We start from the raw sequence: 144,179 nt of genomic DNA, 5'->3' as shown, positions 1-144,179 counted from the left end.
AGCAATGGATGTGTCGAGGGTGCGTAGTAATTCTTCTGGCAAGGCAGAGGTGGGGAAGTAGCTTGGCCGAGCGATTAGATTGAAGGGAACTCTCCTCCCCAGACACAAGAGAGTTAACCTGATCTAAGACTCCCTTGGCAAGTGAGGACTAAGGCAAGCATACAGAAGCTCAGAGTTCCTTCTTAACACCCCAGAAGACTTCAAGGCCAGAAGGGCGGTCAGTGGACGTAGCCATGGCCCTTCCCCGAGATTGTTGTATCAATGAATCAACACGACAATATCTGAAAAATTCCTCTGTATCTCCAGAGAATATGCTTTCGGGGCAGAGGACCCTCGAGTCCTTCCAATCTGCATTCCTCCTCAATACTCTCCCTGCAGGTGGGAGTACCTCACCAGAACCTCCAGTTCCCCACTAAACCACTTGGGCATGTGAACAGGTAGGTCCGAGAACCTTACCTGCTTCGTAAGTCCTCATGGTAGGGCTGTGACCAGATACAGAGTCCCAATCACGGACCCTTCTGTCTGCCTCGAGATTCCCGGTAAACCCCAATGAAGTTGAAGGAACAGAAGAGGGGAGCGAGTACCTTACTTGTCCTGCTGGAACTGATGGTCCCGACAGGAGAGCCAGGCTGAGAGCAATCACCAACATGTGGTGATGGCTTCACAGATCTAGGAGAGCCCCATCTGTTCCGCTAATGCAGTGGGGGGAGGGGGAGGCTGTCCCAAGAAGAGAGCAGAGGCTCATGCTGAACACGCGTGAAGGTTCTCAGAAGGCGAGCAAACCATTTGCAAGAATGCGATCGGGAGCCGGCCCTGGGAGAGCAGTTGCACACTCTTGGGTGTCAGCTTGCCCCGTTCTCATGACATACTCCAATCGTCTTTGAGACCAAAGCCTCCTGGCAACAAGACGACTGTAAGCAGGACCTCCTCAAGTGACTCTCAGTGAGTGGACCCTTGAGTCAGCAACGCCTTCACGGGAGCCTGGCTGCATACTCGGGCAAGTAGCAGCAGGGGGAGGGGAAGCACCTGCATGCTTGGACCTCATCCACTCTCACGTGCCTCAACCAGAACGTGGAGTTGACTCTACTTTACTGGTTAAAGGAACTCAAGGTTTCATGGAAACCTGAGCACCCTAAGATACACTCACCTCTCTGGAGGTTCGCATACTCAAAGCTTATTCAGTACATGAAGGTTCCATGGAAGACCCCTCTGCTCGAATGTCCATGGAGACTCGAGCAGAGGCAGGCACAGCACTATGCTTGGAGGCAAAGCTCCAAGCAGAAGTGCCAAGTGCTTGGATCTCCTCAGAGGGCCATCCTCAGCTCCCCAGTTGACAGGCCTCAAAGAGACTTGCGATGCAGCCCCTTATCCCAAAGACTGGGGAGAGCCAGCAAGAGGGGAGAGAGACACCCCTTTGGAAGACCCAGCTTGGGCCTTCTTCCGCGTGGGAGAAGCAACCCCCCTCTTCCTCCACTCGTGGGCTTTGGAAGAGGAAGCAGAGGCGGAGACAACAGACAGGCGACGAAACCTTCCTGGACCTCCTCTTGGACTTTGACTTCTTCTTCGCCTTCTTCAGAAGGACGTGGAGGATTTGCTCCCCAAGGTTGGAGGAAGACTGGCACAGACTCCTTGGGAGCAGGGACAGGCACCATGGTGGACAAAGCAGGGGCGTGAGACTTGTGAAACACTGTTGGGATCATTATAGTTGGGTGCGCAGATGTACCTAGGGGCATCAGATAATTCATGGTCACAGTGACAGTCAAAGTGGTGGCTGTCGTGGCAGAGTGAGTCACTGGAGGGAGTGGAGGGGCATGAGCAGCTCGCAGGTGACTCAGAATGCCCCTCATAGAGGGAACTCTTTAGAGGCCAAGGGACTGCCAGGTCTCCTGGAGTTCTTCCTCCACATCTGGAAACAAAACCGGGCTGGGGTAGTCTCCATTCGCACTGAGGGGGTTCCTCCCCACAAGCGAATGGAGGCCACCAAAGGAGGTTGATCCTTTCTTCCAGTCCCCCAATGACGATCTTCACCTGACAAAGTGAGCGAAGATGACGAAGAAGGAGAAGTAGCAAAGTGGGGAAGTTCTGCTGGCAGGAGGAGAAAGTATCTGAAGGATTAGCCACCAAGGGAGTCATCGGGGGCATGTTACCCTCAGAGGATGACTTGGGGAGCTTCTTCTGATACTTCCTCCTCAGCGAATACTTCGACCATTGCTCTGGAGTCCGGTCACGGCACTCCTCACACACAGAATCAGGATTAGAATCATACCCCCTGCACAATGTGCAAAGGGTATGAGGGTTAACATCAAGGGCTGAGCAGTAATGGCTGCAAGCCTTCTCAGTGGTACCAGGGCATTTCCTCATTGGCACGGTCTTCTGCTCGGACCACTCAGATGATTTATGGGTTTGCTTATCCATAGCAAACACAAAAACACACAGATACAAGGAAAAACACAAAAAGGAACAATCCCACCTGGAAAGGAAGTGATGTTCACAGTAGTATTCACAGCGAAAACAACGGCAGCAGGGATGAGGGCAGCAGAGCAGCACAAACTCTCCATAGCACAGCCGAAGGTACAGTGATGCTCTACCGACTGGGCGGGTGGGACTCCCACCTGGTCGTTCGGTGGTTAACTACCAAACCACCTTGTTAAAAGTTTAACAGCCAGTTCCAGCTGCGCTACAGGTAATTCCTATATAAAGACCAAGGGTCTGTACATTGTGTAGGAACAAATAAGGACTCTCTGGAGGTATAAAATGATGCCTAAGGAAAAAGTTTCTGCAAGATTTCAGAAGCAGAAGACTAGGTTTCAGCAGACGCTGGCTCCACTTAACTCTATCAGTTACTAAGTCTTGGCAGGCCCCATCTACCCAAGAGCTAAATCTGTGAAAGGCAATATTATCCTTCACACACTGTCTGAGATAATACTAATCAAAATATGACACTCATTCCAGTGTCATTTTAAATCAGATTACTGTATTTGTACTTTGTGGTATGTTAACATTTAAAACAAAGGCTCAAGTAGCAAGCTGAAATCTGCCAAAAATGTCAGTCAGGGCATCATGAATAACTCACAGACTGGGTTTTGACCAATGCATTTGTCTCATTAAGTGACTGAAGATTCAATATAGCTTATATCAAATACTAGGTACATATAATTTATATTAACTTTATCACATACACAATTGTTCTGTGCATTATTAGAATTACTAAAATGACCTCATTCAAAATGGATGGTATCTAATGGAGTATTCATTCAGAAAAAGTTACAAGCTTTCTTGATAATGTGGACTGTTTGTCCAAGAAAGCTTGTAACTTTTTCTGAACAAATACTCCATTAGATACCATCCAGTTTGAATGAGGTCCTATTAGTAATAATTTATATATGTACTTCACTTTTATATCACTTACCTAGAGTAAATTATTGAGGAAAATCAGCATGACACTGAAGAAAACACGTTCCTTCGCAGATCACCAGAGATCATCCGTAGCAACAGAGGTTATCTGTGGCAAAGAGATGTGATCTCCATTAGCACATAAAACTTTTCTATACACAATACAGTACCAATGAGATTGTACACTAAGCACTTGCAGATTCAATGCAAATGTGAGACTATGCAGTGCAAAACGTGTGTGAAAAAATTTCATTTTTCCCATTCCTGTCTTCTGTGTCCCTGTATGAACCTGCAAACACAAGTTCTGTACAGGTTCAATTTTAGTCCTGTTAATGTTCTGGGTACTTCCACATTAATATGAGCTAAAAATAGAGCCTTTAGAAGGCTGTGGCCTATAGCCTAAAATTACCATAAGACTTTCAATCATTTATATAATATAACAATTTTTAAAAGTAAATTGTATTTTTCCTAACTATACAAACCTGAGGTCCTTTATATTAGGGATTATTTTCAGGCGTAGGCTGAAACAGCCGTTGAACTTCAAACAAGGTGGTTAGGCAGTTAACTGACTCTCGGGAGGCGGGAGTACCGCCTGCCCGGATGTAAACAGTCTCAATTTGCCTTTATGGCCCAGGTACAGATTGAGGGGTGGCATGAGGTGGGCATAAAGTGTAAAGGACCTCGGGTTTGTATATTATAGGAAAAATACAATTTACTTTTAAAAATTTTTATTTGTTCCGACACAATATACAAACCCTCGGTCCTTTACATTAGGAGACTCACTGATTGGAGGGAGGAATAATAAAGTCTCTCTGAACTGACTGGACTTCACCACCTTGTCTTCCCTTTCTAGTCGTGAGCGTCCAGGAAGGGAAAAACTGCCTCTGACAAAAGATCGGGTTGTAAGAAACGCAGGATCAGTTGTCAGACTTCTGGTCCCTTGCATGAAAAGAAACGTCAGTTCATGCAAAGTAGGCTAAGAAGAATTTGACATCGGATGACAATAAGGCAAATACAAGCATTGGGTTGTCTCATCGTCATGGTCTCCCCCCCTTGCAAGAGGAAGGAGTGGGGTTCAATTCTATTAACCTGAACGGAAATAGAATGCAAGGAGCTCCCGTTATGTGCTTACCTGCCTCGATCGCCCGGTCCAGCTTGACGGCAGGTCCGCTCCCTGCCCGTGGGAAGAGAGCCAGGATGGGGAGAGAAGAGAGGCCAGTCACTCAACATTCATTCTCCCAATCACAACCGTACAATCCTAGGCGAGATGCAACCTGTCCCGTTAGGGGAGCTGGATAAGCTCCACAACTTGTTGAGCACCCACCACAGGACCAAAGGAAAAAGTGTCCAGGACTTGTGCAACACCCGGAGGTAGAAGGAGGTGAAGGTAGTCTGTTGGGACCACACACCCACCTTCAGCACCTGTGGTACCGACATATTCTTCCGGAATGCAAGGGATGGACCAAGCCATCGACTTTGTGAGCTCGGGTGAAAGGTAACTGTATCGTCGTCGTCAGCTGCCAAGTACCTCTTTGATAGCCATCTTCACTGAAGTCAGGAGGAAGATGTGTCCTTAGACACTTCTTCCTTGGGAGTCAAGACAGTATTAGCAGAAACGTTGACCACATCCAGGTCGGAATGTCAAACCTATCGAAAGTACCACAGCTCCCAATAGGACAAAGTAACGAATGATCTGGATCATCGATACAAAGTCCAGGAGGAGGAACAAGAAGGACTCGAACCCGACAGTCGATGCCAATGGATTCGGAGTCCACCTACTGGACATCCGGGAAGGAGTCGAGGTATGATCCCCATCCTGTTCTTCCATCTTCTACGCCAAGGCCAGGGTAAGATGAGAGATGGACCTAAGAGGGCATATCTCTATCCGACGACTCGTAGGGCGCAGTGAAGAGCACTGACAGGAACCCTAAACAGTCGCATGCCCCAGGAAACAATTCCCTGGGAGAGCATGACTGAAGAAGCTTCTCGTCCGTAGCTAACTCTCGACTGAGACGAAGGCTACTTCAGATAGAAGACTAGGTCGCAAGGGCCTACGTTCTTCACAAATGAAAGGGAGAGAAGCAGCCCTCGGCGGAGAAGACGAGGAAGTCCAGACTTGACGAGCGACTCTGACCCGAGAAGAAGTTCTGACAATGGCACCACCAGCGAAGACAGATCCAGTCCCTGGGACAGTGTTGCAGAGGACTTCAAGGGATATCCAGCTATATCCATTGCCGCTCGGCGAGAAAGCCTGTGCTTGCAAGGAAAGCTGGAACGACTCCCAGTCCTGAACACACAGGGATGTACTGCCTCAAGAACAGCTTCTTGTGTAGCTCCACAGGAGGATGGGTCAAGTGGAATTCTTCTCGATGCCTCGGCAATCAGGTTGGATGAAGGCGAAGTCTTCAAGTATTTGTCTGTAACTCGGGGTGAGCAATGTTTGTAGAACCCAGAGAAACTGGACAAATATGGAGGAAAAAACGTTGATATCAAGTTTTTCACCAAAAAGACAGCATGCCTCAACAGAGCGGCCCCTCGTCTGGTATGAGGAGAGCGAGAAAACACTACCGACTTGTGTGCAGGAGGCAACAGAAGGACGGTAGGGATTTCTCAGTCCAGCAGTCTCTGCATGAATCTTCGTGAAGAAAGAGTGAGCAGCATGTTCCGTCCTGATCACTCAAACCCGAAGGCCAGGCTTGCCTACCAATACATCCCCACCAGGAATGCAGCTGGTTAATTGAGCTGTCGAGTGTGCTTCAGAACAACACTCGAGTACCTTCAAATGTCGAGATGAAACGGGGAAAACGATTGCCTCCTGTTTGTCGACAAATGCCACTACTGTGGTTTTGTTGTTCAACGAAACCAGTGAGTGCCCAAAACCCATCCTGAATTCTCGGACGGCCAAAAGGCTGCCTGAGCCAAGGACGGTGATGAGAAGGTACTAATCGTCTCAGTCACACAAATTCAAGACAAGGTCTTACCAGTGTGCGCCTATTCTCAATCTGTGAATCCGTAAAGTAGATACAAGATGTGAGGGAATATGCAAGCATATTCGAAGGTTCCTACAATCAAGCATTAGCTAACTCTTTCCTCATACATCGAAGAGGAAAGAACGGGGAAAAAGGAAGCAGACTTCCATTTTCCACCATGGGAAGCTTCTGCAAGATGACAGGGTGCCGAGGCAATTAGCTCTAGTTTGGCTGGCATTTCCCGAATCGGGAGCACGGGAGAGGTGGTGGGATGAAAGTTCAATGGAAAGAATTGCCGAGACCTATGGGAAATAGATACTTCTCCTAAAGGAATCCATTCCCAGATCTTGGCAATGTCGCTGCCAGTTCCAGAGACTCGATAAGCATCATTTCGTCCAGGCATCAGCAGTTGCAATCTTCTTCTGAAGCCCAGGACTTCTTAGCTAAGGAGTTGAGGGGGCTGGCTTGAACTCAAGGTCGAGTTGAGATGACTAAGACCCAAAGTTCTTGGCCATTGTCCAAAGGACAAGTCAGTGCCCTGGTGGGAACCTTTGATTACCAGGGTATCTGGCAAATCTCTGAAAGAGAAAGGCAGAACCAAGTAAAGGTTCGTTGGTTGGATTGGTCGAGCCAACTCGGGACTTCATTCTGAAACCGGAGATCCGAATTGGGACAAAGTCCTTCTTAGCACCAGAATTGCCCAAAAAACTGCAGTCGGCAAGACCCTCCGAGGCAAGAAGAATTCATATTCTGTCAAGCCAGGGTGGAAGTTTGGTGTCTCAACCTGAATTAACTCCATCGAAGAAAAAAAAATTCATCAGGTCGAGAACGCTCTCGGAAGCCAGGATGGCGGTCCCTGACACTCGGCCCCTCGGAAACTGCAAGGGTTGCAAGTGATGAAGGTTATTCATTGGGGAGTCGCGGTCCTGTCCCGGGGATCCTCGGCGCCGACGAATCGATCGCGAAGTTCCCGAGAAAACGGGGCGATCATAGCGAAGAGGAAGACCCTCGCTGTTTCCGATGCGTGAAACTCCTGTACCTCCTTGGAGGGACCTTGACAGATCCCCATGAAACCCTCCTCAGCTACCTGGTTATAATGCAGAGAATCGGGGACCGATACCCAAAGCACGCCAGGCAGCCAAACTCAGAAAGAAAATTTCGTTGGAGCTCTCTCTGTCCGTCTCGTGCCTCTCGGAACAACCGAGAGGAGAAGAGAACAGGTGAGGAGAAAAGAGTATCCCTACCTGTCCTGCCAGAATGATAAGCAGGAGAGGCGGACCGTGAGCGATAATCAACCGAAGATTACTGCCACACAGGGAAAGAAGAGCACTTGTGCCGTGGCAAAGCACTTTCCTGGGAAGAGGAAAAAAAGTTCACTCGAACATAGCCGAGAACCCGAGTCGGAAAAAACCGAGTAGGGCCGAGAGGAGCGGATCACGCGAACGCAATCCAGCTGATCGGTATGCGGCAGGCTGGGAGGCAGGCGGAGCGAGCCGAGCCAGTCCGAGCCAGTCTGGCAAGCCGAGTTGAGCGAGCCAGTCTCGTAAATGCGACTGGGGCCGAGCGAGCGAGCCATTGCGCAAACACAATCATAACTGGGCAGGCTGGACTCGTCTGCTGTGAACAATTACTAGTTTCCCGAACTCTAAACTCCTTTGAGGCCGAGGCCGAGGCCCCTCAAGAAGAAGGTTCAAAGGGAATTCTGTGTCTGCTACTTTGCATGCTCGAACCTAAAGTTTCGAGACACAAGAACGAAGCACGCCGAGCAACCAAAGCAGCTGGCAGGCAGTATCGAGACACCTGGCGTCGCGGCACAACCGACAACTGGGTGTCCCGGCAACCAGACGCCTGGGTGTCTCAGCACTGCTCTCGTCCTGTGCCTCTCGTAAAGAGAGTGCTCGTGATTCATAGAATTCCAGCTACCCACGAGACTTCCGAAAATTGGAGCGGCTGCTTTGTTTCCTAATAGATCGAAAGAGCCAAGCACAGAACCAGTCTTAGACGCAGACTTCCAAGACTGGCAAAGAGGAGTGGCTTCGAGAGGCAGTGCTCTCTTGTGCCCCCAAATGCAAGATCCCCACGAGAATGCCATGTTCCTTGAGAAACTTGTCTCGGAAGAGAGTCAGTCCCTTAGAAGTCCCGCAGGACTCCCAAAGAGAATCTCTTCCCTGCTTCTTCTGGTGTTCGAACCGAGAGGATCGAGACACCAGGCTGGGGTGACCGAGCACTGGCAAACACTCGGGGGAGCGCTTGCGGTGCTGGCAGGAAGAGGAACCAAGATACCTGGGTGCCTCGGCCCTTTCTCTCGCACTGCTCCCATGAACTGGGCTCAGGAAAATTTCTCCAGACCAGATCGGGATACACGATTTTCCATAGAATCTCGAGCACTCAAAGAAGCTGCTCATGAGCCCCAAGCAGCCCCACCTTAGAGGCGGAACCTCTAAGACTCAGGAACGGGATTGCAAACTGAGGTCTGCACGCCTGCGGTTTCTGAAACACAAAACCCAGGGTTATGCGAATCGGTTTCCTAACCTGAAGGTCGGGAAGAGCCAACAAGAGACCCACTGCCTCCTCGGAAGGGAGGCAGTCCCTAGACGTCCAAGGGCATCAAGGGCAAGAAGCAGCATTCCTCTCCTTCGCCCGACGGAGGTCTGTCCGATTCTCAGGACCTTGGACCTCAGGAGAGGAAGGGGGAAGACGCAGCAGAAGACGAAATCGAAGATAAGATCAAGAAGACGGCGGCTACTTCCACAGGGCGGCTTCCTTCACCTCCTCTCCGACATCTTCTACAGGATGGTGGACACGAAACATCATAACCTCCAGGGTAGTCCGACAGGAACACAACGGACGCAGCCAGGACACCACCACCAGGAGAAGCATGATCAGGACAGCCGATGCAGGAGCTACGGCAGCAATTCCGGAAGGCAGGAGCTGCACCGCAGCGGAAGGCATCATCACCTCAACAGGACGACTTCCTACATCTTCACGCCGACATCTTCTACAGGATGGCGGACATCGTAACCTCTGGGGCAGCTGGCAGGAACGCACGGAAGCGGCCCCGGGCACGATCAGGACATCCGATGCAGGAGCTACATTAGTGGTTCAGAAGGCAGGAGCTACTGCAATGGACAGAATGTCATTTGAAAGTCACCAGCAGCGACAGGAGCGATCAGGGCGGCTGCGGCAGGAGACCAGGAAGAGCAGCCCAGAGACTGTCGTCGAGTTGACAAGGGCATAACACAGGGAACAGCAGGAGCAGATGGACCACAGATACGCAGGAAGCATTGCAACAGCATACATGAAAATCAGCAATGACAGCGATCGATCTACATCGGCGGGAACAGAGTCAGAGCGATCCCGGCGTGGAAATATGTCATCTAATCAGGTATTGTGGTCGATCACGAAGCAACACTGAATGAATGTCGGGACTGCTTCATGCAAGATATTCTTGATATATCCAGCCAACTACTGCTGTGTCTGCGATGCTCACTGTCAACTGGAAAGAAAAGCAAAGATGATTAGTAGAGGGAGGCTCCTCCCGCTACAAGGGGAACAGCCCTACGCAGCGGGAGGAGGACTCTAGACGAGGTCGCCCGGTTGCTCCCTCCGGCCCCCCACCCGGTCTTCGCCCGATGAGCAAGCGAAGAGGGCGAAGGAGAGAAGGAAGAACCTGCGGGAAGAGAAAAAAGGACGGAGGGGAGGCCACCAAGGGCGCTGTGGAAGCGGAACTTATCGACGACGCCCGTAACCTCCCACCCGGCCCGCACTTCTCTAAACGCAGGTGGCGAGTAACACTCAGTGTAAGTAGGAAGAAATCAGTGATGCCCCTTATACATGGGGAAGCCAAAGAAGGGAACAACTCTTACGTCCCGATGGATGTAGGGGAGTGAAGATATTGCGTCCCAAACTATATCTCCGAAAGTACAGGGGTGCCTTCAGTATTTACATAAAGGGCTGCTGTACAGAAGCATTACCACTTGGTTACGCTACTCCAGTTATGCCCTTGGCCGTCAAACCCAAGACACAGGCAGGGAACGACGGCTTACGCAAGGTTATCACAAATCGTGGGTTTGTATTAATAAATATCAAACACACGTATATATAAACAAAATACAGAAAGATCCACCAGGATAATAAGAGCTTAACGACAGTCAGGCAGGAGAACGAGAACACGTCAGCAACGCACGATGGCCGAAAGCAAACTGGAATGTTTACATCCGGGCAAGCGGGTGTTACCTGGAAGTAAAATTACTGCCTAACCACCTTGCTCAAGAGTTTAACGGCCATTTCAGCCTACGCCTGAAAGTAATCCCTAATGTAAAGGACTGAGGGTTTGTATATTGTGTCGGAACAAATATTCATTCAGACAGGTTTACAATATAGTCTACAGGCTACAGTCTAGCCTATATAAAGAAGACAAATTAGAAGGCTGTATCCTATAGCCTAGAATGACCATAAGCCTCTAAATCATTAAAATAACAATTTTTAAAGTAAATTGTATTTTTCCTAACTATACAAACCCTCGGTCCTTTACATTAGGAATTACTGTACTTTCAGGCGTAGGCTGGAAGCGGCTGTTAAACTCTTGAGCAAGGTGGTTAGGCAGTAACTACCGCCAGGTAGGCGGGAATACCTGCCTGCCCGGATGTAAACATTCAGTTTGCCTTTTTGGTCCAGCTTCAGATTGAGGGTGGCATGAGGTGGGCATAAAGTGTAAAGGACCTCGGGCAGCAACACAACAGAAGCGGCCCTAGACACAACCACTAGAGAAGTTGGGGACACGATCAGCACACCTGGATGCAGGAGCTACGTTGGCGGTTGGAAGGAAGGAGCTACTGCAACGGACAGAAATGTCATTTGAAAGTCACCAGCAGTGACAGGAGCGATCAGGGCGGCTGCGGCAGGAGACCAGGAAGAGCAGCCAGATACTGTCGTCAAAAGTCAACAAGAGCATAACACAGGGAACAGCAGGAGCAGATGGACCACAGATACGCAGGAGGCATTGCAACAGCATACATGAAAATCAGCAAGACAGCGAGCGATCCACATTGGCGGGAACAGAGTCAGAGCGATCCCGGCGTGGAAATATGTCATCTAATCAGGTATTGTGGTCGATCACGAAGCAACACTGAATGAATGTCGGGACTGCTTCATGCAAGATATTCTTGATATATCCATCCAACTACTGCTGTGTCTGCAATGCTCACTGTCAACCTGAAAGAAAAGCAAAGATGATTAGTAGAGGGGCTCCTTCGATACAAAGGGGAACTGCCCTACGCAGCGGGAGGAGGTACTCTGAGGCGAGGTCGCCCGATTGCTACCCGCCCTTGGTCTTCGCCCGACGAGGAGCAAAGAGGCGAAGGAGAGAGATCTACTAAAGGGGAGAAGGAAGAACCTACGGGAAGAGAAAAAAGGACGGAGGGAGGCCTGGGCGCCGTGGAGTCGGAACTTATCGACGACGCCCGCAACCTCCCACTCGGCCTGCAATTCTCTAACTGCGAGCAACACTCAGCGTGTAAGTAGGAAGAAATCCAGTGATGCCCCTTATACACGGAGGCGGAAGCCCAAGAAGGAAAGAACTCTTACGTCCCGATGAATGTATGGGGAGTGAAGATATTATGTCCCAAACTATACCTCCGAAAGTACAGGGGAGCCTTCAGTATTACGAAAGGGCTGCTAGAAGAGAAGCATTACCACTTGGTTACGCTACTCCAGTTACGCCCTTGGCCGTCAAACCCAGGACACAGGCAGGGGAACGATATACAAAGTTATACAAGGTTATCATAAAATCATGGGTGTGTATTAATAAATATCAAACACATATATATATATATATATATATATATATAAACAAAAAATACAGAAAGATCCCTGGGATAATAACAGCTTTACGACAGTCAGGCAGAGAGAATGAAAACACGTCAGCAAAGCATGGTGAAAACAAACTGGAATGTTTACATCCGGGCAGGCAGGTAGGCGCCTACCTGGCGGTAGTTACTGCCTAACCACCTTGCTCAAGAGTTTAACGGCCACTTCCAGCCTACGCCTGAAAGTAATTCCTAATGTAAAGGACTGAGGGTTTGTATATTGTGTCGGAACAAATATCCATTTAAACAGGTTCAGGCTACAGCTGAGCAGTCTGCAGTCAGTCTATACAGTCCAACTGACCACCAGACCCCTTACAAGCTTAGGCTGCAGTAGGGTAGCCCTGCCTATACAGTCTCTAAATAGGCCTGCCAACTACCTGATCTAGAAATGTGGGAGATGGCACACAAACACACACACCACAAAATTCCTTTTTATTGCTGCATCCCAACTTCCTTGGTGCTGCTGCTGCCGTCTCTCCTCTTTGTTTGTTTCTAGTCAGAGAACTTTGACTTCAATCACGTGATCACCCATTCATTGATTCAGGTGGGACTTGTATGTTGACTGCTGTCTTTTCTATCTGTCATGGAATCATGTCTCGTGTTATGTTATTTACATTACACACACAAAATAATTACAATCTAAATAGTGTGTTAGTGCTACACTGTTCCCATACTCCATTTCAGGCCCAGGAAATATTCTTGTATGGCCAGAAAATGTTATTTGCAATTTGCAAACAGTGTTTAACGTTTGAGATCCCTGTGACACTGATGTAGAGGAGAGAAAAGAAAAGCTGAATATATACTGCAAATGTCCCCCCAAAAAATAAATAAAATAAAATAAAGACATCACAGATGCAAGACTCTACCAAAGCTTACAAAAATTGCAATTTTTAAAAGTAAAATGCAGTTTTTCCTAACATACAAACCTGAGGTCCTTTACTTAAAATGGCGTTACTTTGGCTGAAAGCTGAACTAGCCTCTAAAGACTTAACAACGCGGTGCAGTAGCCTAACTACCGGCCGGGTAGTTGGAGTGGTTGCAGTGGGGACCCACGCTAACCCCCGCCCAGCGTCAAGCATTCACTTTGCTTTCTGGTCTAGGGCAGATTGTGGGGAGGCTGAGGTGGGTAACCTGAGTACAGGACCTCGGGTTTGTGTTAGAAAAAGCATTTTACTTTTAAAAATGCAATTTGTTGCCTACACAAATACAAACCCTTGGTCCTTTACTTATATGGGGACTCATGATTTGGTGGGAGGAATCTGAGTGGGGGTCTCTGAACGACTGGAAGTTCAACCACCTTTTGGGAGGAAACAGAGAAGGACAGTATAGGGATTTCTCGTCAGCAGTCTCTGCATGAGATCTTCGTGAAGAAGAGTGAGCAGCATGTTCCGTCCCGATCACTCAACCCCAGGACAGGCTTGCCTACCAATACATCCCCACCAGGAATGCATCTGGTTGAGCTGTCGAGTGCTAATAGAACAACACTTTCAGTGCGTGCAACAAATATCGAGATGAAACAGGAGGAAAAAGCGATTGCCTCTTGTTTGTGGAAACCAAATGCCACACTGTGGTTTTGTGTGCAGAACCAGTGAGTGCCGCAAAACCCATCCTGAATTCTCAGACCTTCAAAGAACACTGAGCCCAGAACGGTGATTACTGTTCGTCTTGGTCACACAACTTCAAGAAAGGTCTTGCAATTGTGCTTCTTCCTCAATCATGTGAATCATGAAGTAGACACCAAGATGTGAGGGGAATAATACCAACCTTATTCAGATTCCTTCAGTCAAGAAACATTAGCTAACTCTTTCCTCATGCTTTGAAGAGGAAGAGGACAGAAAGGAAATGAAACAGACTGCATTCACCACCATGGGGAAGCTTCTGCAAGACTGACAGGATACCGAGCCAGTGGCGCTCTAGCCGGGCTGGCATTCCAATTGGGAGCAGAGAGAGGAGGAGGCGGGATGGAAGTTCGATGGAAAGAATTGCCGAGACCTAAGAAATGATACTTCTCTGAAGGAGTCCATTCCCTAGAGTTTCAGCAATGCTGGCTGCCAGTTCAGAGACTTGATGGGTATCATTTCGTCGAGATGGCGTTTGCAATCTTCTTCTGAAGCCTAGGACTTCTTAGCTAAGGAGTTGAGGGGGCTGGCAGACTCAAGGTCGAGTTGAGATGACTAAGACCCAAAGTTCTTTTGCCATTGTCAAAGGACAAGTCGATTGCCCTAGTATAAACTTTGATTACAGAGGTCCAGCGATCTCTGAAAGAAAGCCAGGCCAGTAAAGGTTCGTTCTAAGAGGTCGAGCCAACTTGGAACAAAGTCCTTCTTAACACCAGAGTTGCCCAAAAAACTGCAGTCGACAGACCCTCCGAGGCAAGAAGAATTCATATTCTGTAGGGCAGGGGTGGAAAGCAGTGTCTGACTGGATTAACTCCTTGAAGAAAAGATTCATCAGGTAGAGAGCGCTCTCGGAAACCAGGACCCGCAGCGGTCCTGACCTCTCAGCCCTCAGGAACTGAGGTTGCAGTGATGAGTTGACATTCGGTGTTGGGAGCTGCGATTCTGTCCTGGGATCTCGCGCTGCCGAATCAGCGCAAGTTCTCCCGAAACTCACGGGGCGATCCACAGCAGAAGAGGAAGACCCTCGCTGTTTCCGATCGTGAAGCTCCTGTACCTCTCCCCTTGAAGGGACACCTTGAGCAGATCCATGAAACCCTCCTCGGCTATCTGGTGCCACTCTGAGAGAATCGGAGACCCTTTTAAAGCCATGAACCAGCCGAACTCGAGATAATTTCGTCAGAGCTCTCTCTACCGTCTTGTGCCTATTAAGACAACCAAGAGGAGAAGAAGACAATTGAGGAGAAAGAGTATCCCTACCTGTCCTGCCAGTAAGATGAGCAGGAGGCGGACCGTGGCGATAATCCAACAGAAGAGGATTACTGCCCCATGGGAAAGAAGAGCACTTGTACGTGGCAAGGCGCTCTCGCAGGAAGAACAATTTCATGAACACCAGCAGGAAGCCGGATCGGAAAAAACCGAGTAGGGCCGAATAACCAAACACACAAACGCGATCCAGCTGGTTGGTATGCGGCGGTCTGGGAGGCAGGTAGGCGAGAGCGGAGCCAGTCTCGTAAGCGTGACGGGGCCGAGCCCGGCCGTGGTGAGCACGTGTAACTGGGCAGGCCAGACTCGCCTGCTGTGAAGACAGTGCAAGTTTCGAACTGTAAACTCCTTCCGGGCAGGCCCCTCGAGAAGTTTCAAGGGAAATTCTGCAATGTCGCTATCTTGCATGCTCAAACCCTAAGTTTGAGACACAAGAATGAAGCCAGCCGAACAGCGAAGCAGCTGGCGGGCAGCATCGAACACCTGGCGTCTCGGCACCCAGACACCTGGGTGTCTCGGCACTCTCTCATCTGTACCTCGTGAGAGAGCACTTGTGATTCATAAGAATTCGAACTACCCACGAGACTTTAAAAAATAGGATCAAGCTGCTTTGTTTCCTAATAGATCAGAAAGAGCTAAGCACAGAACTAGTCTTAGAAGGCTTCCAAGACTGAGGGCGTGGCCTCGGCGGCCAGCTCTTGTGGCCCCGAAGCGCAACATCCCACAGGAGAATGCGAATCGGTTCCCGCCCCCAGGGCGGAAAGAGCCAACGAGGCGTATGCTCCCCAGAAGAGAGTCAGTCCTTGAAGTCCATATGAAGCTCCTGAAGGAATCTCTTCCCTGCTGCTTCTGATGTTCGAACTGACAGGATCGGGACACCAGGCTCGGAACCTGACGAGCACTGGCAAACACTCGAGAGCGCTTGCAGTGCTGACAGGAAGAGGCTGAGCACCTGCATTTTCAGCCTCTCTACTTTCTGCTCCGAACTGGGCAGAAATTCTCCAGACCAGTCGGGATACTCAATATTCCATAGAATCTCAAGCACTCAAGCGGCTCACGAGCAGCTTGAAAGCAGCCCGTCTTAGGAGGCGGAACCTCTAGGACTTCGAGGCAGGATTGCAAACTGAGGTCTGCGCCCGCTGACTTCCGAGCACACAAAACCACGGCTATGCTGTCGGTTTCCTAACCGAAGGTCGAGAGCATTATGAGACCCCTTCCTCCTCAGAAGGAGGCAGTCCCTGAACATGCAAAGAACATCGAAGGCAAGCGGCCTCCTTACATTGGCCGGAGTCTATCCGATTCACCGGGACCCCCTTGGACCTCGGGAGAGGAAAGGAAGGCGCGCAGAAGAAGAAATCAGAAGATAAGATGAAGAAGAGCGGCGGCTGCGCTATAGAGGCGGCTTCCTTCACCTCCTCCATCTTCTGGGATGGTGGACCGCGAAACATCGTAACCTCAGGGCAGTCGGCGGGAACACGGATGCGGCCCAGTACACAGGAGAAGCGGGCATGATCGGACAGCCAGTACAGAGCTACGACAGCCAGCGGCGGTTGGAGGCGGGTACTGCAACGGCGGGAACGTCACCTCAACAGGGCGACTTCCTTCATCTTCAAAATTCTTCTGTTCAAGTAGTGTTAATTCTAAGTATTAGCTCCGCACTTATTTTTACCTTGGAAACTGGTTTTTTCTACACTTTTAAGGGTTCTGATACTGGCGGTGCATTTGTTTGTTGTCATCCAAATGGAATGTCCCTTCGCCATGTTTAGTACTGGCCCGGGGGTGCAGTACCCATACATTAACAAGTTTAAATCCATAATTAGCAACCAAAAAACTATAGAAAAAGTCAAGTTAGAAGGAAATCGCCGCCGCGGAGCTACTATATAGATCTACCCAAGTAGCCTATCTAGATGTCTAACTGACCATTTTCACAAGTGTCTACAGTTACTAATGGCTGCCTTGTGTGAACAAACTGTTGATGGAGATCATATGTGATGTATTTCATATTACTGTATAGGCAAACGTGCAGTGACCCTTTATCCACCTGGAAATTCTTTTCACTGATAAAAGCCTCTCTGGGACTGGGACAAGGGGAAATGTGCGCCTCCTAAATACTTACCTTCCTTCATGGTGAGGAAGATATCGTGCACAATACTATGGATGAATCAGGGAGGTGCCCTCTTGCAAGTTGGGCTAGAACTATATAGTAGCTCCGCGGCGGCGACTGCCTCCTAACTTAACTTTTTCTACAGTTTTTTGGTTGCTAATTATGAATTTACCTTTAATTTTTGGCACTCAAGTGTAATTAACTTGTAATTAACCCCTGAAGTCCATCCAACAAGGGGTTTCCATACGTGATCTTCACAAGACAGAGAACGGCTACGTCTGTTTCAAACGGTTCATATCCCGTCCAGCAAGTGCAATAACTTGTTAATGTGTGGGTACCCAACAACCCCCCAGGCCAGTACCAACCACGGCGAAGGGACATTCCATTTGGCCGACAACAAACAGATGCACGGCCAGTATCAGAACCCCTAAAAGTGTAGAAAAAAGCAGTTGAAAAGGTAAAAACAGGCGCGGAGCTAATATATAGAATTACCCAAGTTGGGGCCCAGTGGGTAAGGTTAGGTTCGCAGGAATTTCTGTATCATGACTTGGATAAGATCTAGCCTCTGGTGCTTTAGTTCACTTTAGGCTTCAGCCCACTGCCAGGTAAGGACCAATGCCGTGGGCGAGGTTAGCTTCGCGAAGGTAAGATCAGGCTGCATCCCTGTTATTGGCCTCAGAAGACATTTGCTTTTCATTCTGAGGCCTCTACTGACTGAAGATATGAGCCTTGCAGTTTCTCCACTACTTGGGGCTAATGTAGACCATTGACTAACTCTGGGTTCCTAGTCCCCTAGAGTAAAATCACCCTGTTCACCCCTAGGGCCCTCCCCCAAAATGCTAACCTATGAAATGGGGGCTGCTCAAAAATTTTAGCAATTTGCATAAAAGTAGCCTATGGCCAGAAATGCATAAGACACAAGATAGCCTGTGGACCAAATGAAACCAAATCAGGGGTGATATAAATGTTCCCCATGATGGAATCTAATTAGTCCTGAGATGTCTGAGGGCTTATTCATTAATTATGACCTAAAATTTACGAATTTAGATGGACACCATCTTCCTTTACACTGAATTGGGAGGTGAGCACTCGCCGCATATCTCTGCCGTTTCAAGGCACTTGTCGGCCATATATCGCCACCATATTTGATAAATACTATGGCGCAATTGCAAATAACGTTTTAATATAATAATATAATGGTTATTACTCACGCTGGATGCGTATTTCAGCACTAAGAACACTTATGACGCGAATGTAAACAAACAGTTGGGAGGAGCTCGACTTCCCCGGAGGCGTTCGGTGATGCAAAACCTCACTTTGCCTTCTCTCCTTTTCTTATTAATCTCATTTATTCATTATTTTACAATTCTAAATTCAATAATATATGATTATTAAACTTTTAAAATTACAATTTTATGGATCTCATACTTTTAAAGGCGTTTTTCATTTTTTGTCGCTAATTACGATCATACTGACAGGTTCCCTCATAAGCAGCCATTGTTGGAGATGTTCAGTAATGCAAAAAGTCATTTTGACTTTTGTATTTTTATATAAATGATGTTCAATCATTATTTATCTTCATAAAATTAAATAATAAAAATATTAAAACTTTTAAAAAATACTATTTTATTGATTTAATACTTTTAAATGCCTTTTTCATTTACTGTCGCTAATTATGATCACACTGACAGGTCCCCACCTAAGTTGGATTTGTTCAGTGAGGGGAAAAATTAATGTTACCTTCAATGTTGTCATTCGTTATCGATCGTGTTTATTCATTATTTCACTTTAAAAAATCCAATGGTCATTAATAATTAAGGCATTAAAGATATTATCTTATAGACTTCATGCATAATTAAAGCATCTTCCATTTAATGTCGTGAATTACGACCACACTGCCACCCACCCTCCAAAAACTTTTTACAACATTTTTAAATAGATATGACGTTATCGGCGTTATTACCGGTCATTATTGTAGTTAAATGACTTATTATTGAATTTGAGATCATGATTTATAATTTATAATTTATAATTTATAATTTATAATTTATAATTTATAATTTATAATTTATAAGGGAAACAGGAAATGGAAGGGAAGCAGGTGGGGTGGGTCCTTCCTTGAAGGCTTTTGGTTTTCTTTTCATTGACGATTCTTGCGTCTCCCTCTCCCTCCTACCCCTCCCCCGCCAATTGCCCCATCTCCCATCCCCCTCCCCCTCCTCAACCCCAACCTCCCCCTCCCACTCCTACCATCCTCCCCCCTAAGCCTCCTCCTCATCCACCCTCTCATGGACAACCTCCTCCTCCTCCTCTCCTCATTCTCCTCCTCTTCATCCTCTGCCTCCTCCCCCTCCTCCTACCCCTCTTCCTCCCCCTCCTTCTCCTCATCTCCCTCCTGCCCCTCCTCCTCCGACCGCCCCATCTCCATCCCCCTCCCCCCCACCCCAACCTCCTCCTCCTCCTCTCCTCATTCTCCTCCTCTTCATCCTCCCCCTCCTCCTTCGCCTCTTCCTCCCCCCTCCCTCTCCTCATCTCCCACCTGCCCCTCCTCCTCCTCCCACTCCTACCATTCCCCATCCCTAGGACACCCCAAGGGAACCCACAGTAGCCCCTAGGAAGAGAGCTAGTAGCAGTAGTAATAAGAGTGTTAATAGCAGTAATAATAGCATTAGTAGTAGTAGTAGTAGTAGTAGTAGTAGTAGTAGTAGAGACAGCTAGTAGCAGTAGTAATAAGAATGTTAAAGCAGTAATAATAACATTAGCAGCAGTAGTAATAAGAGAGCTAGTAGCAGTCTTAATAAGAGTGTTAATAGCAGTGATAATAAAATTAGTAGCAGTAGTAATAAGAGAGCTAGCAGCAGTAGTAATAAGAGTGTTAATAGCAGTAATAATAACATTAGTAGCAGTAGTAATAAGAGAGCTAGTAGCAGTAGTAATAAGAGTGTTAATAGCAGTAATAATAACATTAGTAGCAGTAGTAATAAGAGAGCTAGTAGCAGTAGTAATAAGAGTGTTAAAAGCAGTAATGATAACATTAGTAGCAGTAGTAATAAGAGTGTTAATAGCAGTAATGATAACATTAGTAGCAGTAGTAATAAGAGTGTTAATAGCAGTAATAATAACATTAGTAGCAGTAGTAATAAGAGTGTTAATAAGTAATAAGAGTGTTAATAGCAGTAATAATAACATTAGTAGCAGTAGTAATAAGCAGTAGCAGTAGTAATAAGAGTGTTAATAGCAGTAATGATAACATTAGTAGCAGTAGTAATAAGAGTGTTAATAGCAATAGCAATAATGATAACATTAGTAGCATTAGTAATAAGAGAGCTAGTAGCAGTAGTAATAAGAGTATTAATAGCAGTAATAGCATAACATTAGCAGTAGTAATAAGAGCGTTAATAGCAGTAGTAATAAGAGTGATAATAGCAGTAATAACATTAGTAGCAGTAGTAATAAGAGTGTTAATAGCAGTAATAATAACATTAATAGCAGTATTAATAAAAGTGCTAGTAGCAGTAGTAATAACATAGGTAGCCATAGAAATAAGAGAGCTAGTAGCAGTAGTAATATGAGTGTTAATAGCAGTAGCAATAACATTAGTAGCAGCAGCAATGAGAGTGTTAATAGCAGTAATAATGACATCAGTAGCTGCAGTAATAAGAGTGCTAGTAGCAGTAGTAATAACGGTGTTAATGGCAGTAGTAATAACATTAGCAGCAGTATTAATAAGAGAGCTAGTAGCAGTAGCAATAAGAGTGCTAAAGCAGTAATAATAACATTAATACCAGTAGTAGTAAGAGAGCTAGTAGCAGTAGTAATAAGAGTGTTAATAGCAGTAACAATAACATTAGTAGCTGCAGTAATAAGAGTGTTAATAGCAGTAGTAATAACATTAGTAACCTCAGTAATAAGAGTGCTAGTAGCAGTAGTAATAAGAGTGTTAATAGCAGTAATAACATTAGTAGCAGTATTAATAGGAGAGCTAGTAGCAGTAGTAATAAGAGTGTTAATAGCAGTAATAATAACATTAGTAGCAGTATTAATAAGAGAGCTAGTAGCAGTAGTAATACCAGTGTTAATAGCAGTAGTAATAACATTAGTAGCCACAGTAAAAGTGTTAATAGCAGTGGTAATAACATTAGTAGCCTCAGTAATAAGAGTGCTAGTAGCAGTAGTAATAAGAGTGTCAATAGCAGTAATAATAACATTAGTAGCAGTATTAATGATAGAGCTAGTAGCATTAGTAATAAGAGTGTTAATAGCAGTAGTAATAACATTAGTAGCAGTATTAATAAAAGCTAGTAGCCACAGTAATAAGAGTGTTAATAGCAGTGGTAATAACATTAGTAGCAGTATTAATAAGAGAGCTAGTAGCAGTAGTAACAAGAGTGTTAACAGTAGTAATAATAACATTAGTATCAGTATTAATAAGATATCTAGTAGCAGTAGTAAAAACATTGGTAGCTGCAGTAATAAGAGTGTTAATAGCAGTAGTAATAACATTAGTAGCCTCAGTAATAAGAGTGCTAGTAGCAGTAGTAATAAGAGTGTCAATAGCAGTAATAATAACATTAGTAGCAGTATTAATGAGAGAGCTAGTAGCAGTAGTAATAAGAGTGTTAATAGCAGTAGTAATAACATTAGTAGCAGTATTAATAAGAGCTAGTAGCCACAGTAATAAGAGTGTTAATAGCAGTAGTAATAACATTGGTAGCAGTATTAATAAGAGAGCTATTAGCAGTAGTAATAAGAGTGTTAATAGTAGCAATAATAACATTAGTAGCAGTATTAATAAGAGATCTAGTAGCAGGAGTAATGAGTGTTAATAGCAGTAGTAATAACATTAGTAGCTTCAGTAATAAGAGTGTTAATAGCAGTAGTAATAGCATTAGTAGCAGTATTAGTAGGAGAGTCTGACAACCATTGCAACGACTGCAAGTTGTTAACGTTCAAAGTGGTACGTGTTTAGCAAATATGGTGACTGACGTATTGAACTGTTAATTCATAGTAGCATTAGTTGGATGGGATGATGGATTTATATTTCTGATTAATTTTATAATCATTTTGTGATTAATATTTGTGATAACATGAAACTGACAAGACCTGGAAATAGAGATAAGGACAGTTTTTGACTGTCCCTTTTTTCTTCAAAAATAAAGGACAGGCGGGTTTCAAAGAGGACAGACTGTCCATAAAAGGACAGACCTGGCAACCCTGCAGGCCCTGGAGTCAGCCTCAGAGACCCTGAAGAAGAAGAAGAAGAAGAAGAAGAAGAAGAAGAAGAAGAAGGAATTCCCGTTGCCTCTCTTCCAGGATCTGGAACTGGAACAGAGAGACACAACAGAAAACGAAGCCTTTGTGAGATCTGCTCTCTAGCCTCCACCCGCCCTTACAGGTGACGCCTTCTTCTAAGGCTCTGTCTTTCGTTAATTCAAATCAACCCCTCGCTCACTGAGGCCTGTTCGAGGCTAGAAGTCCCCCCCCCCCACAGGGTGCGAGGCTACAATGAGCTCAGAAAAAAAGGGAGACGAAGACAGCGTTCGTATGCAAGACCTCGATCCTGACTTCAGCTCCACAAAGCAGTTACTTATCACTGCCTGGCGTCGTCGAGTGCAGGCAGCAGAAGCAGCAACCGAGAACAAAGGGACTTATCAGAAGTCCTCATGAATTAAGGCATCAAAGTGAAGGCCATCTTCTGTCGCAGTCTGCCAACAGCACCAGAGGACTTTAAGTCAGAAAGCCAGCCAACCGAGGGGCGTCAGGAACCGTAGGGGGCGGGTGGGGGGGATGGAACGAAGGCCGGAAAGATGATGGCGTCACTAGATCATCTCTAATCAGTGTATGATACAAAGGATAAAACCACTGTATCTTTTCCCGGCAGAATCGAAGTCACCAGTCGTGAGGCTTGATGATGAACACAGTGCGACTTCACCCACTGAGGGGGAGGAGGTTTAAGGGAGGGAGGGAGGGAGGGTTTACATCTATTTATAGAAACAGCGACAGCGGCTGACTCCTGCTGGTTTGGGAGAGGCGGTGAAGAAGAAGAAGACTTGGACCTATATTATATGTTACTCTCTCTGATGTTACTAAATTATATGTTATATACCTATGTAGTGGGCAGGACAGACCACTCAACAAGTTGATGAGTTGATTGATTGATTAGTTAATTGATTGTTGGTTGATTGACTGGTTTATTATTTGATTGATGACTGATGTGTATTGAAATGGTGTAGAGACTGGCTTCATTCTGTCAGACTGGCTCCCCTGGGGATTTTCATGTGTGTGTGTGTGTGTGTGAGAGAGAGAGAGAGAGAGAGAGAGAGAGAGAGAGAGAGAGAGAGGGGGCAGAGGTGGGGGGGCGGGTTGGCATATCATTCGTAGGGAGGTTTAAATGCTAATGATATTTTGAGCCCAAATCCGGAATATAGACATAATCACATTGGGTTTTCTATTGTAGGAATTTTTGTTCAGATTATGATGCAGACATTGTTTTGTTGTCTGTTGCTAAAGTTGTAAGTATAACTTGGTTCTGTCATTCTTTTACGTATGATCTGTTCTCTCTCTCTCTCTCTCTCTCTCTCTCTCTCTCTCTCTCTCTCTCTCTCTCTCTTGATGGCTATTTCTCAACACAAGAAGCACCAGCATAGGCCTACGTCGACTTCGAACGAATGCAAGTTTGGAAACACTTTGATCTTCTATTTTGAGAACCATTTAAAAGAAAACTTCTTTTCAATTAACACTGTCCAAATCCTATTATCATATTGAGAGAGAGAGAGAGAGAGAGAGAGAGAGAGAGAGACCCACGGTTTGTGAATCGGGCCTAAACAGTTTTCAGCAGCAGTTTTGCCTTATTTTGTTTTTCAGTTTCAATAAATTATAGGGGGAAATTCTCATGCTGACGTCACACCTTTCGCGTTTCTTTCTCCTCCTCATCCTCCTCCCCCCTCCCCCAATGCCTCCTCCTCCTCCTCCTGGCCATCTTGAAGCATCGGTTCAAATGCTGTTGTGTTATTTACCAGGCGTCGATAATAACTGATACATGTTATCTATACACCAGATAATATTCATGAAAGTTAAAGTCAAATATCGCGTCAACCCATAGGAAATCCAGCGGCAGTCATGTTCCATACAATGGGGTTTTCGTCATGTGGCGATGTGAGAAATGTGCATCGTTTCTGTAGCTCCTGATTCCGACGCCCCTCCACCCTGTGGGTAGCCCCAGGGGCTGAATAAAGCTCATTTAAATAGCAGAAGTATAATAATAGCGATTTCAAGATGAACACTGAACAGTAATAAGCATATTATGGGTCTAGGTTTGGCAGCTCTCCTGGCTTACAGTATGCCTTGTGGGTAACAGTTTAGTTGATAGTAACACAGTAACCCCTGACTGTGATAAAGTATTGGAAGGCACATGAGGCATGGTGTGGACTACTGGACTCAGATCACCCATTTGAGGCATTTGAGGCCCTTGGCCATATAGAGAGAGTCCAGCTAGACTCGGGTTGCAGGTTGTATGACTTTAGTGGTTATATGACGTCATCGGGAAGGCTTTGGTGAAGATTTGTACATTTCACATAATATATAATATAAATAATTATGACATTAGATGTTTGCTTATTCATTAAACTGTTTACGCTTTTACTTATCGAAAACAAACGCTGATTGAATGACGGTTTTAATTACTTTATTCTCGACGTAAAGAAAGAAAGAGCGATTTGTTGAGACCTATAGGGGTGGTTGCCAAGAGACGCTTTGCTAAGTGGAGGTGACGATCGTCTGAGGAGGGGGAGGGGAGGAGGAGGAGGAAAAGCGAGCGTCTTGACATTGCCATTTATTCCCCTTGAATAAAATTTCCTAGTTTTCTTGAATACTTATTTTGATGTATTTCCCAGTTTCTATGAAAAATACGTTGATGTGATTGTTTTGCTCCACAGAAGAAGTTTTTTATTATATTAACTATAGCAATGAGTTTGTATAAATTAGTACATTAATATTTAAAGTAGTAAAACACCTTTTTCGCAAATTTTATCCATCTCTATAAAATTAAATGACGTCTGATTGCAGTGTTGTCAAACTTCTTCCTGTGGAGAATGTATATGTTATTTTCTTGTTGTAAGGGCACATGCCAGTAGTTTAAGCTTGCCTTCTGGACGAAACCCCTTTTTTTTTTTTTGTATGTTGGGTTACGATTAAACAACTTAATGTTTGTGTTTTAGTTGATGGTTTGTTACGTAACCCTGTAGTTTTGTAGATGTGACAACTGTGCTATCAATGTACTCCTCCCGAGTTTTCTTCCAGGGTGAGAACATGAAGCTCTGCCTGTGTTTCGCAGCAAACTCCAGAAAGGCAAGTTGTAGAAGAAATTCTCGTAAAATCCAGCCCCATCACCTCGTGAACTGTCGTCGTGATTGCAGTAATTTCTTCATAAGAATATTCTGAAATCCCCCTTTTTTTGCCATTTATGTTTTCCTCTATCGAAGTAACGTAACGTTTTGTCAATTTTTGCAGTAATATGTTAATGTTTTCTTGCTTCTTAATGTAACTTGGATGATTGTTGTGTCCTTTAAATATTAATTATATGTGTTAAACTTTTTAAATGCGTATTTGTGAACCCGTGTGGCATCACCCAAAAAGAATTGGTGCAGGAAATATAGTTGATTGTTTCTCAACTGCACTTTGTTGGAAAGAATATAATGTTTCTTGACTTCATGGTACATTTAAGTAAGTTAGTAAACTCCTCAGCACTGTAACTTGGTCTCATTCAAAGCTAGGGCAGGAGGGCTTAAGGTTGAATGAAATCGTACCGAATGTGGGCCTAAAACTTTAAAGTTTCACCACATTCTTTGCTAGTTATAGTAGTACTTTGCTTTGGTCCTTCGAACGAACCGGATGCCATAACGATTCACAAAGGATTTTTTGGATGTTAAAGATAATTTACGATAAAGTTCACGTTGGTGATGGATGGCTATAAAGTCATTTTAGTGTAGCTGGCACGTGTCCAAAGTTATTTGGTGAGCAGGGTAAGGTATTGAATTACTTGGAGTGTTTTGCCAAGTAATCTATTGTTTATGGAACATTATTGTTCGTATTTAGTGATTTATCACTCTGTGAAGAAATTCTTGTTGAATTTCGTAGCCATTTTTGAACTTAGGTTTTCGTGACCAGATTTATTTTGTGAAGTGATGATTACTTGAAGTGTTTTGCCAAGTAATCTATTGTTTATGGAACATTATTGTTCGTATTTAGTGATTACTCTGTGAAGAAATTCTTGTTGAATTTCATAGTAGAACTTTTTGAACTTAGTTTTCGTGACCAGATTCTTGTATTTTGTGAAGTTTTCGATGAAGTGATGAAGAGCACGTGGTCAAATTATCTATCATTCAGTGAATGTTATTCGACCTATGAATAAGATTAGTTATATTTTCAATCAGGTTTAGATAATTTGCCATACATTTTTGATATTTGAGCAAGTTTCTTATTGATCCATTAACAAGAAAATGGATTCCAAGATTAGGTAGTTATTGAAAGGGAAATTATTTCCTTACAAGATTTGCTTGATGAGACAGATAACTGCATTGGTGATACTGATACACCAAAATCGACCCTTGTAATGTATGAACGTTGTCTTATTGAGGGTCTACGACGTTTTGAAGATAGTTGGTCACAGAATGTGACGATTATTTCACAGGATAGTGAATATGATAGTTTATGTAGAAGTTATAGAGCAATAACTAGATGTGTAAGGAAAGCTATTGCTACTGCACAGAAAACTATGAGCGAGATTGACACGGGAGATATAAATCAACAGCCCGCTTTGCCTCCTCCTTCGGCTCCCATTAACCCTCTCCCTCCCCCTAAACTCCCAGCAATTAAGATACCTGAATTTAGCGGTGGGGAAGAACAATGGCTTGCATTTTGGGATATATTTAACAGTTTAGTTCACGATCGTATGGATATTTCCAATGTGATTAAGTTTTCTACCCTCAGAGCTAGTTTAAAGGATAACGCCTTTAAAGCCATAGAAGGTTTGCCTGTCACTAATGCCAATTATTCAGTAGCTATTCAGACCCTTAAGGAGAAGTATGATAATAAGGACAAATTGAAACGTAGACTTATGTCCAAATTAACGCATTTAGTCCCTCCCAGTCATACAATAGAGGATTTGAACACGTTCAAATTGGAATATGAGAAGATTATCTTACAAATGAACACATTGAATTTAGATGTAGAGGCCATGAACCCCATTTTCTCTAGTATAATATGCGAGAAATTATCACCTGAAACACGTAAGGCTATAGCTAATAAACATAATAGTATGTCTCTTGATTTAAAGCAAATTTCCTCAGGTTTGAAATATGTTTGTGAATTAATGGAATTTTGTTACGAAGGTGAGAATTCTAATAAGAGAAAACGTGATCAGGGTAACTATTCTAAAGTGATTCCCTCAAATGTGCAAAACGTGCAGAGAGCACAACAAAGTAACAGTAAGCCTAGTAATAGTAGTTCTTACCATAATTGTGTGTTTTGCTCATCGAACCATGCCTCTCGCGATTGTAAGACTTTCAAAACCATTGATAGTAGAAGGGACAGAGTTAAATATTTAAGATTGTGCTTTGCTTGCCTCAAAGGAGGTCATTTATTCTCTGAATGTAGAAACAAACCGAAATGTAATATATGTGATGGGCCTCATTACCCGATGATTTGTAAGAAAACAGAAAACCCTGTTAATCCTGCTCCACCAAAGTTGAGTGTAAATAGTACTAATGTTAGTAAGTCAAATGTTAATTCTGGGAAATCTCATAATGATTCTAAAGGTGCTGTAAGTAAAGGTGATTCCCAGTAGTTATGACTGCTTCTTTGGGTATTGATCATTCTCAGACTAATAAGAGTTCTGTTTCGACTGCTCTTCCTACTGCTAATGTAATTGTGTCAGGAATGGACATCGTTCCTTTGGGAGAGCACTCTTTGATTCTGGTGCACAAAGAACGTTTATTGCAAAGGAATTAGCTCATAAGCTTAGTCTACCGTCCATAGCAACAGTAGCCTTAAAGGTAAAACCATTTGGCAGTGATGCCATGGAAGTTAATTGTAATATAGTAAGAGTTGTGGTGAGACTAGGTAAGATTCGTACTGTCATTAATGCCATTGCATTCGATAGAGTTAATTCCAGAATTTATTCTCCAGGTTTAAGTAAGTCAGCTGCGTTCTTGACGAGTAAAGGCATAAAATTAGCAGATAATGATTTAAATTCAGATGAAGTGAATGGTATAGAATTAGTCATTGGAGCTGATTACTATGGAAAATTCATTCACAACAGTCAAATTTGCTCTGGAATACAGATATTGAATAGTTCTGGTGGTGCACTAATTTTTGGACCTCTTCCTAGTTGGTCTTATGACGATGTAGAATCTAATGAGATTACTACATCAAATGTATGTTGTTCAAGAATAGAAGTAGAGGAAATCCTATTAATTCTTGTTGTGAAGTTAGAAAATTATGGGATTTAGAAAGTGTTGGTATTCGTCAATCTGAAATTAGTCCTGAAGAAAGAGAATCAGTTAAGTGTTTTAAGGATAAAGTAAAAAGGGTTGACAATAAGTATGAAGTGTCCTTGCCATTTAAAGATGAAAGTAGACCGCCTGTTAACTATAGAATAGCCATTGGTCAATTAAATTCCTCGCTACATAGATTCGAATCTGACCCCTCCTTGTATGCTCATTATGATAAGATTATCCAAGATTACGTTCAGTCTGGGTTTATAGAATTAATTCCCTCAGGCTCCCCTATTATAGGGCATTATTTACCCCACCATGCTGTATTGAAGGATTCAGAAACAACTCCCATTCGAATAGTTTTTAATGCTTCTTCCAAGGCTAAAGGAGAACTTTCCTTAAATGATTGTTTATTAACTGGTCCCTCATTAACTACTAAACTTTTGATGCCCTGTTGAGTTTCCGTACAAACCCAGTAGCTGTGATTTCAGATATCAGTAAAGCCTTTTAAGGATAGGCATTTCACCTGACTGTCGTGATTATTGCAGATTTCTATGGATAACTGATCCCTCCGATTTGAAGTCTACTGTAACTTACCGGTTTTGTGTAGTTTGTTTTGGAGCTACATGCTCCCCTTTCTCTTGCAGCAAACCCTTTTGCATCATTTATCTTTACATGATAATCCCCTTGCATCATCTCTGATGAAGAATTTCTATGTAGATAATTTTAGTAAAACTTACAAGGATGTGTCAGTCTTGATGGATGAGTATCCAGTAATAAATGAGATTCTTGAAGATGCTAATATGCCTCTACAAGAATGGGTCAGTAATGATTCAGAGTTTAACAGAACCATAGATGTTATCAAAGAAAGAGTGAACGTTTTGGGTTTAGAGTGGTATCTAACACAAGATGAGATGTCACTGAAGGAAGTAAATTGTGAGTATAAAGGACCTTTAACCAAGCGAAAGGTTTTATCAGTAATAGCTCGAATGTTTGATCCTCTAGGGATTATTGTCACCAATACAGGTGAGAGGTAAATATTTTCTTAAATGTTTGTGGAGTAACTACGGTGGGATGACCCTTTGCCAGAATCATTATGTTCAAGGTTTGATGAAATTTGCAAATGTATTAGAAATGTAGAAAGTTTAAAGTTTCCTAGGTTTGTTGTACATCCTGAAGGTTCCCACTTACATGTATTTTGTGATGCCTCTAACAAGGCATATGGAGCTGCTGCCTATGTGATTGATTTCAAGAGAAGTGTAAGCAATTTACTGGTCAGTAAGTGTAAAGTTGCACCAAACCCTAAACAGACTATTCCGCGTTTGGAATTGACAGCCTTGTCCTTGGGTGCGAAACTTGCTGGAAGATTAATGCAGAATGATGCACTCTCTGGAGTGACTCCATGGTTTCTATTTGTTGGGTGAAGAACAATAATAGTAAAATTCCCTATGTACGAAACAGAGTCACTGAAATTAATGAATTCAAGTTTCCTCTACGGTATACCCCCTCTAAGGATAATCCAGCTGATATTCTATCCAGAGGTAGTACTAGTAAAGATTTAGCGCAAAATTCCTTATGGTGGAATGGCCCTAAATGGCTTTTAACTGGTGATTATCCCCAATCTTTAGCTACAGAAACTGTGCATGTTAATGAAATTCTTTCAGAACCTAAGTTTGTTAACCCTCCAACCCCATTAATTGACATCCCACGTTACAGTAATTTAAGTAAGCTTAAACGTATCATGAGGTCAATATTGCTTTTTCTTAATAAATGCAGTAAAGGTTCTAAGTTTGTTGTTAACGAAATGAAAGCACTTGTCCTCCTTGAACAGAAGCAACATTTTTCTACTACCAGAATGTACCTCTGTGATAAGAATTCACATGGAGTGTCCATGGATATTAAGAATTTCTGTAATCAGTTGAACTTATTTGTTGATGAGGAAAATCTAATTAGGTCTCAGGGTCGCATGAAAAACGCTTCCATGTCTTATGATACTCAGTGCCCAATGTTATTGCCTTCCAGAAGTTATTTAACAGTGTTGATAGTTGAACATTTGCATAGACATCATCACCATTGTGGTGTCAATTCTGTACTGGTATTGTTGAGAGAAACTTTTTGGGTACCGAAAGCACGACAAGTTATCAAATCAATTCTGTCAAAGTGTGTTTTGTGTCAGAAGTTAACCAAGAAACGGTTGTGTTTGCCTCCTCCTCCACCATTACCCACAGAAAGAGTGAGATATGATAGATCTTTCCAATCAGTAGGAGTTGATTATACTGGTGCTATTAATGTTTTTGATCATGAGACTGGCTTGGAGGAGAAGGTCTTTATATGTCTATTTACCTGTACTACGAGCAGGGCAGTTCATTTTGAATTGACTCATTCCATGACTGCTTCCGATTTCCTACTGGCTTTTCGACGCTTTGTAGCATATCATTCTCTGCCGAGTCTGATTATATCTGACAATGGTAGGAATTTTGTTGGATTTAATAATTTCCTGAAGGAAATTATGGATGAACCAGAGGTAAAGTCATACCTTGAAGGAAATTGTGTTAATTGGAAGTTCATTACACCGCGAGCCCCCTGGTCTGGAGGCTTTTATGAACGCCTTATTGGTGTTCTAAAGGGATGTTTGTCCAAAGCCTTATATCACAAACGTGTATCCTTTGAAGAGTTGAGAACTCTACTTGTTGAGTTTCAAGCTGTGATAAATTCTCGACCACTGACTTATCTCTCCTCTGATCGAGATTGTGAGGCTTTGACTCCCTCCATGTTACTTTATGGGCGAAATATTTGTATTTCCCCTCCTCTTAACAATTCAGCAACTGATGACCCAGATTTCATGAGTTCAAGTGATCTTAGAGAACAATATTTTAGATTATCATCAGTGCTAAGAAAATTTGAGAACTCTTGGAAAAGAGACTATTTAGTGTCCTTGAGAGAGAGACATTTTAATTCTAGTGATTATCTCTCTGCAAATGTGAAAGTTGGGGACATAGTGATGGTAGACTTAGAAGATCATCTGGGGAAAGGCTATAGATCCCTCCTCTCATTGGGTAAGGTTACCCAGCTGTTTCCATCGTCTGATGGTGTGATTAGGTCTGTAGAAGTGAGAGTGAATAATAAACTATACATGAGATCAATCACAAAGCTCGTACTTCTGGAATTACCTGAGAGGGAATTTGATAGTGTCGTAACTCAGGAGCCAGATAGTGTGCCTCTGAGTGGTACTAGACCTCGGCGTGCAGCAGCAATCCGCTGTGATCAAGAGAGAAAGGATTTAATTTCTATGGATGTACTCTAAAATGTATATTTGATTTAAATTTTTGATGTGTTAAGATGGTCACAGCTGCATAGCGTTATTCAATTGAATTCGCTCCTGGGTGCAGTTGTGATTACTTCTAATTATGATTCTTTCTTGGGGGAGAATGTCAAAAATTGCCATTTATTCCCCTTGAATAAAATTTCCTAGTTTTCTTGAATACTTATTTTTGATGTATTTCCCAGTTTCTATGAAAAATACGTTGATGTGATTGTTTTGCTCCACAGAAGAAGTTTTTTATTATATTAACTATAGCAATGAGTTTGTATAATTAGTACATTAATATTTAAAGTAGTAAAACACCTTTTTCGCAAATTTTATCCATCTCTATAAAATTAAATGACGTCTGATTGCAGTGTTGTCAAACTTCTTCCTGTGGAGAATGTATATGTTATTTTCTTGTTGTAAGGGCACATGCCAGTAGTTTAAGCTTGCCTTCTGGACGAAACCCTTTTTTTTTTTTTTGTATGTTGGGTTACGATTAAACAACTTAATGTTTGTGTTTTAGTTGATGGTTTGTTACGTAACCCTGTAGTTTTGTAGATGTGACAACTGTGCTATCCAATATACTCCTCCCGAGTTTTCTTCCAGGGTGAGAACATGAAGCTCTGCCTGTTTCGCAGCAAACTCCAGAAAGGCAAGTTGTAGAAGAAATTCTCGTAAAATCCAGCCCCATCACCTCGTGAACTGTCGTCGTGATTGCAGTAATTTCTTCATAAGAATATTCTGAAATCCCCTTTTTTTGCCATTTATGTTTTCCTCTATCGAAGTAACGTAACGTTTTGTCAATTTTTGCAGTAATATGTTAATGTTTTCTTGCTTCTTAATGTAACTTGGATGATTGTTGTGTCCTTTAAATATTAATTATATGTGTTAAACTTTTTAAATGCGTATTTGTGAACCCGTGTGGCATCACCCAAAAAAATTGGTGCAGGAAATATAGTTGATTGTTTCTCAACTGCACTTTGTTGGAAAGAATATAATGTTTCTTGACTTCATGGTACATTTAAGTAAGTTAGTAAACTCCTCAGCACTGTAACTTGGTCTCATTCTAAGCTAGGGCAGGAGGGCTTAAGGTTGAATGAAATCGTACCGAATGTGGGCCTAAAACTTTAAAGTTTCACCCCTTTCTAGTAGAGCCCTCAACTCATTTTCCTTTCTTCTATGTTCCACCAGCCCAGGAATTCGAGACAGATTGCATCATCCCTTGTGTTCAGTCTCCTTCCTGGCTTTAGAATATATATAATATATACATATATTATATATAAACAGGTGTATGTATGTGTGTATGTGCCACATTGACTTTGAAACAAACTGAGCAATAACCACCAAACTCGGTATACGTATGACTTACTGTCTGGAAATCGGCACTGTGGGGGTAAGACATCACGGGCGCCAAAGGGCACCAAAGGAGGGGGCAAGGGCTTCCCTGAAACGTGGCTGGTTCTGCCTGTAGACTTAGTAAATTAACGATTTATCATACCCAATTTCGGTGAACATATGACTTACTATCTGGAAGAGAATGTTGTGGGGGTAAGACATCAATGGCACCAAAGGGGGTGTGGGTTGGGAAGGGGGTGACAGAGGTGAGAGAGAGAGAGAGAGAGCAGAGGGGGTGTTAGGGATGAGAAAGAGGGAAAAGAGAGAGAAAGAGAGAGAGAGAGTTTTTGTCATTCAGCTATCCAGGGCAGCTCTGGATTGGTCAGATAGTGTGTGTGTGTGTGTGTGTGTATATGTGTGTGTGTGTATATATATATATATATATATATATATATATATATATATTGTTATATATATATATATATATATATATATATTAAAGTAATTTATTACAACAAAGTTATATATATATATATATATATTACACTTTAATATATAAACATTCAAATTCAAAATAAACAAAATCGATATGCAACATACAACATACATATTGTAATTAAACTTATATATAAAATATATATATATAAATAAAACATTTAAGCAGCATAAATAAACACAGGCAGCATATATATATATATATATATATATATATATATATATATTAAAACATGTAAAACAAAAGTGACTTCATTAATAATATCCAAAACTCGTCCAAAAAATTTAACTGTCCAAAAATTTATATATATATCGGCTCAACATATAATACAGACAAACCTATATAAGAGAACTCTAAGTGTACTTAAATACTGCTGTTCAACCTCTCTCCCTTGCCTCTTAGTAGAATAGCAAATTGATTTTCTCTTGAAGCCAGGAACACAACGCAGATTTCTTGCATGAGAAAGAGGAGAGCAGGAAGAAGCAGGAGTTATTTCCAAACTAAGCTTGCCAACCGACCTAAGGGTGGGAATTTTAAACTCACAAGCTTCATAGAGGGGATACGGTTTTGCTAGGCCAGACCTTAGATACACTGTCCTTAAAACCCACTTTTCTTTGACCTACAGTATGTACTGGTGAGTCTTTGTCATTTTCCAAACAATACCCATGACCGTTGTCCAAAGGACGCTGGGGGAAGGAGCCTCGAACGATTCAAGCGACCCAAGACAACCCGACATCGGTGACTCTCAGCTCAGCTGACGTAGCAAATGGACGTTCTCAGTGCTTTCTCTGAGCACTCTTTGTTTCTCCTCCTTGGTCTCCATCACGTGGGACGATTGTTATTCCCAGCGGACCAAGGAGGCTTATTGCAATCAATCACTGCATTATTTAACCAGCGGTAAGTCGGACTGTGACAATCACTCCCAGTTTTGTTTCTCTTCAATTGAATCTCTCATACTTCTTGCTCAAATCTTCATCTCTTAAAAAGTCCCTAACTAAGAACCCCTAGTAAAGCATATCCCCTTTTTGAAGTCATATTAAGTGCATTCATTGCTGTCTGGTGAAATCACATCACTTCCCCTTCATGGTGTTAAAAGTACTATTCTTGATATAAGATTCATCCCTTGTGATGAATTAGTTACTAGGGGAGAGTGGGGCACGTTGAACATATTTTGGAATTCTCTCTCTCTACAAAATTTTTCTGGAACACTTTGGTCTGTACTTACCATCATAAAGTTCAACCATTACACTAATTGTTCTGTAAAGCACATGGGGTTCTGATAATTTTTTGGGTGTAATTTGAGGTTAACGAAAATTTCCATATTGGTTCAATCTGCCCCATAGGTGGTACATTGAACATAGCAAAGGGGCAGCAGATCCATGTTACTTATGAAAGGAAATATAAACAAAGATGTTAGGAAATATATCAAATTTTATTCATTTGAAACATAGTTTGTTTATTTGTATATAGTAAGCCTATTAATTCGATCCTCATATGAAAATAGAAAATAAAATATCCTCTTTGGTTTTACAGAATCTTAACATAACTATCTTTGGCTTCATTAAGCTAGTTCTAATGGATAAGCCATTCTACAATAATTGAGCTCGCTAAATATGCCGTCTTTGGCATGAAATGTTATAATGGGATTTATAAATCTCAAATCTTTGGCATGAAGCTGCAATAATTGGCTCATGAATCTCATTTGAGATAAATCACTAAACAATTATGGTACAAAAGTAATTATCTATCCATCAGAGAGACACAATTTCATCTGAAATTAAAGAAAGAATCTGAAAAAGTAAAGCAAATTAAAATATAGATTTAAAAAAGAATAAAATTAAAATAAATAAAGAAAAGCCATTGTAATAACTTATTGACATTTGTACTGCTCCAAGTCCACATTAAAGTGTATCATGGACTGCATCCTTTTTGTACCACCACTGCTGACTGGATTTGGGAGACACATCAGTATATCACTTCTCAAAACTTTGGCCTTGTCCTCACAAGGTGGCTTAATGAATTTGCCAGGACATTTTTTTGATTGACGGTAAAAATCTACTTCATAGCATTTTCATCATTATCTGTAAATTTATCACCAATCTGACCAACGTAGAATAGCCATTTATTCTTTGAATTAACTGGCTTGAATTTGACCAACACAAAATCTCCTGACTCTGGTTCCTTTCTTGATTGTTCTGCCAAATCCTCATCAAAATCTTCTTCATATTCACTTGATTCTCCATGAAGAGACATATCTTCATCGCCTGTCTCGTCTGAACTTTCTTCTGTAATGGGTAGGTTTTTGCTTCAACAATTTTTCCTTTTCCTTCTCATTGCCTCCTCTTTTTCTGGAGTGCTTGTGATCAACTTTGTGAACTGATTTCCTCTTGCAAACTTTTCTTGTTGACAGATTCGTCAATTTCCGTTTAGGAATAGGTCTTAAATCGACTAACTCTTCAAAGCTAGTCTGATGCTGCTGCGACAAGTCATGGTTCATTACTGGTTCATCTGATGGATTTAACTCTCTTTCACCAATATTTATATCACAACTGTGACTAGAAGATGTGTTTTCATCATTTCTAAACACTGATGCTGCAAGGAAATCATCCTCAGAAAATATTTCACTGTTGATAGGCCAAAGGCCAGTTTTCTTGAATCCTGCTGAAATGTTTTCTGTTGAAAGAGCCCTGTAATAAGCCTTAGTAAAACACTCTGGTAAGTCATAGATAGTTATTCTTTTGCCTGGATTGCTCAGGTTCCACTCATTAACTGCCTTCTTATAATGAGTTTTCAGAGGTCCATAGACTGAAACATCAAGTGGTTTGTAGTTTCGCACCATCTGTTGGAGAATGGTACCAATTTTAATATCTGCAAGCTTATACTAGTCTTATAATTCACTTATACTTATTTATATAGAATAAAACCAGTTTTATAGCAAGTTTACTATAAAAATTGCATGGGGTACTTTGAACCATAGTGCAAGGTACATTGAACCATATGTGCAATGTGCCCCATTTTTAATGGTTCAACATATGCCCCATTTTCAATCATTAGAAAAACATGAACATCAACCACTGGTATAGGCCTAATGATACCTAACAAATATCTCACAAGAAGCATTATCCCATCCATTAGATATACCAGTCATGTGACTGAAATTGTCTGGTAAAGCGATACTATGAGGGAGGATTGTTACTCACCTCTGAATATTCACATAGGAGGTTAAAAATCCAAGAAATGTCCTGTGGCACGTGGTCACTCCAAGTAGGCTACCACCATACTGGTGATAAAGTGAGTCATCAACAGAGGGTTCTTGCATGGGTGACATCTAGTGGCCAAATAGAAAATTATGCCTGAAAAGTCCAATGGCTCAATGTGCCCCTATGTTCAAGGTGCCCCACTCTCCCCTACTGAGAGCTTCTTCAGTCCAAGATTGTTACCTGGATACTTCTTTTCCCCACGTGTGTCTATACCTTGAGCCTGGAAACTGCCTCTTGCTTGGAGAAGACTCTGCATCCATCGTCAGTGCCAAGAAGCCACAGTTCAACGTTTACTGAATTCAGCTGTTTTATAAAAGTGATTGGAGAGGCTTTTTCAATCTGTTGCGATCACTTCATCTAGCACCGAGGTATCTGTCCTGATCAGGACTAATATTTTGAGCTGCTGTAAATAATCCATTTCCTTTCATTCTACTTTTGTTGAAACTAATTTTCCAGTAAGTTTACTTAATTGATCCACGGGTTGTATAATAAACTTATATTTTGTAATACTAGTTTTCAGCTGGCTACCTTTTCCATTTGATTGTCTGTCCTTTAGAGCTTTACTTGGCCTTAACTGGCAGAGTTACCTGGGTCTGAGGTAGAGCAAGGTTATATAACTCCAATTAATAGGTTGTTAACGTAAATAACCGACGGACCCACGTAATAATATACATATGCTATATATATATACATATATACAGTAATACCTCGAACTTGAGTGACTTTAGGTTCCAGAACCCCTCACGTAAGGCAAAGACTCGTGAAAGTTTGGCACGGTCACTAAAAAATGCCAATACATACAGTAAATGCTTATTTCTAAAGTTTAAGCCCGAAATATGACAAAATCATCCTCCCAAAGCATTTTAATTTCATTTAAAAGTTTGCTTAATACCGTACTGTAATTCATTTTTCATTACAGTACAGAGAGAGAGAGAGAGAGAGAGAGAGAGAAATTTTTCAGTATCTGTCACTTTGTTGTGTTATTTTATAATTAGTCATTTTATTCTAGTTTTTGTAAAGCATATGAACTGTATTATTATCCATTTAGTTTGTTTTCCTCCTCCCCGGTGGTTTGTCTGTTTAGTAATTGTCACTAATGACCATTCTGTCTTTTCATATTTTTGTGAGCGAGTGGTGCTGTCACCATGGCTGTGTCGGAGATTCTTTCGACTGAAGGAGTCAGTTGATCTCTGAGCCTTATTACTCCTGGTGACTGCTGATTTTGCTATGTAACGCCTGCTTGGATGTACTATTACTTAAAGGATTACACTTCATCCAGCCTCACCCTCGGCTCAGTAAATGTCGAGGGGCTCTCGCTTAGCCAAGGTATAAGTGAATGATATTTTTTGGATTAGTCAGGCAATCTTTGATTGGTCTCATTTGGACGTCCCGGGTTTCCTGGAGGATCATCCTTGTGGACGTAGGATCGCTGTTGGATGGGTCCTATCGAGTACCCTAATTATATTCATTTGCCTTCACCACTTCGCCCCTCACTTTTGTCTCTGGACGCAGAGACATATAAGTATCTAAAAAGATCACGGCTATAACTCCAGTGTTACGGAGGACAGCAATATATGATTAAGGAGATCACGGCCACTGCTCCAGTGTTTCGGAGGAGGGAAATTATCATTAGATTAATTAGTTTGTAATTGATAGGTTGTTCTTATTTTCCGAATACCTTCTCCTATCTGAACCCCCTTATCTTTGTGGATGTATCTTTGCTTTTTTCTGTCTTAATTGGGTAAGTGTGCTGGTTTATAAATCTTTCAGGTTGATTGGTGTTCATTAATAATTGTATTCCGAGGTTCAGGAATAACTTCTATCTGCATAATTTTTGTATTAAATTTAAGTGTTTTTGTGGTGTTTCGTTTTCCCCATGAATTGATTTTTGCACTATTAATATTATTTGAGAGCTATTCCACTGACTGTGGACTTAGCTTGTGGTTGTGAACAGAGTTTGATAAGAAAGTTATTTAATTTTTAGTAACGGAGGAAAGGACCGTTACAGTATCCTTATGACCATCTGTGGGCAACATTTCCTTCCTTCGCGGTCAATATGTAAAGTCCCCGCTGAGCGGGTTTTCTGTGGTGACGACCCGTTTTCTTCGCTTCTCCTAGGATCGCCGCTCCTGGGTAATGGGTCAGGCAAAATTCAGACATACCCAATCAATTAAATTGTTTTATGTAAAAACTTACCTGCCACCAAATTGTATGTTACGTGTTCCTTCTTTCAGGTATCAGAATGTATTCAACTCTGCTATTACTCATTTGTGTAACTCAAAGTGTTTGTTTATTGTATTTTATTGTCAAATGTTATTCACCTCAGGTCACCCTTGTTCCCATTGTATTCCTCGGCATGACGTCAGTCCGCCGCTATATAAACCGCCTGTGTCCACAGTAGGGTAGCAGTAACCTTATCCTGCTCGTTTCTTTGACACCTCTTAAAAATATGTCAATACGTCAAGATAACTGACAGTTATTGTACAGTCCCCCTCACTCCAAAGGATCCAAGAAAAAACTGGGAATGATATGCATTTGTTTAAGGCTTAAAAAAAATTCACTATACAAATACAAAAAGTTGCAATTATAGCAAGGAAAATATTAATAAATTAATAGCAAAGTAATGTCATGTTTATCTGTAAACCTACGGTACAGAATACAAAATAAATAAACGTACTTTACATATGCATAAAAATCTCTCTCTTATCTCAGTGAGAGAGAGAGAGAGAGAGAGAGAGAGAGAGAGAGAGAGAGAGAGAACAAAAATACAACTCGTACATCAAAGCACATATTAAAGTAGAGAGGGAGAGAGAACTGAATGGGTTATATAGTTTACACAAAGGGCCAAGCACTGGAACCTATGAAGTTATTCAGTGCTGGAAAGGAGGTAGGTTTGAAAGGTGTAACAGGAGGAGAAACCTCACAGTTGCACTATGAAACTCACATGTTAAGCCCAGAGGTCTAGCAGTTGCAACATCCCATGTGTCCAACAAGCTACAGGTGTGGGATTCCTTCCTCAGCTCCTCCAGACCAGGAAGGTATTCCCGGCTGGGCAGAACCAACCAGTCAGTTCAGAGAATTACCCAGACTCCCCCCACCAATAGGTAAGTTCCTATGTAAAGAACAAAGGTTTGTATTCATGTTGGAACAAAAAGCAAATTCTTAAGTAATATTTACATTTACGGCCAACCACACCCACCCCTCATTCTGGTACCTGGGCCAAAAGCCAAACTGGAGTACAGACCAATGAGTTGGCAGGGCTTCCCCCTACCATAGGGATTTAATGACCGTGTCTGAAAGTTTAACAGCTGTTCCAGGCTGAATCCCTAAGTAAAGAACTTCAGGTTTGTATGTTGGGAAAAATACAAATTACTTTAATAAAAATTGGCTATTTTGAGTCCATCCTTTGGATGACAATTGTATTCCTGTTTTGAAAAAATGCAGTTTTATTCCTTTGTAGGAAAAGCTCTTGAAGATGATTACTTCTAGGGTTATGGTAAAATCTGTTTTCATTCAGTACAAGGTCTCTTTAATGGTAGTTACAAGTGAATAGTACACCATATACTGATACTACTTCAATATTTACTTGAAATGGTAAAAAATAGTTGCAAAATGTCCAGGGTACGGTTTATTGATAGGCAAACATTGTGGCGAGAGTGTACAAAAATAAGTGTACAAAAATACAATTGGTTTGATACAAAACACAGGAGCATGATAGCTTATCACATGCTGTGAGGTAATTCAAGTAGTATTCGATACTACACATGAGAAACATCAGCAATAGAGTCACAACGGTGATCCTTTCCTGAGGCAGCGACTCAAGTCGAATCCGCCTTCAGTCAGATCTTAATAATAATAATAATAATAATAATAATAATAATAATAATAATAATAATAATAATACTGTATTTTTTGTTTCAACTCACACAATCTAGATGCATGACATAAAATGATAAAAATAATAACACAATTTATCCATAAAAAAGATAATTGGCAATAAATCAATACTTAACATTAAAAAACCTATACAAATAAAAGTGAAGATTCTTAGCATAATAAGATCGGATCAACGAATGTCGAGACCGTCACAACCCAGGGACTCCCTGTACTGTAGATGGTAACACTGAAAACTGTCCAAGTTGACAATACATAACTTCCTATGCTGAGGAGTTACATAAGGTCTCTAGTGCTTCCATACCAGACACACACGCTTACTTTCTGCACTGATCAGCTACATAAGATACATACCATCACTAGGGCTTCCATACAAGACATGCACAACAGTCACTGGTTTCTTTAGTTAATGGACTAATGAAACAAACGTCAAAGAAAGGACCTTATGTTGTAATGGTGTATAGTCATTCTGATGGCAGTTATATTTTGCCTGTATCTAGTGAGGGCTGGCATTCAATCCCTTTTTTTTTTTTTTTTTGTCTAAGAGAGACTTCCTACTATACTGAACTATCCTGCAAGACTCATATTGCTTCTGGAAGTCGCATAGATTTTTAATTACTGTATATTTCATTCTTTGGCATTTACCAGATTCATTCTTTACTTGGAGTTGCTAACTTGTTTTCAACCAGTTTGTGATATGTATTAGATAAGTTGTAGTGTGGATGTGCCCTAAGATTAATTTTATAGGTACCAAATGCTTTCTCACAATCCTGGCGTGTAGGTAACCCCTCATTAATCCATATTGCAAGGAATGGAGCACTCCAATATATATACATATATATATATATATATATATATATATATATATATATATATATATATATATATATATATATATATATATATATATATGATAAAAATGAAAAGAAAGCCTCCTGTATAGTTGGCAACACTGTGCAGGCAGAAAAATGCCCCATTAATGCTGTCAACAGCCATATAGCACACTGAGAAAGGGGTATTGTGAAGGTGGTAGTCTGAGGTAAGCACTGGGTGGGGGGTGCTTAGTGGGGAGGGCCCTCGTCTGCATGGGAGCTTTTGCAACCATGTGCTTACTGGGTGGGAGGGCCATGAGAGCTGAGTGGGGAGGGCTGGGCAAGGCTTTGTCTCTTCGGGAGGGAGCTTTCACAACTGTCATTGGCTAAAAAGCAAAAATGTCATTACACGTCATTTCTTTCATTACTTTTGAGTGGCTGAGTGTCATGACTATGTCAAAGAAGTTTCACTTTGCAGGTTCAAAAACTCTTGTTATCAATTTAAGCAAATGTGAAGTGTAATCTTTCTTTTTAACCTTCAAAGGTAATGCCAATTGCAGTCTTGCATCTCTCTCACACTTTTGCCAGCACTCAAGGATTGGTTTCCATACCTTAGAGAACTCTGCCTGTGTCACCTTGTTTCTACAAATTGCTCACATTCGGAGTAAGAACTCGATATACAGTATGTGATAAAGTTAATATCCTTTAATGGAATGTAATTAATATCATTGCACCAATCAGTATTTTCAGTAAATATGGTGCAATACAGATTTAAAAGTCGTCTCAACCAACGATATGTGATAGCCTCAGCTCCAGAAGCTTCAGATGTTTTGGAAGGAGAACATTTTTTATGCCACACCAAATAAATAACAATAATGCTGTAATACATCTTTAATAAGATTTGAATGGAATGTTTACTAGATCTTTAACGTGGAGGTAACAAAATGCAGTACAATATAGTTGCTACTTTCAATATCAGATAAGCATGTGTTGACATACATGTATGCATATACATGTGCATATACACACATGTATGCATCCTGATGCTGTGCATTTGCACATTTCTCTTTTCTCCTCAAGGGTTATTCTTAATACAAAAAGAGGTTTTTCAAGTTTGGCTCATGTGAACAGTTTCATCAGTGTGAACAGGTTTGAGAGAGAGAGAGAGAGAGAGAGAGAGAGAGAGAGAGAGAGAGAGAGAGAGAGAGAGAGAGAGAGAGAGAGAGAGAAATTTCAATGGTAATTTTTTTATACATTTATTCAGTAAACAGTATTGTACAGTTTGGTTTTCATTATGTGTACAGTAAAGTATTGTAGAGTATTCTGTACTGCTTATAAGCATATACTGTACAGTTCTGTAGTCACAAAACAGGTAAAACAGAATAAGGTACAAAATGATAATTTTCATGATATAACTAATTATTTAGATACAGTACTTACCTACTGTTAAAGTTAGCTGATATCTTTGCACCTTTAGGTGTGATTGGCATACAAAAATTTTAAAAAATGACGCTTGGCTAATCCTCTGTGACTGTCTCTGTCATCACCTGTTTCCCTTTAGGTGGCGTTGGAATGTTTAGGTTCTTGTCAGCATTCTTCATGACCACTCACTAAGATGTGGGGAGGCTGGGTGGGTTTCCTCTTTAACAGTAGGTAAGAATCCAAATAATTGATTTAATCATGAAAATTCTCCTTATTTGGAATGAATCTTACCCACTGTTAAAGTTAACTGACTACCACACTGAATGAGGATGGTGGGTTAGTGTGGCCAGAGAAGCAATGTTTAGCCAAGCGAACTGGTTGAGGCTGGAAATGCCCATGGCTCCATGGCCTCCTTGCATAACAACTGTCCAATTTACCCTCCCAACTCTCAACTTCTCTGCGTGAAGAGTGTGGGGAGAAGGATATCAGAAATTGATAGGGGTAGAAAAGGTACAAAGTATCCTTCCCTGAGAACTATCACTACCAAAGGTTCTTCCTGACCCTTTGCCAGACACTTCTGGAACTCTGCACACGGCCTTCTGAGGAACCACACAACCTACTTCAACTGAGATTTCAAAACATCAGTAATGAGTACATGTGTAACTTTCCACTTAGGATGTGAGCCAGATTACTACTTGAAGCAGACTCAAGTGGTTAGGGAAATTCTAAGTGGAACTTATGCAAGAAAAAAAGGCTGTAGGGGCAAGACATTAGAGGGAAGACTTCAAAGGTAGTGCTAAGAAGTTTCTAATCTCCTGATTCGAGACATCTTAGGTGATGGCCTTAAACACTTAGGGGTTAAGGAGACAAAGATGGGACACTGTCAAAAACAGCTACTAATGGTTGAGCAGTGCCACTTTATATGATTTGTACACAACTGTTTCTGTTACTTTACTACAACTGAGTTTTAAGGAATAAGACATTCCTCCCAATAGCCTCGGAAGTAGGTCTATCAAGGAGAGGTTACAACTCTTGAAGAATCATCATGAAACTGCCTCTTCAGGACTAATATTTATAACTATTATCATCATCATGATCTCTTATATATATGTACATGCATACATACACATACATACATATCTACATATGCATGCATAAAAATTACTGTATATATATATATATATATATATATATATATATATATATATATATATATATATATATATATATATATATATATATATATATATATATATATATATATATATATATGTATACATATATATATATATATATATATATATATATAATATACATACTTTTATATATATATCGTATTATATATATATATATACTATAATTACATACTTTTAGTGAGTCGTGTTTACTTGTGTACGTGACCACTACATATGAATTTGTGTAGTGATCAGCGATCTCGAAGGTGGATGATATGTGCAACTGCAGTCATTTGCAAATTCAGCATCGTGTGACCAGGCAAGAGATCACCTTGACGCTCTTGGAGACAAGCTGGACAGAAGTTTGCGTCAGAGTTCTGTATCGAAGCCTGGGAAGTTTCTGTCCGGACAGAATTGGATTCTGGGTGTGCCGGAGGACATGTTCGTGCATGTGTATATTGTGAAAGTGGCTCGGTGTGAAAATCTTTAGTGAAATGCTTTGGTGGAGAGGAGCCACAGACTTGCTGAAACACTTTGGGGTCAGATTCCCTTTTGCCGAAAGGTGACTTTTCAGTGATTATTTCTTTGTCACTCTTGTAACATTTTATTTCTATGTGATGTGAACTGAGTGAGTTCTGAGTTTAATGGGAGGTGATTTGTTTCCCTACAGATGTTTTGTGGAAGCCACAGATAGTCACGGCATAGAGCCACTTAAGTGAACTGGTGACAAAGTGACATGAAAGTTCTTTGGGAGAGACATGAAAAGGTGATTTGTGGGGGAGTGGGAGTTAATCCCACATTTTACTATCATTTGATATCTGTATGATGTGTTGGGAACAGGGTTCAATAATCTGCTTCTATCGTATTACCTTTCATTTAACCTGTCTTATGTTAGATTTGCAAAATTAACTTTTTGTAAAATAGGCTGATTTACAGACACATTAGCTATAGGAAATAGTTTCTTGAGAGTGGGAGGGAGAGAGAGAAAGAGGTGGAGTGCTTGAGAGGAAAAGAGATGCAGAGAGAGAGAGAGAGGGGGGGCTTGAAGGTCACAGCCACCACACTTCAAGGTAAGTGTTGACAGATCTGTTGTTTTTTGTACAACAGATGATTGGTGGCAGCGGGAAAGACGCTATGTGACAGTGTTGCAAATTCACGTTGAATTCAGAGAGATGTATGAATGATGTCCATTGACACCTGCAGACAGCAGGTTCGACTGAGGGGCAGCTATCTGGGCGGCAAAACCGCTTCGGACTCTCATGGACCAACAGTGTGCCTCCTCCCAGGTTTAGGGGTCTGACAGGGACTGGGTTTAGGAGAGCCGATAGGGCTAGATAGCCACCATCTCCACCGCACATCCAGTAAGACGCCTTTTCAATGGCTGTCTGTTGATACCTGGGACTGGAAACAGGCTTGACTGACGGGGCAACTAACTGTGTGTAAACACCCTGACCTCCCTTGAACTTCCAGTATGTCTCCTCCCAAGTTTGGGGGAGTATGACAGGGACCTTTATCTAGGAGAATTGAGGGACGAGTAGACACCTCCTCCACTGCACAACACTTCACTATCACATAGTAAACATCTGTTAACCTAAAACAAGACTGCCAATGGCACAGGAAGGAAGTGAGGGAGCCAGGCGTAGGAGCAAGTGGATAAAAAAGGGTAAGAAAGTTAGCAGTAGGAGAGAGGTGGCGCCAGGATCTCAGTAACTGGCGCTGAGGTGCCAGAGAGTGAGCACTGGGCACTGAGCATTCTGCGACTGGTGCCAGTCAAGCCAGTAGCTCGTGCAGGCGAGTGCTACTGGGCCCTTGTAGAATGAGCTAAAAAATGTGGAACTCTTCACGATTCCTGTCATCCTTGTTTAGTAGACTATGTACTGCCAAAGCAAGTACCAGAGCACGGTTCTCGGTTGTCGAGAACGTCTTCTGTCCGAAAGCTAATCGTAACCAAAACATTGAGCACAATTCTCTCCTACTGCATTCCTCCCCTTACACTTTTCAGTTCTCTGCAAAGGAAAGTGTAATAACAAGATGTTCAATTAATTCTTTAAGGACAAATGTTATGAAGTACACAGAGTACCATTATACTGATATCTCAATTACTTTCAAATGCTGATTGACACTTACAGATATGCATTTCAATACTGAAATATTGGTCCGGTGGCGAACACAATATCTGCGTTTCTTACGTTACTCGGAAAAGGAAAGTTAACTTTTACCAACCAAAGTTAAAGTACACAGTGAACCATCATACATACATATCTCAATGCTTATCAAACATGATTTGAGACTTGCAGATATGCATTTCATTTCCAAAAATATCAGTCCGGTAGCGAATACCAGGTTACATTTATTACACTACTTGGAAAAGGAAAGTTAACCTTTACCGACAAAGATGAACTACACAGAGTACCATTATTCATCCATATCCCAATTTCTATCACAAATTATTTGAGATTTACAGTTATGCATTTCACTAACGAAAATATTGGTTGTGCAGATAACACAATATTAACATTTTTTACGCTAACTGAAAAGAAAGATGTAGGGAATGCAAAGCTTTATGTTTCTTACGCTACTTAGAAAGGAAAGTCAGTTCAGTAGCGAACACAGTATTATTATTACGCTATTTGGAAAAGGAAATTAACCTTTACCGACCAAGGTGAAGTGCAGACAGTATCATCATACATACAAGTCTCAGATTCTAATTAAGATTGAGACTTGCAGACAAGTATACAAACTCATAATTACTGGTTCGGCAACAAACACAATATTTACATTCACTGGTAAAGGTGATATGCTGTTAAACTACACTACAGGTAGTTAAACAATTGAGTGTGAATTCACTGCTGTCGTGAAATATGACAACTTAAACAAAACAATCAAAACTGTCAAATTTCTAACCATAATAAAAGAATACATCTCAATTACCTATTATTTTTTCTCAGGAACCACATACAGTAGGGAGCAAAAGAAAGTGGAGCAGAAGGACTGAGAGTGGAATTACCCTAGGCTACCAGGCAGGCTAATGGAGGAGGAAGAGGAGGAGGAGGAGAAACACAGGAAGACCAAAGGAAATGACTGAGAAGGCTTATGGTGTGCCCTAACGAATTGTCTACATAAACTATTGGCCTCTAGCAACTTCCGATACTTCACAAAACTTTCACCCTCTCACCAGATCACTCATTATCTTCACATCAAGAAAACCACACTCATGCCTCAACAGCTAGGCTAACATATAGGCTATGTGGTCATGCACCACCGAAACATTCGGTTTCCACAAACTCTTTCCTATACAGCCTAATGCTTTCATCTCTGCTTGCTGTAGATGACATAATGCATGAACAGAAAACAAGTACAATACCGTAAAGGAGGAAAAAAGCCAGAAATCATCAAAATTATTACTAACACCGATTCACATCATCTGCATAAGGTCACGGCATGAAGAATTCTGACAAGAATGTAAACATTCCAGCGCCACCTGGTGGGAAACGGGTGATTACAGAGGCAGTCCTAGTGGGTTAGCCAAGCGTTATTTTTTATTATTTTGTATGCCGATCGCACCTAATGGAGCAAATATGTAAGCTAACTTTAACAGCAGTAAGATTCACTCCAAATACAGTAATTGGCATCTTAAATCTGTGAAGTGTTTTTTTAACATCTACAAATTTCCAAACTCCACAAGAGAATTGGGTATATTACAGCAGATAATTGAGGGTTTCTTGTAAATGGCTACTTTCCAGTAAGAATTCTCAGGATGAATTATAAGATGTTTCCTGGAATAAGCTTTTCCACATTCTTGCACATGAATGGCTTCTTTCAAGTATGAATTCTCATGTCTTGTAAGAGTAATTTTTGTGGAAGAACCTTCCCATATTTCCTTGCACATAGAAGGCTTTTCCCCAGTATGGCTTATCTAGGTCTTGTAAGATGATGTTTCCTTGAAAATGCTTTCCAGTATGAATTCTCATGTGGCTTGCAAGGGTAATTTAACCAAAATATTCCTCCCAGCATTCCTTGCACATGAACAGCTACTCTTCTGTATGAATTTTCATATGATTTGTAAGACCACTTGTATAGAAAAACACTTTCCCACATTTCTTGCCCATGAATGGCTTCTCTCCTGTATAGAAGACAATATAGAATTTAGTGATTCAGAGCTTAAACAGAATTAACAGTAATAAAAAAGTTTGAAATGTGTAACAGTATGAAGACCTTGCAGCTGAGGACTATGAATCAATTGTTAGGAGAGGGTGGACAGTACGATGGAAGGAAGAGAAAATTAATGGAGGTACACTAGAAGGAAGAAAGGGTCTGCAGCTAGGGGCTGAAGGAATGCTGCAAAGACTTAAGTAATGCCTAAATTGCTCCACATGAGGTGCATTGATGGGACTACACCCCTATGGGATTTTCTCCAGTATGAATTCTCAAATGAACTGTAAGTTGATGTTTCCGGGAAAATGCTGTCTCACATTCCTCACACATGAATGGTTTCTCTCCAGTATGAGTTCTCATATGATCTGAAAGATGTGGTTTCTGGGAAAATGCTTTCCCACATTCCTTGCACATGAATGACTTCTCTCCTGTATGCATTCTCATATGACGTGTAAGATGTGATTTCCTGGAAAATGCTTTCCCACATTCCTTGCACATGAATGGCTTCTCTCCAGTATGAATTCTCATATGATGTGTAAGATGTGGTTTCCTGGACAATGCTTTCCCACATTCCTTGCACATGAATGGCTTCTCTCCAGTATGACTTCTCATATGAACTGCAAGATTTGGTTTCCTGGAAAATGCTTTCCCACATTCCTTGCACATGAATGGCTTCTCTCCAGTATGAATTCTCATATGATGTGTAAGATGTGGTTTCCTGGAAAATGCTTTCCCACATTCCTTGCACATGAATGGCTTCTCTCCAGTATGAATTCTCATATGAACTGCAAGATTTGGTTTCACGGAAAATGCTTTCCCACATTCCTTGCACATGAATGGCTTTTCTCCAGTATGACTTCTCATATGAACTTCAAGAACTGCTTTATAGGAAAATGTCTTCCCACATTCATTGCATATGAATGGCTTTTCTCCAGTATGAATTCTCATATGAACTGTAAGATTTAGTTTCCTGGAATATGCTTTCCCACATTCATTACATATGAATGCTTTCTCTCTGGTAGGATTTGTGATATGACTTGTAAGATTAATTTCCTTGTAAAATGCTTTCTCACAGTCAGTGGATCTGAAAGGCTTCTCTCCATTCTGACTATTCCTTCTTTCTTGTTTTACTTCCTTTTTGCAAGTTATTTGATCTTTTTCATTCACTACTGAATTTATTTCATATAAATATTCATCATCTTCATTAGACTCACAGAATACCTCTGGCTCTATTTTGATGTCCATCAATGGATCCCGAGACAAAGAGTCATCATTACTGGTTTCACTAAAGGCAGCCATGTTGCTGTTTTCTTGTTTTATGGAAGGTAGTGATAATGCACCTTCAGTTTCACTTTTCAAAGGAAATTCTAAAGAATGTTCTGGATTCATTTTAGCCTTTTGTCCAGTTCTGTTCTGTAAAGACAATGTGTTCAATTGACAACTCTTAACACAAAATTGTTTACAAATGATTATCCAATAAATCTGTTATAAAGTACAATATCTTGAAGGACTACAACCAGATTTCATTGCTGGTGTATGAATCTGATATTCACAACAGATTTTACTTGTTGCTGATGTAATTTGTAAAGTAGGTGTACAATAAGTTGGGAATGTTGCATGTAGTACCATCAAACACATAAGCATTCCCAAAGTCTTGATACTGCTCAAAACTGACGAAGGAAGGAAGGCTCTTCTGAGGGAGAATCTGAAATCAAAGAATGCAACAGAGTTAGGAAACAGAATGCCACAACTGCAGCAAAATAATCAAATTTAATTCAGGTTCCTATAAAGGTCTCATGCCAATTATCAAGGTGTGCATTTGCCAGTATCCAAATATTAATACAATCTAACCAAATGTTGTCCAGACACAGCATCGAAACATTCCTGAGGCAACAATACAACAACAGATTAACAGTTAATATTGACTCCCTCCCTCTCACATCTGTAAACCGTCTTGGTTTAACATTAAAGTATTACTTTTGAACATATCCTTATTAACAAATCAAAGGCCAGGAATAAAAAATGCAAGACCAGCATAAGAATTTTGTGGGGTAACAGCAGGAAGGGTATACAGTACAGTAAATGCTTAATTACATGTGATCCACATATACATAACACCATATTATCCACAGATGCAGTAGACAATAAGAAGAAAAAATAGTAGGGGTGAACTGAGTAATAATTTCAAGAGAGATGAAAGTTTCCAAATTAGTTTCACTGATTGTTACTGCAGATACAATACATGAGTAGCTAATAAGACCAGCAACACTGATGACAGTCTTGGAAGGTTAAATGTGCTGCTACATTTCCTCAAATATGACATTTTTTTCAGAGCCATACAAACCAGAGCTTTTTATGAAGGAATATCTTTCAGTGCAAGTTGCAAGTGGGGTAACTGGTGGTTAAGAAGAGTGAGTAAGGGAATTCCCCTCACTCACATGCCATCACCAAGCACCACTTCTTCTTCTGGCCTGACAAACAAAGAAAGGTGGCTGAGATGGGAGATATGATATAAGGTTTTGGTTTGTATACCTATGAAAATTTCATATTACAGTATTTCCTCATTTACTGTATCTGCATTTGCACTGTTTGCGACTTGGCAGTATCCACATTTAACTCCACCCCACCAAAATCTACGTGAATGTATACATAGATAAATAAAAATGAATACAGTAAAAAGCCTTTTAGTTTTCAATGGTGCAAGGGTGGAAAAATGCAAAGGAAATGCTGTTAAAAGTTCATATAGCCTACTACAAGGGGGCCATTTTGGAGGGGTAAATGAGGGTATAGGTACAGTGGACCCTCAATATTGCGGTTCAGCATTTGCGGCTTCAGTTAGTTGCGGGTTTTGCTGTGGAACGTACCTTCAATATTATCAAGGAAAATTCACCAATTTGCAGATTTTCATGGTTAAATACATTTTTTTTATGATAAAAAAATGATTTACCGTGTATACTCGTGTAACGCACAATCTCACATATCGTGTGATCCCCAAATTTTCACCCTTAAAAAATGATTTTATCATGTATCTTGTGTACCATGTGAGTTCCTTTGTTGAGAGACCAAATTACAATAGTCTAACCTCTTTTCCTCCATCTCTTTATTTCTCCCATCTTCTACTTAAATAAGTTGAAGAAGCAAACGTGTACTGTACAGCCATAAACAACCAATCAAGAAACGGCTGTTTTACTATGAACAACCGAATCGGATAACAACAGCTGTTTTGCTTGCATTCCAACCATCATACGACAGTAAACAATTACCGCAGTTATGTTACAAATGACGTTAAGTAGAATAGGACTGACATATTTTTACATTACTGTATACCCTTATTTGCCATGGAGAAAAGATCGCTGAGGAAATATACTGCTAAATTTAAACTGCAAGTTGAAGCTGAGGCTGAGGAAACAATGTTCAAGCTGCAAATGGCTACTGTATAAATTATCATGCATCGGCAACATGGATGAAACCCCTAAGCTTCGATTTGCCATCAAACTCAACTGTAAATAAATTTGGAGAGAAAAGAATTTTAATCAAAACTACTGGGCATGAAATAACACATCTGACTCTTGTTTTAACGAGTATGACAGATGGTTTGATTGACTGATTGATTATGAAATTTAGGTCTTGAAGACCAAGCACCGGAACCCTCAGGGACGACACTTTCCCCCATGGTTATCTTTACACGGAAATTGAACCGATGCCAAAATGACATTTTCATGATAAAATAAAGTTCCATATATACTTACCAACTAATTATATAGCTAACATTTCTACTTGCGTGGCAGTTTTTTTTTTATTCGTGGTAGCGATTCTATTATTTTCGTATAGGTGACAGGCCCCACCCACTATCGGAGCACTCAGGGAACAGCTTGGCTGGTAAGCCCAATTTTGTTTGTGCCCTTAAGCCCTTTGTTGGCCGACTCGGTTGAGCTTCAGACTGTCACTTGATGGGCCGGAGTTCAATTCCCGCGGCCGGCTGATGAAGAGTTAGAGGAATTTATTTCTGGTGATAGAAATTCATTTCTCGCTATAATGTGCTTCGGATTCCACAATAAGCTGTAGGTCCCGTTGCCAAGTAACCAATTGGTTCTTAGCCACGTAAAATAAGTCTAATCCTTCGGGCCAGCCCTACGAGAGCTGTTAATCAGCTCAGTGGTCTGGTAAAACTAAGGTATTTGTTTGTGCCCTTATGTCCATAAGAGGAGAGGTGGGTGGGCTCCGATTCTGAAATTACTTGGTAAATATATATGAAAATGACATTTTCATAATAAGATAAAGTTTTAATTATACTTACCCAGTAGTTACATTGCTATTGTTTCAAACCGAACGGCAGCTAGAATTCAAAATTTGCGCCAGCAAAACAAAAAACAATATGGCGGCTAGGAGATACCCCCTCTGCCCACTGGTGGAGGAGTGAGGAACTACTTTAACACAAAAATTCAGTTGTTTCTGCCGCCTTATGTTGTTCACACTTGTTTGCAGCAGCTGCTAGAATTCTGGAAGAAGACTGAGGAGGGGACCTTCTTGTTGCATCTCCAGGTGCTTGGAACCTCAAGTACGAAGCACTAGGTTGGGAACCTGGCCAAGTACTCGATGAAGTACTGGTGTAAAGTCACCACATCGCCGTCAGCGAAGTCTCCTTCGGATGCGTCACTAATTAAGTCTCCGCTGAGCAAGTTTTCTTTGGTGACTTCCCACTTTCTTCGCCACACAATTCACTAATTACGCCCGCTAACAAGTTTTCTTTGGTGACCAGGTCACGCATTTTTCTACCATTTAAACTTTACATGTATTTGTTCAACTGTCGTAAATTATGTATCATGTGTTTCTTTATTCGCAGGCATCAAGATTATATCCATATTGGAATTCTGTATGTTTTTGTATTGTAAATTGTACTTGTTCGCTGTATATTATTGTTAATTGTTTTTGACCTCAGGTCACACTCAATCTCATTGTCTTCCGCGGTTCGACGCCAGTCGGCCGCTATATAAACTGCCTGAATCTGTAATAAACCAGCAGTAACTTTTACCTGCTCGTTTCTTTTGCACCTCTTACACTGGCAGGAGGTGAAGAAGCACCTGCATGCTTCGACACCTTCTCTCATCCTGTGCCCAAAACAGACCAGGGAGCAGATTCTCCAGTACTGGTTTGGGGTACTCGAGGTTTCGGTGAACCCCGAGTACTTGGAGTGATTCGATCCTGTCGAGCACCCGTATCTCATCCAGGACGATCAACAGGAGCCCCTCCTACCCGAGTGACTGAAGAAACTTGGGAGGAGGCAGGCACGGCACCAGTCTTGGAAGTGGACTTCCCAGAAACGAGTGCGGGCCTTAGAGACTTGCACACTGAGGCTCCCGTATTGCGAGACCTCGGCAAGGTACACAAAACAGCCCCAAAGTCTGAAGACTGTTATTATTATTAAAACAGTTTAACCAGACCACTGAGCTGACTATCAACTCTCATAGGGCTGGCTCAAAGGATTTGCAAGAAATTCCAGGTCTAGGCCAGAGGCCACGCACTTGGACCAAATAGGTCATTCAGTATGGTGATGAATAAATGAAAATTAAATTAAAAACTGCACACTCTCACACTGGAACGCACACACACAATAAATATATTTACTCATGTTTCAATATATACACACTAAAAAGGTATATCAAAATTCAGAATAAGGTAAGTAACATTTTAAAACTTATAAAAAATTCTTTAAATGCCCTAAGGGTTTTTGTATTTTTATTATTTACTTAGTGTTTATATTTTATTAATTAAATCGCAGTTCCTCATAAACATGAAATTTTTATAATAAAATAAAGTTTTATATATACTTAGCAAATCATTACATACCTATTGTTTCTACTTTATGCGGCAGCTCAAAATTTAAAATTCGCAGTGCTGCTCTTTTGTTTTGGGTGTAGTTATACTGCCCCGCCCACTTTCGGGGAAGGATAGGTACAACACAGCAAACTGGCTCTCGGATGGGACTGGAAGCAACCTCTACTCCCTCAAAAGGGTAGCTGAGGATATGGAGAAGAAGTCTTGGTCGAAGGAGCGGCAGCAGAAGAAGGACATGTCGAGATCCTAGTTCTCTTGGTGGACTGAGCGAGTAGATCTTGGGTGGATTTCTTTTGCAACTCTCCTATCACCCATTCTAAAGTCTCTTGAGGAAACAAGCTCTTACTGTCCAAGGGAGCGAACAGAAGGAAAGAACGCTGAGGAGTGACCCCCTTAGAGGTGAACGAGCACCATAAATCTCATTTCTTAAGTAAACCAGTCATGAAAATGGTGGCTAGTTCATGGGTGTCGTCCCTCACTGCTCGATCTGTGCAGGCCAGAGCTCCCAACCATTCCCAGGCAAAACTCTCTTGAAGTGATGCGCAGTCCTCGATCTTCTTTGCTAGCGCACCCACGGCCCTATCAAGGAAACTCAGAACCTCAAAAACCTTAAAAATATCTTTCAGCAAATGGTCCAACTCCGAAGAGGTAAACAAAATCCTGGCAGACAAGAAGGCTGACCGACGAGTAGCATCAATGAGACTGGAGAAGTCCCCTTGAGAGGAGGCAGAAACTCCCAAGGATGGAGCTTCCCCAGTAGAATAGGACAGATACTTCTGCCATATCAGACGAGAAGGAGGCGAACAAAACACCACTTTACCTATGTCCCTCTTCTCTGACAACCATATGTCCATGCATGCAAATGCTTTCCTGGAGGAGGAAGACAGAACCATACATGGCAACCTAGTTGCTCCTATTGGTTGTCGCATCATAAAAACCGAACCTGGAAAGGAAGGGTTGGCTGGAGAAAAGAAGTCCAGTTAGCACACCAGGAAGAACCGCAACAGAGCCGCATAGTTCAATGTGGGAATGTCATCCTCCACAGGTTCCTCCTCAGAGGAAACTGGGGACATCAGAGGATCCGAGGGAGCCTGAGTTGCTGCAGATGGCTTCTGCAACAGGTTCAAGATGTTATCTTAGCGAAGCTGAACAGGGACTAAGGAAGGACCCTGAACTGCAAGAGGATAGGCACAAGACACACCACAAACAGAAAGTCCCACCTGTGGCACCGGACGAACGCTGGAAGGCAGACAAACATCAACACCGGCGCCCACTAACACTAGACGCTTGGCCCAAGGACATCCGCTTACTGATCTAGCGGACACATCTGATGTCTGCAATTCGGACACTATGTGCCTAAAGGGAGGACGCTCAGGAGTTTGGCGTCCGTAAGACGGACACTCGGACACTTGATGTCCAAGAATAGAATGTTCCAACAATACACAATCACTCTCAGAATGCAATGACACTGGATGTCCACTTGTTGGAAGCGTGGACAATGGACGCTCCAACGAATGTCGCTTGGACACTGATCTCTCACAATTGGGAAATAAACTCTCGGACTCTAGGCATTCGGACACTTTATGTCCATATGTTGGACTATAGCACTCTTAAGATGCTTTGTGGCACTTGGTGTCCACCGAAAGGGATGAAGAGACTCCCAAAAACTACAGGAGGGGTGAAGGGCTATGAGCCCTATCCAACGCTCGCTTACAAGATGGGGGAACGTCTTCGTCTACTGGGGTGCCAGAGTTCAATGGTCTCCAAACATTGGCAAATTGCCGACTGCACTTATATGCGCCAGAGTCCGAGTCACTGAAAGATGAAGCATGCACGTCCAATCGGATGCCTTTCCAATGGCGTCCTCAGAGTCCTGGGATCGGCGGACAACAGGCTCGGATGAGGCAACAACTACTCGTGAGCAAACCCCACCAACCTCCCTTGGGCTGCCAGTTTGCTTCCTCCCAGGTGAGCAAGGGGAGTTTAGCAGGGACCTCGGTCTAGGAGCATCAGTGGGACGAGTAGCCGCCCCCTCCACTGACACTGCACTAACACTGTTGAATCTGTCCATGAGGACACGCACAGTTCCCAATCTGGGAAACGGTGCTCACTAATAAATCAAATTTCTTATCAACATGAGCTTCTAAGCTGGCAATGGCGTTGGGATCAGAGGAATTAGAACCAGGGATTAGAGTTGCAGGGAAAGTCAGAGGACTTGAGAGGGGAAAAAGCTGTCCCAGGTGTTGCAGGAACAGGTAAATCAACCACATCAATCCCCAGAGACAAAACCTGACTAGCGGAAGCCTTTGCTTCATCCCTAGCAGTAGCTTTCCTAAGTCTGTCATGCTGTAACTTTTCTAAATATGCATTCAGTCTTCCACTTCCCCTTTTCCCAGTCTTTACATTCGTCACAGCAAAGTTCAAGAGAGCAAACTTGCTCCCTACACGAACTACAAACAGTGTGATTGTCATATTTGGCTGAAGTCAACCTATTCTTACAACCTTTACTAAAATACCTGACTAGAAAGGCTAGAATCTGACATGATCAAAATTGGGAAAGTTACAAACTGAGAGTTCTGAATTAGTTAAGCTAATTAACAATAGCGTGCTACCAAAAAGAACAAAGTACTTCACCAAATGAGGAAAATCTGCAGCCATCCAGTGACAAACCAAAAAACCAGAGCTGCTCAATATCCAAATGTTTAGTCATTGACCGGCAGAAACAAACTGAGTGGGGCACTCTACCTACACCCAAAACAAAACAGCGCTACCGCGAATTTTGAACTTTGAGCTGCCGCGTAAAGTAGAAACTACAGTAATAGTTATGTGATTATTTGGGAAGTTACTTATATAAAATGTGCAGTACCATGATAGCAGCAAAAAGCCATGACATACCAACAAGCAGCGATCCCCAATGGTGACAACAATTCTGACAAGAGCTTAAACATTCGAAACACACCTGGTGGAGAACAGGCTGATCGATGGGAGCCCCCAAAGATCGAATAGCCTATCACTTGACCCCGGCAACTGAGCTTGTCTGCCACTACATTCCTCTTGCCTGGAATGTATCAGCTCTACAAAGTGGGCTACTGCCCACTCGTGCACCTGCATTATCAACTGGTGCAGCGAAAGAGACACTAGGCCTCCTTGCTTGTTGACGTATGCCACTACTGTGGTGTTGTTGCTCATCAACACCACTGAGTGTTCCATCACTTGATCCTGAAACTCTTGGAGGGCCAGGCAGGCCGCCTTAAGCTCCAGGATGTTGATGTGAAGGTGCTTGTTGCCTCGGTCCCACACCTGAAATCAGCAACTCTCCCAGGTGTGCGCCCCTTCCCTCGGTTGAAGCATCTGAGAACAGAAGCATGTTGGGAGGGGAAGTGTGTGGGGACACTCCTACTATGAGGTTCCTGTCATTCAGCCACCAGGCTAATTCCTGTCTCACCCTCTGCAACAGGGGAATGGGAAAAGATGGAAGATCCCATGCCGGAGACCAGGACTCCTTCATTCTCCACTGGAGAGAACGAAGGTGAAGCCACCCATGAGGGACCAGCTTCTCCAAGGGCGACAGGTGACTGAGAACGGCCTCCCACAGCCGTGTTGGTTGTTCCTGCTGGGACAGGAATGTCTGAGCTGCCTTCCTGAACCTGCTGATATGAGAGTCTGAGGGGAAGACTCTTGCAGCTGCTGTATCTATCAGCATGCCCAGGCACTTTATCCTCTGCTTGGGTATGAGATCGGACTTCTTGAGATTTACCGCAACCCCCCGGTCGTGGCATAACTCGAGAAGATGATCCCTGTCTTGGAGCAACTGCAGACGACACTTCACCAAGACTAGCCAATAGTCGAGATACCTCAACAGATGTATCCCATGTGAATGGGCCCATGCTGACACAAAGGTGAACACTCGCATGAATGCCTGGGGAGCGGTCGGGAGCCCAAACAAAGTACCCTGAAGTGGAATACCGTCTCCCCAAGGACAAAGCAACACTACTTGAATGAGTGTGGTTGTGTGTGTATGTATATATATATATATATATATATATATATATATATTATATATATATATATATATATATATATATATATATATATATATATATATATATATATATATATATATATATATATATATATATATATATATATATATATATATATATATATAATATATTGTTATGGGCCAAGCCCATCAAACATACACAAGTCTCTTAAAATACAAATAAAGTCACTAATGACCAAGTCACAATAGGTGGAATGGCCGCAACAGAGTGTACACAGATGGAATCAAGGAGGATAAAGTAAAACCGAAAATAAAACCTTAATATTTAATACAAACTTTTAGAAAGAAATGATCACTGAGCCTCTTACAAAATACATTAAATAAACAAAAATCAACCACACACTGAAAACATCGAATAACAAACACACTTACACCAAATTAAGACAGACTATACAATTACACTTTAAAGAGGGGCCCTCCAAGTAATAGAATGTCGAAAAGTCAGAATAACCTAACTTATTACACACTAAATATTTATCACTAACGAAAAATAAATTGCTTCCCTTAAGTGAGCTCGAGACTGAAGAATGAATCACTTTAATATCGCAAGACAATCAATGGACACGGTCGTCCGATAATATATAATCACACCTTACCAATTGGAGAGAGGTCCCCTTGGCAAAATAACTGAACCAAGGGCGCAGACTGAAGAGTAAATCACTTTAACGTCGCAAGACGATCAATGGACACGGCCGTCCGACAGGTAATCACACCTTACCAGTTGGCAGAGAGGTCCCCTTGGCAGAATAACTGAACCAAGGGCGCGGACTGGAGAATAATCAATCTCTCAAAGGAAGTCAGCAGCAGCAACAGGAGAAAGGAAGATCTCGTAATCCGGTGATAATCCAAAATAAATCAAGCCCTCACAATGTTAATGGTCCAGAAAACGACTGACTCAGTCCTGGCGAGACAGCGCCGAATACAGCTCCGGATGAGAAGCCAACACCACACGTGAAAATAAAACAAGTTCATTGTAATTACAACTATACAACAAGTCAGAAATGTCGGGGAGGAGGAAACAGGGTCATTACGTTCCAAAGAAAAAAATATATACTGCCAAAGTGACTTATTCAAAACAAATTAATTTATGTTAAATTAAACACATACTGGCAATATATATATATATATATATATATATATATATATATATATATATATATATATATAATATATATATATATATATATATATATATATATAATATATATATATATATATATATATATATATATATATATATATATATATATATATATATACTTTTACATACATACATACATACATACATACATACATACATACATACATATATTTCAGAAAAGATGGCCAGTTCTACAATTTTAAAGGACACATATGGGCATTTCATAGCTTCAATGCTTTAAGATGTGATGAAAGAATTTATGGAGTCAGATGGAAGTAGGTCGAGAGACTCGAGGTAAAATCTTTGTGTTCAGCAAATAGTTTGATTCCTCAGCAATATTGCCAGTCAGGTGATCTCCGAAGTGTTATGTATATTCGTGAGTACGTGCGTTAATTTGATCTAGATTGTGCCAAAATCTGCCCTAAAAGTGAGTTTGATCGTTCATTAACGTGATAGAACTGCAGTTGTCTAGACGTAGCTTTGGAGAGGATCCAGGCTTTAAATCGGCAGATAAGGTAGACTTTGAAATCTCTGTTTTTATGGGAGAAAATTGAACTTGTGATTTTTTACCATGATTTTCTAATCATTATGAACTTTTGAACTGGTGTGGGAGATTTAATATGAATATTCATACCTCTTTCATATTATTGTTTTGTCATGTTACGTTTGCCATATCTTGGCTATGCATTTTACACTTTCCATTATTGTGTTTTGCATTTCATGTATTTTTGGGAGTTTTCTATCATGTTTAATTCTTCCGACAGATGTCTGTGGACAGATGTCGGTGGACAGTAATGGACTGTTTCGAATAACATGTGGTAGACTGGTTTTGACATGACTAATTATTGATTTGGGGAGTATGTGTGAGTTTGGATATTTTCAGGCTATTAGCCATAGTGAGACTTCTTTAATCAGAAGTGTTTTGCAGTTCAGAGTTTAGTTATCTAACTCGATATTTCATTTATTATGCATTTTAATCTTTGCTTTGTTTTATTCATTTCTTGTTGGGTTATTTGAATAATAAACCTATTTTTGTAGAAACTATTGCGTTTCTTTAAATGGTCCATTTAATTGATTTGGTGAGAATGAGTGAGATTCGGGTGGGTGAACTTGGAAAAAACGATGAGAGAGAGAGAGAGAGTGATACACAGAGAGAGAGAGAGAGGTGATACGAGAGAGAGAGAGAGAGAGAGAGAGAGAGAAAGAGGAGAAAAAATAGATGTAAGTGTTGTCGTGAGCGAACGTTCATACGCCTCCGTTTCATGAATAAAGATCGTTGGAGCACGTTAGCGACACCTTCAAAAAGGTGTTAATTCTGTCCTCGTTACAGAATAAAATGTTGGCAGCACGTCAGAATGAAATGGTTCAGCCGTGTCTGAATAAATGTTGGCAGTGGTGTCGAATTAAATGGTGGCAGCCGTGTCTGAATGAAATGGCGGCAGCGGGTGTCTTTTGATTTTAAATGGTGGCAGCATGATTTTAATGTCTTTAATGATGGCGAAAGAGGAGATTGCTAATAGACTAATTGGTAACGTTGATGCCCAAGGCATAGGCGACTTCACCTAAGAGCTAAGGCGACGGGTCAGTGTTGAATGACTGAGTAGGTCGTGATTACGTGTGAAATACGGGGAACCTTTCCTCTTTTTTCCGTTTCTATTCGAGTACTGGGAGTGGGGAGTTGTGAAATAGATCTGGATGATCTCTAGAGCAATTTTGGGGTTAACAAAATACCCAAATAAGTGTGAATAGTGGCGATTGTGAGTTAATTACGCAAAGTGATGATTCAACTAGAAACGCGCTGGGTGTCTTTTTTGCTAAGCCGTCGAGTAGGTGACGTCACAGGTTAGCAAGTTGAGAGATAGGTACTTCGTTTTCTGTTTCAAAATTGGTAAGTACCCCATTCTCGTAAGTTGCGCAGAACGCCGTTTTCTATTCTTCTTTTAGAGGGGGTAACTTGTGCCTTTCTCTAGTGTTCTTTTTGGTTTCTCTTTTTATGTTGTTACGCTCAGGGCGTGTGATTACTCACAAAATGCCGGACGATGCAGCAAGCACATCCCAATCAATTGTGGTGCATAAAGTGACGAACATTTGTGGGGAATTACAAATTTTAAAGGGTTAGTTGATGGAAAGCCAACCCAAAATATAGAAACTTTCATTGAGTCAGTGAACAATTATCTGAATTCCAAGAAAATTACGAATGGCGCTGAAGCTTTAACAGAGGCTAAATCATTTCTGGATTTAGATAAAGGAGATATTGGGAAACGAGCACGCAGTTTCGGGTTCAGAAGGTGTAAAACTTGGAATGAACTGCAGAAATTTCTACGAGCTACTTATGGCGGAGTTCAACGTGAATGCGCAGTTCAGAATTTGCGAGAGTTTCTCAAAATAAAGAAAGGCAATGATTCACTAGTCACATACAGTGCGAATTTATTTGATGCAGTAGTTGAGTTAAAGAAATCTATAACAGGTTCTCCATGGGTAACTGGAAATAATATCTCCTTAGATAATTTTGAAAGATTGTTACACTTTGCTTGCCTTTTAACGTCAGTCCCAGATGTAATTGTAGATAGTTTTGATAAGAGAATTGATCAGGATACAGACGAATCCTTTTTGTTTGCACAGATTAACAAAAATCTAGCAAAATGCCCGACACTGGACAGTAGTTTTGTACAGGGAGGTGCAAAGATGTCAACTGCGGTTTCCAAACCACAGAATAATGATAGTCGCTCGCATTCGGGAAATGATGCAACAGCGAAGACATGTGCACGAGTAGAATCGAAGAAAATTCCAGAGAGATCAGTCACAACGATACGTTGTTTTAATTGTGATAAAATAGGCCATAGTAAATCAAATTGCAGAGTGAGATATTGTTCAGTTTGCAAATCTTCAGATCATGGATGGAGATTTTGCCCAGCCACAAAGAGTAGAGATTATTCAGGAAGTCACGGGAGGTTTTTCTAGATATGACAGGAGAATTCCACATGATGCAAGTTCTAGATACACAAAGGAACAGCAGAATTTTCACAAGATAAGTTCGAAAACGGACACAGGATAATGACTAATCAGGTCGTAGAGTCACTAGAACCTAGGCCGATTGTACGTGGATTCTCTAATGGCAATGAAATTCATATTTTCATTGATTCTGGTAGCTCAGTTAACTTAGTAAATGCTGACCTTTTTCACTCGAGGTTTCCAGAGTGCAAATTAGTCCCTTCTAGTGAGACAGTGTGTGATGTACAAGCGAGGAAACTGAATATTTTAGGTTCGTCATTTCTTACGCTTTGTATCGGTGGAAAGACAATAGTAGAATCATTTTTGGTCATAGAAGGATTAGCCTTAGGTGAAATGGTTTTGCTAGGACACCCTTCTTGTATGCGACATAACATCAACATTCTTACGGGAGTTCAGGGGGATTACAATAGGTGAGTCAGGTTGTTTTGTTCCATATATACACAGGAAAAAAACTTGTGAGAAACTTAAGACACAGTCTGAGACATGTGTAACACATTCATTAGAGAGTGAAGATATTCCGCAAAGATCTTTCAAAGGATTTTTGTTGGAAGATGTTGAATTGCAACCGCGAGTTCCTACATTAGTTAAAGTGTCGCTGAAAGAGAAAAAGTTTCCTTCTCAAGTGTGCGTTGTTGAGGGAACCGAGAAATTCAAAGACGTTGTGAGTACGGTGTCAGTGAATGAAATTTCAGTCGCAGGCGTGACTTCAGTAGAATTAGTTAGCTATCAAGACTCAGTGAAAAAAATATCACAAGGGTACTTATGTAATTGATTTTGAAGAGTTTAATGAAGAGCATAAATTAGTGAGTTTTTGTGGAGACGGGAATATGTTTCCTAACGAGGAGCAACAGTTCCGAAGTCAGGTTCTACATGAACACTTGGCTAAAGTTGATTATCCTGAATATTCAGATAAAGTAGAGAAAGTGTTGAAAGAATATCTAGATATCATTGCTTTGAAGGGAGATAAATTAGGAGTTACAGATGTTTTAGAACATTCAATCCGCCTAGAAAAAATTACAAATCCCATATATATTCCAGCATATCGAATTCCTTTTAAGATCAGGAAGAAGTAGAAAAAGAAGTTCAGAAGTGGGAGTCGGAAGGCATTATCAGACCGTCCAATTCTCCGTTTAATTTTCCTTTGCTTGCAGTTCCTAAGAAAGACGGTAGTATCAGAGTTTGTGTAGATTTTCGTAAATTGAATGAAAAAACATGCCCAGATAGATATCCGGTAGCTTGTTTGCCTGATTTGTTTGTTGAGATCGGTGGCAAGAATATATATTCATCTATAGATCTGATGCAAGGGTTTTACAAGTTCCCCTTTGTGAGAGTAGCCGTAAATATACAGCATTTTCGGTACCAAAGGGACATTACGAGTTTAATAGGATGCCTTTTGGATTACAAGGGTCCCCAATAACATTTACTAGACTGGTTAACACAGTACTTCATGGCTTGTTAGGAAAGTCGGTGTTTGTGTACATGGATGATATTCTCATATGCACAGATACAATTGAAGAACATCTAAAGGTGTTAAAAGAAGTCCTTAAGCGATTACGGTTCGCTGGGTTAAAGGTCAAATTGGCCAAATGTGAGTTTCTGAAGAGAAAAATTGTCTATTTAGGACATGTTATCTCTAAAGAGGGAGTTAGAGTGAATGATGAGAAAGTTAAAGCCATTGTGAATTTTCCAGTTCCCAAAACCAGGAAACAGATTCGTTCGTTCCTAGGTATGTCGGGTTTCTTTCGCCGTTTTGTGCGGAATTTTTCTACAATAGCGTCTCCATTGACAGATTTGTTACGAGAAGACGTTAAGTTTGTTTGGGGTGATAGTCAACAATTAGCTTTTGAGAAGCTTAAGAACGCTTTGGTGAACCCACCAGTTTTGAAGTTTCAGATTTTAGTCAACCGTTCACCTTAGTGACTGACGCGAGTCAGGAAGGTATAGGTGCGTGTTTGATGCAGAAATTTGAGGGGAAATTACACCCAATTGCTTTTATAGCAGAAAGTTCAAAACACGTGGTAGTAACGAAAGGCTGATGTCAGTTGTGGACAAGGAGGCTTTCGCAGTCGTCTCTAGCCTTGTTCATTTTAAGATGTTGTTGTTGGGAAATAAAGTTGAGATTTTTACAGATCATCAACCGTTGTTAGAGCTTTTAATAAGCCAAATTTGTCGCCCAAGAGAGCACGTTGGTTCCTAACATTGAGAGATTTTGATGCAAACCTCAAATACATTGAAGGTAAGCATAATGTAGTTGCAGATGCATTGAGCAGATATTTTCCGGTCGAGGATGAGGAAATACACACCGAATCCTGTGTGGGAGAAGAGAGTAAATATTTGGTGTCTAATGTCTCTGATATTAGTAGTTCTGAGAGATCGCATGTAGAGGACATACACGTTCCTACAGTGCATACTTCGGGGAGAAATAGTGAGTCAACAGTCTCGGGAGAGATTGTTATTCGTGATAGTGAGAGTAACGCAGTGTGTTATATTACGGGTGAAAATGTCACTTGGGACATAGGCTTGCTGGAACAAAAGCAAGATGAAGATAAATTGTTGTCAGATGCTAAGGCATTTCTTAAGGGAGTTTCACCAAGAAAGGGTATAAGTTGCCTTTTTCTGGTCTAGAGTTGGAGAATAATTTATTGGTGAGAAAAGTTAAGTATAACTTGCAAAGTACTCGAAGCATGGGTGAGATTACACAAATCATCGTGCCAGAGAGTCTAGTACCACAAGTTCTAGACATTGTACATTGTAAATTTGGTTCTCCTCATTTGGGTGTAGACAAGACGTATGAAAACGTCAGGTCAAAGTTCTTTTGGAAAAATATGTTTTCCGCAGTAGAAGCCTTTGTGAAGAAGTGCGCTATTTGCAATGCGAATAAGCCAGCGACGACAGTGTCGTGTCGTTTGGGTTCATATCCCATACCACATAGGCCGTTTCAGAGAGTGCATATGGATATTCTGGGTAACTTCTCAGAGTCCGCTTATGGTTATAGACATTTATTAGTAGTTGTTGATGAGTTGACTCGCTTTGTCGAGATTTTCCCACTGAAATACAAATCAGCTGAGGAAGTTGCTATAGCGTTTTTAAGGGGATAATTTGTCGATATGGTGTTCCAGAATGTCTGATCACAGACAATGGTAGGGAGTTTATTAATAAGACTTTAGACGGTCTTGCTAATTTGTTGGGGATAAAGAAAGTATCTATAATCCCGTATAGACCTGAAGCGAATGGGTTGTGTGAGAGGGCGAATCGGAAAGTAATCGAAGCTTTGCGCATGACGGTGGGAGGTTCCGATACACATTGGGACAGATCTTTGGATGAAGTGCGATATAGTATCAATACTATGATGAATGACACAATTAAGATATCTCCAGCAGAAGCTTTGTATGGATACAAGTTGAAAGGACCTTTTGATTTGTTACCAGAGTGTGTTCAGGGTGATGTTACGGTCACTTCGTTGATAAATACAGCGAGAGAAAGATTTGCACGTATCAGTAAAGAACTTGAACTTAGTTCGCGTGCAATGGTAGAGAAAAGTAACGCGAAATCGAGGGGAGTAGCTTTTTCGATGGGTGATAGAGTGTTTGTTAAAGTGAATGTTCGGAATGATCTGAATTATAAGTTAAGTCCGAAGTTCCACGGACCTTTTGAGATTGTAGAGATCAAAAGAGGGAATAGATTTGTAGTTAAAGATGTAAACACTGGAGTGACGAAATTGACCCATATTTCGAAGTTAAAGAAAGTTGGGATGTAATGGAACGTTTGTATATAGTTAGAGGGATAAATGGGTTGATATTTGTATATATATGATATTTATTTTTATTTTTTTTGTCTCTTGTTCATTTTAGATGTTGAAGTTCTTAATCATTTGTTTTCGAATGATTTTAGAAATTGAGACATGGGCTAATTTCATACGAGATTTGACCCGTGTGTTAGTTAGTGTTTATTGTGTTATGATGTATTTCATCATCCGACGCAATATCTGTGTTGTTTAGGATTTTTTTTTGGGGAGGTACTTAGTATATCGGACCGAACAAGTCTGATCTTTTTTTCGGGTTGGGAGATCGTGTTTGAGTATTTGGATTTTTTTTCAGTTTCTTTTTTTTTTTAAATTAAGGGAGCTGTATTGTGAGTAATTGTAGTTGTTAAGATCATGGGAGCGATTGCCATTACGTCAATTGCTATTTTGTTGAGAGTTAGTCAGGTGTTGCGAAATATTTGCTAACCGGAGTAGAACTTTCATGTCTTTTACGAGATATGATACCTTTTAGTGTTTGGATAGAATTTTTTTATGAGTGAGTTCCGTAGAGTTATTGTGCTTAATAGTGAGTTGACTGTGATTATTCTGAGATACAAACTTGGAATTAGTTCACATTGTGAGTGTTTGACTTTTGCATTAGTAGTTTTGTTTGGTTCAGTAACATGAAACCTTTTTGTTATTAGACCTTTTTCGAGTGTTTTTGGGAGACTCAGTAGTGACATGGGATAGAGTAGAGACCATGTTCATTTTGGGAGATCAATATCAAGGTTCGGGAGTTGATTATAAGACAGGTTGTGCTTTAGTTAGAGAGAAGTGTGTGTGTGACAGTAGTATTTTCCAGTTGCGAGTTGTGTCTGTGGGTGGTTGTGAATTATCATTGGTTCATAGACAGACTCCGACAGAATGTGACTTTAGACAGTTCCTGCGAGATTACCACATTGAGTCCACCAGTACTCTTCCTGCCGTGTTTTTGCAAGGAGTATGCAGTTACAATGATGTGCCAGAGCAACAAGTCGACGACATTCGTTCATCGAGGGTCCAAGCAGTTGATTCATCCTGCAGAATCCTGTCTACGGAATTTCTTGTACTTAACCGTGCTGTATTCAACAGTTCCGAGAAGATAATTATCGTCATACGCATAACGAGCATTTGGTAGTGGAGGTACCTACAACCAAGGTGCCAATGACGGTTCCACCGTTGGAAGACATTGACGATTCCGTGATGTTCCAGTATCAGGAATATATTATGCCGACAATTTTAATTGTCTTAATAGCTATTTTACTGATAATTCTTGTTGTGGGGGTAGTAAAGCTTATTCGTGTTTGTAAGATTACATGTAAAGGCTCTAAGAACTCAACCCCAGTGACTTTGGAAGTGCGTCATGAGAGCAGTCCTTAAAGCTGCAGTGCAGTAGACATTGCTAATTGAGCATAGCTCTATTCTGTTATGTTTTATACATATGCTTTTGTTTTAGTTTGCCGTTAAGGAGAGCGAGACGCTCTTATGTGGTGGCCGAGCTCTATTTCAGAAAATATGGCTGCTACAATTTTAAAGGACACATATATGCATTTCATAGCTTCAATGCTTTAAGATGTGATGAAAGAATTTATGGAGTCAGATGGAAGTAGGTCGAGAGACTCGAGGTAAAATCTTTGTGTTCAGCAAATAGTTTGATTCCTCAGCAATATTGCCAGTCAGGTGATCTCCGAAGTGTTATGTATATTCGTGAGTACGTGCGTTAATTTGATCTAGATTATGCCAAAATCTGCCCTAAAAGTGAGTTTGATCGTTCATTAACGTGATAGAACTGCAGTTGTCTAGACGTAGCTTTGGAGAGGATCCAGGCTTTGAAATCGGCAGATAAGGTAGACTTTGAAATCTCTGTTTTTATGGGAGAAAATTGAACTTGTGATTTTTACCATGATTTTCTAATCATTATGAACTTTTGAACTGGTGTGGGAGATTTAATATGAATATTCATACCTCTTTTATATTATTGTTTTGTCATGTTACGTTTGCCATATCTTGGCTATGCATTTTACACTTTCCATTATTGTGTTTTGCATTTCATATATTTTTGGGAGTTTTCTATCATGTTTAATTCTTCCGACAGATGTCTGTGGACAGATGTCGGTGGACAGTGGGACTGTTTCGAATAACATGTGGTAGACTGGTTTTTTTGACATGACTAATTATTGATTTGGGGAGTATGTGTGAGTTTGGATATTTTCAGGCTATTAGCCATAGTGAGACTTCTTTAATCAGAAGTGTTTTGCAGTTCAGAGTTTAGTTATCTAACTCGATATTTCATTTATTATGCATTTTAATCTTTGCTTTGTTTTATTCATTTCTTGTTGGGTTATTTGAATAATAAACCTATTTTTGTAGAAACTATTGCGTTTCTTTAAATGGTCCATTTAATTGATTTGGTGAGAATGAGTGAGATTCGGGTGGGTGAACTTCGGAAAACGATGAGAGAGAGAGAGAGAGAGGCGATACACAGAGAGAGAGAGAGAGAGGTGATACGGTGAGAGAGAGAGAGAGAGAGAGAGAGAGAGAGAGAGAGAGAGAGAAAAAATAGATGTAAAATGTTGTCGTGAGCGAACGTTCATACGCCTCCGTTTCATGAATAAAGATCGTTGGAGCACGTTACGTACACCTTCAAAAAGGTGTTAATTCTGTCCTCGTTACAGAATTAAATGTTGGCAGCGGTGTCAGAATGAAATGGTGGCAGCCGTGTCTGAATGAAATGGTTGGCAGCGGTGTCGGAATTAAATGGTGGCAGCCGTGTCTGAATGAAATGGCGGCAGCGGGTGTCTTTTGATTTTAAATGGTGGCAGCATGATTTTAATGTCTTTAATGATGGCGAAAGAGGGAGATTGCTAATAGACTAATTGGTAACGTTGATGCCCAAGGCATAGGCGACTTCACCTAAGAGCTAAGGCGACGGGTCAGTGTTGAATGACTGAGTAGGTCGTGATTACGTGTGAAATACGGGAACCTTTCCTTTTTTTTTTTCCGTTTCTATTCGAGTACTGGGAGTGGGGAGTTGTGAAATAGATCTGGATGATCTCTAGAGCAATTTTGGGGTTAACAAAATACCCAAATAAGTGTGAATAGTGGCGATTGTGAGTTAATTACGCAAAGTGATGATTCAACTAGAAACGCTGGGTGTCTTTTTTTGCTAAGCCTTCGTCGTGTAGGTGACGTCACAGGTTAGCAAGTTGAGAGATAGGTACTTCGTTTTCTGTTTCAAAATTGGTAAGTACCCCATTCTCGTAAGTTGCGCAGAACGTCGTTTTCTATTCTTCTTTTAGAGGGGGTAACTTGTGCCTTTCTCTAGTGTTCTTTTTGGTTTCTCTTTTTATGTTGTTACGCTCAGGGCGTGTGATTACTCACAAAATGCCGGACGATGCAGCAAGCACATCCCAATCAATTGTGGTGCATAAAGTGACGAACATTTGTGGGGGAATTACAAATTTTAAAGGGTTAGTTGATGGAAAGCCAACCCAAAATATAGAAACTTTCATTGAGTCAGTGAACAATTATCTGAATTCCAAGAAAATTACGAATGGCGCTGAAGCTTTAACAGAGGCTAAATCATTTCTGGATTTAGATAAAGGAGATATTGGGAAACGAGCACGCAGTTTCGGGTTCAGAAGGTGTAAAACTTGGAATGAACTGCAGAAATTTCTACGAGCTACTTATGGCGGAGTTCAACGTGAATGCGCAGTTCAGAATTTGCGAGAGCTTCTCAAAATAAAGAAAGGCAATGATTCACTAGTCACATACAGTGCGAATTATTTGATGCAGTAGTTGAGTTAAAGAAATCTATAACAGGTTCTCCATGGGTAACTGGAAATAATATCTCCTTAGATAATTTTGAAAGATTGTTACACTTTGCTTGCCTTTTAACGTCAGTCCCAGATGTAATTGTAGATAGTTTTGATAAGAGAATTGATCAGGATACAGACGAATCCTTTTTGTTTGCACAGATTAACAAAAATCTAGCAAAATGCCCGACACTGGACAGTAGTTTTGTACAGGGAGGTGCAAAGATGTCAGCTGCGGTTTCCAAACCACAGAATAATGATAGTCGCTCGCATTCGGGAAATGATGCAACAGCGAAGACATGTGCACGAGTAGAATCGAAGAAAATTCCAGAGAGATCAGTCACAACGATACGTTGTTTTAATTGTGATAAAATAGGCCATAGTAAATCAAATTGCAGAGTGAGATATTGTTCAGTTTGCAAATCTTCAGATCATGGATGGAGATTTTGCCCAGCCACAAAGAGTAGAGATTATTCAGGGAAGTCACGGGGAGGTTTTTCTAGATATGACAGGAGAATTCCACATGATGCAAGTTCTAGATACACAAAGGAACAGCAGAATTTTCACAAGATAAGTTCGAAAACGGACACAGGATAATGACTAATCAGGTCGTAGAGTCACTAGAACCTAGGCCGATTGTACGTGGATTCTCTAATGGCAATGAAATTCATATTTTCATTGATTCTGGTAGCTCAGTTAACTTAGTAAATGCTGACCTTTTTCACTCGAGGTTTCCAGAGTGCAAATTAGTCCCTTCTAGTGAGACAGTGTGTGATGTACAAGCGAGGAAACTGAATATTTTAGGTTCGTCATTTCTTACGCTTTGTATCGGTGGAAAGACAATAGTAGAATCATTTTTGGTCATAGAAGGATTAGCCTTAGGTGAAATGGTTTTGCTAGGACACCCTTCTTGTATGCGACATAACATCAACATTCTTACGGGAGTTCAGGGGATTACAATAGGTGAGTCAGGTTGTTTTGTTCCATATATACACAGGAAAAAAAAAACTGTGAGAAACTTAAGACACAGTCTGAGACATGTGTAACACATTCATTAGAGAGTGAAGATATTCCGCAAAGATCTTTCAAAGGATTTTTGTTGGAAGATGTTGAATTGCAACCGCGAGTTCCTACATTAGTTAAAGTGTCGCTGAAAGAGAAAAGTTTCCTTCTCAAGTGTGCGTTGTTGAGGGAACCGAGAAATTCAAAGACGTTGTGAGTACGGTGTCAGTGAATGAAATTTCAGTCGCAGGCGTGACTTCAGTAGAATTAGTTAGCTATCAAGACTCAGTGAAAAATATCACAAGGGTACTTATGTAATTGATTTTGAAGAGTTTAATGAAGAGCATAAATTAGTGAGTTTTTGTGGAGACGGGAATATGTTTCCTAACGAGGAGCAACAGTTCCGAAGTCAGGTTCTACATGAACACTTGGCTAAAGTTGATTATCCTGAATATTCAGATAAAGTAGAGAAAGTGTTGAAAGAATATCTAGATATCATTGCTTTGAAGGGAGATAAATTAGGAGTTACAGATGTTTTAGAACATTCAATCCGCCTAGAAAAGGGTACAAATCCCATATATATTCCAGCATATCGAATTCCTTTTAAGATCAGGGAAGAAGTAGAAAAAGAAGTTCAGAAGTGGGAGTCGGAAGGCATTATCAGACCGTCCAATTCTCCGTTTAATTTTCCTTTGCTTGCAGTTCCTAAGAAAGACGGTAGTATCAGAGTTTGTGTAGATTTTCGTAAATTGAATGAAAAAACATGCCCAGATAGATATCCGGTAGCTTGTTTGCCTGATTTGTTTGTTGAGATCGGTGGCAAGAATATATATTCATCTATAGATCTGATGCAAGGGTTTTTACAAGTTCCCCTTTGTGAGAGTAGCCGTAAATATACAGCATTTTCGGTACCAAAGGGACATTACGAGTTTAATAGGATGCCTTTTGGATTACAAGGGTCCCCAATAACATTTACTAGACTGGTTAACACAGTACTTCATGGCTTGTTAGGAAAGTCGGTGTTTGTGTACATGGATGATATTCTCATATGCACAGATACAATTGAAGAACATCTAAAGGTGTTAAAGAAGTCCTTAAGCGATTACGGTTCGCTGGGTTAAAGGTCAAATTGGCCAAATGTGAGTTTCTGAAGAGAAAATTGTCTATTTAGGACATGTTATCTCTAAAGAGGAGTTAGAGTGAATGATGAGAAAGTTAAAGCCATTGTGAATTTTCCAGTTCCCAAAACCAGGAAACAGATTCGTTCGTTCCTAGGTATGTCGGGTTTCTTTCGCCGTTTTGTGCGGAATTTTTCTACAATAGCGTCTCCATTGACAGATTTGTTACGAGAAGACGTTAAGTTTGTTTGGGGTGATAGTCAACAATTAGCTTTTGAGAAGCTTAAGAACGCTTTGGTGAACCCACCAGTTTTGAAGTTTCCAGATTTTAGTCAACCGTTCACCTTAGTGACTGACGCGAGTCAGGAAGGTATAGGTGCGTGTTTGATGCAGAAATTTGAGGGGAAATTACACCCAATTGCTTTTTATATAGCAGAAAGTTCAAAACACGTGGTAGTAACGAAAGGCTGATGTCAGTTGTGGACAAGGAGGCTTTCGCAGTCGTCTCTAGCCTTGTTCATTTTAAGATGTTGTTGTTGGGAAATAAAGTTGAGATTTTTACAGATCATCAACCGTTGTTAGAGCTTTTAATAAGCCAAATTTGTCGCCCAAGAGAGCACGTTGGTTCCTAACATTGAGAGATTTTGATGCAAACCTCAAATACATTGAAGGTAAGCATAATGTAGTTGCAGATGCATTGAGCAGATATTTTCCGGTCGAGGATGAGGAAATACACACCGAATCCTGTGTGGGAGAAGAGAGTAAATATTTGGTGTCTAATGTCTCTGATATTAGTAGTTCTGAGAGATCGCATGTAGAGGACATACACGTTCCTACAGTGCATACTTCGGGGAGAAATAGTGAGTCAGCAGTCTCGGGAGAGATTGTTATTCGTGATAGTGAGAGTAACGCAGTGTGTTATATTACGGTGAAAATGTCACTTGGGACATAGGCTTGCTGGAACAAAAGCAAGATGAAGATAAATTGTTGTCAGATGCTAAGGCATTTCTTAAGGGAGTTTCACCGAAGAAAGGGTATAAGTTGCCTTTTTCTGGTCTAGAGTTGGAGAATAATTTATTGGTGAGAAAAGTTAAGTATAACTTGCAGAAGTACTCGAAGCATGGGTGAGATTACACAAATCATCGTGCCAGAGAGTCTAGTACCACAAGTTCTAGACATTGTACATTGTAAATTTGGTTCTCCTCATTTGGGTGTAGACAAGACGTATGAAAACGTCAGGTCAAAGTTCTTTTGGAAAAATATGTTTTCCGCAGTAGAAGCCTTTGTGAAGAAGTGCGCTATTTGCAATGCGAATAAGCCAGCGACGACAGTGTCGTGTCGTTTGGGTTCATATCCCATACCACATAGGCCGTTTCAGAGAGTGCATATGGATATTCTGGGTAACTTCTCAGAGTCCGCTTATGGTTATAGACATTTATTAGTAGTTGTTGATGAGTTGACTCGCTTTGTCGAGATTTTCCCACTGAAATACAAATCAGCTGAGGAAGTTGCTATAGCGTTCTTTAAGGGGATAATTTGTCGATATGGTGTTCCAGAATGTCTGATCACAGACAATGGTAGGGAGTTTATTAATAAGACTTTAGACGGTCTTGCTAATTTGTTGGGGATAAAGAAAGTATCTATAATCCCGTATAGACCTGAAGCGAATGGGTTGTGTGAGAGGGCGAATCGGAAAGTAATCGAAGCTTTACGCATGACGGTGGGAGGTTCCGATACACATTGGGACAGATCTTTGGATGAAGTGCGATATAGTATCAATACTATGATGAATGACACAATTAAGATATCTCCAGCAGAAGCTTTGTATGGATACAAGTTGAAAGGACCTTTTGATTTGTTACCAGAGCGTGTTCAGGGTGATGTTACGGTCACTTCGTTGATAAATACAGCGAGAGAAAGATTTGCACGTATCAGTAAAGAACTTGAACTTAGTTCGCGTGCAATGGTAGAGAAAAGTAACGCGAAATCGAGGGGAGTAGCTTTTTCGATGGGTGATAGAGTGTTTGTTAAAGTGAATGTTCGGAATGATCTGAATTATAAATTAAGTCCGAAGTTCCACGGACCTTTTGAGATTGTAGAGATCAAAAGAGGGAATAGATTTGTAGTTAAAGATGTAAACACTGGAGTGACGAAATTGACCCATATTTCGAAGTTAAAGAAAGTTGATGATGTAATGGAACGTTTGTATATAGTTAGAGGATAAATGGGTTGATATTTGTATATATATGATATTTTTTTTTAAATTTTTTTGTCTCTTGTTCATTTTAGATGTTGAAGTTCTTAATCATTTGTTTTCGAATGATTTTAGAAGTTGAGACATGGGCTAATTTCATACGAGATTTGACCCGTGTGTTAGTGTGTTATTGTGTTATGATGTATTTCATCATCCGACACAATATCTGTGTTGTTTAGGATTTTTTTTGGGGAGGTACTTGGTATATCGGACCGAACAAGTCTGATCTTTTTTTTTTCGGGTTGGGAGATCGTATTTGAGTGGTTGGATTTTTTTTTCAGTTTCTTTTTTTAAAATGAAGGGAGCTGTATTGTGAGTGATTGTAGTTGTTAAGATCGTGGGAGCGATTGCCATTACGTCAATTGCTATTTTGTTGAGAGTTAGTCAGGTGTTGCGAAATGTTTGCTAACCGGAGTAGAACTTTCATGTCTTTTACGAGATATGATACCTTTTAGTGTTTGGATAGAATTTTTTTTATGAGTGAGTTCCGTAGAGTTATTGTGTTTAATAGTGAGTTGACTGTGATTATTCTGAGATACAAACTTGGAATTAGTTCACATTGTGAGTGTTTGACTTTTGCATTAGTAGTTTTCTTTTTGTTCAGTAACATGAAACTTTTTCTTTTTTTGTTATTAGACCTTTTTCGAGTGTTTTTGGGAGACTCAGTAGTGACATGGGATAGATTAGAGACCATGTTCATTTTGGGAGATCAATATCAAGGTTCGGGAGTTGATTATAAGACGAGTTGTGCTTTAGTTAGAGAGAGTGTGTGTGTGACAGTAGTATTTTCCAGTTGCGAGTTGTGTCTGTGGGTGGTTGTGAATTATCATTGGTTCATAGACAGACTCCGACAGAATGTGACTTTAGACAGTTCCTGCGAGATTACCACATTGAGTCCACCAGTACTCTTCCTGCCGTGTTTTTGCAAGGAGTATGCAGTTACAATGATGTGCCAGAGCAACAAGTCGACGACATTCGTTCATCGAGGATCCAAGCTGTTCGATTCATCCTGCAGAATCCTGTCTACGGAATTTCTTGTACTTAACCGTGCTGTATTCAACAGTTCCGAGAAGATAATTATCGTCATACGCATAACGAGCATTTGGTAGTGGAGGTACCTACAACCAAGGTGCCAATGACGGTTCCACCGTTGGAAGACATTGACGATTCCGTGATGTTCCAGTATCAGGAATATATTATGCCGACAATTTTAATTGTCTTAATAGCTATTTTACTGATAATTCTTGTTGTGGGGTAGTAAAGCTTATTCGTGTTTGTAAGATTACATGTAAAGGCTCTAAGAACTCAACCCCAGTGACTTTGGAAGTGCGTCATGAGAGCAGTCCTTAAAGCTGCAGTGCAGTAGACATTGCTAATTGAGCATAGCTCTATTCTGTTATGTTTTATACATATGCTTTTGTTTTAGTTTGCCGTTAAGGAGAGCGAGACGCTCTTATGTGGTGGCCGAGCTCTATTTCAGAAAATATGGCTGCTACAATTTTAAAGGACACATATATGCATTTCATAGCTTCAATGCTTTAAGATGTGATGAAAGAATTTATGGAGTCAGATGGAAGTAGGTCGAGAGACTCGAGGTAAAATCTTTGTGTTCAGCAAATAGTTTGATTCCTCAGCAATATTGCCAGTCAGGTGATCTCCGAAGTGTTATGTATATTCGTGAGTACGTGCGTTAATTTGATCTAGATTATGCCAAAATCTGCCCTAAAAGTGAGTTTGATCGTTCATTAACGTGATAGAACTGCAGTTGTCTAGACGTAGCTTTGGAGAGGATCCAGGCTTTAAATCGGCAGATAAGGTAGACTTTGAAATCTCTGTTTTTATGGGAGAAAATTGAACTTGTGATTTTTACCATGATTTTCTAATCATTATGAACTTTTGAACTGGTGTGGGAGATTTAATATGAATATTCATACCTCTTTTATATTATTGTTTTGTCATGTTACGTTTGCCATATCTTGGCTATGCATTTTACACTTTCCATTATTGTGTTTTGCATTTCATATATTTTTGGGAGTTTTCTATCATGTTTAATTCTTCCGACAGATGTCTGTGGACAGATGTCGGTGGACAAATGGGACTGTTTCGAATAACATGTGGTAGACTGGTTTTGACATGACTAATTATTGATTTGGGGAGTATGTGTGAGTTTGGATATTTTCAGGCTATTAGCCATAGTGAGACTTCTTTAATCAGAAGTGTTTTGCAGTTCAGAGTTTAGTTATCTAACTCGATATTTCATTTATTATGCATTTTAATCTTTGCTTTGTTTTATTCATTTCTTGTTGGGTTATTTGAATAATAAACCTATTTTTGTAGAAACTATTGCGTTTCTTTAAATAGTCCATTTAATTGATTTGGTGAGAATGAGTGAGATTCGGGTGGGTGAACTTCGGAAAACGATGAGAGAGAGAGAGAGAGGCGATACACAGAGAGAGAGAGAGAGGTGATACACGGCGAGAGAGAGAGAGAGAGAGAGAGAGAGAGAGAGAGAGAAAGAGGAAAAATAGATGTAAGTGTTGTCGTGAGCGAACGTTCATACGCCTCCGTTTCATGAATAAAGATCGTTGGAGCACGTTACGTACACCTTCAAAAAGGTGTTAATTCTGTCCTCGTTACACATACATATATACATATATATACATATATATACATATATATATATATATATATATATATATATATATATATATATATATATATATATATATATATATATATATATATATATATATATATATATATATATATATATATATATATATATATATATATATATATATATATATATACACATATATACACATATATACACATATATACACATATATACATACATATATACATACATACATATATATATATATATATATATATATATATATATATATATATATATATATATATATATATATATATATATATATATATATATATATATATATATATATATATATATATATATATATATATATATATATATACTAAAGGACCTCATTCAAACTGGATGGTATGTAATGGAGTATTTATTCAGAAAAAGTTACAAGCTTTCTTGGGCAAACAGTCCACATTATCCAAGAAAGCTTGTAACTTTTTCTGAATAAATACCCCATTAGATACCATCCAGTTTGAATGAGGTCCTTTTAGTAATTCTACTATTGCACAGAACAATTGTCTATGTGATAAAGTTAATATACATCTTGAACCGAGTCTGCCAAATGAATCAATTCAAGGGAGAGAGATCGATGACTGGCCTCCACCTCCGATTGTTTCTCTATGACAAAGATTCAGCTGTAAAAGCCTGGGGACAAACTGTCACGACTTCTACAGTACGTTTTCTCGGCATCGCTACAATCTCCTCCCAGAGAATGAGATCCCTCAGCGAGCCAAGTAAGTAATAGCAGAATCAGACTGAAGTGTTGGTGAGGGGTGGTTGAGACTCGAAGGGAAGTGAATAGCCCTCCTCAAGGACATCCACAACCCAGGTCTCAGCTCCGTGTCGCTGCCATCTTGCCAAATGGCTTGACAGGCAACCCCCCACCAACGGCAGCTTGTGGAGGGGAATGCTGTCCCTAGCATTTCCCTCCTTTCTTTCCCTTGTCTCCCTTCCCTTTGCTGGCGTGGAAAGGTGGAGGAAAGGGGCGTGACTGTCCACCTTTCTTCATAGGGGCAGAAGGCTGGGAGGTTCCTCGAGTGCCCTTCAAAGCCTGGGATTTCTTAGGGCCTGAGGAACTGCTAGCTGGACCAGAAGGTCAGGCTGTAGTGATACGCAAAGACCCGGAGGCCTTTGCCACTACCTGGTGGACAAGTTGGCTGTTATCCTCAACACGACGCTTGCCCAACTTAGCATCTACCTCTTCTCGAGAGAAGAGAGAGGCAGAACCCAGCACCGGTTCGTTCCGAAGAGCCAAAGTCAGGTCCAGGCCAACATACCTGGTGATCCTTTTCAGCACTAAGTTTGCCCACAGGTTTGCCATCTGGTAGGCCAGGTAGGAGATAGCCCTACCACCAGATTGGCACAGTCTCCAGAAAGGTGAGTCCTCTGAGGGGTTGATGGAGCCCCCAGTGGCTCTAACCTTGGACACTGTGAGAGACCACGGATCCAACCAGGGATGTGTCGAGGGTGCGTAGTAATTCTTCTGGCAAGGCAAGAGGTGGGGAAGTAGCTTGGCCGAGCGATTAGATTGAAGGGAACTCTCCTCCCCAGACACAAGAGAGTTAACCTGATCTAAGACTCCCTTGGCAAGCGAGGACTAAGGCAAGCATACAGAAGCTCAGAGTTCCTTCTTAGGACCCCAGAAGACTTCAAGGCCAGAAGGATGGTCGGTGGACGTAGCCATGGCCCTTCCCCGAGATTGTTGTGTCAGTGAATCAACACGACAATACCCTGAAAGGTCCTCTGTATCTCAATAGAATATGCTTCGTGTGGCAGAGGACCCTCGAGTCTTTCCAATCTGCAGTCCTCCCTCAATACTCTCCCTGCAGGTGGGAGTACCTCACCAGAACCTCCAGTTCCCCACTAAACCACTTGGGCATGTGAACAGGTAGGTCCGAGAACCTTACCTGCTTCGTAAGTCCGCGTGGTAGGGCTGTGACCAGATACAGAGTCCCAATCACGGACCCTTCTGTCTGCCTCGAGATTCCCGGTAAACCCCAATGAAGTTGAAGGAACAGAAGAGGGGGAGCGAGTACCCTTACTTGTCCTGCTGGAACTGATGGACCCGACAGGAGAGCCAGCCCAAGAGCAATCACCAACATGATGTGGTGATGGCTTCACAGGTCTAGGAAAATGCAGTGGAGGGGGAGGGGAGGGCTGTCCCAAGAAGAGAGCAGAGGCTCATACGAACACGCGTGAAGGTTCTCAGAAGGCGAGCAAACCATTTGCGAGAATGCGATCGGGAGCCGGCCCTGGGAGAGCAGTTGCACACACTTGGGTGTCAGCTTGCCCCGTCCTCATGACATACTCCAATCGTCTTTGAGACCAAAGCCTCCTGGCAAGAAGACGACTGTAAGCAGGACCTCCTCGAAGTGACTCTCAGTGAGTGGACCCTTGAGTCAGCAACGCCTTCACGGGAGCCTGGCTGCATACTCGGGCAAGTAGCAGCAGGGGGAGGGGAAGCACCTGCATGCTTGGACCTCATCCTCTCTCACGTGCCTCAACCAGACCGTGGAGTTGACTCTACTTTACTGGTTAAAGGAACTCGAGGTTTCATGGAAACCTGAGCACCCTAAGATATGCTCACCTCTCTGGAGGTTCGCATACTTGAAGCTTATTCAGTACATGAAGGTTCCATGGAAGACCCCTCTGCTCGAATGTCCATGGAGACTCGAGCAGAGGCAGGCACAGCACTATGCTTGGAGGCAAAGCTCCGAGCAGAAGTGCCGAGTGCTTGGATCTCCTCAGAGGTCTGCGCATCCTCAGCTCCCCAGTTGACAGGCCTCAAAGAGACTTGCGATGCAGCCCCTTATCCCAAAGACTGGGGAGAGCCAGCAAGAGGGGAGAGAGAGACCCCTTTGGAAGACCCAGCTTGGGCCTTCTTCCGCGTGGGAGAAGCAACGCCCCCTCTTCCTCCACTCGTGGGCTTTGGAAGAGGAAGCAGAGGCGGAGACAACAGACAAGCGACAAAACCTTCCTGGACCTCCTCTTGGACTTTGACTTCTTCTTCGCCTTCTTCAGAAGGACGTGGAGGATTTGCTCCCCAAGGTTGGAGGAAGACTGGCACAGACTCCTTGGGAGCAGGGACAGGCACCATGGTGGACAAAGCAGGGGCTGAGACTTGTGTAACACTGTTGGGGTCGTTATAGTTGGGTGCGTAGATGTACCTAGGGGCATCGCATAATTCATGGTCACAGTGACAGTCAAAGTGGTGACTGTCGTGGCAGAGTGAGTCACTGGAGGGAGTGCAGGGGCATGAGCAGCTCGCAGGTGACTCAGAATGCCCCTCATAGAGGGAACTCCTTGGAGGCCAAGGGACTGCCAGGTCTCCTGGAGTTCCTCCTCCACATCTGGAAACAAAACCGGGCTGGGGGTAGTCTCCATTCGCACTGAGGGGGGTTCCTCCCCCACAAGCGAATGGAGGCCACCAAAAGGAGGTGATCCTTTCTTCCAGTCCCCCAATGACGATCTTCACCTGACAAAGTGAGCGAAGATGACGAAGAGGAGAAGTAGCAAAGTGGGGAAGTTCTGCTGGTGGGAGGAAAGTATCTGAAGGATTAGCCACCAAGGGAGTCATCGGGGGCATGTTACCCTCAGAGGATGACTTGGGGAGCTTCTTCTGATACTTCCTCCTCAGCGAATACTTCGACCATTGCTCTGGAGTCCGGTCACGGCACTCCTCACACACAGAATCAGGATTAGAATCATACCCCCTGCACAATGTGCAAAGGGTATGAGGGTTAACATCAAGGGCTGAGCAGTAATGGCTGCAAGCCTTCTCAGTGGTACCAGGGGATTTCCTCATTGGCACAGTCTTCTGCTCGGACCACTCAGATGATTTATGGGTTTGCTTATCCATAGCAAACACAAAAACACACAGATACAAGGAAAAACACAAAAAGGAACAATCCCACCTGGAAAGGAAGTGATGTTCACAGTAGTATTCACAGTGAAAACAACAGCAGCAGGGATGAGGGCAGCAGAGCAGCACAAACTCTCCATAGCTCAGCCGAAGGTACAGTGATGCTCTACCGACTGGGCGGGTGGGACTCCTACCTGGTCGTTCGGTAGTTAACTACCAAACCACCTTGTTAAGAGTTTAACAGCCGGTTCCAGCTGTGCTACAGGTAATTCCTATATAAAGACCAAGGGTCTGTACATTGTGTAGGAACAAATAAGGACTCTCTGGAGGTATAAAATGATGCCTAAGGAAAAAGTTTATGCAAGATTTCAGAAGTAGAAGACTAGGTTTCAGCAGACCCTGGCTCCACTTAACTCTATCAGTTACTAAGTCTTGGCAGGCCCCATCTACCCAAGAGCTAAATCTGTGAAAGGCAATATTATCCTTCACACACTGTCTGAGATAATACTAATCAAAATATGACACTCATTCCAGTGTCATTTTAAATCAGATTACTGTATTTGTACTCTGTGGTATGTTAACATTTAAAACAAAGGCTCAAGTAGCAAGCTGAAATCTGCCAAAAATGTCAGTCAGGGCATCATGAATAACTCACAGACTGGGTTTTGACCAATGCATTTGTCTTATTAAGTGACTGAAGATTCAATATAGCTTATATCAAATACTAGGTACATATAATTTATATTAACTTTATCACATACACAATTGTTCTGTGCATTATTAGAATTACTAAAAGGACCTCATTCAAAATGGATGGTATCTAATGGAGTATTCATTCAGAAAAAGTTACAAGCTTTCTTGATAATGTGGACTGTTTGTCCAAGAAAGCTTGAAACTTTTTCTGAACAAATACTCCATTAGATACCATCAGTTTGAATCAGATACATTAGTAATAATTTATATATGTACTTCACTTTTATATCACTTACCTAGAGTAAATTATTGAGGAAAATCAGCATGACACTGAAGAAAACACGTTCCTTCATGTTATCACCAGAGATCATCCGTAGCAACAGAGGTTATCTGTGGCAAAGAGATGTGATCTCCATTAGCACATAAAACTTTTCTATACACAATACAGTACCAATGAGATTGTACACTAAACACTTGCAGATTCAATGCAAATGTGAGACTATGCAGTGCAAAACGTGTGGTCCCAAAAAACAACATTTTTCCCATTCCTGTCTTCTGTGTACCTGTATGAACCTGCAAACACAAGTTCTGTACATTTCAATTTTAGACCTCTTAATGTTCTGGGTACTTCCACTATTAATATGAGCTAAAAAATAGAGCCTTTAGAAGGCTGTGGCCTATAGCCTAAAATTACCATAAGACTTTCAATCATTTATATAATATAACAATTTTTAAAAGTAAATTGTATTTTTCCTAACTATACAAACCTGAGGTCCTTTATATTAGGGATTACTTTCAGGCGTAGGCTGAAAACGGCCGTTGAACTTCAAACAAGGTGGTTAGGCAGTTAACTACTGTCCGGGAGGCCAGAGTAACGCCTGCCCGGATGTAAACATTCAATTTGCCTTTCGGCCCAGGTACAGATTAAGGGGTGGCATGAGGTGGGCATAAAGTGTAAGGACCTCAGGTTTGTATAGTTAGGAAAAATACAATTTACTTTTAAAAACTTTTCATTTGTTCCAGACACAATATACAAACCCTCGGTCCTTTACATTAGGAAACTCACTGATTGGAGGAGGAATCTGATAAAGTCTCTCTGAACTGACTGGAGTTCACCACCTTGTCTTCCCTTCCTGGTTGTGAGAGCGAGGAAGGAAAAAACTGCCTCTGACAAAAGATCGGGTTGTAAGAATCGAAGACAGGATCAGTTGTCAGACTTCTGGGTCCCCTTTGCATGAAAGTGGAAACGTCAGTTCATGCAAAGTACTAGCTAGGAAGAATTTGATGTCGGATGACAATAAGGCAAATACAAGCATTGGGTTTGTCTCAAAGTCATGGTCTCCTTCCTCCCCAGTTGCAAGAGGAAGGAGTGGGGTTACTTCTATTAACCTGAATGGAAATAGAACAGGAGCTCCGTTATGTGAAGACCTGCCTCGATCGCCTGGTCCAGCTTGTAACGGCATGTCCGCTCCCTGCCCGTGGGAAGAGAGCCAGGATGGGGAGAAAGAAGAGAGGCCAGTCACTCAACATTCATTCTCCCAATCACAACCTAGTACAACATAGGCGAGATGCAACCTGTCCCGTTAGGGGAGCTGGATAAGCTACACAACTTGTTGAGCACCCACCACAGGACCCAGGAAAAAGTGTCCAAGGACTTGTGTGCAACATCCTGGAGGTAGAAGGAGGTGAAGGTAGTCTGTTGGGACCACACACCTGCCTTCAGCACCTGTGGTACCGACATATTCTTCCGGAATGCAAGGGACGGACCAATGCTTCAGCAGACCTCGTGAGCTCTCGGACAAAGCGTGCGGTGTCGTCTTCTCCTGCAGCAGACCCTATGCTCTCCTTATCGTCTCACAGAAGCCAGAAAGAGATGGTATTCTTGGACACTTCTTTCTTGGTCGAGCCAGTGCTAACAAAGAGTCGTCGACACTCAGGCCGGAGGTGCCCTGAGTCCTCTTCAGATAAGCGCCGCAGCACCCTAACAGGACACAGTAGCATCTCGTCTGGATCATTACCTACAAAGTCCTCTAGGGAGAGGATCGTGAAGGACTCGAGACCGTGACGTCAGGGACCGAACTTCTGAGTCTTATTTCAGATGTAAATCCGGGATGAAATCGAGCGTACCTGATCCCCATCCCCTCGATTGTTTAACATCAAAGACTAAAGTCCGTGACCTCGCCAACTCTCTTCGCCGATGCCAGGGCAAGCAAGAAGACGGTCTTGAGGTCAGATCCTGTCTGACGACTCTCTTAAAAGGCTCATACAGATGCACGAAGTCAGGCTCCTTAAGACGAGAGTCACATCCCACTCTGTCAGGGGCCTGAGATCCCTGGGTGGGCAAGACCCTCGAAGCTTCTCATGAGTCAGAAATCTTGAAATGAGGAGGAGATGTCTCTCCTTTCAGCCGTGAGACTAGGCCAAGTGCTGTGGTAGCCTTTACAGCTGAAACGGAGGAGAAGCTTCTCTCGTTTCAGGAAGACCTGAAGTCCCGACCTGCTGAACAGTTGCTCCGACCGGAGAAGATACCCCTTCAGACAACACCAACCACAGAAGATGGACCACTTTCCCTGGTATTTCCGCTGCGGAGGATCTTCTGAGGTATCCTGCCATCTCTGTTGCCCCACGGCGCTGTCAGCCTCTCAGCTTGCAGAGATGGTGGATAACCCTCCAGCCACGAACTCACAGGGAATGCACTGCCAGACTGGAACCGCTCTGCGTGAGTTGACTGATGTAGAAAGTTGGGCCAGGGGAATCCCTCTCGGCGCCTCGGAGAGGAGATGCTAGCAGGTCCGGGTACCAAATGGCCCTGGGTGCCACCAACTCATTCTGAGATTCAGGGTGATCATCACTCGGAGAATCAGACAGAATGGGGAAAGGCTTAAGCGTCGAGTTGTCCCACGGGTGTTGGAATGCATCCTCCGCAGCGGCCCATGGGTCCGGCCCTGCGACAGAACAAAAGACCTGGGTGTTCTGTTGTAGAGCTAGGTGGCAACAGATCGATGGCTGGACGCCCACAGGTCGAACAGCCTTTCCACTACTTCCTGATGGAGGGACCATTCAGTCCCTACCACCTGGCTCTGGCGGCTGAGCTTGTCTGCCACGACATTCCTCTTGCCTGGAATGTTTCCTGGCAGACAGCTTTACAAGCCTTGAGCCACGGCCCACATCTGCACCTGCACTGTCATCTGATGAAGCTGGTGGGACACCAGTCCCCTGTTGTTGACATATGCCACTCTGTGGTATTGTCGCTCATCAGTACCACGGAGTGTCCCATCACTCGATCCCGGAACTCCTGGAGGGCCAGGAAAACTGCCTTGAGCTCCAGGATGTTGATGTGAAGGTGCTTGTCGCCTCAGTGCCACACTCCCGAAGTCAGCAACTCCTCCAGGTGTTGCCCATCCCTCGGTCGATCGTCTGAGAACAGAAGCATGTCCGGAGGCTGAGTATGCTTATACTCTTATTAAGAGGTTCCTGTCGTCTAACCACCAATGAAGGTCCTTTCTCACCTCCTCGGAAGAGGAATGAGGAAGGACTGGGGGACACTGGGAATGGGACCAATACTCCTTTAGTCTCCACTGGAGAGATCCGCAACAGAAGACACCCGTGAGGTACTAGTTTCTCCAATGACGACAGGTGACCGATGACGACTTGCCATTGCCAGAGCTGGTTGCTCCTGCCGTGACAGGAACAACTGTGCTGCCTGGCTGAACTTGCTGATGCAAAAGTCCGAGGGAAAGACTTTGTATTTTTGCCACCATATCTATCAGCATGCCCAGGTACTTTGTACTCTTTGGGGTGAATCTGACTTCTCCAGATTTACCAAGATCCCTAGATCCCTTGCAAAACTTGAGGAGACGATCCCGTCCTGTAGGAACAGCGAGCGAGAGCTCGCCAGGACTAACCACGTCGAGATACCTCAGTTAGACGTATCCCGTGTGAGTGGGCCCAAGCTGACACGAGAGAAAACTCTCGTGAACACCTGGGATCGGTCGAGCCTAAGCAAAGTGCCCTGAATTGGAAGACCGACTCCCCGAACAAAACGGAGGTACTTGCGCGAGGACTGATGGATGGGTATCTGGAAATACGCATCCCTCAAGTCCACCATAAGCATGAAGTCGTTCTCCCTGATGGAGGCCAGCACAGTTTGCGCTGTTTCCATCATGAACCGAGTCTGGCCTGTAGAAACAGTTCAAGGGAGAACCTATGACCGGTCTCCATCCTCCTGAGGCCTTCTCTATAAAGAAAGATGCAGCTGTAAAATATTCTGGAGACTGGTTCGAAAAGACTTCTACAGCATACTTAGCTCAGCATGGCTTGCACTTCTTGCTGTAGTGACCATAATGTCCTTCGACGAACCTGGTATAACAATTTTTAAAAGTAAATTGTATTTTTCCTAACTATACAAACCAGAGGTCCTTTACATTAGGGATTACTTTCAGGCGTAGGCTGGAAACGGCCGTTAAACTCTTGATCAAGGTAGTTAGGCAGTACCTACCTCCAGGTAGGCTGGGATACCCGCCTGCCCGGATGTAAACACTCCAATTTGCCTTTCGGTCCAGGTACAGATTGAGGGGTGGCATGAGGTGGGCATAAAGTGTAAAGGACCTCGGGTTTGTATAGTTAGGAAAAATACAATTTACTTTTAAAAACTTTTATTTGTTCCGACACAGTATACAAACCCTCAGTCCTTTACATTAGGAGACTCACTGATTGGAGGGAGGAATCTGATAAAGTCTCTCTGAACTGACTGGAGTTCACCACCTTGTCTTCCCTTCCTGGTCGTGAGAGCGAGGAAGGAAAAAACTGCCTCTGACAAAAGATCGGGTTGTAAGAAACGCAGGATCAGTTGTCAGACTTCTGGGTCCCTTTGCATGAAAGAGGAAACGTCAGTTCATGCAAAGTAGGCTAGGAAGAATTTGACGTCGGATGACAATAAGGCAAATACAAGCATTGGGTTGTCTCATCATCATGGTCTCCTTCCTCCCCTTGCAAGAGGAAGGAGTGGGGTTGCTTCTATTAACCTGAACGGAAATAGAACGGGAGCTCCCGTTATGTGCTTATCTGCCTCGATCGCCCGGTCCAGCTTGTAACGGCATGTCCGCTCCCTGCCCGTGGGAAGAGAGCCAGGATGGGGAGAAAGAAGAGAGGCCAGTCACTCAACATTCATTCTCCCAATCACAACCGTACAACATAGGCGAGATGCAACCTGTCCCGTTAGGGGAGCTGGATAAGCTACACAACTTGTTGAGCACCCACCACAGGACCAAAGGAAAAAGTGTCCAAGGACTTGTGTGCAACACCCCGGAGGTAGAAGGAGGTGAAGGTAGTCTGTTGGGACCACACACCCACCTTCAGCACCTGTGGTACCGACATATTCTTCCGGAATGCAAGGGATGGACCAAGCCATCGACTTTGTGAGCTCTCGGGTGAAAGGTACCAGTATCGTCGTCGTCAGCTGCCAAGTACCTCTTTGATCGCTTCACGAAGTCAGGAGGAAGATGTGTCCTTAGACACTTCTTCCTTGGGAGAGACAGTATTAGCGAAAACGTTGACGACATCCAGGTTAGGAATGTCAAACCTATCGGAAAGTACCACAGCTCCCAATAGGACAAAGTAACGAATGATCTGGATCATCGATACAAAGTCCAAGGAGGAGGGGAACAAGAAGGACTCGAACCCGACAGTCGATGCCAATGGATTCGGAGTCCACCTACGACATCCGAGAAGGAGTCGAGGTATGATCCCCATCCCTGTTCTTCCATCTTCTACGCCAAGGCCAGGGTAAGATGAGAGATGGACCTAAGAGGGCATATCTCTATCCGACGACTCTCGTAGGGCGAGTGAAGAGCACGGACAGGAACCCTAAACGAGAGTCGCATGCCACCCAGGAAACAATTCCCTGGGAGAGCATGACTGAAGAAGCTTCTCGTCCGTAGCTAACTCTCGACTGAGGAGACGAAGGCTACTTCAGATAGAAGACTAGGTCGCAAGGGCCTACGTTCTTCACAAATGAAAGGGAGAGAAGCAGCCCTCGGCGGAGAAGACGAGGAAGTCCAGACTTGACGAGCGACTCTGACCCGAGAAGAAGTTCTGACAACGGCACCACCAGCGAAGACGGATCCAGTCCCTGGGACAGTGTTGCAGAGGACTTCAAGGGATATCCAGCTATATCCGTTGCCGCTCGGCGAGAAAGCCTGTGCTTGCAAGGAAAGCTGGAATGTCTCCCAGTCCTGAACACACAGGGATGTACTGCCTCAAGAACCGCTTCTTGTGTAGCTGCACAGGAGGATGGGTCAAGCGGAATTCTTCTCGATGCCTCGGCAATCAGGTTGGATGAAGGCGAAGTCTTCAAGTATTTGTCTGTAACTCGGGGTGAGCAATGTTTGTGAACCCCTAGCGAAACGGACAAATACGGAGGGAAAAAACGTCGATATCAAGTTTTCACCAAAAGACAGCATGCCTCAACAGAGCGGCCCCTGGTCTGGTATGAGGGAGCGAGAAAACACTACCGACTTGTGTGCAGGGAGGCAACAGAAGGACGGTAGGGATTTCTCAGTCCAGCAGTCTCTGCATGAATCTTCGTGAAGAAAGAGTGAGCAGCATGTTCCGTCCTGATCACTCAAACCCGAGGCCAGGCTTGCCTACCAATACATCCCCACCAGGAATGCAGCTGGTTAATTGAGCTGTCGAGTGTGCAATAGAACAACACTCGAGTACCTTCAAATGTCGAGATGAAACGGGGGAAAAACGATTGCCTCCTGTTTGTCGACAAATGCCACTACTGTGGTTTTGTTGTTCAACGAAACCAGTGAGTGCCTCAAAACCCATCCTGAATTCTCGGACGGCCAAAAGGCTGCCCTGAGCCAAGGACGGTGATGAGAAGGTACTAATCGTCTCAGTCACACAAATTCAAGACAAGGTCTTACCAGTGTGCGCCTATTCCTCAATCTGTGAATCCGTAAGTAGACACAAGATGTGAGGGGAATATGCAAGCATATTCGAAGGTTCCTACAATCAAGCATTAGCCTAACTCTTTCCTCATACATCGAAGAGGAAAGAACGGGGAAAAAGGAAGCAGACTTCCATTTTCCACCATGGGGAAGCTTCTGCAAGATGACAGGGTACCGAGGCAATTAGCTCTAGCTGGCTGGCATTTCCCGAATCGGGACCACGGGAGAGGTGGTGGGATGAAAGTTCAATGGAAAGAATTGCCGAGACCTAAGGGAAATAGATACTTCTCCTGAAGGAATCCATTCCCAGGTCTCAGCAATGTCGCTGCCAGTTCCAGAGACTCGATAAGCATCATTTCGTCCAGGCATCAGCAGTTGCAATCTTCTTCTGAAGCCTAGGACTTCTTAGCTAAGGAGTTGAGGGGGGCTGGCTTGAACTCAAGGTCGAGTTGAGATGACTAAGACCCAAAGTTCTTGGCCATTGTCCAAAGGACAAGTCAGTGCCCTGGTGGGAACCTTGATTACCGGGGTATCTGGCAAATCTCTGAAAGAGAAAGGCAGAACCAAGTAAAGGTTCGTTTCCAAGGGTCAAGCCAACTCGGGACTTACGAAACCGGAGATCCGAATTGGGACAAAGTCCTTCTTAGCACCAGAATTGCCCAAAAAACTGCAGTCGGCAAGACCCTCCGAGGCAAGAAGAATTCATATTCTGTCAAGCCAGGGGTGGAAGTTTGGTGTCTCGACCTGAATTAACTCCATCGAAGAAAAAAATTCATCAGGTCGAGAACGCTCTCGGAAGCCAGGACCACGGCGGTCCCTGACACTCTCGGCCCCTCGGAAACTGCAAGGGTTGCAAGTGATGAAGGTTATTCATTGGGGGAGCCGCGGTCCTGTCCCGGGGATCCTCACGCCGACGAATCGACGCGAAGTTCCCCGAGAACACGGGGGCGATCATAACTTGAAGAGGAAGACCCTCGCTGTTTCCGATGCGTGAAACTCCTGTACCTCTCCCCTTGGAGGGAGACCTTGACAGATCCCATGAAACCCTCCTCAGCTACCTGGTTATAATACGAGAGAATCGGGGGACCGATACCCAAAGCACGCCAGGCAGCCAAACTCCGAAAGAAAATTTCGTTGGAGCTCTCTCTGTCCGTCTCGTGCCTCTCGGAACAACCGAGAGGAGAAGAGAACAGGTGAGGAGAAAAGAGTATCCCTACCTGTCCTGCCAGAATGATAAGCAGGAGAGGCGGACCGTGAGCGATAATCAACCGAAGGAGATTACTGCCACACGGGGAAAGAAGAGCATTTGTGCCGTGGCAAAGCGCTTTCCTGGGAAGAGCAAAAAAAGTTCACTCGAACATAGCCGAGAACCCGAGTCGGAAAAAACCGAGTAGGGCCGAGCCGAGCCGATCACGCGAACGCGATCCAGCTGATCGGTATGCGGCAGGCTGGGAGGCAGGCGGAGCGAGCCGAGCCGAGCCAGTCTGGTAAGCCGAGTCGAGTCGAGCCGAGCCAGTCTGGCAAGCCGAGTTGAGCCGAGCCAGTCTCGTAAATGCGACCGGGGGCCGAGCCGAGCCAATTGCGCGAACACAATCATAACTGGGCAGGCCGGACTCGTCTGCTGTGAACAATTACTAGTTTCCCGAACTCTAAACTCCTTTGAGGCCGAGGCCGAGGCCCCTCAAGAAGAAGGTTCAAAGGGGAATTCTGTGTCTGCTATCTTGCATGCTCGAACCCTAAAGTTTGAGACACAAGAACGAAGCACGGCCGAGCAACCAAAGCAGCTGGCGGGCAGTATCGAGACACCTGGCGTCGCGGCACACCGACAACTGGGTGTCCCGGCAACCAGACGCCTGGGTGTCTCGGCACTTTCTCTCGTCCTGTGCCTCTCGTAAAGAGAGTGCTCGTGATTCATAGAATTCCAGCTACCCACGAGACTTCCGAAAATCGGGAGCGGCTGCTTTGTTTCCTAATAGATCGAAAGAGCCAAGCACAGAACCAGTCTTAGACGCAGACTTCCAAGACTGGCAAAGAGGGAGTGGCCTCGAGAGGCCGCGCTCTCGCGGCCCCCGAAATGCAAGATCCCACACGAGAATGCGAATCAGTCAACGAGAGAAACTTGTCTCCCGGAAGAGAGTCAGTCCCTTAGAAGTCCCGCAGGACTCCCAAAGAGAATCTCTTCCCTGCTTCTTCTGGTGTTCGAACCGAGAGGATCGAGACACCAGGCTGGGAACCCGACCGAGCACTGGCAAACACTCGGGGAGCGCTTGCGGTGCTGGCAGGAAGAGGAACCAAGATACCTGGGTGCCTCGGCCCTTTCTCTCGCACTGCTCCCAAACTGGGCCCAGGAAAATTTCTCCAGACCAGATCGGGATACTCGATTTTCCATAGAATCTCGAGCACTCGAAGCTGCTCGCGAACGAGCGCCCGAAGCAGCCCCCACCTTAGAGGCGGAACCTCTAAGACTCAGGAACGGGATCGCAAACTGAGGTCTGCACGCCTGCGGTTTCTGAAACACAAAACCCAGGGTTATGCGAATCGGTTTCCTAACCCGAAGGTCGGGAAGAGCCAACGAGAGACCCACTGCCTCCTCGGAAGGAGGCAGTCCCTAGACGTCCAAGGGCATCAAGGGCAAGAAGCAGCATTCCTCTCCTTCACCCGACGGAGGTCTGTCCGATTCTCGTGACCCCCTTGGACCTCGGGAGAGGAAGGGAAGACGCAGCAGAAGACGAAATCGAAGATAAGATCAAGAAGACGGCGGCTACTTCCACAGGGCGGCTTCCTTCACCTCCTCTCCGACATCTTCTACAGGATGGTGGACACGAAACGCAGCCAGGACACCACCACCAGGAGAAGCATGATCAGGACAGCCGATGCAGGAGCTACAGCAGCAATTCGGAAGGCAGGAGCTACTGCAACGGCCAGGATCATCACCTCAACAGGACGACTTCCTACATCTTCACGCCGACATCTTCTACAGGATGGCGGACATCGTAACCTCTGGGGCAGCTGACAGGAACGCACGGAAGCGGCCCCGGGCACGATCAGGACATCCGATGCAGGAGCTACATTAGTGGTTCAGAAGGCAGGAGCTACTGCAACGGACAGAATGTCCTTTGAAAGTCACCAGCAGCGACAGGAGCCATCAGGGCGGCTGCGGCAGGAGACCAGGAAGAGTAGCCCAGAGACTGTCGTCGAGTTGACAAGGGCATAACACAGGGAACAGCAGGAGCAGATGGACCACAGATACGCAGGAAGCATTGCAACAGCATACATGAAAATCAGCAATGACAGCGATCGATCTACATCGGCGGGAACAGAGTCAGAGCGATCCCGACGTGGAAATATGACATCTAATCAGGTATTGTGGTCGATCACGAAGCAACACTGAATGAATGTCAGGACTGCTTCATGCAAGATATTCTTGATATATCCAGCCAACTACTGCTGTGTCTGCGATGCTCACTGTCAACCGGAAAGAAAAGCAAAGATGATTAGTAGAGGGAGGCTCCTCCCGCTACAAGGGGAACAGCCCTACGCAGCGGGAGGAGGACTCTAGACGAGGTCGCCCGGTTGCTCCCCCCACCACCCGGTCTTCGCCCGATGAGCGAGCGAAGAGGGCGAAGGAGAGAAGGAAGAACCTACGGGAAGAGAAAGAAGGACGGAGGGGAGGCCACCAAGGGCACTGCGGAAGCGGAACTTATCGACGACGCCCGTAACCTCCCACCCGGCCCGCACTTCTCTAAACGCAGGTGGCGAGTAACACTCAGCGTAAGTAGGAAGAAATTAGTGATGCCCCTTATACATGGAGGGCGGAAGCCCAAGAAGGGAACTAACTCTTACGTCCCGATGGATGTAGGGGAGTGAAGATATTGCGTCCCAAACTATATCTCCGAAAGTACAGGGGCGCCTTCAGTATTTACGTAAAGGGCTGCTGTACAGAAGCATTACCACTTGGTTACGCTACTCCAGTTATGCCCTTGGCCGTCAAACCCAAGACACAGGCAGGGAACGACGGCTTATGCAAGGTTATCACAAATTGTGGGTTTGTATTAATAAATATCAAACACACGTATATATAAACAAAATACAGAAAGATCCCACCAGGATAATAAGAGCTTAACGACAGTCAGGCAGGAGAATAGCGAAAACACGTCAGCAACAACGCATTTTGCTGAAAACAAACTGGAATGTTTACATCCGGGCAGGCGGGTATCCCCGCCTACCTGGAGGTAGTTACTGCCTAACCACCTTGCTCAAGAGTTTAACGGCCATTTCCAGCCTACGCCTGAAAGTAATCCCTAATGTAAAGGACTGAGGGTTTGTATATTGTGTCGGAACAAATATTCATTCAGACAGGTTTACAATATAGTCTACAGGCTACAGTCTAGCCTATATAAGGAAGACAAATTAGAAGGCTGTATCCTATAGCCTAGAATGACCATAAGCCTCTAAATCATTAAAATAACAATTTTTAAAGTAAATTGTATTTTTCCTAACTATACAAACCCTCGGTCCTTTACATTAGGAATTACTGTACTTTCAGGCGTAGGCTGGAAGCGGCTGTTAAACTCTTGAGCAAGGTGGTTAGGCAGTAACTACCGCCAGGTAGGCGGGAATACCTGCCTGCCCGGATGTAAACATTCCAGTTTGCCTTTCGGTCCAGCTTCAGATTGAGGGGTGGCATGAGGTGGGCATAAAGTGTAAAGGACCTCGGGCAGCAACACAACAGAAGCGGCCCTAGACACAACCACTAGGAGAAGTAGCGGGCACGATCAGCACACCCGATGCAGGAGCTACGTTAGCGGTTCGGAAGGCAGGAGCTACTGCAACGGACAGAAATGTCCTTTGAAAGTCACCAGCAGTGACAGGAGCGATCAGGGCGGCTGCGGCAGGAGACCAGGAAGAGCAGCCCAGATACTGTCGTCGAGTCAACAAGAGCATAACACAGGGAACAGCAGGAGCAGATGGACCACAGATACGCAGGAGGCATTGCAACAGCATACATGAAAATCAGCAAGACAGCGAACGATCCACATTGGCGGGAACAGAGTCAGAGCGATCCCGACGTGGAAATATGTCATCTAATCAGGTATTGTGGTCGATCACGAAGCAACACTGAATGAATGTCGGGACTGCTTCATGCAAGATATTCTTGATATATCCATCCAACTACTGCTGTGTCTGCAATGCTCACTGTCAACCTGAAAGAAAAGCAAAGATGATTAGTAGAGGGAGGCTCCTCCCGATACAAGGGGAACTGCCCTACGCAGCGGGAGGAGGTACTCTAGACGAGGTCGCCCGATTGCTACCCGCCCTTGGTCTTCGCCCGACGAGCGAGCAAAGAGGGCGAAGGAGAGAGATCTACTAAAGGGGAGAAGGAAGAACCTACGGGAAGAGAAAAAAGGACGGAGGGGAGGCCACCAAGGGCGCCGTGGAAGCGGAACTTATCGACGACGCCCGCAACCTCCCACTCGGCCTGCAATTCTCTAAGCGCAGGCGGCGAGCAACACTCAGCGTAAGTAGGAAGAAATCAGTGATGCCCCTTATACACGGAGGGCGGAAGCCCAAGAAGGGAAAGAACTCTTACGTCCCGATGAATGTAGGGGAGTGAAGATATTATGTCCCAAACTATACCTCCGAAAGTACAGGGGAGCCTTCAGTATTACGTAAAGGGCTGCTAGAAGAGAAGCATTACCACTTGGTTACGCTACTCCAGTTACGCCCTTGGCCGTCAAACCCAGGACACAGGCAGGGAACGACGGCTTATACAAGGTTATCACAAATCATGGGTGTGTATTAATAAATATCAAACACACGTATATATATATATATATATATAAACAAAAATACAGAAAGATCCCACCGGGATAATAACAGCTTTACGACAGTCAGGCAGAGAGAACGAAAACACGTCAGCAAAGCATGACGGCCGAAAGCAAACTGGAATGTTTACATCCGGGCAGGCAGGTATCCCCGCCTACCTGGCGGTAGTTACTGCCTAACCACCTTGCTCAAGAGTTTAACGGCCACTTCCAGCCTACGCCTGAAAGTAATTCCTAATGTAAAGGACTGAGGGTTTGTATATTGTGTCGGAACAAATATCCATTTAAACAGGTTCAGGCTACAGCTGAGCAGTCTGCAGTCAGTCTATACAGTCTAACTGTTACCAGACCCCTTACAAGCTTAGGCTGCAGTAGGGTAGCCCTGCCTATACAGTCTCTAAATAGGCCTGCCAACTACCTGATCTAGAAATGTGGGAGATGGCACACACACACCACAAAATTCCTTTTTATTGCTGCATCCCAACTTCCTTGGTGCTGCTGCTGCCGTCTCTCCTCTTTGTTTGTTTCTAGTCAGAGAACTTTGACTTCAATCACGTGATCACCCATTCATTGATTCAGGTGGGACTTGTATGTTGACTGCTGTCTTTTCTATCTGTCATGGAATCATGAGTCTCGTGTTATGTTATTATGTTATTTACATTACACACACACACACAAACTAATTAGAATCTAAATAGTGTGTTAGTGCTACACTGTTCCCATACTCCATTTCAGGCCCAGTAAATATTCTCGTATGGCCAGAAAATGTTATTTGCAATTTGCAAACAGTGTTTAACGTTTGAGATCCCTGTGACAGTGATGCAGAGGAGAGAAAAGAAAGCTGAATATATACTGTAAATGTAAAAAAAAATAAAATAAAATAAAATAAAGACATCAAAGATGCAAGACTCTACCAAAGCTTAGAAAAATTGTATTTTTTAAAAGTAAAATGCATTTTTCCTCACATACAAACCCGAGGTCCTTTACTTAAACGGCGTTACTTTCGGCGAAAGCTGAACTAGCCTCTAAAGACTTAACAACGCGGTGCGGTAGCCTAACTACCGGCCGGGTAGTTGGGTGGTTGCAGTGGGGACCCACGCTAACCCCCGCCCAGCGTCAAGCATTCACTTTGCTTTCTGGTCTAGGGCAGATTGTGGGGAGGCTGAGGTGGGTAACCTGAGTAAAGGACCTCGGGTTGTGTGTTAGGAAAAAAGCATTTTACTTTTAAAAAATGCAATTTGTTCCTACACAAATACAAACCCTTGGTCCTTTACTTATATGGGGACTCATGATTTGGTGGGAGGAATCTGAGTGAAGGTCTCTGAACGACTGGAAGTTCAACCACACCTTTTGTCCTCCAGGGGTAAGAGCGAGGAGGACATAGCCACCGCACTGTGACCACTGTTATGTGAACTGGAGTGTCACGAGCCAGTCTACTCGACCGCCCCTGCTGTGACGAAGTTACGCTATGTAAGTGAACACACAGCAAGGTAAAAGAGAGAGAGAACCTACCCCAGCCACAGGAGAGCTGATCTGAGGATGTCGGGGACTAAGGACCAAAATGAAGAATGGGTTTGGTAATTAGCCTGCAACCCCTTCCCCACTTTGTAAGGGAAGGAGGGGACATTACATCTAATGTGTACCTGAAAGGCAACAAAGATTAGGATACTCAAGGAATGAAACTCACCTGCGTCTGACATCTGGTTCAGCTTGTACGGCCCAAACTCTCTGCCCGAAGGAAGAAGACGGACGAAGGGGAGGAAGAGAGAGCCAGTCACTCACCTTTCACGCCCATCCATGCACGTACAACAGATGAGACCAGCCGGAAGCTTTCTCCACTAGAAAGATCCTACTGTAGAAGCCTGGAGATCGATCCTCGACGACTTCGATGGCTCCCTTGCTCAACATAGTTTCGACCTCCCGAAGTAGGGCCTCTCTCCTCCGGGGGTCTTGAAGGTAAGAGGGGAACTGGACCGGTATGTCGTGAGGGGAGGCGGCGACTCGAAGGGTAGAGAACATCCCTCCCGAAGGACATTCACTACCCAGGTCTCCGCTCTGTGTCGCTGCCAAGTTGCCCAGTGGCATGATAGGCATCCCCCCACCGACAGCAGCATCTGAGGGGGCTCGCTGTCCCTAGAGAGCTCCTCCCCTCTTCTTCTTTGCCTTACCTTTCCTCTTGGGGGAACAGATTGGCGAAAGGGACCCTGCAGTTCCTTCCATGGGGGGGAAAGAGGAGGTCTGGACTTTTCCTCGAGCGCCCATCGAAGCACTGGACTTCTTCGGGGCTGAGATGCTAGCCTGGCTCACGGTCCGGGCCGCAGGACGAGAGGGTTGCGCAACACCTTTCGTGGCTGCCTGGTGGACAAGACGGTCGTGTTCATCGGCCTTCCTCTTGTCCACCACAGCATCCACTTCTCTGGGGATGAGGGAGGTGGTGTCCAGAATTGGTCTGTTGCACAGGGAGACTGAAGCTTCGGCGCCCACTGATCTGTAGATTCGGGACAACACCGTATCTCGTCTCTCTAGTACCAGGTTTGCCGTCAGGTGGGCTATAAAAGAGATGGCCTTTCCACCCGACTGGCAAAGACTCCTGAAGGTCGGGTCTTCATTCTGAGAGCCAGACGAAGACGATCCTCGACGCAAAGGCCCAGTTGTCGAGCCAGGAGATCGCCTGGAGAGCAGACAGAGCTGTCCCCTCCAGGGCGTTCAGCTCAGCTTGCGTGAGGAGTGCAGGCTCCCCAGTTAGCTGAGCTGAAGTGGTACCAGGAGCTAGACGAGCTAGGCCCAGTTCCATTTCTTTCTGCTGCAGTGCTCCCTCCAAAGGCAAGTAGTACTACTTCTGTCTCGGTAGAGGGGGAGGTAAGAGCTTGGTGGAGAGAGTCGAGCGAAGCGAAGACGTTGGTCCAGAGACCAAGTCGTTCACCTGCTTGAGGACGCTGTCTGCCAAGGGAGACCATGGTAGTCCAAGGGAGGGTTTTGGTTCCTTCTTGGAAGTGTAAAACTCCTCCAACCTGGACAACCGTTCTTCCAAGGGCGTTGGAAGTGGTTCCTCCAGACCGTTGTGCTGACGAATCAGCGCAACGATCTCAACAAATGCTCTCTGCAATTCTGGAGTGTCCGGATCTCTTGGAAGAGGACCTTCCAAGAGACGGTCTTCCAGGAAGGCCCCTCCTGACAACAGAGGCGTACGACCTCTCACTCGGTTGGAGTGAGGAAGGAAAGGACGCCCCTGATGCTGACTGCACAAGAACCTCAACTCCAGCAATCCTACCAACGCCCTGTCTCCTCCCAGAGAATCCCGAGGAAGTTGAGGGGTGGGAGAGGCAGAGCGAACACTACCGTCGTGTCACTGGTATAACCAGTGGAGGCCACGGACCCCTCACGATCTCCAACCCACGGTGGAGCGTCGCGAGAGGGCCTAGATGGACTTACTCATCTGGGTGGTGACCGTCTTCACAATCAGGGGACGGCCTCCCCACAGCCCATCCACGCTCCGACGCTGGACGGTCCTCCACACTGGAGCGTGTTGAGGAGACCAACACGGGTGTGGACTGCCGATTGGAGACCACTGTCCCTAACATCTGGGTGTGTTCCATTCTTCTTCGATGCCGAAGCAGTCGAAGAAGGCCGCGGGGACCTCTTCTTGGTTCCTCCCAACGCCTTCGCAGCAGAGACGTCCATGGACACCTTCTCCGACAGTCCTATGTCTGACTTGGAGGAGGATGACGGTTTAGGTGGAGGAGAAGCCCGAAGGCTTTTCCCCTTCTCTCGTTCTGTGCCCAAGCTCACTACAGGAGAGGAGCGGCTCGAGGCCGGACAGTCTCCCTTAGGCGACTGTGATTTCGGCGACGCTCGCTTACGAGGTGCCAAAACGGAATCAGTTCAAGATGACAAAGCTGAAACGTCTGAGAAGTTTACCGAGCTAGCCTTCCCAGTGAGAGATCCAGCGGTCTTCCCCCGAGGGGAGGACTGCACCCCCTTAGAAGATCGAGTCTTCTTAGTGGGGGAGAGGTTCCACCCTCCCCTTCTTAGACTGACTGGTCGTAGAAGAGGGGGGTGAAGAGGCAGAAGAAGATGAGGATGAGGACGATGAAGTAGAAGTCAAAGACGTAGACGGCTGGCGTGCACACTTCTTCTTGATCAACGACAACACAGCGCGTCCCCCAACCTACCGAAGACAGACCAGGGGTCGACGGGGGTGGGGGCAGCAACAGCAGAGGACACAAGAGCGCGATGACTGGCTGGAGTCTCATGTCATATGGTAGTAGGCATCACAGAGGCAGATGCAGGCAATGAAGTAAGGAACATCTGCATGACCAGCACAGGCAATGGTGGAAGCGAGGTGAGGAGGCGTGGGAGTGTAGCCAGGCGGGGGTAGGGTGACCGAGCAGACTGGCCCAGCCACCGTCGACATGGAGGTGGCTGGAGTAGGGACGTCACCATGCTCCCCAGCAGCACAGTGGTGACGGTAGTGGTGGTTAGAGTGTCGACCGTGTGGGTAGTGGGAGGGGGGAGGAGTACCCCCTCCCACACAGCACTGTTGATGCAGATCAGGCGTACCAACCATCCCGAGTGACTCCCACGCCTGACTCAAACCGGGCACAGATGCCAACCCTGCGGAAGACAAAGACGGGTAGGGGGGGCACCCCCCCAACCCAGGGATCAGCGACTGGGTGAGGAGAACTAAGAGGGGTGCAGCCTAGGTCCACCAATCTTGCCTCCTCTGTGACTGCGGATGCAGACACAGGGGACAGCAAGACAGACTCAGAACTAAGAATCAGCAGCAAGGGAAGTCCTTCGGGGCTTAGATACGACTGCGAAGGATTTGCAACCGATGGAGTCGAAGGTGCCAAAGACAGCACCTCCAACACCTTGGTCTCCTTACGCTTGTATCTAGGCCTCTGAGAATACCTATCCCACTTCTCGGGGGACCAAAGCCTACACTCATCACAAGGTTCGTCTACAGTTCAATCAGAAGGGTCCTTACTCTCTTTCTTACACTTTAGGCAAAGGGAGTGGGGATCTGAGTCCGCGCTACAGCAGAAGGTGCCACACTTTTTATCCTTACCAGGACATACCCAGCGCACAGGCTTATCAGAATCATGGGTTTGCGATAACTCATCCATCATCACAAACACGCACAATTATACTCAAGAAAAAACAAACAGGAACAAACACACCATGAAAAGGTGCAGCTTTAGCCTCCAGGAAGGTCCGAGCATAGAGCCAGGAAAACACGTCCGCATCAGACAAGGCCAGCAAGTAAAGTGGATGTGTGGGTCCCCCACTGCAACCACCCGGCCGGTAGTTATACTACCAGACCGCCTTGTTAAGTCTTTAGCGGCCAGTTCAGCTTTCGCCAAAAGTAACCCCGTATAAGTAAAGGACCAAGGGTTTGTATTTGTGTAGGAACAAAGGGAGACTTCTTCCGCAGTAAGCTGCTGCAGCGGGAGACCCGGGCCTAAACGCACCAGGTCTGGGTCGACCTGCTTGGTCAGCAATGCCCTCTCTGTCAAGGCAGAAGAGGAGGAAGCAGCTTGTCTGAGTGGTTTGAATGAAGCAAATTCTCGTGCTGGGATGCCGGCAGGTGAGACGAGACCGGTACTGGCATGTTAGCAAAGGCCGTCATGGTCACAGTACTGGTGGTAGAGGTAGCCGTAGCGACGGTTTCCACCGGAATGCCAGTCAGATGGGACAGGAGGCCCTCCCAGGATGGAACACCGGAAAGACCCTGGTGGAGCCAGGCTGCAGTCAAATCACTAGCCTGCTTCCAGAGGGAGCCTCTACCACCAAACCTGACGTGGAAAAGGTTGGGTTAGTGGAGGGAGTCTCCTCTTGCTTAGGTGAAAAAGTTTCCCCATGGGGCGAGGAGAGACCCCTGAGAAGAGGTCGTCCTGATTGTACCCCACTGTCGTTCCACACTCGATGAAGCAAGCAAAGAAGATGAAGGGGAGTCTTCTCCCGAAGAAGAGGCACCCAGAAGAGGAAGCTTGCCGGGAGAGAGAAATGATCCCAAAGGGTTAGCCACCAAGGGAGTCATCGGGGGCATATATCCCTCAGATGATGCCTTGGAAGGCTTCCTCCGGTACTGTTTCCTCCCCTCAAACTTTGCCCACTGCTCAGCTGACCAGGGGCAACACTCGGCACAAGTAGAATCTCTAGAACGCACACACCTCCTGCAAGAGGAGCAAAGGGTGTGTGGGTCCACATCAACATAGATCTAAAGCTACTGCACTTCTTCCCACCAACCACAGGGCACACATGCTGGGGGAAAGCGGGCTCAAGAGACTTACTACCTTCATGAGCCTGCATTTCAGACACACATAGCAACCATACAAGGAAAGAAGAGAAAGATCCCACCAAGAAAAATCAACTCAATGGAAGTCAGGGCAGAGAGGGAAGAGACACGTCTGCATCGCACGACGGCCAAAAGCAAAATTTGAATGTTTACGTCCGGGCTGGGGGGACTCCCACCTCCCAGACGGTAGTTAACCACCTTGTTTGAGAGTTCAATGGCCGTAAGTAATTCCTAATGTAAAGGATCAATGGTTTGTATATCATGTGGGAACAAATCACACTTTAGTAACAGAGAAGTTTCCTGGAAAAGTGCATTGGAAATAAACCTCATTTAAAAACCATTTTCGTTTAGTCTTTGTTTTATTAACCCATTTAGGTTCAGTAAGGGTTAGGATACTAAAAGCCTCCATCATTATTTAAGTAACTTTCTTTTTCAGTTGCCCGAAAAATCCAGGTGAGACGGCGGTGTAGTTGTGTGCAGGTTCTGCTCAGTTTGAATGTTACATCTGGAAGGATGCGGGGGCTGCCTGGCAAGTCTAGGCATAGTGTCCTGGGATAGGTTAGGTTAGGATGCATCCCTCGTGAACCATCTTTCATTTCCTTGTAATGAAGGAGCAACCCTTGGACGGGAGTGGGGTGGGGGGGAGGGGGTGGGCGATTAGCAAAATCAGGACCAAAAATCATAACAAAATTGTTAACAGTCCCATTATTGCAGCCATAGCCTACCCTACACCTCTGAGCCTAACCTAGCCTACAGGGCCTGAGAGGGCTAGAAATTGCCTAAACGAAGAAACAGTTTAAATCGATCAAATAAGGCCCAAATAAGGCCCAAATAAGGTCTGACCTTGGTCAATGTCCAGAACAACTCCAAGGTATAAGAAAATAGGTCACACTATAATTTTCAAATATAAAATAATAAAACTTTGTCTCTGAACACTTTTTGAGGAATTTATCCGAGATAATGATTATCTAATCATCCTCGAAAATTTTCTAAGTCGTTTGTTTACATCCAGTAGCACTTAACGTGTACTTGATCTTACTGAAAAGTTCGAAAATGAAACTGTAATGTTTCTCAGAAAGAACGTAATGTTTCTCAGAAAAACTAGTTCCCCATCGAATGATTTTCGATTTTTGCAAATCGGGTTTTTGTTGGGGATTTCGTTAGAAAGTGTATTTTTACCTACTAAATATTTATTATACGTTCTTGACGGTTTATTTCCATTAATCTTTAAACTTTACGTTTTTCTCATAGAAAATTTTAAGTAATGAATAGCTACCTCTTCCAATCAACTTTTGTCTTGTCGTCACGTGATTATACTACCCAATTACAACGCTTTGTTTCGGCGGAGTAATATATATCCCGCGTTCAGCGATTCTTTTCAGTAACTTCAGTCTGATAATTGATTTGGTCTGTTGTAATGGCTGAAGCTGTTCCTTCTCAACCGATTTCTGTTCTGGATAGCAGGGACACCCATTTCGTGTCCTGATTGACGTTGGCTATGGCCAATTTTGGTCAATATACAGTGGCAATACAGACAAGTTACTACAGTTGGGTGTCAGGATCATTGTCTTATTTTAAAAAGAACATTTGTCAACTTGTTTGATCACTTGTGCCGGTTGAACATTGCTGACAGGAGTTTTCGATGTGATACATTATTAGATCGGCATAAAAAGGTAATTTTAGCCTCCATTTTTAAAATCATATTGGTTTTAAAAAAATCTCAAAACAGATTTTGAAACGGTTATAAAGTTTATTACTCTTTGTGAAGACTTTTTTTTTATAAAGCGATCAGAAGAGTTACAACTTACAATAAACGATTGGTCGTCTTTCTGTCGGAAGTGATTGTGAATTGGGCATTTGTACAGAAAAAGAAAATTGGTGGCCCAGGCAAAGTGGTTGAAATTGACTTAAATTTGGGAGGAGGAAATAATAACGTGGGGCGTGTAGTGGAGGGCCAGTGGGTCTTTGGGGGTATATGTAATACAAAAGTGTTTCATGATTCCAGTGGGAGACAGAACCACTGCCATGTTACTTCCCATTATCAGGAACACACAATATTACTGTAATTTCAGACTGTTGGCGTGCTTAGAACTTTTGAGTAAGGGATTTCAACATTTGACCGTAAATCATAGTATTAATTTTGTTGATCCTTCCAGCGGAGCTCATACAAATAATATTGAGAGACGGTGGCTGCAGGCAAAATCGAAAAAATACCATAAAGTTCGGACGTCGGACATTTAATTTTGTGGGTTATTTGTCTGTCCTATAATCTGTCTACCACCACAATTACCGTCTTCATCTGGTCTACAGCTGATTTATACAAACCGACCCCATGAAGGTAAATTATTTGTGTGGTTTTTTTTTTCGGCTTGGTGATTTTGCCATTTTCCTGCCAGTATAACCAGCCTGCCATCTTTATAAATGCAGGATAAGGCGCACGAGCTAACAATGTTAAGGCATGTTTGGCTATATTTCAAAATGTGTTTTTCCCCCACCCGAAACCCAAAAATCCCAAATTATCCCCTAAATTGTTGTTGCAAATTTGTTTTCCTGCCTCATACCAAAATTATAACTAAAATGTAAGATTTGTCGTGTTTTCAGTACTTTTTCACTTCTTGTTTCATGAAACACCCAAAATTGGGTGTTTTCATCATAAGAAGTGGTCTAAAACGCCTAAATATGAAAAATATTACATTTTACTTTTAATTTGAATAACATGCGGAGTTCTTCTGGACATTCACCCTGACCTTAGTACCCTTGACCTCCAAGAGACGAGAAATGCCTAACTCAATCACATTTAGCCCACCCAAAACCTCAAATTTAACGCAATTTCTGAATCACGAATTTAACTTCAAGCATTGATTTAACCTTCAGCGTTATATAAATAAACTAAATAACGAAAACAACGTAATTAACGCTTTAAATAACGGTTAATTAACATTGGCAATCGTCTCCTTAGAAGGAGTCAAGAGACCGACAATGCCCATCTTCATTCAACCATATTTAACTCAAAAACTCAAATTTCACACAATTTTTAACTCAAGAATTCAACCTCAATCATTGATTTACCTCGGTTGACCTCCAATTCGATCACTCAGTCAATATCTCCGGTCGAAATTGATTGATTTCTGTTGATCTCCGGGACAACTACTCGACGACACCATCATTTGTTTGTTTACACTCACTCGACCACTTTCCACCCAAGACGATTAGCTCCTTTATTTGAGTCATTTTTGGGTTATTAATTATGTTTTCTAACATTTTAGATTCATAAAAAGGTAATAAGTATAATTATATGATATTATTTTAATATAAAATTAAGTTAATTTACTTAAAAATGTAATTTATGAAGTATTTTTGGCGATATACTTATTTTCTACCGTAGTAAATAAGTTCACGTAACGTAAAAGTGTATCGCAAATATAGAAGCTTATTTTACTTATTTATGGGTTAATAATAAGATATTGTAAGTGTTGAACTGATAAAAATGTAATAAATACAATCAGATCATATTATGTATGTTGTAAATCGAGTTATTTTATTGATAAATAATATAATCAATGAAGCATTCATAGGGTGACCTATCGGTCTCTGATATAAAACTTAACAGTTTATCTATAATATATAACGTAAAATGATATTGGCTCGTATCCAGAAATCATACGACGGTTCGTTGTATGCGATCGTCATGGTGTTGCCGTATCCAGAAACCATGCGATCATACGCAGGCATTCGCATTTGACAATGTAATTTTGGAACCATGGTGAAGGAGGCGTCGCATGGGTACCCCCTTGCGATGGCAGAATTGAAAGAATGTAAATTTCAACTCTGCATCAAAATACATTTGCCAAAGTGATTTATCTACAATGTCTATCGAAAATATGAAACAATTTGTGGTAAAAGACCTGAATAACAACACAACAAAGGTCTTGAAAAGAATACTTTTAAGAAGTCTGTACCTGCCGACGACGACGGATGAATTCGAGCTCATCGTTACAAAAACAACGGCAGTCAGCCACCTCTGTTGGAATTCTTTTCCTTCAAAATAGGCTTCGTTGACGTGTTTAGAGTTTCCTTTTCAATACAAAATTACGTATTTAATTGGTATACATCTAGAAATCTTAATATGTTAGTGTTATATTGCCCAAGAAAGTTGAAATCAGTACAGCCACTGAAGCTCCTCACAGGAGACTGCTAAAAGCGTGAAATTTCCTCGTAGGAGGCTGTTTATAATAAGGAAATTAGAAAGTATATTCGGTGTAAATGACTAGGCTAGGTTGCATGTGATGCAAAGTGAGATTGCCCAAGCCTTTTAAGAAAAGTAAAGTAAGCTAATTGCCTAAGGTAGTGGCTACCTATATGGATTGCCGATGGCTTTCACAGGCAGTGAATTGCCAAATACAAGCCAAATTCCTGATGCATGACAGGCTATATATATAAAATTCTAGTTTAGTTACGGAGAGAAGCATCTCTTGTCTCTCTCTCTCTCTGCATTGATATATTTATTAAGGAATTTTCAGTATTTCCTTTAGGCTAATAGCCAGATACCTAACCCAACTTAAAAGTTAAATATACCTTAGTTTTACAACTTAGAATCCTGTTCCTTTCCTAGACCCGGGCTTCACCCCCTGAACCCCCTCCTGACTTAAATATGCATCCGTAAGTAAACTAGAATTTTACCAATTGCCATTCCCTAGCCTAGTGAATATAAAAATATGTTATGTGGAGGATGGCATGATTCATTTTTGCAGAGAGCTATGTTGGGTGATGTAATTTTAGTGATAGGCATACTTGGAGAAACGATGTACAAACAACCCATACATGGAGGATGTTAATATATTTTTTTTTCATAAAGCTAATTTGGAGGATGTGGAAATGCATTTTCTTGACAGGCTAATTTAGAATTCTTTATTGTTTTTTGGGAGGCCACAGGTAGATCTCATGGGCTTAGGGTTCATTGCTCATGACTCCAAAATATTTTCTACCTCAAGACTAGCACAGAGCCTAGAATCGGGCATGTATAGAGGCTTTTTGTTGGGAGACAGTGGTTATCCATGCCATTCTTACATAATGACACCATTTCTTGCTCCCAATACACACAAACAAAGACATTATAATGCTGCGCACATCAAAACTCGCAATCTTATAGAACGTGCCATAGGACTACTTAAAAAAAAAAGGTTTGCAGTTATCAATACCAGTTAGAATAAAGTTGAATAACACTAAGAACATAATAATTGCTTGTGCAGTCCTTCATATTTGTGCCATAACAAACAAAATACCTTTACAGGATGAAGAAAATCTTGAATTGGATGATGCTGATGAACCTGATGTGGGTATCATTGAAAGGGCTGACAATATCCAAGAAGATCAATGTAGGGCCCACATTGTTGACAGTTTTTTTTGTAGGTTGAGAGATTATGTATTTGTTTTGTGTTAATTAGGTTTAAAGTATATTTTTCCAAATTTTGTACATCCCAAAAATGCACCTAGGATGATATTGCAGCTGTTTTGCTTACAGTGCAAGGAACCCTCAGTTCTGGTGATTTGCACTTTAATAACAATAAATCTATAATCTTATCACTTGCATCATTTAAGAACCCTTTAGATATTGAACTGGATAGTGACAACACATTAAACCAAGAATGCTTTTGTCAGAGAGCTAGTAGCAGCTGTATGTGCATGGTAAATTGTACCTGATACCAAGAAAATGAAAATACACTTCTTATTGACTTAATGAAATATGAAAATATAACTTACATGTTTGCCTTTAAAAAGGAACACTAATGGATTTATTTTATTTATTTATTTTTGGTTCATCCTGAAAAAATATTCAATGGCAAAAGCAATCAAGGGTTAAAAGAGGTAATTCATTCTAGATTACTAGAATTGACTGAAAGGATAAAGGATAAATATTTTTTACATAAGATTTATTCAGGAACTCTTACCATAGTTGTCAATCTGACACCTTGAGAAAGACATGACTGTTGTACTTGCAAGATGAAAATGGTGATAAAAAATTTGAATACAACTGTGCTTCAGGTCAAATCAGAACACCATTATTTAGAACTTTACTTATGATGTCTAATACAAATTATTCAGAAACACTAGTTTAAGAATTATATCATAACGGGCTGCCAACGCAAGAGCCAGTGTCCTGCAGAAGGCGAGGGCAATCTTTAAGTTGATCTTGATTGTATTGTAGAGGTAGCATCATTAGATGAAACACCACTTTCTAATTGTGCTGAGGTTAAAGGCAGTGGCTCTGTAATACCTGAAAATAATAAGTAAATAAATAAATAAATGATCTACTGCACCTTAGATGTAAATCCCTTCTGCAGCACACATATAACATTATATATATATAATATATATATATATATATATATATATATATATATATATATATATATATATATATATATATATATATATATATATATATATATATATATATATATATATATATATATATATATATATATATATATATATATATATATATATATATATATATATTATACAATTATATTATACATTATATATAATGAAAAATTGCTAAAATTACTTGTGTTGAATTAGATACTTCATTAATTACACCATCTTCTAGCATAGTATTGCTTCTAGGCTTAAATATGTGCAAAACAGTGAAAGATGCTAGGCTATAAAATCTTTTGGGCACTAAATAGTAGCCTATTTAAGAGGCCTACCCGTGATTTTAAAAGCTTTACTGAAATCTGGCAAATCAACATATTCACATGACCTTCCAACTAAGCGTTCACACTTCTGAACTGAGTATACAAGTGCTGGAACCTTTAGGGTCACACAGCATTAAAATGTTATCTTAAACCCAGCCATCAATAATAAAAACATAACCATTTTGTTTTCCCCAAAGGCATTACAAACTTTCCTGACAGGAAGAGTGTAATGGCCATCAAAAAGTTGAAGGTTCACTAGTTTATATATTTCATTCTTGAAAACATCAGAGCACTTACTTATTCTAACATCACGTATGGGCTCTTCTGTTTCATCAACTGGATGAAATGTTTCAATCCCATCTTGTCCATGGTTAATTCTTCTGTCATCAGTGATGCAGCTATGACAAACTCTTCAGAAGACTTTTGAAGAAATGGTGGAGGACCACCACCAGTTCTGCATAAATTCTTCTTGATGGCAGCATCTACCTGCTTCACTCTAGTAAATAAAAAAAAATATTAGAATAAAAATATGTTTCCCCATTGGTTTTCTAATTTATTCTAATGACTGTGACTTTAAAAACGGATTGCAATGAAATTTCAAAATATAACAAAAAACCTACCGTCCTGTGTACTTCTCTTCCACCTCCAGAATAATAAGTTAAAACATCTATCGCATGTTTGAATTCATAAGAAATGTCATTTGAGCATTTACACAAATATTAATGAGCACTTAAGAAAATAAGGTGAGCTTTGTGTGGCTGGAAAAGTGAGCTGCACATTATAAAGCATAATAATACCACCTAAGCTAATATAGTCTAGCCTAAGCAGTTCACATACCTGCCACAATCATCGTAGCCTTGCATACTGGTAGGCATTATGCAGGCTTCAGACATGCTAGCCTACGTGTGAACTCAACTTGAAAAAAAGGGCTAGCCTATTTCAGGTGTTATCCTACTCCAAATCATTTGACCACCTGCAAACAACAGCCAAGATCTCAAATGTCAGTCTAAACTTTTATTAAAAACAATCATTTAGCCCAGTTTGCAAGCAGGTATCACACGTTAAAACAGTTTTATAATTTGGAAAACCTCGTATACCCATAAGAAAAATAGCCAAAGTTTTACCATCACTTTTTAAAATACTAATAAACTGGCTGTAAGCTAATGAATGCTTAGTTTACTTGCAAATCTACCCATTAACAACACGATAATACTACTGTGTGCTCCAGCCCTTCTATCCACCATGAAAATAAATTGTAAGACCCTCCACATAGCTATTCTGAGCCTAAATTAGAATATTACCCAAATTTCCTAATAAAAGACATTAATAATTACAAATTCACATCAAATTATACAAACCTAATGCCTGATACACCAACTGCTTTTGTAATAAGCTAGACATTACTGACCTAACCTCTCCTTGAGCACCCATGCTTATTTAGCTGGGGCTATGCCCCAGACCCCTATGATTTGGTTAGCCTAACCTACTTAACCTATTCTAATATGTTCCATTCTATTTATTTGAAGATTAATATATTTATATAATATAATAGCTTTAGATGATAAACTGGTGTTCCCTTGGATAAGCTAGGCTAGGCTAGCCTCATGTGATTATTATTAACAATTTAACAGGCAGCACAAGCCTAGGCCTTCCATAGCCTAAGTTTCTTTTAACCTAACTGGTAGTTTACACACCATTTTGCTCACAGCAGCCTAAAGTTGCCCTGACTACAATTACAAAACAAAAATGCTTTCTTGCCTGCGGTTTACATGGTCGAAACAGCGCTCGACTGCATTGATGAACGAGGAGGTTGGTCAGGATACATGGCGTTAAACTAGTGTTACATCTTCCCACGACCCCTCACGCTTTTTTTCCAAAGTTCTGCTTCCTGTAGATCGGTCGGTGATCACATTCTCATGCTCCTTTATTAAATTAAGAAGCATTAAACGCTGAGAATCAGCTATTGTGGGTGCACGCTCCATATTCCTGATTAGTTGCTTGCGTATTTCCCGACTCTTTGTTTACATTTTCGCGGAATCAGGGCAGCAAATATCAAATAAAAAAAATATACTACAGATATGCAGTATCTTTTTCTAATAAATAGTAAAGACATAAAGACATTTTAATTCAATATCACTGTAATAAAAGAAATTGTCTATGATACTGATACAGTTTGTAATCGTCGATTCCAGGCATTTCATTCCCAGTAACCGCATATGTTGGTAAGCCTGCTTAACCAGCGATGCGATGCGATGAAGTCGAGGCCGTCGTATGATTTCTGGATACCACGATAGTTCTTCGTTTGGGACCATACAACCGCGATCGCCTTCGTATTGACAAATGCGATCGCATGGTTTCTGGATACCAGCCTTAACAGAGACACTGGTGGTCTCTGGCAAGACTTCCCAGTCTGTTTGTGCCTTGATGAAAAATTTTCCATATCTCACCAACAACAGCAATTCCAATTTAAAAACCTAACTTATATATCATCAAGAAATCCTCATTCAATGTTCTTTCTTAATCAGTATAGTTGATAAGTAAAGATTAAACACCGGAAATCAACGAGATAATATTATAATATATTGTCCTGATGCTCGTATCCAGAAATCATACGACGGTTCGTTGTATGCGATCGATCGTCATGGTGTTGCCGTATCCAGAAACCATGCGATCATTCCCAGGCATTCGCATTTGACAATGTAATTTTGGAACCATGGTGAAGGAGGGGTCTCATGGGTAGCCTACCCCCTTGAGATGGCAGAATTGAAAGAATGTAAATTTCAACTCTGCATCAAAATATGTTTGCCAAAGTGATTTATCTACAATGTCTATCGAAAATATGAAACAATTTGTGGTAAAAAGACCTGAATAACAACAACAAAGGTCTTGAAAAGAATCTTGAAAAGAATACTTTTAAGAAGTCTGTGCCTGCCGACGACAACGGATGAATTCGAGCTCATCGTAACAAAAACAACGGCAGTCAGCCACCTCTGTTGGAATTCTTTTCCTTCAAAATAGGCTTCGTTGACGTGTTTAGAGTTTCCTTTTCAATACAAAATTACGTATTTAATTGGTATACATCTAGAAATCTTAATATGTTAGTGTTATATTGCCCAAGAAAGTTGAAATCAGTACAGCCACTGAAGCTCCTCACAGGGAGACTGCTAGGTGATGCAAGCATGAAATTCCATGTAGGAGCTGTTTATAATAAGGAAATTAGAATGACTATATGGTGGTGCGAAAGTGTAAATGACTAGGCTAATTGTTGCATGTTTTTGGAACCAAAGTGAGATTGCCCACCTTCATTTTCCTCGGAAATTAAGAGAAAGCACCTGAAGCTAATTGCCTGGGAGGTAGTGGCTACCTACATATGGATTGCCGATGGCTTTCCACATATTTAAAGGCAGTGAATTGCCAAATTCCTGATGCATGAGAGGCTATATAGGCCATGTTCTTCCGCCGATTTCGGTCGGCGGTCGAAATTTCTAGTTTACTTAAAGTCGGAAAGAAGCATTCTTGTCGCACCTCATATTTTTGCATGTGATATATTTATTAAGGAATTTTCAGTATTTCCTTTAGGCTAATAGCCAGATACCTAACCCACCTTAAAAGTTAAATATACCTTAGTTTTACAACTTAGAATCCTGTTCCTTTCCTAGACCCGGGGCTTCACCCCTGAACCCCTCCTGACTTAAATATGCATCCATAAGTAAACTAGAATTTTACCAATTGCCATTCCCTAGCCTAGTGAATATAAAAAATATGTTATGTGGAGGATGGCATGATTCATTTTTGCAGAGAGCTATGTTGGGTGATGTAATTTTAGTGACAGGCAAAATTGGAGAAATACGATGTACAAACAACCCATACATGGAGGATGTTAATATATTTTTTTTTTTTTTTCATAAAGCTAATTTGGAGGATGTGAAATGCATTTTCTTGACACGCTAATTTAGAATTCTTTATTGTTTTTTGGGAGGCCACAGGTAGATCTCATGGGCTTAGGGTTCATTGCTCATGACTCCAAAATATTTTCTACCTCAAGACTAGCACAGAGCCTAGAATCGGGCATGCATAGAGGCTTTTTGTTGGGAGACAGTGGTTATCCATGCCATTCTTATATAATGATACCATTTCTTGCTCCCAATACACACAAACAAAGACGTTATAATGCTGCGCACATCAAAACTCGCAATCTTATAGAACGTGCCATAGGACTACTTAAAAAAAAAAGGTTGCAGTTATCAATACCAGTTAGAATGAAAGTTTAATAACACTAAGAACATAATAATTGCTTGTGCAGTCCTTCATATTTGTGCCATAACAAACAAAATACCTTTACAGGATGAAGAAAATCTTGAATTGGATGATGCTGATGAACCTGATGTGGGTATCATTGAAAGGGCTGACAATATCCAAGAAGCTCAACGTAGGGCCCACATTGTTGACAGTTTTTTTGTAGGTTGAGAGATTATGTATTTGTTTTGTGTTAATTAGGTTTAAAAGTATATTTTTCAAAATTTTGTACATCCCAAAAATGCACCTAGGATGATATTGCAGCTGTTTTGGCTTACAGTGCAAGGAACCCTCAGTTCTGGTGATTTGCACTTTAATAACAATTAATCTATAATCTTATCACTTGCATCATTTAAGAACCCTTTAAATATTGAACTGGATAGTGACAACACATTAAACCAAGAATGCTTTTGTCAGAAAGCTAGCAGCAGCTGTATGTGCATGGTAAATTGTACCCGATACCAAGAAAATGAAAATACACTTCTTATTGACTTAATGAAATATGAAAATATAACTTATATGTTTGCCTTTAAAAAGGAACACTAATGGATTTATTTTATTTATTTATTTTTGGTTCATCCTGAAAAAATATTCAATGGCAAAAGCAATCTAGGGTTAAAAAGAGGTAATTCATTCTAGATTACTAGAATTGACTGAAAGGATAAAGGATAAATATTTTTTTACATAAGAAAAGATTTATTCAGGAACTCTTACCATAGTTGTCAATCTGACACCTTGAGAAAGACATGACTGTTGTAGAATATAAAAATGGTGATAAAAAATTTGAATACAACTGTGCTTCAGGTCAAATCAGAACACCATTATTTAGAACTTTACTTATGATGTCTAATACAAATTATTCAGAAACACTAGTTTAAGAATTATATCATAACAGGCTGCCAACGCAAGAGCCAGTGTCCTGCAGAAGGCGAGGGCAATCTTTAAGTTGATCTTGATTGTATTGTAGAGGTAGCATCATTAGATGAAACACCACTTTCTAATTGTGCTGAGGTTAAAGGCAGTGGCTCTGTAATACCTGAAAATAATAAGTAAATAAATAAATAAATTGATCTACTGCACCTTAGATGTAAATCCCTTCTGCAGCACACACATATATAAAAAACATTACATATATATATATATATATATATATATATATATATATATATATATATATATATATATATATATATATATATATATATATATATATATATATATATATACACACACACACACATATATATATATATATATATATATATAATTATATATAATATATACATTACAAAAACAATTATATACATATATATAATGAAAAATTGCTAAAATTACTTGTGTTGAATTAGATACTTCATTAATTACACCATCTTTTAGACATAGTATTGCTTCTAGGCTTAAATATGTGCAAAACAGTGAAAGATGCTAGGCTATAAAATCTTTTGGGGACTAAATAGTAGCTATTTAAGAGGCCTACCCGTGATTTTAAAAAGCTTTACTGAAATCTGGCAAATCAACATATTCACATGACCTTCCAACTAAAAATTCACACTTCTGAACTGAGTATACAAGTGCTGGAACCTTTAGGTCACACAGCATTAAAATGTTATCTTAAACCCAGCCATCAATAATAAAAACATAACCATTTTGTTTCCCCAAAGGCATTACAAACTTTCCTGACAGGAAGAGTGTAATGGCCATCAAAAGTTGAAGGTTCACTAGTTTATATATTTCATTCTTGAAAACATCAGAGCACTTACTTATTCTAACATCACGTATGGGCTCTTCTGTTTCATCAACTGGATGAAATGTTTCAATCACATCTTGTCCATGGTTAATTCTTCTGTCATCAGTGATGCAGCTATGACAAACCCTTCAGAAGACTTTTGAAGAAATGGTGGGGGACCACCACCAGTTCTGCATAAATTCTTCTTGATGGCAGCATCTACCTGCTTCACTCTAGTAAATAAAAAAAAAATATTAGAATAAAAATATGTTTCCCCATTGGTTTTCTAATTTATTCTAATGACTGTGACTTTAAAAACGGATTGCAATGAAATTTCAAAATATAACAAAAACCTACCATCCTGTGTACTTCTCTTCCACCTCCAGAATAATAAGTTAAAACATCTATCGCATGTTTGAATTCATAAGAAATGTCATGTGATTTACACAAATATTAATGAGCACTTAAGAAAATAAGGTGAGCTTTGTGTGGCTGGAAAAGTGAGCTGCACATTATAAAGCATAATAATACCACCTAAGCTAATATAGTCTAGCCTAAGCAGTTTACATACCTGCCACAATCATCGTAGCCTTGCATACTGGTAGGCATTATGCAGGCTTCAGACATGCTAGCCTACGTGTGAACTCAACTTGAAAAGAAGGGCTAGCCTATTTCAGGTGTCATCCTGTGATGACCACCTGCAAACAACATCCAAGATCTCAAATGTCAGCCTAAACTTTTATTAAAAACAATCATTTAGCCTAGTTTGCAAGCAGGTATCACACGTTAAAACAGTTTTATAATTTGGAAAACCTCGTATACCCATTAAGAAAAATAGCCAAAGTTTTACCATCACTTTTAAAATACTAATAAACTGGCTGTAAGCTAATAAATGCTTAGTTTACTTGCAAATCTACCCAATAACAATATGATAATACTACTGTGTACTCCAGCCCTTCTATCCACCATGAAAATAAATTGTAAGACCCTCCACATAGCTATTCTGAACCTAAATTAGAATATTACCCAAATTTCCTAATAAAAGACATTAATTACAAATTCACGTCAAATTATACAAACCTAATGCCTGATACACCAACTGCTTTTGTAATAAGCTAGACATTACTAACCTAACCTCTCCTTGAGCACCCATGCTTATTTAGCTGGGGGCTATGCCCCCTCAGAACCCCTATGATTTGCTTAGCCTAACCTTACTTAACCTATTCTAATATGTTCCATTCTATTTATTTGAAGATTAATATATTCATATAATATAATAGCTTTAGATGATAAACTGGTCTTCCCTTGGATAAGCTAGGCTAGGCTAGCCTCATGTGATTATTATTAACAACAATTTAACAGGCAGCACAAGCCTAGGCCTTCCATAGCCTAAGTTTCTTTTAACCTAACTGGTAGTTTACACACCATTTTGCTCACAGCAGCCTCAAGTTGCCTTGACTACAATTACAAAACAAAAATGCTTTCTTACCTGCGGTTTACATGGTCGATTCAGCGCTTGACTGCATTGATGAACGAGGAGGTTGGTCAGGATACATGGCGTTAAACTAGTGTTACATCTTCCCACGACCCCTCACGCTTTTTTCCAAAGTTCTGCTTCCTGTAGATCGGTCGGTGATCACATTCTCATGCTCCTTTATTAAATTAAGAAGCATTAAACGCTGAGAATCAGCTATTGTGGGTGCACGCTCCATACTCCTGATTAGTTGCTTGCGTATTTCCCGACTCTTTGTTTACATTTTCGCGCGGAATCAGGGCAGCAAATATCAAGTAAAAAAAATATACTACAGATATGCAATATCTTTTCCTAATAAATAGTAAAGACATAAAGACATTTTAATTCAATGTCACTGTAATAAAAGAAATTGTCTATGATACTGATACAGTATTGTAATCGTCGATTCCAGGCATTTCATTCCCAGTAACCGCATATGTTGGTAAGCCTGCTTAACCAGCGATGCGATGCGATGAAGTCGAGGGCGTCGTATGATTTCTGGATACCACGATAGTTCTTCGTTTGGCACCATACAACAGCAATCGCCTTCATATTGACAAATGCGATCGCATGGTTTCTGGATACCAGCCATTATATTTATTTGTCTTTGCATAAGTATGATTTACAACAAATTTACTTTAATTAGTCTGTCTGCTGTAATAAGGCGAAAAAATATATAAAAAAGCATTCAAACGGTTAACTACTGACGGAGAATTTGGGGGGTGAGGAGGGCCAGAGACCCAGCTGGAGTTGTCGTCCTGCCTCTCTCTCTACTTCTGTCATTGTGTGTGTGTTTGCCCCTGAGAGGGGCTGTCTTGGATTCCCCCTTTAAATCCAGATAATTTCTGCCACAAACGCAGCTCGATTTAAACGTTTGTTTGTGCTTTCAGATGTCAAGTGTTTGTGTCAGTGACTTCCAAAGGCTCTGGTTGTGAAGTGATTGAAAATTTAGTGGTTTTTAATTTGAATCATCTACGAAAATAAATCAGGCCTGGAAGAAGGTAAGGAAGGTTCCATTCCAGACGTTCCAGCGTCTGCACTTTCCAGATTTTAACAAGTGTCTTTTTAGAACGACAGATTTTTATAGGACTGGGTACTTCTAAATCTATAGTTTTCCAGGAGATGTTAGGAGGACTCAGTTGAAATAAAATGACTGAGTGTATCGTCATTTTAATCTCTGATTTGAATTGAAACTATTTTGGGAGCTAAATTTTTAAATAGCATTACAATAAAAGTTAATGCTCGTAGGTCCTTAGAGTGCTACCACCCATTGGTTCATAGCCGACTCTCATACCATTTATTAGGCTAAACCAGGGCCTTGGTTTATTTATTCAAGTCGTATAATTTTCCCAGGAGTGGTAGGGAAGGCCTACAGTGAAAGATGTAAAAATTTTTAACGCTAACATAGTTTGAGATTGTTTATTTAGTTCAAACTCCGTAACACCTAAACAAAAGTGTCCACGTTACGAACTACTGTAGTTCCTTACTTGCCCTGGCGTTACGTATTGGTGCTTCTTAAGAGTTTCCCTAACTCTCTCCTTTTTTAGCTTTATACAAAAGACTAAATATTGAAATTTGATTTATAATCTCTTGAATATGTCGGATATTAACTCTCGCCATTGTAAACTAACTTAACTTAAAACATTACTTTTGTAGTTCTCGATTTGCTGAAATCAGTTTCCGATATCACTGGCTTACTATGTTTAGATGCAAAATATTTCTCCAGTAGTATATTTGAATGCTTATATATAAACAGAACATCCACACCTTATTTAGATAATAAAAACGCCGATTTATATCGATAATATATCAGTGCAAGCACACCAAGGACGAGCTTGGAACAAACAGTCAACTCGGAGTGCCAGACGTCCAGCGAGCGATGGGCTTTAAGTAGGATTTTTTTTTATCATCGGGGGCAGATAAAAGAAACATCCGACTGTGCAGTACGAATGAAAGGTGTTTTAACAATTTCTTGCATGTAAAATTACATGTGTAGGTTAATATTCGAGATAGCATGCAATATGGCTTGTCTATGAGACGACAGTCTGGAGGAGGTGAACGCAACAATCATTATATTGGCCGGAAGTGGAAGACGGAGAAACATCATTCATTGCATGTCATTGCTGGGTATTCGAACGGTACTGAGAATGATTAATTGAGGGTTACAATAAAAAAAAAACGGTCAGTAAAATAAAATATCTGGTGAATCAGTAGCATAGTCCTAGCTTCAGTGGTCCAGGCTTCTAGCGGAGACTTGTTAATTCTAAGTTCTGGGACGCACATAGATATCACTGGTATCATACTCAAGTTATTTTTTATATGCATGCAACGGAACTAGACATAGAATAATGTTTGAATGTTAAGAAAATAAAGTGACCTGAACAGTGTGTAGGCATAATCATCTAAGTGTAGCTGGGGTTATTTAGTGAGATGAATCATAATTACCACCTGTCTAAAATATATATTTAAATATATATTCCTAAACATTTTGTAAAAGTTTATGGCTATTTTGGGTGGTTATAGATTTATCTATCTTTAGGGCTGGCTCAAGGTGGAGTGGAAAGCTTGGGACAGGAGTATGTCTGCCAATGCTTCTAGGTTTGCTGACCAGAAGCAATCACTACTCCAAGTGAACTAGCATCAACTGACAACCAACTACATATTATAAATTTCTCAAAATGATTTAGAATCTACAGATGTTAGTTTCTGTATTGCAAATAAATATTTTTTATAACATGGTCGTTTGTTCTAAGTGATTTTTTTCTGCTTATGGCGACCGTGACAGGATTGAGGATGTTGGTTGTTAAGAGTTGCTGCTGGTTCGCTTCCAAGCTAGTCAGACGAGGTGTAATTTAACTTTTATATTTCCTTGGTTAAATTTTAAGATTACGTATATTTCCGTTACCGTTTTGACTTTATTTGGCTTTATATTCTTACTGAAAATGGTACCAAGATGACTGAGTTATTGATTAAATCACGAAAATATGTTAGAAAGTCCGTTACTGAAATTTACAATAAGAAGGATCAGTTTTCATCATATAGTGATATTGGACGTTCTACACTGAAACTGAAGCTTGAAGAGCATTTCACGAAATTATCTGACTTAGATTCTAAAATACAAACTTCAAAGTTTTCTACTGACTGTGAGGAAGCTGCTTTGGAAGTTGAGCTTGATGCATGTGAACAGAACAAAACTAAAATTCAAGAGAGCTTCTCTACTTTACAAAATTTACCTCAGGATCGGCATCTGCCTATAGATAATCAGTCACATCAGTCCTTTACCAACCTTCAATAGTACTGAAGGCGAAGATCTTGGGAAGTTTTTTGTAGAATTTGAACAAACCCTTTCAAAGTTTAAGTTCCCAGAATATGATAAGTTATTGTTGTTAAAACAACAGGTAAAGGGAAGAGCTCACATTAATTAACACTTTGGATGTTCAAAGTCAGAGTTATGCTGATGCAAAAGCTTTGCTAGAAAAGGCTTTAGGCTCAAGAGAAATTCAAATTTTTAATACCATAAAGCAAATCTCTTCAATAAAACTTTCAGATGATGATGATCCTTTTGAATATATTGGGAAAGTAAGCAATTTAGTAGCAAGCGTTAAGACCTTAAATATTGATGTTGACATGTTTCTTCAGTTCTTCTTCTGGAATGGCTTAAATGAGAAATTTAAGTGCCATATGACTGCCATTACTAACAAAATTAGGCCATCTCTTGCAGAAATTAGGGATAATTTCTCTGATGCTAGTGAGAGATATTTACAAGGTAAAAAGGTAAGAAAGTAGAGAAACAAAAGTCTGACACTACTAGCTTGGCTGCCAAGGTTTCTTTTGACTCTAAAGTAGGCAAGTGCAGCATTTGCAGTAAATTAGGCAAAGATCCAAGCCATTTTTTGAGTAAATGTCCTAACTTTGTATCCAGCAAAGATAAAAGAAAAAAATTGGAGGAACTGGGTGCTTGCTCAAAGTGTGGCTATCCAAGTCACATATTATCAGAATGCAGATTCAGATTTAATTCCAGATGTAAAAGCTGCAAAGGCTGGCATATGTCATTTTTGTGTCCCGATGAAAAAGGTGCTACCAGTATTAAAGAAAAGAATCCAAATTCCGAAAAGAAAAAGGAAAGTAAAGCCAGTAACAGTAGGCTACAGATAGAGTTAGAAACTCTGAGAGTGGTAATGGAGCTGTAGCTGGTAGTTCAAGTAGTAGTGTTGCTGCTATAACTGAAGTTTTAAATTGTGAGGTTGAGGGATATACAATTTTGCCAACCTTTAATATTTCAATTAAAGGTACCAATCTCAGGGTCCTTAAAGACACTGGATGTCAAGCAAATTACATTGAAGAAAATTTGGCTCAAGATTTAAATTTGAAAGTTGTAAATAATGCAGTTTCTTTAACCATTAATGGTATTAATTCCTCTAAGAATTATAAGAACTAAAAAAACAAGTTGAAATTGAGTTGCCAATTGGTAGCAGTAGTTACATTGTATATGCATTTTGTCTTCCTTCAATTGATGTTTCATTGCAGTTACCTGGGCTAAATGAAGTAGTCAGTGGGTTTGTTTCAAAGGGATACAAGCTATCAGATCGGGGATTGTTAAATTCTACAGATAGGATAGACAATATTAAATTTATATTAGAACCAGAGTCCTTGCATTGTATCCCTGAAAAGGATATAGTATTTGGGAAATCAAATGATTCTATTTATTCTGATACAACCTTGGGTATATTGCTAAAGGAAGACATCAATAAATAAGAGAACGTTTCAGTAGAATCTTCATCTTTAAATGACTTGGAGACTTCTAATACATATGAGTTGTTTGATGATGATGGTCAGATAATAGAATCTGAGTTGAATAGGGCTACAAATGAATGCTTAGAACTCTCTTGTAAATATTATGTTGGGGAAGACAGAGGTCAATATCATGAAGATAATGTAGAACTGAATGACAGGCTTATAGAGTATGCTTTAGAAGAAACCCATAGGACTGTTGATGGAAGATTGTGTATGCCACTGTTATGGAACCCAAAAGTTAGTCATCTACTAGGCCGCAACTACAAATTAGCCAAATCAGTGTTGAAAACCCTTACATCTAAATTAGAAAAATTTACCTGATAAGTTAGCCTTAGTAAATGACACCTTTAAGACTCAGGAGACATTAGGCATCATAGAAAGAATTTATAATCTTGAGGATTTTATGGATACTCATCCTGAGCATAGTTTCATGCCTTTCATGGGGTCTTTAAACCAGAGAGGACACCACTAAATGCCGTGTAGTTTTTCTTTCTAATTTGTATGAAAAAGTTCTAAATCCCTGTTGGGTCTAATGCTAGGCAGGATCAGGAAATGATACTCATCATGGTTTCGTATCTTCATTACAACTGACCCACAGCGGAAGACGGAAGTACAGATAGCTCGTGATAATGACGTCACTTATATGGGCGGCGCTTAGGCGCTGCTAGCAGGTTCATGAGCTAATACATCTTACATCTCCCTCCCAAAATATTACGAAGAGGGTAATATTTTCCAACTTATCATTGACAACACATTGGCAACACCAAAGACAGACAATATGACAATAAATGACCAACACTTTTAAAGAAAAACATTCGAGACAGGTATGGCAAACCACAATCATAACGATAATGGCAACATCAAGATGATGGAAAAGTAGAGAGAGTGAAAGAGAGAGAGAGAGTTCAACATCAGTGGCAATAACATATAAAGTGAAATAATCATCACATCAGCAAATACGAACTCAAGGTACATTTAAACTCAACAAAAGAAGAAAAAAAAACACTTTCATATTGTAAAATGCAGAATCAAAGCATGGTTAATTATACATAATCGTTCATCCAGGCAGGGGCCTCTCGCTTCCTTGAGGGCCGTACCTTTGGCGTTGATGGGGAAGACTTTGGCTTATGAGCCACTTCGTCTTCGGTAGGAGTGGCTCCTGTTGGCTCACTGGCGGGCAGTTCAATGACCTTGAGGTGTCGTCTGTTTCTTATCGATGAACGCCCACTGCCATCTAATCTTACTGTGTACTGCCTGAGGTCGTTGCTCGACTATAATTCCCAGCCTGTCCCAGGCCTTAGTCATCTGGTTCTGAACGCTAACGTGTGTGCCTGGCTGTATGGGCGTGAGCCTCTTGTTGGTGCCGCTGTCAATTATCTTCTTGTTTCTTTTTGCTACTTGACGTTCTCTTTTTCTAATGGATTTTCTCCGGTGGCGGTCTACCATATAGTTGAGTTTTGCGGTCGGAACACCATCGCGTAGCTGTCTCCCAGTTGCCAGTTGTGCGGAGATTTATTTATACCCCTCAAGGGCGTGTTCAGGTACTGTAGCATGGCCAATGACACCTTGTCGTTATCGAGGCTCCCAGTCCCACTGATACTTGTTCTAATTATCCTCTTTGCGGACTTAACCGCGGCCTCAGCTCTCCCATTTGACTGCGGGTAGTGGGCAGATGATAAATAAATATGTCAACTCTCCATCTCCTATAGAAGGCCATCATTTCCTCGCTCACTAGGTTGGTGCCGCCCGTCCGTAAACAATTGTTCAGGTGCTCCCCACCGGTGAAGTAATTCCTAAGTTTTGTCATGACCTTTGCAGACGAGGTGCCATTAGGGAAGTGGGCTATTTCTAGCCAGCCTGTAAAAATCTGTCGCAGTATGCCGTACGTGTGTCCTGCAAGCTGAAACAGGTCCATGACGGTCTGTTGGAACGGAAACTCTGGGGCAGGGGTCATCCTCGCCTTCGGCAGGCAGTGATGGTGAGTGGGTGTCGCCACGATGTACACTAAAACGATGATGCTGGAGGTCGCCCTCGATGCCCGGCCAATAGACTGAATGTCTCGCTCTTCTCAACATTGTATCAAGGCCTTGATGTCCAGCATGAAGGTTGGCGGCTACCTGATGGCGGGCCTTCCCGGGAATGACAAAATGCAGCTGTCATTGAAACAGTATGTGATCAGGTTGCCAGATGTAGATAAACGTTCCCTGACGCTGTAGAAGGGCCTCAAACATGCAATTTCTTGGGATTTCTTCGGGTTCCAGTCCCCTGCAGTCACTCGAGCGACTAGTAGCTGATATGCTGGGTCGTCCAGGGCGCCTCTTCAACAATTTTCTCATCTATGGTGCACTGCTCCTGTAGGTTTTCTGTGATTGCTGACACCATGGCAATCATTAATTCTTCGTTGAAGCTCTCATCCTGTCTATCTGGCGCGGTCCTCAGGGTAGGAAATCGAGAGAGAAGTCAATAAATGATTTCTCTTGCCTGGTAGGTAGGTATTTAACATGGAAATTATACAATAATGTTTTCTCCTTCAATCTAAACAGTCTGGGGTTGGTAATATCGCCGAGACTTCTATTGCCTAGTAACTAAACTAAAGCGGTGATCTGTGACAATTGTCAAGTTCGGGCAGCCCAATAAGAACAGCCGCGCCTTTTTTTAAACATCAGGCCACAATAAAGGGCCTCCCCCTCCACAGCTGCATACCCAGACTCGGCGGGCGTGAGAAAAACGACTGCCACAAAGCGCTATTCTCCAACCATCTCTACAGCAGAAGGGGTGTCGACGGATGTACAGCTGCAATATTGCTGAGGATGACGAATCCCGCCCTCTTTACTCCAGTCAGTGACTGCAACAGTCGGTCGCAAAAATCGTAGTAGGTAAAGGCCATCCTTGGCTAACTTGCAGACGGTGTTTTGCATATCCGAAACCTCTCCTGAAAGGTGCTCATCCCAATAGACCTGTTTGCCCGAGGGCTTCTTCAGTAGGTCTCTAAAGTGGGTCATGATAGGCGCTGTTGTCAGGAAGGGGGTAGCTGATTGACGAAACCATACCATGACCTAATGTCAGATATTGTAAATAAATTTTTTGGGGCATCGAGAAACTTCTGATGGCGGATAGACAATCTTCTGAAGGCTTGTGGAGTCCCAACCGACGTCAAACCCAACGAATTCCACTTCTTTCTTGCAGAACCTGAATTTTCTGGTTTTAAGGTGATGCCTTTAGATGCACAGACTGCGAGGAAGTCATACACACATGCCAAAAAGGCCCCTTCCACGCTTGAATCATAGAGGTGTGTCGTCCACACACTTGAATTTCCTGATAAAGAATTCAATGGCATCATCGAAACGACGTGTATATGCGTCGGATGCAGAACAATGCCCCATTGGTGTCCTTCGGTATTGATACCTGCCCCAAGGTGTGATGAATGTAGTTAGGGGTATGCTCTCCTTGTCCAGTTCCACCTGGTGAAATCCCAATAGGCGTCCGCCACAGTCTTGTATGAGCAGAGGGAATGCTGGATACCATATCGAAGGGCGTGGGGGTATGGTGGGTCTCCCTCCTACAACTTGCATTGAGCTTCTGATAGATCGACTGTATGTCTTGGTTGCCCCGATTTCTTGGCCACGACCACCATACGTGAACACCATTCTGTGGGCTCCCCAGGGGGAGCTCGTTGTAATACCCCTCTCTTAATGTCCTCCTCCAACTGGGCTTTCACCTCTTTTTCCCAGTGCTTGGGTACTGACGCAGGTGTGTGGCAGGCAAAAGGAACTGCATCAGGTAATAGGTGGATATGGTGGGGTTTCCTTCCATTACCGGGAGGGGCTCTCTCTCAGTGTTGAAGGTCGTGCTTGAAAAATGGGCTAATAACCAGTCTTCCAATCTGGTAATATTCTCCTCAGTAGGGAAAACGGGATGGTCGACGGTCTTGCAGGTTGATCGGTTGCTTCGACGGACGTATGGGTCGCACTTGCTGCTGTGAGGGCGGAGTCCGAGAAGGGGGGCATGGTTTTGGAAACGTTTCTGGCACAAGACCTAGTTTCTTGCAAGCGTCAAGGATAGATAAAAGTCAATGGAAGACTTTACGAAATACACTTCCTGGGTTGTGTGCCTCCCCTTGTATTCTATAGTACACAAGGTCGACCTAAACACTTCAGATGTAGGTTGGCAAAGTCTCGCAACCCTCCCTTCAACCTCAAACGCAGCCGGTTTGGGCAAAGCATACATCAACATGAATAGTGGGTTGTGAGGACTGCCCGTTCCGCAACCTTGCCTCTGCCCTTCGACAACTGCAGTCACTGCACTCACTATGTCCGACTCCTCTGCCAGACCGCTGACGTTTTCTTGGCGCTCCGCCCTCTGCAACACTTCTTCAGGTGTCAGTTTTACCTCACCCGTGACATGTCGTGTTTCTTGGGGACATGAGGAATACCCAGAGGCATGACGAATACCACAATTACCACAGGGGCGTGATTGTACTTTCACAGGGGCACTCTTGTCATATTTATTAAGGGCGGCAGCCACCTCGGGTTCTTCCTCACACTTCGGCAGCAGCTGCTCTAGGGAAGCTGCTAGGCCATGCCCTATTACGAAATGAGGCGTCGTCACGGGCGGCCTCAAAACGCACTGCACATGACTCTGAGGAATCGATATCACGAATATCATTACACGACTGAAATACTTGCCTTTTTAGCACTTTATCACTTAGGCCTACCATGAGCTTACGCAATAGCATATATTCAGATAAATCATGATTACAATTAGGACAAGTGAATGCACAATCAGTAGCCTTTTGCGTACACTTAATAAAAAAAATCATTAAAGGACTCACTAGGCTCTTGGGCCAAATAAAAAAACTCTAGCCACTGCACTGCTTGATTAAAGCTTTTATCACTAATTGTAACTGCATTGAATGCCCCTTCAGTAGAGAGGGCACTCCACTGCGCGTCGGTATATCTAGAATCAAGTGCATGTTGCAATATCAGGACACAATGTAGCCTTATGTGATGAACAGCCTCGCTAGGCTTCACCTTGCATAGCTGCAACCAACACTCAATTGACCGTTTCCAAGACCTGAAGGCTGCAGGGGACGCCTCAGCCTCGCACTTTTCTGGAGCTGCTGATGAAGGGATCCTTGGTTGGGGGACATTGCTACCCCGGAGTGACAACGCTGTTATCTCAGCCTGAAGGTTCTGGATGGCCTGTTGCTGGGTTTGTAACATGTGTTGAGCCTGCAGCATTGAAGCCGGGCGATATCCTGACGCCAGTTCCTGAACTTCCTGTCCTTGCAATTCTGCCCTGGGGATGCAAGCGAGGTCGTCTTGGCGGTGGTGCCATGCTGTACTATGGATATGGCTGTAGGTCCTATTTCTTCATTCACTGCGCCATGTTGGGTCTAATGCTAGGCAGGATCAGGAAATGATACTCATCATGGTTTCGTATCTTCATTACAACTGACCCACAGCGGAAGACGGAAGTACAGATAGCTCGTGATAATGACGTCACTTATATGGGCGGCGCTTAGGCGCTGCTAGCAGGTTCATGAGCTAATACATCTTACAATCCCCAACTGCAGTTAGTCACAACATGGCAATATTTTCTGGGCCTTCATTAAACCAAAAGTTAGCCTCCGCTCTCCTACAGTTGAGATTTGGTAAGTTTTTATTATGCTTTGATCTTGAAAAGGCATTCAATCAAGTTGCTTTGCCAGAAAATTATCAAAATAGGCTACTGTTTCTTTGGTATAAAAATATTGAGAAAGCAGATTATTCATTAGTAGGGTATAAATGTTCTAGGTTGAGTTTCGGATTAAGATGTAGTCCCACAATTCTCATGTTGGCCCTCTTTAAAATTTTGATATTGGATGAAACGCCGGGACTCCAAAATAAACAGGATGAAGTCTCTTGTGTATCAACTAATATATATGGACAATGGGGCATACACTACAGATGAGGAAGCTGATCTTAAGTGGGCATATTCTGTGCTTCCTGATATATTCAAACCTTATAGATTTAACTTGCAACAGTTTGCAACAAATTGTTCATCTCTACAAGAGAATATTGATGATGATTTTGATAAAGTGACCTCTGACCCTATTAAACTGCTAGGTCTTCAGTGGCATCGTTCCACTGATAAGATTTCTACCAAAATAAAATCATTTTAGATATTTCAGCAAACACTAAGAGACTTATTTTGAAGTCTGTTGCTAGCCATTTTGATGTATACAATTTTAATGCTCCCCTTCTGAACAGAGCAAAGCTATTTTTGCACGATTTGCAAGTTCAAAGAAATTTGGGATGGGATGATACCTTGTCAGACTCTCAAGTGAGGGAGTGGTGTTGTATTGCCAGGCAGGCAAACTCTGCTCCACCAGTTATGTTGGACAGAAATGTTGGAAATAGGGAGGATTTATATGATCTTGTAGGTTTGCCGACAGTAGTAAGGTCATGTTTGGTTGCGTCATTTACCTTCTTAACTTGAATACAAATGTTGTTTCTTTCAAAATGTCAAAATCGAAGATTGTCAACAAACAATTGGAGTCAAAATCCATTCCGTCTCTTGAGCTACAAGCATTGTCTTTGTCCCAGAGTGCTTAATTGATATATGTCAAGATATTGCTGGAGATCGGTGCATTGAAGCTATAAAGATTAATAAACTGCGAATGTACTCTGACAGTTTAGTTACAAATAGCTGGGTCAACTCGTATGTACATAAAACATAAAATGCAGAAACGCTCAGTGTTTGTTCTTAATAGACTAGAACACATTGCTAACTTGTGTGAGGCACATCAGGTGGAGTTTTCTTTTGTGTCAGGTGTACAGAACCCAGCAGACTGTGTAACCAGACCTATTTCTCATAATCAGTTAACTAAGACTAATTTTATCACGGGACCAGAATTTTTGACTGATGCATCAGATAACACTATTAGTAGAGATATTCTTACAGTACTGGTTCCAGACCCAGATTATTCTGAAAAGGGTAGAAAAGTTTGCAAGATATGTTGAAATTCAAGGCACTGATCATTATCAATTAATTCCTCCTGAAAAAGTATCTAGTTTTGGTAAGCTGGTTAATATTAATGCTTTAGTGTTAAAGTTTGTAAATTGTCTGAAACCTCCTTAGTTCACAAACATCCAGACAAGTATTCTCATTTGTTTCTTCACTCTGCTGATTTTAACTATTACAGGGAGGCATATCATAGAGTAATTCTGTTGGACCAGAGAAGTCTGTTTCCTGAGATTTTTGAGTACTTTAATTCTGCTTCAAAGATATTAAGTGACATTCCACCTTTGGTTTCTCAGTTAAATGTATACCAAGATAACAAAGGGTTGCTGAGAGTAAAAAGTAAGTGTGACAGAATTAAGAAAATTAGGAAATACAGGGAGTATGGTTTTCCACTGCTGATGTCAAAGTGTAGCCCATTAGTTCCTTTGTTAATTAGGCACACACATCTTAGCTTACATCATGCAGGGTGTTATTCTGTTATACAAGAAATTAGGAAAACTATTTGGATTCCCCATATGTTTTCTTTAGTAAAAAAAAAATATAATGGGCTGTATTGGGTGCAAAGGTTCAGGGAAAGACCTATTAAATTAAACCAAAGTTCTTATCGTGAGGTTAGAATTGATCCATCAAATGTCCCATTCCGTAATATTTACATTGATCATATGGGACCCTTTTATAAAAAAGTGAACAGTTCCAAAGAAAAGGTATGGATCCTTGTAATTAGTTGCACATGGTCAAGAGCGGTAAATCTAAAAATCTGTGTGATAGTCTCTCTCAGTTGAGGATTTGCTAAGAGCCTTGCAGCTCCACATTTATCAATTTGGAATGCCTGAGTATATTGTCTCTGATTTGGGAACTCAAATGACTGCTGGATCAATATTATAGAGACTTTTCTTTCTGATTTTGAAACTAAAGATTTTCTGAGAAGGCATAATATGAATGAGATCAAATTTGACCACTATTATAAGGGTAACAGTGAAATTGGGGGATTAGTTGAAATCTGTGTTAAGCTGTCTAAAAGACTGATACAAGGAGCTATTGGTAAAAACATTTTTACCATACAAGGATTTTGAGTTTATTGTATCTAAAACAGTACACCTTATTAATCGCAGGCCTATAGCCTTTAAAGACTCATTGAAGGAATATTCTCTGGAGGAATTGCCTGAAGTCATAACTCCTGAGAAGTTGTTATATGGCCGTGATCTTGTAACATTGAATATCATTCCACAGTTGCAAGGTACTACTTCAGATCCGGATTGGTCATGTCAAAAATTGCCATTTATTCCCCTTGAATAAAATGTCCTAGTTTTTCTTGAATACTTATTTTGATGTATTTCCCAGTTTCTATGAAAAATACGTTGATATGATTGTTTTTGCTCCACAGAAGAAGTTTTTTATTATATTAACTATAGCAATGAGTTGGTATAAATTAGTACATTGATATTTAAAGTAATGAAACACCTTTTTCGCAAATTTTGTTCATCTCTATAAAATTAGATGACGTATGATTACAGTGTTGTCAAACTTCTTCCTGTGGAGAATATGTATGTTATTTTCTTATTGTAAGGGCACATGCCAGTGGTTTAAGCTTGCCTTCTGGACGAAACCCCTTTTTTTGTATGTTGGGTTACGATTAAAGTACTTAATGTTTTTTTTTTAGTTGATGTTTGTTACGTAACCCTGTAAATTTGTAGATGTGACAACTGTGTTATGCGATATACTCCTCCCGAGTTTTCTTCTTGGGTGTGAACGTGAAGCTCTGGCTGTTTAGCAGCAAACTCCAGGAAGGCAAGTAATAGAAGAAGTTCTCGTAAAATCCAGCCCCATCACCTCGTGAACTGTCGTCGCCATTGCAGTAATTTCTTCATAAGAATATTCTGAAACCCCCTTTTTGGCCATTTATGTTTTCCTCTATCGAAGTAACGTAACATTTTGTTAATTTTTGCAGTAATGTGTTAATGTTTTCTTGCTTCTTAATGTAACTTGGATGGTTGTTGTGTTCTTTAAATATTAATTATATGTGTTAAACTTTTAAATGCGTATTTGTGAACCCGTGTGGCATCACCCAAAAAAGAATTGGTGCAGGAAATATAGTTGATTGTTTCTTAACTGCACTTTTGTTGGATAAAAATGCAATGTTTCTTGACTTCATGGTATATTTAAGTAAGTTAGTAAACTCCTCAGCACTGTAACTTGGTCTCATTCAAAGCTAGTGCAGGAGGGCTTAAGGTTGAATGAAATCGTACCGAATGTGGGCCTAAAACTTTAAAGTTTCACCACAGGTCAGTTGATCCAGTGGATTTGATAAGGAACTCCTATGAAAAACTTGTTAAAGTACAATCTAAGCTGATAGACATCTATAATAATGACTTTTTAAACCATCTTGTATATCAAGCAACAAGTACAAAGGATAGGCATAAGCCTGTACCACATAAGCAGTTAAAGGTAGGAGATCTAGTTCTTGTTAAGGAAAATATGACCAAAGCCATTGATTACCCCATAGGAATTGTTAAAGAGCTCACTAAGAATATTTACGATGAGGTTACTGGGGCTAAAGTAATGCTAGCTAAAAGTCGAAGATTTGTCAAGCGTCATGTGACAAGCCTGATTCCTTTAATGTCAAGTGACCATTGGCAGCATGGCTAAAACTAAGGAAATTCTTTCACAGGAAGACATTTAATCTGTATATATTATTAGTTAAGTTTATTTTGTTTTAAATTTATTTTCCATTGACTTTTCAGATGAAAATTCAATCCCTCCCCTCGGAGTGTATAAAATATATATTTAAATATATATATTCCTATAACATTTTGTAAAAAGTTTATGGCTATTTTGAGTGGTTATAGATTTATCTATCTTTTAGGCTGGCTCAAGGTGGAGTGGAAAGCTTGGGACAGGAGTATATCTGCCAATGCTTCTAGGTTTGCTGACCAGAAGCAGTCACTACTCAAGTGAACTAGCATCAACTGACAACCAACTACATATTATAAATTTCTCAAAATGATTTAGAATCTACAGATGTTAGTTTCTGTATTGCAAATAAATATTTTTTATAACATGGTCGTTTGTTCTAAGTACTAACCTGCTTTCAAATTCCCTTTCAACAGTACGCTGAATTTCCTCATAGGTCCCAGTACTTGGCCTTTGGCCAAAATTTTATATGCCAATCCTCTCTCTCTCTCTCTCTCTCTCTCTCTCTCTCTCTCTCTCTCTCTCTCTCTCTCTCTCTCTCTCTCTCTCTCTCTCTCTCTCTCTCTCTCTCTCTCTCTCTCTCTCTCAGAGATAATGCAAAGAAGTGTATGTGTAAAGTCACCACATCTACGTCAGCGGAGTGCTTCACAGGCGTCATTAGTTAAGTCTCCACTGAGCAAGTTTTCTTTGGTGACTTCCCATTTTCTTCACACTCAAATAGTCACGCCTAAACGTGCCAGGTCACGCATTTTCTACCATTTCAACTTTATACGTATTTGTGCATCTGTCATAAATTATGTATCGTATGTTTCTTTATTCGCAGGCTTCAAGACTGTATCCATATTGAAGTTCTGTATGTTTTGTATTGTAAATTGTACTTGTTCGCCGCAGATTATTGTTAATTGTTTTGACCTCAGGTCACGCTCAATGTCATTGTCTTCCCGGTTCGGCGCCAGTCGGCGGCTATATAAACTGCCTGGATCTGTAATAAAGTAGCAGTAACTTTTACCTGCTCGTTTCTTTTGCACCTCTTACAGTGGTGACCCCAGGAGTATCCGGAGCCATTAAGCGGACCGACATGGCGACTTAGTCTTCAACTCAGGAATTCTCCTACGGCGCTGTAACCAGCGTTTGGCGTGCTGACTCTTGTCGGCGAACCCCACCAGCGTCACTAAGCGGACCCACACGGCGCACGAAAGTGCGTTCTGGCCTAAGTACCCCACTCCAGTAAGAGGGCAAAGGAGCGAGCATGGACGCCGGGTATCACCTCCTTCATGCAGTTAACCGCGGACCTCGCGGACTCGGAGGTCTACCTACCTCCCATCTCACCCGCACCGAGGCCCTCCCACCCCTCCACATCCACGCCAGCGCCCCGAACACTCCATGGTCCGGCAACACAATCGCGGGCCGCCCTCACCCGTAAAGTTGCTACCTTTTATACAGGGAACCCAACGATGTGGCTGCGTGGGTGGAGAACCACTTCAGGGTGGACCTGACGGACGAAATCTTGCAGGCCGACACAGTGCTTAACGCCCTTCTGGAGGATGTGTATAGAAAACTCGTCTCGCGGGTACCTGAGACACACACCCTCACATACAGCGCCACGAAGAAGTTCCTCCTCGAAATGTGCTCCCTGCCTATCGCCGTCAACCCACGCCACGACCTCAACGTGAGAGACGCATGGAGTATGGTCGTGGATCTCCTGTCACTGCCAGATTTCGACGGCACAAAAGCGACAGGGGATAAGCTTTGCGGGAGATCTACCTTCGCCAGCTCCTCCGGAGGTCCGCACCCAGATTGCTCACCCCTACACCATGCCGCTCGAGGACCTCATAAAGATGGCGCAACACCTCACAGACTTCGTGAAGGCTACACAGCGGCTAAAACTGCCCACACAGTCGGTCAGCTCCGTCCAGCCGGAAGAAGAAGTGGAGCAGACTGTCAACGCCGTCGCCAGGAGACGTCCACGAACCACAACAGATGGAGTTCCCGGGCTTCTGTCGCTACAAAGTGGTTCGGAAAGGACGCCCGAAACTGCCTGTCGCCCTGCTCGTTCGCCCGTTCAAAAAACAGGGGTGGTGGCGGCCAGCAGGACAAACCGCCATGGCAACCGAAAAACCAGGGGCTCAGAACCAGTAGGTTTCTATGTCCGCGACACCGTCTCCGGCAGGATGATGCTGGTTGACACAGAGGCGCTTTAAATCGATCTTCCCGGCATCCAGAGAGGACCGCAACCAGAAACCAGACCCAGCCGCCTTCCTGACGGCCGCCAACGGATCCCTCATCCTCTCCTACGGCACCAGGCCCCTGTCGATCTCCATCCTTGGCCAGAATTACTCCTGGGACTTCATCGTCGCGGACGTAGGAACCCCACTCCTGGGGGCCGACTTCCTGGCGCACTTCGGCCTGCTAGTCGACGTGAGGCGTAAGCGCCTCCTCGGTACCGACTCCTGCCAGTCTCTCCCATTAACAGCAGGACCCAAACCCACCATTAGCGCCGTCGCCCCCCACCAGTATGCACACCTGCTGTCAGGTTCCCTGAGGTGTTCAAGCCTGAACCGACAAGTCCCCGGGACCCCAGCCAAGCACGGCATATACCACCATATAACAACTAAAGGGCCCCGACACATGCGAAGTTCAAGGCTTCCCCCACAGCGCCTTCAGGAGGCGAAAAAAGCATTCGCGGAGATGGAGCGAATGGGAACCTGCAGGAAGGCCTCCAGTCCGTGGGCCTCCCCCCTCCACATGGTGCAGAAACCGGACGGCTCCTGGAGACCTTGCGGCGACTACAGGCGGCTCAACATTGCAACGGAGCCCGACCACTACCCTCTGCCCAACATGCAGGACCTCACGGCCTCTTTTCATGGGGCCAAGGTATTCACTAAATTGGACCTTCTTAAATCATATCTTCAAGGACCTGTCGCACCAGAGGACATACCGAAGACCGCCAACATCACGCCGTTCGGGTCCTATGTGTTCGCCTTCTCCACCTTCGGATTGAGGAACGCCGGAGCCACCTTCCAGCGGCTCATGGACAGCATCCTCGGGGACCTAAAATTCTGCGTCTGCTACGTTGATGACATCCTCATATTTTCCAGGTCTCACAGTGAACACCAAAGGCACTTCAGGGCAGTCCTGCGGCGCCTCCAAGAGAACGGTCTCCTCGTCCGTTTTGACAAATGCACCTTCGGCGTCCAGAAAGCAGAGTTCCTGGGTCACGAGGTATCCCGGCAGGCGTCCGCCCACTCACATCAAAAGTAGCAGCCGTAACCAGGTTCCCTGGCCCCCACCTCCGTCAAGGCCGTTCAGGAGTTCCTCGGGATGGTGAACTTCAGGCGATTCATCCCGGGATCGCACACACCACGCTCCCCTGACGAAATTCCTCAAAAGGCCAACCAAAGTCTCTGTCTTGGGAACCCAACCAGCAGCAGGCCTTCTCCTGACGAAGGCCGCCCTTGCGAGGCAACCGCCTTGGCACACCAGGATCCCAAGGCCCCTCTCCAGCTAACGACAGATGCCAGTAATGTCGCCTGTGGTGCTGTCCTGGAGTAGGTCATCAACGGCGCCCCCCAGCCCATCGCCTTCTTCAGCAAGAAATTCAATCCCGCAGAGACCCGCTACAGCACCTTCGGACAGGGAACTCTGCGCGATGTACCATGCAGTCCGGCACTTCAAGTTCCCCCTGGAGGGGACGCCCTTCACAATCTTCACGGACCACCAGCCACTGGTTCACGCCTTCACGAAACAAGGGGATGCATGGTCTTCCAGACAGCAGTGCCACCTCTCAGCCATAGCCGAATTCACCTGCTCCGTCAGGTACCTCCCCGGCAGGAAAAACCCTGTAGCAGACGCCTTCTCCAGAGTCGAGTTGAACGCAGTGCAGCTTGGTGTAAATTACCAAGACCTCGCCAGAGAACAGGCCGCTGACCCAGAAACCCCAGCATACCTCACCGCCATCACGTCCCTTAAGTGGCGGGACGTGACCCTCGCCCCCGAAGGCCCAAGTCTCCTCTGCGACATCAGTACCGGTCAGCCCCGCCCTTTGGTTCCAGCCTCACGTTGCTGCCAGATATTCGACATAATTCACGGCCTCTCATCCCTCTGGCAGAACTACGGCCAAACTGCTCTCAAAAGTTCGTCTGGCACGGGGTGCAAAAGGACGCCACGTCCTGGGCGAAACAGTGCCTGCAGTGACAGATCAGCGAAGTGGGTCATCACACGCAGTCAGGGGTAGGCGAGTTCACGCAGCCAGGGCGCCGCTTCGGCCACATTCATGTTGACGTCGTTGGGCCCCTTCCCCCATCAGGCGGATCCAGATACCTCCTGACGGTGGTAGACCGTTCGACAAGGTGGCCCGAAGCCACACCCATGCAAGAAGCCACCGCCAACGCATGCGCCGAGGCCCTGCTTTCCAGTTGGATTAGCCGCTTCGGCGTCCCGGATCACATCACGAATTATGGTCCGCCCTGGCTCAGCTGCTGGGGACCACGCATCACACCACCACGGCGTACAACCCGGCGGCCAACGGCCTGGTTGAACGGTTCAACAGGTCCCTTAAGGCATCCCTCATGGCTCGCTGCACCGCCGAGGACGGGAAACATCAGCTGCCGTGGGTCCTCCTCGGCTTGACAACGGCCCCCAGAGCCGACGGCAGCCCGTCTGCAGCCGAACAAACCTACGGGGGAGCTCCTTGTGGTCCCGGGCGAGCTTGTGACCGAAGATCGCCACACCCATCACTGCAGAGGCTCCACGACGTGGCCGGCAAGTTCTCCCCGTGCAAGCGCATGTACACCGGCAGATCAACCATCTTCACACCGCCAGAGCTGTCATCCGCCACCCATCATCGCCGTCAGAGTCGATGCGTCCGCCGCCACTGACCAGGCCCTACAGGGGCCTTCCGCGTGCTGGAGCGGAACAGCAAGCGTTCCTGCTGGCACTCCTGGGAAAGACGACTGGGTTTCAATAGACCGCAAAAAGCCCGCCTTCCTGACGGAGAGCACCGACGCCGCCGCACCACCCTCCCCGCCCAGCCGCACTTCGCCACACCCATGCCCCCGCAAGCTGCTGGCACGCGGCCGCCCCAGGAAGGGCCTGCCCGCAACAGCAGCCCAGCAGCCTCACGCCCGGGAGACCCCTCCGTTGTCTTCAAGAAGCCGCGGCACCCTTCAGCGTTCCAGCAGATATACAGATTAATCAGACGTGTCCCACGTCTTGGAGGGGGGAATATTTGTAAAGTCACCACATCGACGTCAGCGGAGTCCTTCACAGGCGGCATTAATTAAGTCTCCGCTGAGCAAGTTTTCTTTGGTGACTTCCCATTTTCCTCACACTCAATTAGTCACGCCTAAACGTGCCAGGTCACGCATTTTCTACCATTTCAACTTTATACGTATTTGTGCATCTGTCATAAATTATGTATCGTATGTTTCTTTATTCGCAGGCATCAAGACTGTATCCATATTGAAGTTCTGTATGTTTTTGTATTGTAAATTGTACTTGTTCGCCGCAGATTATTGTTAATTGTTTTGACCTCAGGTCACGCTCAATGTCATTGTCTTCCGCGGTTCGGCGCCAGTCGGCGGCTATATAAACTGCCTGGATCTGTAATAAAGTAGCAGTAACTTTTACCTGCTCGTTTCTTTTGCACCTCTTACATATGAAAATATGAATAGTAACGTATTCATATTTTAAGCAAATTTAAGCCACATAATTTTGAGTCTAGGGTTTCAAATACTCTCGTTTTTTCCCAAAAATACCGTTATTATAAATTCATTGGTATTCCTCATTGCTGTCACGTAGGGGTGAGTGAATATTAAAGGAATATTCATTTACCGAATACTCTGCGGATTTTCGATTGAATATTCACCGAATATTCACCATTCATAATTTCTGGTCCACTGAACTTGCATGGAACGAATGTTTCCCTTTTAGACTGTAAGAAAAGTTTCAGTTCAAGTTTCTGGATCAAATCAGCGTTATTCTGTTGCCTGTTATGTAGAGTCACCAAATATGAAACTCATATCGTTTCGAGGCAATGATTTTACATCAAATCTTATTTTTAATGATTTTTGTTAATGCAATTGTTTTTAGTTAATGGAAGTCTCCGTTTGTTTGTCACTTATAAAAAGTGGTTGATTTAAGTGGCCGTTTTTTCTTGAATATGAAAAAAAAGTTTTTTTCCTTCAGTAATTTTATAAATTCATATTTATCAGTATCTGGTGGTCATCCTTTGTTACGGGCTGCAGTCATACAAAGTGAGAGATATAATAAGTACCTCATCGAGGTAAAGTAAGAAATGCATGTAAACACTGGAGGTGACCTGGGAGAGGCCGTTTCTAGATGGATTCTGTCACTGTCTGCAGAGGTCACTGAAATCACTGTGGATGTCAGACCAGGTCACTGGAATTGTTAACCCTCTGCTCTAAGACTGAATGAGCCTTGCGGTTGCACGGGCTCTTGCTTCCAAATTTTAGATTCCTTTCCATTCTCTGTAGACTGTATAAAACAGTCTAGTCCAAATGTATTTTGAATTAATGTATTTTGGGTAAGATTTTTTTTTTATAGTCCAGTCAAGTTTTTGGGCATAAGAAAAATATCTAAATTCAAATATATACGTTTTAGAGAGGTCTCTTTTGGGAAGTTTCAAGTTGCTTGAGTTTCCAGTAATTTTGTTTTTATTTTCACGCTGAGAACTTTAAAGTTCTCAATGAATTCATTTACTTATTTATTTTTCTACTACGGATGGTAACAAGTATTGAAGGATAAATCTTACTCCTAGATTAAACTAGAATGATAAATGTAATTTCATTAATATTCATCTCCGTTCATTCCAGGTTACGTTGTGGTCAGGAGGTCCCTTCCACTGTTGCAAAGGTCAGGTAACCAGTTTATGTTATTCTTCTTCAGCAGAGATTCTCTTTAATTAGATATTCATAAAGTCTATGCACATGAATGTGTGTATGAAATCTCTCTCTCTCTCTCTCTCTCTCTCTCTCTCTCTCTCTCTCTCTCTCTCTCTCTCTCTCTCTCTCTCTCTCTCTCTCTCTATAAAATATATATATACATATTATTGATTATTTGAAGAGTATTATTTTTTATATTTGTGTCTGTGGGCAGGTGATGTTGGCAGAAAAATTCCTTGAGGTTTTTCGTAGAAATTGTTGGAGGCCTTCTTTCATTTATAGGACCGAACTTAGGCCAGTATAAGAATATTTTTATTCACTTGATAAAGCGTGAGGTGATAAGCATATAAAAATACAAGAGTATCCCAGGAATGCTTTCATGTTATATCCTATTTACTTTCTGTTCTGTTCCCTCAGACAGCAAAATAGATTCCGACCTGACTTTCTGCCCTGATATGTCAGATTTTCCAAAAGTACAAAATCATTTAAACGCTGGTGAACAATAATTGCCTCTTCATACGTTCTATGCAGAACACAACTGAAAAACTAGCCATTCTATTCCAGGCTTTTTATTCTCTTCTTCGTCTTCTCATTTCTGTTGGGAAAGCCAGTCTAATAAATGCTCAAAGTTCGTATGAAAGTTCTGAATCCAGAATGCTTCTTCATTTTGGCAAGTCTTGCAAGAATTGCTTCTTGTTGCAAAGCAAAATTCCTCTGAAGTTCTCAGGGACGTGTCATTTTTTCGTGGCGTTTTCTCCCGAATGCTTCGGGTTGGAAATAAAAGCAGTCACTTTGACCGGTTGTCATGGGTAGATGCAATAGTGATGAAATATATTGAAAAAGAGCTATCTCTTTTCCAAGACGTGACTGCTTCCTGCGTTTGCTCACCACCCAGTTCCTGTTGTCAATGCGTCCTGGACAATTAGCGATTCTGTGAAAACCCTTTCTTGTGGAACCGACACCACGTGGTATCTCATGCCATGCCTTTGTGACATGGCGCAATATTCTATCCACATTGCATCAGGAAATTTGATCTGGACTTCTATGGCGTGACCTGAAAGGGGCGGTTATTAGGGACCAATCATTGTGCAGGAAATAGAAAATCTCCTTATATGGGAGTGACTATTGTCTGTCGTCACTGGCTCCGCCCATACAGTGGTATATACTGAAGCTTCCAGAAGAGACTTCCCAAGACAGAGATATAGACAGACAGAGACGGCACTCAGAGGCCGGACAAAGCAAGGTTCCGACGGCAGTATCCCCTTCAGAGAAGCAGCCAGCCCTTCCTGCTTGTGATGGGAAGTCCCTAAGCCCTCCATGTTCGAGACGAGGTGAAGCAGCGAGCCCTACATACCAGTGACGAAGAAAAGTAGTCGGCCCTCCCTGCTTGTGTGAAGTCGGTAAGCCCTTCCTGCCTGTGACAAGGTGAAGTAGTCAGCAGCCCTTCCTGCCTGTGACAAGGTGAAGTAGTCAGCCCTTCCTGCCTGTGACAAGGTGAAGTAGTCAGCCCTTCCTGCCTGTGACAAGGTGAAGTAGTCAGCAGCCCTTCCTGCCTGTGACAAGGTGAAGTAGTCAGCCCTTCCTGCCTGTGACAAGGTGAATAGTTAGCCCTTCCTGCTGTGACAAGGTGAAGTAGTCAGCCCTTCCTGCCTGTGACAAGGTGAAGTAGTCAGCAGCCCTTCCTGCCTGTGACAAGGTGAAGTAGTCAGCCCTTCCTGCCTGTGACAAGGTGAAGTAGTCAGCAGCCCTTCCTGCCTGTGACAAGGTGAAGTAGTCAGCCCTTCCTGCCTGTGACAAGGTGAATAGTTAGCCCTTCCTGCTGTGACAAGGTGAAGTAGTCAGCCCTTCCTGCCTGTGACAAGGTGAAGTAGTCAGCAGCCCTTCCTGCCTGTGACAAGGTGAAGTAGTCAGCCCTTCCTGCCTGTGACAAGGTGAAGTAGTCAGCCCTTCCTGCCTGTGACAAGGTGAAGTAGTCAGCAGCCCTTCCTGCCTGTGACAAGGTGAAGTAGTCAGCCCTTCCTGCCTGTGACAAGGTGAAGTAGTCAGCCCTTCCTGCCTGTGACAAGGTGAAGTAGTCAGCCCTTCCTGCCTGTGACAAGGTGAAGTAGTCAGCCCTTCCTGCCTGTGACAAGGTGAAGTAGTCAGCCCTTCCTGCCTGTGACAAGGTGAAGTAGTCAGCAGCCCTTCCTGCCTGTGACAAGGTGAAGTAGTCAGCCCTTCCTGCCTGTGACAAGGTGAATAGTTAGCCCTTCCTGCCTGTGACAAGGTGAAGTAGTCAGCCCTTCCTGCCTGTGACAAGGTGAAGTAGTCAGCAGCCCTTCCTGCCTGTGACAAGGTGAAGTAGTCAGCAGCCCTTCCTGCCTGTGACAAAGTGAAGTAGTCAGCAGCCCTTCCTGCCTGAGACAAAGGTGAAGTAGTCAGCCCTTCCTGCCTGTGACAAGGTGAAGTAGTCAGCAGCCCTTCCTGCCAGTGACAAATAAAGTAGTCAGCCCTTCCTGCCTGTGACAAGGTGAATAGTAAGCCCTTCCTGCCTGTGACAAAAGTGAAGTAGTCAGCCCTTCCAGCCTGCGACAAGGTGATGTAGTCAGCAGCCCTTCCTGCCAGTGACAAGGTGAAGTAGTCAGCCCTTCCTGCCTGTGACAAGGTGAAGTAGTCAGCAGCCCTTCCTGCCAGTGACAAGGTGAAGTAGTCAGCCCTTCCTGCCTGTGACAAGGTGAATAGTAAGCCCTTCCTGCCTGTGACAAGGTGAAGTAGTCAGCCCTTCCTGCCTGTGACAAAGTGAAGTAGTCAGCAACCCTTCCTGCCTGTGACAAGGTGAAGTAGTCAGCCCTTCCTGCCAGTGACAAGGTGAAGTAGTCAGCAGCCCTTCCTGCCAGTGACAAGGTGAAGTAGTCAGCCCTTCCTGCCTGTGACAAGGTGAATAGTAAGCCCTTCCTGCCTGTGACAAGGTGAAGTAGTCAGCCCTTCCTGCCTGTGACAAAGTGAAGTAGTCAGCAACCCTTCCTGCCTGTGACAAAAAAAAAGTAGTCAGCAGCCCTTCCTGCCTGTGACAAAGTGAAGTAGTCAGCCCTTCCTGCCAGTGACAAGGTGAAGTAGTCAGCAGCCCTTCCTGCCAGTGACAAGGTGAAGTAGTCAGCCCTTCCTGCCTGTGACAAGGTGAATAGTAAGCCCTTCCTGCCTGTGACAAGGTGAAGTAGTCAGCCCTTCCTGCCTGTGACAAAGTGAAGTAGTCAGCAACCCCTTCCTGCCTGTGACAAGGTGAAGTAGTCAGCAGCCCTTCCTGCCAGTGACAAGGTGAAGTAGTCAGCCCTTCCTGCCTGTGACAAGGTGAATAGTTAACCCTTCCTGCCTGTGACAAGGTGAAGTAGTCAGCCCTTCCTGCCTGTGACAAGGTGAAGTAGTCAGCAGCCCTTCCTGCCTGTGACAAGGTGAAGTAGTCAGCAGCCCTTCCTGCCTGAGACAAGGTGAAGTAGTCAGCCCTTCCTGCCTGTGACAAGGTGAAGTAGTCAGCAGCCCTTCCTGCCTGTGACAAAGTGAAGTAGTCAGCAGCCCTTCCTGCCTGAGACAAGGTGAAGTAGTCAGCCCTTCCTGCCTGTGACAAGGTGAAGTAGTCAGCAGCCCTTCCTGCCAGTGACAAGGTGATAGTCAGCCCTTCCTGCCTGTGACAAGGTGAATAGTAAGCCCTTCCTGCCTGTGACAAGGTGGAAGTAGTCAGCCCTTCCAGCCTGCGACAAGGTGATGTAGTCAGCAGCCCTTCCTGCCTGTGACAAAGTGAAGTAGTCAGCAACCCTTCCTGCCTGTGACAAGGTGAATAGTTAGCCCTTCCTGCCTGTGACAAGGTGAAGTAGTCAGCCCTTCCTGCCTGTGACAAGGTGAAGTAGTCAGCAGCCCTTCCTGCCTGTGACAAAGTGAAGTAGTCAGCCCTTCCTGCCTGTGACAAGGTGAATAGTTAGCCCTTCCTGCCTGTGACAAGGTGAAGTAGTCAGCCCTTCCTGCCTGTGACAAGGTGAAGTAGTCAGCAGCCCTTCCTGCCTGTGACAAAGTGAAGTAGTCAGCAGCCCTTCCTGCCTGAGACAAGGTGAAGTAGTCAGCCCTTCCTGCCTGTGACAAGGTGAAGTAGTCAGCAGCCCTTCCTGCCAGTGACAAGGTGAAGTAGTCAGCCCTTCCTGCCTGTGACAAGGTGAATAGTAAGCCCTTCCTGCCTGTGACAAGGTGAAGTAGTCAGCCCTTCCAGCCTGCGACAAGGTGATGTAGTCAGCAGCCCTTCCTGCCTGTGACAAAGTGAAGTAGTCAGCAACCCTTCCTGCCTGTGACAAGGTGAGGTAGTCAGCAGCCCTTCCTGCCTGTGACAAAGGTGAGGTAGTCAGCAGCCCTTCCTGCCTGTGACAAGGTGAGGGTAGTCAGCAGCCCTTCCTGCCTGTGACAAGGTGAGGTAGTCAGCAGCCCTTCCTGCCTGTGACAAGGTGAGGTAGTCAGCAGCCCTTCCTGCCTGTGACAAGGTGAGGTAGTCAGCAGCTCTTCCTGCCTGTGACAAGGTGAGGTAGTCAGCAGCCCTTCCTGCCTGTGACAAGGTGAGGGTAGTCAGCAGCCCTTCCTGCCTGTGACAAGGTGAGGTGGTCAGCAGCCCTTCCTGCCTGTGACAAGGTGAGGTAGTCAGCAGCCCTTCCTGCCTGTGACAAGGTGAGGTAGTCAGCAGCCCTTCCTGCCTGTGACAAGGTGAGGTAGTCAGCAGCCCTTCCTGCCTGTGACAAGGTGAGGTAGTCAGCAGCCCTTCCTGCCTGTGACAAGGTGAGGTAGTCAGCAGCCCTTCCTGCCTGTGACAAAGTGAAGTAGTCAGCAACCCTTCCTGCCTGTGACAAGGTGAAAGGTAGTCAGCAGCCCTTCCTGCCTGTGACAAGGTGAGGTAGTCAGCAGCCCTTCCTGCCTGTGACAAGGTGAGGTAGTCAGCAGCCCTTCCTGCCTGTGACAAGGTGAGGTAGTCAGCAGCCCTTCCTGCCTGTGACAAGGTGAGGTAGTCAGCAGCTCTTCCTGCCTGTGACAAGGTGAGGTAGTCAGCAGCCCTTCCTGCCTGTGACAAGGTGAGGTAGTCAGCAGCCCTTCCTGCCTGTGACAAAAAGGTAGTCAGCAGCCCTTCCTGCCTGTGACAAGGTGAGGTGAGTCAGCAGCCCCTTCCTGCCTGTGACAAGGTGAGGTGGTCAGCAGCCCTTCCTGCCTGTGACAAGGTGAGGTAGTCAGCAGCCCTTCCTGCCTGTGACAAGGTGAGGTAGTCAGCAGCCCTTCCTGCCTGTGACAAGGTGAGGTTTCAGCAGCCCTTCCTGCCTGTGACAAGGTGAGGTAGTCAGCAGCCCTTCCTGCCTGTGACAGAAGGTGAGGTAGTCAGCAGCCCTTCCTGCCTGTGACAAGGTGAGGTAGTCAGCAGCCCTTCCTGCCTGTGACAAGGTGAGGTAGTCAGCAGCCCTTCCTGCCTGTGACAAGGTGAGGTAGTCAGCAGCCCTTCCTGCCTGTGACAAGGTGAGGTAGTCAGCAGCCCTTCCTGCCTGTGACAAGGTGAGGTAGTCAGCAGCCCTTCCTGCCTGTGACAAGGTGAAGTAGTCAGCAGCCCTTCCTGCCTGTGACAAGGTGAGGTAGTCAGCAGCCCTTCCTGCCTGTGACAAGGTGAGGGAGTCAGCAGCCCTTCCTGCCTGTGACAAGGTGAGGTAGTCAGCAGCCCTTCCTGCCTGTGACAAAGTGAAGTAGTCAGCAACCCTTCCTGCCTGTGACAAGGTGAGGTAGTCAGCAGCCCTTCCTGCCTGTGACAAGGTGAGGTAGTCAGCAGCCCTTCCTGCCTGTGACAAGGTGAGGTAGTCAGCAGCCCTTCCTGCCTGTGACAAGGTGAGGGTAGTCAGCAGCCCTTCCTGCCTGTGACAAAGTGAAGTAGTCAGCAACCCTTCCTGCCTGTGACAAGGTGAGGTAGTCAGCAGCCCTTCCTGCCTGTGACAAAGTGAAGTAGTCAGCAACCCTTCCTGCCTGTGACAAGGTGAGGTAGTCAGCAGCCCTTCCTGCCCGTGACAAGGTGAAGTAGCTCAGAAAAGTTTGGAGTGTAGTTGCCATGAAGTTCTGTTTTAAATTTTTCCATAAGTTCTACCATGTTTATGTATTTGCTGTTTACCACAATCCAAGTATCGATGATTCTATAGGTAACTGTCCCTTGGGAAGGATTAGTTTGGCTTAGTCACAGGATTCAAAAGCTTTTCTCGTTATTTGTGGAGACTGTAGTGCAAAGCACAGCGAGTGGTTAAATTCAAATTCCACAGATCAACATGGCCGGTCTGCTCTTGAGTTCTGTTTATCCTCCGATTTTGTTCATCTAATTGAGGAACCCACGCATATTTCTGGTAATAGATTAGACCTCATATTCAAAGGTGTTCCAGCTATTGTCAAATCCAAGGTTTGTGAATATATAGGCACTTCTGATCATTGAACCATTGAGATGAACATACCTGTCAGTTGGTACATTCCTATTGCCACCATTGGAAAAAAGGTCTGGTTGAAGTCTACAGCCAACTGGGATTGCTGTATTGAAGCTTGTCAGGAACTTAATATTTCAGATTCTATATTAGATCCTGATCCCAAGAAGAAGTTGAATGAAATTTTGATGGCTGTTTTAATAAGGTCCCTAGAAAGATCATTAAATTAAGGAAAAATACCCACCTATGGTTTTGATTATACATGTAGACGAGTTTACTATGACACAGACCAAATTCAACACATGGAAACAAAATTGTTCAAATGAAAATTACACTGTTTTTGTTGAGTCTCGCCATGCTGTGAATAGAACTGACCATCCAGCCAAGGGAAGTTACAATAATTCCGTGAAGAGGAAACTTGAAGGAATTACTCAGCCTCATCTGTGGTGGACCAAATTGGCATCATCTGTCTTTGGGCCAGGCTCGTCTTCCATTCCACCACTACTAACAGATGATGGTAGATTGGTTACTGGCCCAGGGGAAAAGGCTGAACTGCATCGAGCTTTTGAACCTAAGCAGTCAGCTGAGGATGTCCCTCTACCTGATACTTGTCATCTTGAACTTCTTACAAAATGTTATGAATATTCTGGATGACCTTGATAGCTGGAGTGAGAAGATTCTGATGGTTTCTTCCCATTGTTTTTTTGAAAAGTTTCTAGAGCCTTATCTACCAAGTTTAATAGATTCCATCGATTGTTATGTCGATGTAGTAGCTTTGCAGATGAGCAAAAGCTTAGTAACACAGTGCCTGTTCCAAATAGTGGCATATTTGCAGACTGCAGTAGCTACAGGACAATTTCTATTCTCCCTGTGCTCTCCAGAGTTGCTGAAAAACTTATTTTTAAGCCACTATATAAGTATGTGGAATCTAAAGGATTATTAGCTGATAGTCAATATGCATATGGAAAGCAGTTAGGTAACTGCGATGCTCTTTTAGACATGCCATTTGAAAGAGAACCTTGATAAGGTTTTGAATGCAGAGTAATTCAAATAGACTTTAGTGCTGCTTTTGATTTAGTAGATCATAAGGCACTCATTTATAAGCTTCATAATCTTGGAGTGGGTGGATATGTTTTAGGATTACTTCAAGATTTTCTTACAGGTAGGCAGCAGTGGGTAGCCGTTGATGGGATCTTCAGTGAACCAAGAAATATTGTGT

The 144,179-nt window shown here is 42.8% G+C and overlaps 2 protein-coding genes and 1 long non-coding RNA gene across 3 annotated transcripts; 1 reads left to right on the top strand and 2 right to left on the bottom strand.

Annotated features, from left to right (window-relative positions):
• Positions 1-1,743: 1,743 nt before the first annotated feature.
• Positions 1,744-21,881, top strand: LOC136837942 (uncharacterized). Its single transcript, XM_067102811.1, has 3 exons — positions 1,744-1,784; positions 20,185-20,370; positions 20,594-21,881. The coding sequence occupies exons 1-3, from the start codon at positions 1,744-1,746 to the stop codon at positions 21,879-21,881; spliced, it is 1,515 nt and encodes a 504-aa protein (XP_066958912.1).
• A 22,716-nt stretch (positions 21,882-44,597) lies between these two features.
• On the bottom strand, positions 44,598-104,062 carry LOC136837962 (gastrula zinc finger protein XlCGF57.1-like). The gene is made up of 3 exons (XM_067102831.1): positions 103,959-104,062; positions 82,110-82,203; positions 44,598-50,268 (listed from the first exon to the last, which is right to left on the bottom strand). Exon 3 carries the CDS (start codon positions 49,950-49,952, stop codon positions 48,801-48,803), a length of 1,152 nt encoding a protein of 383 aa, XP_066958932.1. The 5' UTR covers positions 49,953-50,268; positions 82,110-82,203; positions 103,959-104,062; the 3' UTR covers positions 44,598-48,800.
• Positions 104,063-112,659: 8,597 nt separating this feature from the next.
• On the bottom strand, positions 112,660-115,338 carry LOC136837957 (uncharacterized). Its single transcript, XR_010852817.1, has 3 exons — positions 115,099-115,338; positions 113,644-113,842; positions 112,660-112,919 (listed from the first exon to the last, which is right to left on the bottom strand). It is a non-coding gene; the product is annotated as an uncharacterized lncRNA (long non-coding RNA).
• Positions 115,339-144,179: the final 28,841 nt, after the last annotated feature.

This window comes from Macrobrachium rosenbergii, unplaced genomic scaffold (assembly GCF_040412425.1).
Source record: "Macrobrachium rosenbergii isolate ZJJX-2024 unplaced genomic scaffold, ASM4041242v1 13902, whole genome shotgun sequence".
NCBI lineage: Eukaryota > Metazoa > Arthropoda > Malacostraca > Decapoda > Palaemonidae > Macrobrachium > Macrobrachium rosenbergii.
This window is presented reverse-complemented; position numbering and strand designations above follow the sequence as displayed.

What these genes read in the sequence shown, in the direction of transcription:
- LOC136837942 (XM_067102811.1), top strand. Translation starts at nt 1,744, where the DNA reads ATGGTCACAGTGACAGTCAAAGTGGTGGCTGTCGTGGCAGA. An exon ending in GTGGTGGCTGTCGTGGCAGA is followed by an intron (nt 1,785 to 20,184) that starts GTGAGTCACTGG and finishes TAATAACATTAG; the next exon opens with TAGCAGTAGTAATAAGAGAG. An exon ending in AGTAATAAGAGTGTTAATAA is followed by an intron (nt 20,371 to 20,593) that starts GTAATAAGAGTG and finishes GCATAACATTAG; the next exon opens with CAGTAGTAATAAGAGCGTTA.
- LOC136837962 (XM_067102831.1), bottom strand. Translation starts at nt 49,952, where the DNA reads ATGAATCCAGAACATTCTTTAGAATTTCCTTTGAAAAGTGAAACTGAA.